The 126,224-nt window shown below is 33.4% G+C and overlaps 11 protein-coding genes and 1 pseudogene across 26 annotated transcripts; 8 read left to right on the forward strand and 4 right to left on the reverse strand.

Annotated features, from left to right (window-relative positions):
* Positions 1-8,542: 8,542 nt before the first annotated feature.
* Positions 8,543-23,993, forward strand: LOC100265827 (uncharacterized). Of its 5 annotated transcripts, XM_010645847.3 has the most exons (11): positions 9,169-9,323; positions 9,831-10,209; positions 10,311-10,656; positions 13,196-13,312; positions 15,091-15,173; positions 15,685-16,148; positions 16,994-17,172; positions 18,500-18,585; positions 21,720-21,853; positions 22,861-23,166; positions 23,742-23,993. In XM_010645847.3, the coding sequence occupies exons 2-11, from the start codon at positions 10,118-10,120 to the stop codon at positions 23,927-23,929; spliced, it is 1,995 nt and encodes a 664-aa protein (XP_010644149.1). In that variant the 5' UTR covers positions 9,169-9,323; positions 9,831-10,117; the 3' UTR covers positions 23,930-23,993. The 5 variants fall into 5 exon arrangements, with proteins under 5 accessions (XP_010644151.1, XP_010644149.1, XP_010644152.1 ...); XM_010645849.3 differs by lacking the exons at positions 9,169-9,323; positions 9,831-10,209 and adding an exon at positions 8,543-8,700 and having other exon boundaries at positions 10,316-10,656; XM_010645850.3 differs by lacking the exon at positions 9,831-10,209 and having other exon boundaries at positions 9,172-9,323.
* A 2,564-nt stretch (positions 23,994-26,557) lies between these two features.
* Positions 26,558-30,501, forward strand: LOC104877501 (ras-related protein RABA1f). The gene is made up of 2 exons (XM_010645852.3): positions 26,558-27,114; positions 29,602-30,501. The coding sequence occupies exons 1-2, from the start codon at positions 26,894-26,896 to the stop codon at positions 30,032-30,034; spliced, it is 654 nt and encodes a 217-aa protein (XP_010644154.1). The 5' UTR covers positions 26,558-26,893; the 3' UTR covers positions 30,035-30,501.
* Positions 30,502-31,051: 550 nt separating this feature from the next.
* On the reverse strand, positions 31,052-34,490 carry LOC100243505 (glutamate receptor 2.7). Its single transcript, XM_002282857.5, has 5 exons — positions 34,223-34,490; positions 32,725-33,983; positions 32,343-32,649; positions 31,844-32,232; positions 31,052-31,690 (listed from the first exon to the last, which is right to left on the reverse strand). The coding sequence occupies exons 1-5, from the start codon at positions 34,488-34,490 to the stop codon at positions 31,283-31,285; spliced, it is 2,631 nt and encodes an 876-aa protein (XP_002282893.1). The 3' UTR covers positions 31,052-31,282.
* Positions 34,491-37,711: 3,221 nt separating this feature from the next.
* On the forward strand, positions 37,712-40,546 carry LOC100253740 (protein argonaute 1B-like; annotated as a pseudogene).
* A 1,681-nt stretch (positions 40,547-42,227) lies between these two features.
* Positions 42,228-44,343, reverse strand: LOC104877553 (glutamate receptor 2.7). The gene is made up of 5 exons (XM_010646066.1): positions 44,094-44,343; positions 43,482-43,849; positions 43,160-43,410; positions 42,670-43,024; positions 42,228-42,530 (listed from the first exon to the last, which is right to left on the reverse strand). Exons 1-5 carry the CDS (start codon positions 44,341-44,343, stop codon positions 42,228-42,230), a joined length of 1,527 nt encoding a protein of 508 aa, XP_010644368.1.
* Positions 44,344-47,499: 3,156 nt separating this feature from the next.
* LOC100264059 (probable E3 ubiquitin-protein ligase ZFP1) lies at positions 47,500-56,282 on the reverse strand. Of its 3 annotated transcripts, none has more exons than XM_019217389.2 (7): positions 56,150-56,282; positions 55,811-55,878; positions 52,880-53,752; positions 51,356-51,747; positions 51,099-51,197; positions 50,848-51,012; positions 47,500-47,868 (listed from the first exon to the last, which is right to left on the reverse strand). In XM_019217389.2, exons 3-7 carry the CDS (start codon positions 53,718-53,720, stop codon positions 47,734-47,736), a joined length of 1,632 nt encoding a protein of 543 aa, XP_019072934.1. In that variant the 5' UTR covers positions 53,721-53,752; positions 55,811-55,878; positions 56,150-56,282; the 3' UTR covers positions 47,500-47,733. The 3 variants fall into 3 exon arrangements, with proteins under 3 accessions (XP_019072934.1, XP_002282878.1, XP_010644155.1); XM_002282842.4 differs by having other exon boundaries at positions 55,802-55,878; XM_010645853.3 differs by having other exon boundaries at positions 55,802-55,878; positions 56,233-56,260.
* A 6,107-nt stretch (positions 56,283-62,389) lies between these two features.
* LOC100241776 (uncharacterized) lies at positions 62,390-69,129 on the forward strand. Its single transcript, XM_002282834.5, has 9 exons — positions 62,390-62,500; positions 62,571-62,649; positions 62,727-62,805; positions 65,034-65,118; positions 66,208-66,316; positions 67,234-67,322; positions 67,397-67,461; positions 67,563-67,644; positions 68,455-69,129. Exons 1-9 carry the CDS (start codon positions 62,426-62,428, stop codon positions 68,623-68,625), a joined length of 834 nt encoding a protein of 277 aa, XP_002282870.1. The 5' UTR covers positions 62,390-62,425; the 3' UTR covers positions 68,626-69,129.
* A 4,353-nt stretch (positions 69,130-73,482) lies between these two features.
* Positions 73,483-76,968, forward strand: LOC100246889 (transcription elongation factor 1 homolog). 5 transcript variants are annotated; one of them, XM_002285227.5, is made up of 5 exons: positions 73,483-73,581; positions 74,662-74,802; positions 75,339-75,409; positions 76,408-76,429; positions 76,525-76,968. In XM_002285227.5, the coding sequence occupies exons 2-5, from the start codon at positions 74,690-74,692 to the stop codon at positions 76,595-76,597; spliced, it is 279 nt and encodes a 92-aa protein (XP_002285263.1). In that variant the 5' UTR covers positions 73,483-73,581; positions 74,662-74,689; the 3' UTR covers positions 76,598-76,968. The 5 variants fall into 5 exon arrangements, with proteins under 5 accessions (XP_002285263.1, XP_010644157.1, XP_002285261.1 ...); XM_010645855.3 differs by having other exon boundaries at positions 73,511-73,581; positions 74,659-74,802; XM_002285225.5 differs by having other exon boundaries at positions 73,528-73,651.
* Positions 76,969-77,581: 613 nt separating this feature from the next.
* On the forward strand, positions 77,582-86,576 carry LOC100246907 (protein SAWADEE HOMEODOMAIN HOMOLOG 2). 3 transcript variants are annotated; one of them, XM_010645857.3, is made up of 11 exons: positions 77,721-77,914; positions 77,986-78,067; positions 80,118-80,203; positions 80,294-80,339; positions 80,422-80,698; positions 83,848-83,926; positions 84,062-84,113; positions 84,532-84,675; positions 84,770-84,889; positions 85,640-86,012; positions 86,227-86,576. In XM_010645857.3, exons 2-11 carry the CDS (start codon positions 78,014-78,016, stop codon positions 86,331-86,333), a joined length of 1,338 nt encoding a protein of 445 aa, XP_010644159.1. In that variant the 5' UTR covers positions 77,721-77,914; positions 77,986-78,013; the 3' UTR covers positions 86,334-86,576. The 3 variants fall into 3 exon arrangements, with proteins under 3 accessions (XP_010644158.1, XP_059591372.1, XP_010644159.1); XM_010645856.3 differs by having other exon boundaries at positions 77,582-78,067; XM_059735389.1 differs by lacking the exons at positions 77,721-77,914; positions 86,227-86,576 and adding an exon at positions 77,582-77,714 and having other exon boundaries at positions 85,640-86,162.
* A 1,129-nt stretch (positions 86,577-87,705) lies between these two features.
* Positions 87,706-91,467, forward strand: LOC100252024 (uncharacterized). Its single transcript, XM_002285218.5, has 7 exons — positions 87,706-87,998; positions 88,533-88,760; positions 89,052-89,125; positions 90,246-90,405; positions 90,556-90,675; positions 90,786-90,894; positions 91,059-91,467. Exons 1-7 carry the CDS (start codon positions 87,786-87,788, stop codon positions 91,238-91,240), a joined length of 1,086 nt encoding a protein of 361 aa, XP_002285254.1. The 5' UTR covers positions 87,706-87,785; the 3' UTR covers positions 91,241-91,467.
* An 876-nt stretch (positions 91,468-92,343) lies between these two features.
* LOC100252042 (protein transport protein SEC24 A) lies at positions 92,344-108,643 on the reverse strand. 4 transcript variants are annotated; one of them, XM_010645858.3, is made up of 14 exons: positions 108,398-108,643; positions 105,641-106,813; positions 105,355-105,493; positions 101,645-101,835; positions 100,527-100,634; positions 100,215-100,418; positions 99,764-99,995; positions 97,565-97,714; positions 97,257-97,413; positions 96,319-96,446; positions 95,904-96,226; positions 95,638-95,814; positions 94,181-94,415; positions 92,344-92,804 (listed from the first exon to the last, which is right to left on the reverse strand). In XM_010645858.3, the coding sequence occupies exons 2-13, from the start codon at positions 106,754-106,756 to the stop codon at positions 94,182-94,184; spliced, it is 3,159 nt and encodes a 1,052-aa protein (XP_010644160.1). In that variant the 5' UTR covers positions 106,757-106,813; positions 108,398-108,643; the 3' UTR covers positions 92,344-92,804; position 94,181. The 4 variants fall into 4 exon arrangements, with proteins under 4 accessions (XP_010644160.1, XP_002282857.1, XP_010644163.1 ...); XM_002282821.5 differs by having other exon boundaries at positions 92,344-92,807; XM_010645861.3 differs by having other exon boundaries at positions 94,175-94,415.
* Positions 108,644-119,196: 10,553 nt separating this feature from the next.
* On the forward strand, positions 119,197-121,828 carry LOC100257171 (uncharacterized). Its single transcript, XM_010645862.3, has one exon. The coding sequence runs from the start codon at positions 119,465-119,467 to the stop codon at positions 121,730-121,732; it is 2,268 nt and encodes a 755-aa protein (XP_010644164.1). The 5' UTR covers positions 119,197-119,464; the 3' UTR covers positions 121,733-121,828.
* Positions 121,829-126,224: the final 4,396 nt, after the last annotated feature.

Here is a 126,224-nt window from a genome sequence, read left to right on the forward strand (position 1 = left end):
TGGATTGATGTTCCTTCTTATTTTATTATTGTCTTTTTTGCATTTAATATGTATTCTCTATCATTTTGACTCAACTAATGATCCCACCAACATTTAAGCAAACCAGTGAATCCTATGACTAAGGCACCAGCAACATGAAAATCATAATTATTAGTCTTGATTCTATATGCATTAGCAACCATTATCATTTCATGAAGTAAAATAATTATTTAATGTTCACTTATTCCATCAATATTTCATGCATAAAAACTACTACATCATAACTAGCAGTTAATTGATAATTTTTTTATTCTAATTGAACGTCATGAAAAAAAGGGTTTTAAATAATAATTTTTTTCTACCTACAAAATTATTAGAAATTGCATTAATTGTTAAGTGGGAAGGAGGTTGACTATAGAATCCGGAGACAATTTGAATTGTTTTTATATTTTATTGATTTCTGATTTTTTTTTTTTTTTTTTGTTATAGTTTGAATTTGATTCTTAATTTGAGTAATACCATTAATACTAATTTTATCTAATCTAAGTTGAATTTCTTTTAACATTGTTTTTGTTGGTGTACCGAGTTGTATGTTTGATTTTGCAGCGTTTATAAGAATAATAAAAAGTTAATTTAAAGACTTAGCAGAATATGATGATGATGATGATAAAATTGAAGAAAAAGTTGATTTTAATGTTTCTCCTATATTCCTTCCCAAGGCATAAGAAAACAAAATTTGAGAAATTTTTGTTGTTTGTTGATTTAAATGTTGAAGATAATGATTTATATAATTTAATTGTTGTTGAACTTGTCTAATATCTTTGTAAATTATGGGACTTTGTTCATCTTTGGTTCTTGAAATCTTGAAGAGTGAAATAGAAATTTAATTATAATTAAATTGATGATTATTTAGGGGTGGTTGAAAACCTAATTCTAAGGTTATTATTGAAATTCTTTTTTGAACAATTTCTATATGTTTTATTGTTAATTGATGTCCTTCTTTATCTCTTAAAGTTATGAGTTGTTTTCTAAGTTTGAAAAACCAATGGAAAAAAGGAATAATCATTTTTTTTGGATTCATGTAATTTTCATATTGTTTTCTTAATGCATTTTTTTAGCTTGAGGAGGAAGTGTTTGAAAATAAGCTCTTTTAGGACTATTGTAAGGGGAAAAATAATATAATTTTATCCATTATATGTTAGGAGTAAAAAGGGTTTTTTTAATAATCTTTCTTATAAATAATATTAACTTGATTAGGATACATGTTAGAAGGTGACACAAGAGGAGATTCTTATTGTTGATAGATAGTAATATGAATTTTTAGAGTAAAATCAACACTTTTTAAATTCGTATTTGAAGTAGAATATCTCGTAAAAATAAAATCTTTAGTAAATGAATATTTGAACTTGGATTAAATTCTATTTGAATAGTACCATTTGTATGTTGTATAATTTTTGAATGAGTTGTTAAAGGTTTAATTGGTTTTGGATTTGTTAAATCTTTTAATTCTCATTGACTTCTTTGAGTAATTTCATTCCATTTTAGTTTTTTAGGAACAAAGATTTGAGTATTGTTTGGATTATATTGTAATAATAATGTTTCATCTTTGGCAAATTGACACACAACTCTAGGATTTGAGTAGTCATAACTTTATAATATATCCTATAAATAATTGTTATAGTTTGAGCTTCTTCTACAAAATTCATATTTTTTGTTTTAATATTTAAAGTTAAACTTGAGAGAATACTTGAATCATTTATGTTCATGGAGAAGTTGGGGAAATAGTTAAAATAAACAAGACCATTTGCAAGGTTTGAATCAATCATGCTAAAGACAAAGTAGGTAAATTTTGTTGATCTAGTATCTCTTACGCAGACAAACATAAGAATATCTAAACCTAAGCGAAACAATGGTTTTATTACAACTTTAACTAATCCTATATGAATATAATTAAATTTATTTCTATGATAATTAATAGTGTTTTGACTTAATAATTGAAGACTTTCTAAATTTTGATTAAGAGAAATAGTTTTTTATTTAGATTTAATTAAATAATTTTGACTAAATTAAAATTTTCCTTGTTCATATATTGTATTAATTTTCAGGTGTGGAATTGACCAATTATGTAATTGATTCTCTATTTGTGTTATATTTATTTATTGACTATTAACAATATTTTGAGTAAGTGATGTATGTGCATAATTATCAAATGAAAATGCAGAACTATCACGGGACCTAAGAGATTTGGAAAAATTAAATCTACTTAATCTCTTTATAATATTACTTATTGTCACATAAAATAATCATAATATTATCCTTAATCAATTCAAATAATTTCTTGAACATATACCACCACAAGCGGATCAATACGGGGCTTACGCTCTTTCTACCCTTAAACACCGTTATCTAGGCTCACCAAGTTGTTCACAGGAAATTCAATTCGAAACTAAGTCACGACTAAATTAGTGGTTAAAAATTGTTTTAAATTCGCAATACCACTCAGTTCTTAAGCAAAACGTGGCTCTGATATCATTCACACCTAAGACATACAAGAGTTCATGCATACAAAAGATTAATTATGTCTATGAACTCAAACAAAAAAACATAAATATTTAATGACTAAATTTGTCTAATTTATAACAAAAAAAAATTGAACATATGAACAAAGAAATTGATCTCAAAATAAAACTTTTGTATTGAAAATTATACCTTGATTACAAGGGAGTTTTGATTATAGACTAGATTGTTGACAACAAATGAATACAAAGGAAAAGGTTTTTGAAATGAGATAATACAAAAGCTAAGAGAATTTTGGAGAACATTTTCTAACTCTTGGGTTTTCGCTCTTGTGTCTCTACTTTGTGATGAACTCCGAGCCTCTATTTAAAGGAAAAAATGTCAAACTTGAAATCGGTTAAAATCCATATGCTTTTAAGTTTTTGAAATACATCATAAAGCTTTGAGACAATTGGAACTCCGATTGAACCAATTTCTCCTGATATGCATGAAGTCTTCTGACAAGAGGAGACAACGTCTTTAGGTAGGAAATGAAATTTTCTTTTCCAATGTTGATTTTTACTATTAATCACTATTTGAATACTGTTTTTACTATTTAGTCGCTATTTGAATAGTGATTTGAATAATACATGATATAATGATTTTTTTTTTCTTGTTTTTTTTTCAACAAAGTTTTTTTTTTTAACTGGATAAATGCAAATGTACAAATATATAGTTATACAAAAGATTTTTGAAATCTTTTATCTAGATTGACCCATAAGTTAATCATACAAGATGAACTCGGGGTCTACATATGAATCATTTGATAAAGCTATGTCTTTAGTTTCTTCATTATCTTGATTATCACCAAACTATTTGAGAGTTTAAACAAGTCCTCGACAATATTGTTCTAAATCTGCAGCAGCTGCTAACGAAGCTTGACATTTGCTTTCCAGAGTTAGGAATTCTACTTGAGTTGGCCATTGAGAAAAGCTTGTTGAATCTTTTGAATTTGAAGATTCTGGCCTTGAAATTATTTGAAAATCTTTTGTTAACACACGAACTCATGATTGAATTTGTCTCACCATTTGATACTGAATTTTCTAAAGAAAGATAAATGAAAATGATGAGGTTATTCTTGTTTCTTGATAGTATTCTATGTAAGAATCCATTGAATTTTTAATCTAGAACAGAATGTTAGGAGTCTCAGTTGATTGATTGACTGAGATGAAGTCTTGCTCTTGTAGAAGTTGAATTTTTCTTGAATTTCATGAGAAAATATGGAGTCTAGTAGACCAAAGAAAGTCCATCATTTTTTAAACCAAACTAGAAATTGGGCATTGCAGCCTCTTGAAAATTGAATAAACCATGAATGTTGATAACTTTGTAAATGAAACATGTTATACCATACATTCATGTAGTCTATGTAGTTGTAGCTCATGGGATGGAAAATTTGACTGAAAACCTTGTAAGTAAAGGGCTTTTGACTCCAATCAGTCAGGGTTATAACTCTAAGAATTTGACATTTAGAGAATGCAATCCTCTAAGGATTGTTTTCATCAATATTATGAGTAATTTTGATTGAATCAATAACAATTAAGATAAACTCATAAAATTGACAAATTTTCAAATGATCATTTGAATTAAAATTGACTCATTGAGGAAATATGTAAGGAAGGATTTTAGGAACTCCTTCAAAATTGAACTCAAATTCAATGAAAGCAATTTATAATGTTTTAGGTTTTTTGACATATTGACTAGTTGGGTATATTTAAATATATTTCATAGTTTTTATTTTTAAAAATAGAAAGGGTAATATAAAAATATAAAAAAATATATATATAAGAAAAGTTAAATCATAATAAAATTATTTTTCTTAGTATATAATTAAATATAGTTGATACTTTTATTTTTAAAATAAAAAAATTAATATAAATATATAAAATTTGTTATATTAAAAACGTCGCTACTATGTTTTGTACTTTGAAAACACATAAGACAACCAACATTTATATAAACAAAATGGTTTGCTTTTCCAAACAAAAAGTGAAGGATGTTAGATTTCCAAATATGAAATATTTTTATCCCATTTAATCAATTATTTATATTTAAAAAGTTTTTGTTATTAGTACTTTCATTAAAACTTTTTAAAGAAAATTATTAAATATTTGATATAACTAATAAAAAATATTTTTCATAGTGTTTGGATAATGTATCGTAAGTTATATTTAGTTGGTAGAATATGATAAGATATGATATATATATATATATATATATCTTATGATATCATGTCCCATTGATACAATATGTATATCTTAGGATATGATTTTTCAATGAGATATGATATCCTTAAATATATATATCTTATAAATATTGAATATATATATCTTATAGATATGATATTTTAAGGTAACATATCTCATTTGATATGCTATATTATATTATTTTTATATTTAATTTATGAAATTAATAAAAAATAATATGAAATATACATTATTTTTAATGTTTAAAATAAAAATTATTCACATTCAAATATTTTCTATTTAAAAAAATGATTTTTATTTTATGTTTAACAATATTCATGATTAAAATATTTAAATTTTACAAATAATTTTTTTAATATTATGTTGTTTAATATAAAAAATGATTTATATATCATATATTAATATTATTTTATAAATATTTTTTTGGTTTTTTTAATCATAAATTTAATTTATAATAAAAAATTATTTTGTAAAACGATTATATTAAAAAATAAAAAATTGATCAAAAATAAATTTTTGATACATCAGATATTTTTTGGATAATATATTACATCACTTATCTTATCATATTTTTGGTTAAACATAGGATAGAATAAGTGATAAGATAACTTATTTTATCTCATCACCAATCAAATATGGTATAATATATAATATTTCGTCTGTGATTATTTGTATTTTTTTTAATAATACTTTTATAAATTTTGTTAAATACATAATTTATATGACAAAGAACTTGTAAATATTGCCAAATATTTCAAATATCTTTAAATGAGCGTTAAATTAACAAGGAAACTTACTACCTAATTTATACCAAATGATTTTAATATTGATTAATTAATTTCAAAAGGCAATATAAATATTTACCAGAGAGCTAGTCTTAATGGCAGAGCTTATGACTATAAATAGACCCTTAACATTCGCATAATCACTCTTAAACAAGTTTGAATAAGTTAAAAATCAAATTAATATTTTAAGTATTTTGTTAATTGATTTTAAAAAAATTAAGTTTCTCTTTGAATACTGTTCATGCTTTTTATTTCAAAAACAAAAATTCTATATAAGAGTAAATATAAGATCTGTATAAGAAGTGATTTGGAAAACGCTTATGAAAAACATATTTTGAAAATAATTTTTGATAACAACTTTTAGTATTTTTAGAAAAAACGTTCTGTTTAAATATGTTGAATTCTAAAAAACAGTTTTTTATTCTTAAAAACAAAATAATATATTTGGTTGAATTAATAAAAATAGTTTTATAAAATAAATAAAATAAAAAACTTGTTTGGAAGTTGTTTTTTCAAATTGAGTGTTTTCTTTAATTAAAATAATTTTTAGATTTACACTTTATTAAATTTTAATGTAATTGTATCATTTTTTTAAATTATGTGCATTATTTTCAATTTTTTAAAACAATTATAAATGATGAAAATACATTCTATGTCGGATAGAGATGTGTTGGTGAAAACATTCTCACTCAGCAAATTATTCAATCAATGTTGTGATTTTGGTTATTAAGTAAAAGGGTCTTGAGGTATACCAATTTTCACGTCTCTTGGTCATTAAGTCAAAGGGTTTTTGATGTAAATCAATTTTCATATTTGAAGCATCGATAAAACACAAAATATGATAATTGAAAAGGTAAAAAATTATAAAAATATTACTAAAATATTTATAATTAAATAAGTTTAAATCATTAAAATTTATATTATATTATTAAATATACCTCATGATAAATTATTATTAAATCAATATTATTTGGTAATATTATACCAATAGCATATAAAATAATACATCATTACCCTATAAAATAATGTATTACCAAAACTTATTCTAACATATAAAATAATAAACTATTATTATATAAAATAATATTGTCAAATCTGCTTCTCATTTTCGATGCCCCAACACCACCAAGGGTATACCTATGATCAGATGCAAAGAGATACCCACAACACGTTGCAAATATAAGACAACACACCTAGTCACCCGTGCCAAAAGCAGAGAAAAATGAGAATTGTTGATCTTATAACTTATGAGATGAATCAAATGTCTCTAACCACAACGACATTGTTGGAACCAGACATTTCAATTAATCAGTCTATCATTTGAGTTTCTTTCATCTTCATCTTCATCACATTGGTCTTGATAACTTTTCATTTTGAGATAATTTTTCATTTTTAAAGATTTTTATCAGTTTTTTCATAAATTTTTCTCAGTTTTTTCATAGATTTTTCTTTGTATTTTTAGAGTTTTTTTCTGCATTTTCATAGAGTTTTTTTAGTTTTTTTCTTTGTTTTTAAGATATTTTTCTCTCTATTGGTTGTATTATTTTGATTTGAAAGAGTAAAAATAATGCACTTGGTTGTTTTCTGTGCAACGAATGTATTGTTGGTGGTGGAAAACTTTACAAGGAAGGGGATACACACGAAGAATATGAAGAAAAAGCCTAATGAAAACACATAAAACAATCCAATTCTTTTTATTATGTAAATAGTGAAAAAAACATGTGAAATAAGTTTAAGATATCATTTGAAAATGGGATTTGAGAACACGGAGAATATAAGTCCTAAACATGTTTTCTAATATTTTTTGTTTCGGATAACAGAACACGGTTTTGGGAAACACTTCCCAAATAGGCCAATAATTATTTATTTATTTTGTGTTTTTAAAAGACGTAGTAATGTTAAGATATTAGGAATGTTTTCCTTGTATCATTCTTTTTTTAGATATTAGGAAAATTGAGATATTAGAAATGTTGAGATATTAAGAAAGTTGAAATATTAAAATAGTAGTTGTTATTTCCTTATATCATTATTTATTTATATCATTTTTTTCAATTCTTAGAATGGTGATTACCCTCTATATATACTCTGTACATGCGAATTAAAGTATGAATGAAAAAACTACCATTTATCAAATTGAAGAAGTAAAAATATGTTGATACCTTCAATTTTTAATTACTTTTAAAATTATAATTTTTCATATAAGTCTCTAAGAATTCTTATATTCTATATAAATTTTAATACTATTTTTTAATTCTAAAAACAAAAAATATGTAGTGTATTCAAAGATATCCTTAGACAACCATATTTAAATACCCCCTTTGTATTTTTCCTTCTTTAAAACTCCAAATGGATCCTTATCTAATAATGTTAAATACTGATTTCAAATAGAGAATTTTTTTTTTATGGACCATACAGTGTTAATCAAAGTTATTTTTAAGATATAATAATGTTTATAAAAGTTATTTTATTTTTTTCTTAAAAAAAATTCATAACAATATTTGATAAAACTAGCATGGTTATAATGGGCATATGAAGAAAATAAAATGAATTATGAATTGTATTTAACAAATTTTTAGAAATAATTTAATTAATTATTTGATACCTGATTTTTTTTTCAAAATTGTTTTGTGTTATAAACATTATCAATATATATATATATATATATATATATATATATATATATATATATTTTGTTTAAATTCAAATACTAATGAACTATTTTTATTAAAATAATTTCTAATAGAGTCCATAGTAATAACAAGTTGTTAATTAAGATTAGTCCCAAACATGCCCTTAATTTTTTTTAAAAATTATATTATTTGATTTTTGATATTGTAAATTTGGAAAAATAATTTTTTTAAAATATAAAATATAATATGTTTTGGACAAAAATACCCTTCAACAATTAGGTCATTCAATTTTTAGATAAAAAGCCGAAGGGTCAAAAGGTGGGTTTTATCTGTAATTTTCAATGCATTTTGAATGATTTCTTATCAGTTTCAAACGACATGGTTCGATTTGGGGGTTGATTCGATTCGCATCGTAAGTCGTATTGTCGTAACAAGATAAAACGACGCCGTTTCTGGATCCAAACTACGATATGTGAAACACTCTGGCGCGCCCTAACAGCAGCCCTTGCTCGATTTCTCCAGCTACAGTGGCGATCCCTCACAAAGGCAAGTTTTTGAATGCGCTCTTCTATGGGCCTGTTTGGTTGCTGTTTTTGAAAACTGTTCTGGAAAACAGTTTTTGAGAATAATTTTTAAGAACAGTTTTTGGTGGTTTTTTAAAAAAAATTGTGTTTGCGAACTGAATTTTGAAAAACAGTTTTTGTTCTCAAAAACAAAAAAACATGTTTGGTTGAGTTAATAAAAAAATAATTTAGAACAAATATAACAAAAAATACGTTTGAAAGATGTTTTTTTTTTCTTTTCTAATTAATAAAATATTTTCTTCAAGTAATTTTATATTATAAATTTATAAATAATTTTTAGATATATAGTTCATTTAAATTAAAAAAATTATTTATTTTATTAATTTAAAAATAAAAATATTTTTTTATTTAATTTTTAACTTTATTAAAAATTATAGCATATTTTATTAAGTTGAGATAAAATTGTTCTCATGATTTGTTAATTTTTTTTTTATCTCTTCTAATTCTAAAATTCAAAATGCCAACCCTTTCTTTCTCCACCCACTTCTCTCATCGGGCATCAAGAAGCCCTTTTCTGAAGTTGCCCTCCAGCCGAGAGAATCCCTAAAAGGCCCTATTTTCCTCTGCCACTCTCAATCCTCGCAGGTACTAATCTAATCATGTTATTATTATTATTTTTTTTTTTGCAACCCCCGTTTGATTCCCAAGAAAATCCATCCCCCATTCGATTTCCGGGAAAATTCATCCTCGTTTGATTTCCGAGAAAATCCAAGCAAAAACCCTGCAACCCGTTTGATTCCCAAGAAAATCCATCCCCCATTTGATTTCCGGGAAAATTCATCCTCGTTTGATTTCCGAGAAAATCCAAGCAAAAACCCCAAGGAAAACCAAAAAAATGGATTTTCTTTTGCTCCCTGCGTTTTCTGGATCCGTTTTAGGGTCTCTTTGCTATTGTGCCATTGGATTTAAATTTCACGAACCTTGAATCAAAACTGAGAAATGGGAAAAATAAAAAAGAGGCGAGCGACTGTGCTGGAGATGAAAACGGGAAGAAAAAAAAAACACGGGAAACAGATTGTTTTTTTTTGTTTAATTTTGTTCTTTGAACAGTAAAAAAACGGGGAAAACAACATTTTGTTGTTCTCTAAACAGTGTCATTTTGAGAACACGGGGAACACGGGGAACTGTGAGGGGTCTGCGGAGCAAAAATTCACAATTTGATACCCCGGAGACGCTGCGGAGGGAGAAGCGAATCGAAAAACCGCAATTTCGCAGACTCAGAGATTGTGCCGACTATGCTCTTTGTTTATCTTCCTAGAAACCGTGATTTATTGACGCTGCGATTTGGTTGAAAAACCAAATTTTTGGCGATATTTTGCCTTTTGGATGTTGTAATCCCTTTTGCGTTGCATGTTTTATAGTTGACGACGGTATGACTTATGATTTTGGTTTTGGAAGACATTGTCCTAAGAGAACAGTTTCAGCAATCTTTGGCTTTTCATGTGACTGTGCTTTTCATGCATGATTCATGGTTGAAAATTTTTGTTTTTAATATTTCTATTTATTTTTCCATTCGCTGTTTTGCCAATATTTGGTTTTTGTGTTCTGATTCTGTTAATTTGATGTTGATAGCGCAGGAGGGAGAGCACAGATGCGGAAAAGGGAGAAAAATGGGTACGAAGATGTTGTTGCTAAGTGTAGCAATGCGAAGTTTGATGTTGGGAAAATTGTTGACAATGTTGATTCCGATGTTTCATTGAGGCGCATTAAGAGAATTATATTATCAGTAAAGAAGCCATCCTATATTCGTAGGCTTCGCTCAGGTAAATTACGACATGAAGTTCGGTGTAGATTACAATATCTTCTTAGTAAGCTTGTGGACCGGCACAATTGGAAAGAAGCAAGTGGTGTACTAGGCATGCTATTAAAAGGAACGTGCAAGGACACTTCTCCCATGAATAATCGGGTGAAATATTGGGTATGAATGTTGTGACACATTTTTCAGGTTTTTTTAGTTATTGTTTTTTCATCGGTTTTAAGTTCATTGGATGAGCAATGTCAGGAAGGAATAAATTTGGAAGGATTATAAAATTATGGATTTATGTTAATGGGTTCTGATGGAAATAGGAAGGAAAAAATTTGTGATGGCAGGTCAGTGGTGAATTCCACATTTTCTTTTTGGAAAAATTGAGAACCAGGAAAAATATTCCGGGAGAAGTTTGTTTTTCTCAAGCTTGTTTTTGTTTCCTCTCTCTTTTCCTTTCCCTGACAGTTTCTGCAAACTAAATGAGACTTAGCTGAGTAGATGGTGAAAATTAGAAGTTTGTACAATTTTAATATGAGTAGGAGGTTAAGTTTGTTTTGTTTTTTGCTATATGATTGTTCTAGCTTCCATTATTTTTGTATGGGTGTTTTTGGCCAAAATAGAGGTTTTCATTTATTCAAACTTCTAATAGTAGCGGGTGAAATGGTCATATAGATATATGTGTAATGTATGTGTAGCATATATCAAGCATTGCCAAATGAATTGAAAGGAGATCATATAAGATGGCCATGATTGCAATAGATCTTAACTTGGGTATTTTTCATAACTCTTTCATGGGTGATGAGATGGCTTTAGTTTCTTATAAGTTATTGAGGATTTTGGCTTAGGGGTTATGTTTTTTAATCCATTTGAAATTCCAACATGATTTGGTTTTGGAGTGTATAATTTTATTGAGCTCATTCTATTGGTTGAGGTGTACTTATCAAAAGAAAAAAGAGGAGGGTTAAGGGGTGCCTTGTGACAAGATAAATGATCTCAAAGGGAGATAGAGGGATCTTGCACAAAACACTTGCTGGAAAGAACATTATGTCAATCACATGTGAGATTCCTAGTTCTATTTCTTTGAAATGTGGTGATAAAAGCATCTTAGTGAAAAGACTTTAATAGTCCCCACCACTTCGTGTGGAGATCGAGAAACATCCTGGAGATTCTTGCAATCCTTTTCCTTCCCAATATACCAGGGTGAAGCAAAACAATAGATTGTCTTTGGGATTGTAGGCATTAGCTTTAGTAAGATCAAATATATTCAGGAATTGTTTGTGAAAATTGTAAAAAGTTTAGTCGATGCATAATTATAATTATTAAACAAACTTGTGCTTCCAGTTTTTATTTTATTTTATTTGATAGACAAAGGTAAATTGAATTAAGAAACGCCAAAAACAGGGGGTGCACCCTATGTATATAGGCAGTATACATCAAGAACCCATCTGGGCAACATAACAGAAAGAAAAGACCTAGAGAAAGAGAAGGCTAGCCACAACAAAGGGCACCCAAAAAATTCAGAAAAGAAGGATTATCCAACTCCAAAAACTACTGAGACCACTCTATCAATGAACAGATAAAGAGATCCCTCAAACTTTGGTTTGACAACTCTTGCTCTTGGAAGGTTCTTTGGTTTTGCTCTCCCTAACTACACCAAAAAAGACAAATCGGAGTCAATCTCCAAATTGCTCATTTCTTCTTCCCTAGCCCCTTGACTTTACATTCTAGAAGAAGATTTCTCACTAAAGCTGGGAACACCCATACTAAACCGAAAGTTGTTAACAACAAAGTCCAAAACTCCCTTGTCTTATCACAATGAAGCAAAATGTGGTCAACTGATTCTTCATTGTCTTTACAAAGGCTACACCTATTGGCCATGGACCAACCCCTCTTCATTAACGTGTCAACCATTAAGCTTCTTGTATGCTTTGTGGCTTTTTGCCTTTTGATAATATATTTAGTGTTTATTTATCAAAAAAAAAAAACGTGTCAACCATTAAGATTTTCCCCCAAATTGCTTCCTAAGCAAAAGAATGAGTTCTAAGAGGAACACATGATCCCCAAATCTCTTTAGTTGGGAATAATAAATTGTTCTCAACCATTTTCATTCTTCCATACTAAAGAATCTTCCCCTTCTTGTACTTTTAATGTAGAAATGCGATCCAAGAAATGAGTTACCTCCTTTAACTCCCAATCTTGGAAAGATCTTCTAAAATGCACCTCCCAACAACCACCTCCATCCCCTTGCCTCCCCCAAAGGTTTGCCACTATAGCATATTTGTGGGATGCTAGCCTGAAAAGAGTAGGAAAAACATCCTTCGACTTAGAATCCTCAACCCAACTGTCCCACCAGAAACTTGTACATCTACTATTTCTAATACAGATACTAGTTCTAAGAATGAACTCATCCCACCCTTTTCTAATGTGTTTCTAGTTCTTTTAACATATCTATGGAACTTTGTCCATGTTATCATCAATGTGAATTTATGTAATATATATCAACAATATTTTTAGGTCACAATGGATCTTTCTTTGATTTTATTGAGTGGCTGGGTTCTGGTTAAGAGTGATAGTTGTTGTTGGGGTTCTTTTTCGGTTTTTGTGCTATTAGGCGCTATTTTTATACTTCATGTGTACTTTGGTGTGTCCTTGTGGTGTTTTTTATTTTTTATTTTTTAATGAATTTGGATTTTATTAATATTTTTTTTAGGTCACAATGGAGCTTCTCAAGCATATAGAAAGTGACCACATCAACCCTACAAGGATTAAGCGCATCTATGAAACTTGGATGAGAAGGATTGGATCAATGAAAAAATGGCCAATTGAGGTATTCCAAATTTCTTCTTGCATGATTGTTGCTAACTTGTGCAGTGTTCTAACGTACTGTTAGTATACTTCTATTAGATGATTTTCTAATTTCTTTTTGATTTGCATTATTACAGAAGTCAATATTCATATGACTTATTGTATTTGATGTTTCTCACATTTTCTTTTATAACATTAAAATTGGATATTTGTTAGGAGGGACAAGACCTTGGAATTTGTTGTTTTTCTATTTAGGAACTTGAATATCTTGATTAAATTTTGAAGTAAACTTTTTGTCATCATGATTCTATTTGATTTCAACTTGTTTCAAACTATAGTTACAACATAAGAAAAAAACTTGGTTAGAACTATATCTATAGACTTGAGAATGTATCATGAAAACCTTGGAATAAGATAAGTGAATGCTTTGGCTTTTGAATTGAATTACTAGTACAATGCTTTTGATCATTTGTAATGAAATTGTAATGTTAAGGGAATTAAAATTGCAATTTTGCATTGTTAAAACAATTGTGGTTTATTTAAGCATAAAAAATGTTTTGCAAGAAGTGAGTAAGGCTGTTGGTTTGCTTGAAACCATTATGAAAGTTTAATGATCTAGATTAGAGAATTACCTAGAGGGGGGTGAATAGGTGTTAGGAATTCTTTAGGCCAAAATTAATTATTTTTAATTCTTTAACTTTCTCCTTCGATATGAGGAATAGAAAAAATAAAATCAATGCAAAAGACACAAAAATTTTTTACATGGAAAACTATCCACATAGTCTCCTAGATACTAATGTTAAAAAACATGGGGTCAAAGAGCTTTAATCACAAATCCACTATTTGAAAGAATAGTACATAGTTTTACTTGACGGATGTTATCTCTAAGTCTTACTTCCCAATACCTACATTGTACTTCACGCCCATGACGCAGCAGCACACGTGCTCCTACTGGATTCTATCGTAACGCATGAGGAGATGTTGGTCTCCTTCTCAACCTAACAAATGCAAAGACAAATGTCTTGAGGGTTTTGGGACACAAGGAAGGCTCATTAGATTTTTTCGATATTCACATAAAAAATCAAAACCTTTTTTAGCATGGTATTTATGGGATACAAATACTTAGTGGACTGAAACTTGAATTTTCAAAATAGAATTGATTAACATATGGAAATAAATATAATTGTAGAGATTGGAATCTCTGCTGCGGGCACTTGAGTGCTCAAGAAGATTTTAAAAACAATTTAAAACATTTCATTTAAATTAAAAATCTCTGACCCACTCCATGCCTAAAATAAATCCAATTAGCTTTTTTTGAACCTTTTTATACTTATCTATGCCATTCCAGTACATTGCGCAATAACCTTGAGTCTTCAATGGATAGTAAGACACAATCTAGAAAAGTTGGTGTTCCTTTAGGTGCTCCTTGTATATGTCCTGTGTGCTCTAGCGTATTTTTTTCTATTACTAATTTATACATACCTATCTTTACTTATCAAAAAAAAAAGGCACAATCTAGAAAAGTCTTAGGCTAAAATGAATGTAACAAAATTGCCAACATAAAACTAGCTGACAAAGTAATAGACAGATTACTCTTTTGGTCAGTACATAATGAGTTAGTACATTAGACTGGGTATTTTTGATAAATATGCATCTATCATCTAGTTGCAGGCTTCCTCATTCTTGGCTTGGGAACCAGAAACCCGGAGCTAAAAGTTTTTACACACATATTCACTCACAGATTCATATTGGTACATGTGTCACCATATGCTTATTCATAAACCTTTGCTCATTGATCAGGACAGATTTGCAGTTCAATTGGAGTACATCCTTTTTTGTCTCACACAAGGTAATATCGAGGAAGCACACCAGGCTGCTATATGGTATGGTTCTCTTTCTTCCTGGTGCATTTTAATTTGCCTGTATGAAGTGGTTTGTTATAAAGCCAACCTCATGGAAAATTCTTTTTTCTTATTTCACTAATTTAGTTTCAATATTAGGCTGGATGTGCACTTATCCTTTATATAAAAGAAAATGTTCATGTACAATGTTGGGAAGCCCATTTTACCACATATCCATGAAACAAAATTTATTGGATGCCTTGTCCTGCCATTCATACTTATTTGTCCTTGAATGCTTGGGCTTTCCTAAGCTGTCACCAAATCACAACTCCTAAGTCAAGTGTTTGCGAGCAAATAGCATTTTTACCATGGTTTTATAATTATAAAAATTTAACCTGATTTTTTATTAACCTCTTACTTCCAATTCATGTATTTCTAAAAATCCTTTTTTTTTCTCCTAGAATGAAAAATATTTGAGATAAAAAATAATACTTTATTTGAGAATACAGTAAATGAGTGACTTCATCTAAACTAACTATGGTGTTCTTCTCAGCCTCATGCAAGAACGTGATTTTGGGAGTGGCCCAATTTTAAATTTGGTTGTTGGATTGGCATTTTATCAGCTGTGGTATTTCACTATCCCAAAAGAGATGCAGCTGAGAGATTTAGGTGAGTCGTGCACCCCTACGGAATCAGAGATGTCAGCAACAAGATTCAGCAATACTGTTGGAAACTCAGAGGGTTATAGTGCAATTGATGTTCTCAAGGAAGAGTACTCCTCTGAGAGTGATTCAGAAACCTCTGTTAGGAATGATAAAGGAAATGCTGTTAATGCTAATATTGATCTACATAGAGAGCTTTCCGAGGGGATTAATGATAACCTACGGAGTGAAAAATCCTTTCCCCAGCCTCAAGACTTCTACATGAATTCTGCTGGAAATACTGGACATGAAGAAACCTCTTTTCCTTATGATGGTGACAATATTACGCAACTTGCTTCCATTTTCTCTGGACATGGTGAGCTCCAATTTTGTCTCATATTTATTCTCATTGAACTAGTTTTATTTTGTTTTCTTATATGTTTTTAGGCTTTTGGTCTTTTGATCTTCTCCAGGAGAGGGTCAGATTTCATGAGTTATTTCTTTACTTCAGTGATCAGTCTTGCATACTCATCAATCTGAGTATTTGGCAAGGTGGTAGTAGTTTGTACTGCAGCTTGTTACCATAATGAAGAATTTCCTTAATTAGCTTCTGGTTGTGTTCAGTCTATCATCAGGTCCTGACTGATGAGATCTTCTGATTAGTTTGTAGAATGAAGGGCTTTGTTACTTCAATGTGTTTATATATACCGAATCTTAGACCGTGAACCTTCAAAGGGAACACCTCCCTTTAGCATGACTAAAAAAATGATCCCAACATGTTTTGGGGGTGTATCTAACAAATGATTTACTTTGTCTATGAGTATAATTATAATAGCTTTTCCATGGATACTCCACTTGTCCTTGAAAGCCAGGTGATCTGCTCTTATCCAACCTCACTTCTGATCTTGTCCAAATCTGATTTCTTTGATGGGTAATGCAATTTCCCATTTTTTTTGTCTCTTTTCTTTTTCTTGGTGGGGTGGTGTGTGGTGATAAGCAAAGAAATATGATAAAAGAATCAGTAAAGTGACTAAGCCCAGTACATCCAAAACATACAGAACACTGTGAAAAATAAAATAGTAAGGAAATGAGAAATGAAAAGGGATAACTGTTTTACATTTTGTCAATTTTTGGGCTCTGAAATGTCATCGTTAGCCCTGTCATACTTGGTTCATGAACATTTTCAATATATGCTGATTTTTTTTCCTTGTCTTGCCAAAGAGAGATGGGATTCATGGTTGTTGCCTCTACGGTTACCGCACTCAAATGCAAATTTTGAGGACTTAATCCATTTGCATAGGGAGCTAATCAATGACTATTATAAGAGTGCAGTGAAGTATTTAAAGCTTGCCCTTTACTCAACGCCTCCGATATTGGCTGCGCTACTTCCATTCATACAGGTAATCTCAATATTCTTTTTCATTCTATGTTTGCCAATCATTTTGTAAATCTTACAAAATAAGGGGATCTTAATGGGATTTTGAACTTCCAAATCTACAATGTGTTTTGACAATTTGAGCATTAACCTATGTTGTTATTGTTTGGCCAACAAGGCAAGCTTTTATAAATGAGTTTTCAAAGTGCATTGTTTTCTTTTTCTTTTTGGGTGTGGTGACAATGATATTCTATAGAATTAACTGACAGTTAGTACAGCAAGACTATTTTCATGCACAACAAATGGATAGTTACCTATTTAATGTGTTAATTAAATAGCCTATCCATGCATTGCCTTCAAAAGGTCAGAGGTGGTCCAAGGTCTTATTTTTCTATCCATGTAAAGTGTAGCTTGGGCTCTCAAAGATAGAATAGGAAACCAAGTTGCACAAGCATTGATTCAGAACAGAGGATAAAAATTTAATAAAGGAGTAAAAGATATTTTAATAGGCTAGCTTCTTGGGCATTGTTTGTATACTTTGTGTGTACTTTTTTCGCCACTTCTAAGCATTACTAATACAATCTCTTATTTACCTATAAAAAAAAAGAAGATATTTTAATAGGTATCTGTGGTCTAGCAGCTTGTCATGAAGATGCTTTTGTAAGCCTATAAATCTGAGAGATCTCAGAGTATCCAAAAAAATTTATTGGAGTACTTTCAAGTATCTTATACCCAGACACCAGAAAGAGAGGCTCATGTCAGGAATAGTCAAAAGAAATCGGTTTTGTTGTTTTTTATAAGCCTAGGTTTAAACCTGGGAAATCTAGTGTATGCAAAAGATTTTCTTGGATTATTTTTAAGTATCCTAGACCCAGACAACAGGGAGCTTTTTCAGGCTGCCAATGAAAGCCAATGACCATGATCCTTATATGTTCTTGTGAGATGGCTCACCTTGACCAGTCTTGGCCTTATCTCTGAAGCTCAAACTGAGCAAAGAAGAAAAGAGTTGGAAGACAGAGAATGATGTTACACGCGTATATTGATGGCTCACTTGACCAGTATTGACCTTGTCACTGAGCTCAAACTGAGCAAGGAGAGAGAAGAGGGCTGGAAGGCAGGGGGAATCATGATACATCTTTGTTTGTAATTTTTGTTTTGCTCGACTTGAATGATATCTTATCCTTCCAATGTCCTTTTATCTTTTTTATTAAATAAATTGTTTGTTGCCTATTAGAAAAAGAAGTCCTAGATGGTACTTCATCTAGTACATGTTTGCTATAGCTGTGTTCAATTTTGGATATGTTTACTATTATGATGTAAGTGGTTTGTTAACCACATTTTTATTTTGTCAGTTGTTGCTGCTTGGAGGTCAAGTTAAGGAGGCCCTAAATGAGCTTGAGAAGTTCTCCCACAATTCAAACGCAACACTTCCTATTAGGTATTTCCCACAATTTAAGCACAACACTTCCTATTAGGTATTTATTTAGTTATTTTTTCCTCTTTTGATATTTTTTAATCAAAAACAAATATTTCATTACCATGAAACAAGTACAACGAAGGATGAAAAAATCCTTCTCCCATAATGCAATCTATACATAAATTTGATCAGAATTAGAAGACACTATACTACTCTCGAAGGCAAAGGTCATTGCACAACTGAAAGTTGTTGCAGTTACTGTAGCACCATCAAGATTTAATTTGATGCAAGCCATTATAGGAGTCGTCCATATAAGGAGTGTCCTTGGCTCACCTAGCAGATCTGCATACTAGGTTGCAATCTAGCAAAACAATTCTCAAAGGGGTGCCCATGCATGTTGCACTAGCTGACGCCCAAAAGAAGGGGGGAAATTAAATCTCACATTAGACTCCAAATTCTTCCATTTGCCCTCAAAAACCTTGCATTTCTCTCTTGCCAAATAGTCCCAATTAATGTGAGACTAGCAATAAACTGGATTGACTTACCCCTTGGAAGACATCCAAAACCCTGCTAAGAAATGGTTTACATTTCCACTATATGCTCCTAGGTGGAACCCAATTAAATCTGGCAACTTTGAACAACCTATGCTATAATGTCAATGTACTCAACAATGTAACAAAAGGATGGTCCACTATTTTCCTACTCTTACACGACATTTTGCTCTAGACTAACAGCTTTGTAAGGTCGTCTTATTTGCAGCAAGCCATTGGTTTTAACCTTCCTGTTTTCGCAGGTCATGTGAAGGCCTTAACTTTCAGTGAAGTTTTAGATTTTTAAATTAAGTTTGCAAAGTTTTAGATTTTGAAATTAAGTTTGCAGGAAAAAAGGAACATTAGATGGTGGAGAAAGGGTTTTAAAGATTGAATGGACTGATGAGATAATGAGATGATTTTAAACATGAAACCTTCACGTCAAGGGAAGTGGATGATAACACACACAAACTACAGTTGACGCAAAGAGAATAGGTTTCTCAATAAGTGAAGATAATAAAATTAGACCTTAAGAAAACAGGAATCTCAAGAGATGCAAGAATCTCTTGCCATCACCACTCTATAGCGGTTTGGGAATTGAATGCAAAATGGTTGATCACAACAAGTATATTCCAGAAAATGAATTTTTATACATCACAACAAGTGTATTCTGGAAAATGAAATTTTGTACCATCACCCAGGATTAACCGGTGAAACAAGAGAAATCAAAGAATACTTGTGGAATGGCCTTTTGAGGAGTATTTGGCTAAATTCATTAATTTATTGTGCTGGGTCATAACTGTCATCTGATAATATTCATATCTCCAAAGACATAGCCTGTTCAACCAAATGAATGGTTGTCATAACCTGTGTGCAATTAGTCACTGGTACGAGTTGGTAGAGCATCCACAAATTCTAACTTCCCATTTATTTGATCTATTTGAATTTGGTAGATTGGCGTTGTTTTCTTTCCATGATAATGGAAACCATGCTTTGCTCTGATATCATTAGTAGATTATGGATCATTATCGTTCATTGCCAAACCTAGAAATCAAACCATGCTTTGCTCTGATATAATTAGTAGATTATGGATCATTATTGTTCATCCCCAAACCTAGAAATCAGGGTTTCTATGACCTGTGTATGACACATCAATATAAATTCATGTACACATTATAGAAGATCCTGGCAATGAGAAATGAATTTTTTGGCAGGCGTGTGTTCGACTCATCCCCATCCCCATCTTAATGAAAACAAAATGCATTTATATTTATTTTTGATTTACCATTTTTTTGGTCAAGCTGAGTTAATTTAAAAAGTTTCTCCTCTGTTTCTTTCTCCTGTGACATCTTCCTCAATCCTCACGCAATTATTAAACCTAGCTGTGGCCAATTCTTAAATTCATCAAGTGTGGAATGTGTTTGGGAGGGGGGATTGAATCTGAATGTTATGTGACTAAGTCAATATGGGAAACTGTTGGTAAGCTATAATTTTGTCCAAGCCTGGGATGGCCAAACTCATGGACTGACTTATGGAAGATTCTTGATATTTCACATGATAAGTTACCCCCTTATCTTCTTCTTTTGGGGAAAAAAATAATGTAACAAAAGAAGAAGAATGTCACAGTTTTGATAGCCATTGGATTAAGGAGATTTTCAAGAGTTAGGAAACACATATAATGGTTTCAACTAATAGGAATTGCTGTGAAAACCATCATTAAAGATCTTATCAAGAAAAAAATATTTTTTTCTTGATGCCTTATGTGCTTTTCACTCATATCAGGTTGGCACCTTGCCATATAGTTCAATTTATGAAGAATTCTCAAGCAGCCTGGAAACAAGACTACCTCTAAAGTGGTATGTGGCCCATCTCTGAGGAGATCATCTCCAGTTCCCTTGCTGTTTTGGTTGCCTAATCCATTCTCCTTATAAAGGGAATGGATAGACTTCTTATCACGGTTCTAAAGTTCGATGACTGGTTATAATATAGTCAGTTGAATTTGGATTTCAATGGCAGCTGGATTTGAACTGGGTTGGTTAGAAAAAAATTTGTCATATTTATTTTTGTTCAGGGAATCATCTCATTTTAATAATTTCATCATTTCATCTGAAAGCTCGGAGTGTCAAATTTCTAAAATTTGATGAAAAAATAATAATAAAAGTAGATTCTCTTGTTGTCAGACACTGGTCACTGGTTTCGAAAATCTGGATTGGCACTGAAAAATATGGAGCCATCAATTATTGTAATAGAATGCCTTGCTCGGCTACACTTCCTTTATTATGGGCTTGATGATGCTTTCAATTATGATGACCTTTTGGGCTTGGGTCAAGTATCCAAAAGCAAAATCAGAGGTGATTGGGTGTTTAGGGATGAGTGGATTAGAAAAGCACTTAGAAACATACAATAAAATTGTATTTTGTAATTCAATCAGTTAGATATGGTTTACGAATTCTATTTTTTGTCAATTTCTGAGAACTAAATTGCACAATCTTTTGCTATATATTATTGTTCATTACAATTTTGTTCTAAGCTGTAGAGTTGGATATCCTTGCCATTTCATGTGATAACATTTTATTAAATTTTGAGAAAGAACTGATGTACCCCCTCTTTTTTGCTTTTTCTCAGATTGAGGGCTAGTGTTCTGGAGCATTTTGATCGTGAAAACTGTGTGGGGCTCTCAACCTGCTTCGAGGATATTCTGAAGAAAGATCCAACATCTTCCTACTCATTGGCTAAGCTTATCAGCATTCATCAAAATGGTACTATCTCTTGCTAAAACTTTGATCATGACATTATTAAGATGCAAAATCTGTTCTTTTTATTAAAAAAAAAGAACAGATCTGTTCTTTTTATTCTGTAATTCCATTTTCCTTGCAGGGGAACTGTTAAAACTCACACAACAGAAGAACTAGTTATGTACTAACTTTTGTTTCCTCTGATTACTGTTGTTTAATTTATGTTTCCGGCCAATCATTTGATTTTATAGACTTTAAGAGAACTAGAAAGTTGGCTGAGCCACACCCTCCCCACTCCACCCACCCAAATCACAAAACCAGATTGCAAGAGCTGAAGATCAACACTCTGTTTGGTAAGGGAGAAGAGAAAAGAAGAGAAGATGACATTCCTGAAAAAAGTCCTCTGTTTTCCTCCTTGTTAAGTTAATGAAGAGAAAAAAAGAAGGGAAACAGAGATGAGTGAAGAAAGACCCTCTTTCTGCCAACCAAAATTTCTTGTTTTCATTGATTTTTGCCTCGGAAGCTTCTATTTGTGAAAAGTACTCAAATATGGTATTATGAAATACAATGCCCCTTGTACCGCTTACTGATATGAAAATAGTTGTTTTCACATGCTCAATCAATTTTTATAGAAATAGAAATGCAAATATTATATGAACTTAAGAGCACAAGGAAAAGTTTTCCTTTCCCAAGGGTGTTATCTTGTGCAGAAAGGAACTTGGAGCCTTGGAATTCCCTCTGCTCTCTTGCGCATCTTCAAAACATTCTTCCTTAGATTATAGAATACCACTTATATCACTTTTTCCAGTCATGATTTTTCTGACAAGTAGTATGTCATTTAGATTGATGTATCTTGTATGGCTTATCTAATTATCTATATCTTTGTATATTTTTTGTTTCCTTCTAATGTCATTCACATGTTCTCAATTTGCTTGTTTGTGTACTTTGGGAACTGCGAAATGGTTATTATGGAGTGACCGAAGATCTTGCTGGCCTAATATTTCTTCAATTACCTTACTGTAAAATTTCAGGGGACTATGATGCTGCGTCGCTGTTGGAAATGATAGCTTTACATTTAGATGCTACCTATGCAGAATTCGACATATGGAGAGAGTTTGCTTTATGCTTCCTCAAGCTTTCTCAATGTGAGGAAGATCGAATGTCAGTTTGTCTTGATGGAAATGAAGGCAAACACAAGCCGAAGTATGCTGTTCGCTTCAATAGGATTCCTAACATATTTATTGAGGGAAAATCAGGAAAGACTTGGAGATTTCGCTGCAGATGGTGGTTGACACGTCACTTTGGCAAGAACATAATCAATTCTGAAGTTGCAGCAGGTACCTTATCATATTTTATCCCTTTCTAAATGTCTCACTCATGCTACTACTTGCACCATGTCACTGATGGCAACAAATATAAACTAGATATATGGAGTGTATCTAGTTTATATAAACTAGTATGTCTAGACCCAACTGAGCGCTTATTTTCTTGTTCTTTTCGGTCGGTTTGGCGGTGGGTGTATAAGTATTGTATACCTTGAGTCGCTCTTTTGGCATCTCTTTTCAATAGATCTTTTCTTTACCTATCAAATATATGTATATATATATATTCTGGCTGAATCAATCAGATTGGATTTGGGTCAGGCTCAGGCTCCTCTTATCCTTTTAAAGATGTTATAAACTTGCAGAAACGCGGTTTCTTTGACATCTACTACCTGGTGTATATGCCTTTAGGAAGGGAGCATGTATGTCTATGTAACTCAATACATTTTCACAAGAAAAATGTTTACCATGAAGATGAAACACAAAAGAACATTTGCATTGAAACCATTCATGCTGTTTTCGGTTCATGGCTTTTATGACCTTATTTTCCAGTAGTTTAATAGAAAGTTTTTCTGCCATTTAAATTGCAGGCAAGTTGGAACTCCTAACCTACAAAGCAGCCTGCGCATTGCATATGTACGGACAAGGGTTTGAATATGTTGTAGGTGCTTATAATTGTCTGGACAAGGAAAAAAACAGGGATATGTTGTTGTTCTTGCAGATGCACATGCATACTTCTACTGGATTCTACTCATATTTTGGAGAGAGAACTAAATGAAAAGATAACTCGTCTCTGGAAGAGGTGATTTCTTCCACTTGGTGAGTTACATTTTCTTGGCTAATTTCCTCTGCTTGAGAGTTCTTAGGAAGTGAAAAAGTAGAGGATGCCAGATGTGGAGATTAGGTAGTTAAAAGAAGTTTGGAATAGCTTTTTCTATTTTTAGTTTTATTTGAAAGTGAAAGTCATAAATTTTAAAAGATAATATTGGTATTATCAAAAATGTTTTTAAATATGAAATAATCTTTTGGATAAGCTAAAATAAAGTTTAATTTGAGTGGAAGTGCTTTATTTCTGAGTGTTTTTTGAGAGAATCGCTCATTAAGTGCCTTAGGAAGCACTATAATTAAATTTTCAATTTTTTAAAAGTACTTTTAAAATTTTTTTAAACACTTGGTTTTTTCTTTAAAAAAACACTTTTTATACTTAAAAGTGTTTTCTAAAAATACTAACAAATAGTTTTGGAGAATGGCTTCTCCATTCATAGTTTAGGGTTTGAAATTTATAATTAGTTTAAAGGCTATAAAAATCCAAAACAGTTATATTACATTTTAAAAAAAAAGAAAAAAAAAGAAGTTTTCTACTTTTATATTTTACCATTTTTCTTTTCCTTATTTTATTTTATTTTATTTTATTTTTAAATATCAATAATGTTGTGAATAAAGTGTAATTGTCTTTTATATGGCTTGTTTATGCATAAAAGGGTTTTTAGGTTGTAATAAAGATACCAATGAGATGGATTAATATGTGCCTTCCAAAACATTGGTATCATTTTAGTTGCTTAGGCGTACATTAGCTTACATTTTAAAAAATGTAGGGCCTATTATTTGACAATTGTTTTCGAGCATAGTTTTTTGTTATTTAGTACAAAAAATAAAAAAAATTCATTTGGTAATAAGAAATTGTTTTCTATTCTTAAGAATAGAAAACATGGTGTTTTTAAAAGATATTTTTTAGTTATTTTCTTTTGTTTTCACTTAATTTTTAAGGATTGTTTTAGAAAATAATAATATAAACATGTAGAATGATTAAAAATAAAGTACTAGATGTAAAAATTATTTTTAAAACATATTTAAAAATAGGTTGAAAACATTTCAGGTTCTAATAAGACATTTTTTTTACAAAATATTAAAAGAAAAACTGTTTTAAAAAATTATTTTTGAAGATTATTTTTAAAAACAGTTATGAAATAGGGTCTTAGACTCTTGGTGTCCATGTGTATGCATTTTGTGTTTTTGTTTTAAGGGCTTTTTTTTGTCTCCACACTTCATGGACTTCCCACTTATGTATTCTTTCACTCTAATTAGATCCTTTATTAAATGCAATTTGTTGTAAAGTTAATAGGAAGTTGATAATGTGGATTTGGGTTGATTTTAAATTGAATATAATATAAATCATAAAAAAAAACAACCAATTCATCGGTTTATGGAAAATTCGAGGAAAAGTGTGATAGAAAGAAAATAAAAAAGAAAAGTGAAAAAAAGAAACAATGAAGAAAAATAAAAATAGATTTTAAATTAATAAATTATTTTTATATAATTTTTAAAAAAATTAAATTTATTTAATTTATTTTCATCCATTATATAAAGATTAAATAATTTATAATTTTCCTATGATACTACTTTTTGGAATCAAACATCACCCTACTTTCATTTAATTTATAATGATTATTTGGTTGTACCAATAATTAATTCTAGCCCTATTTTGAAAAATAAGCATTGAAATATTTGTGTTAAAAGGACAAAATAATTCTTATAATTAGCTTCATTTATTGAAATGATTTTTCCTTTTTCAAAAGGTGCCTATGTGAGATGGAGACAAAAAAATTGATGGAGGGTATTTTTATCTAAAAACATATTTCGTGTTTTTTAAAAAATTAGAGGTTATTCTCCTCAAAGTTAAAAGTCGTTTTTAAAGTTTATTTATATTGATTTTTGATAAGTAAAAAACTTTTTTTAAAACTAATAATTTACACTTGTTTGAATCATTTTGTTGAATTAAGAGAATGGCACATACAAACTACAAGAAAATATTGCTTCTTATGGTTTTTTTAAATGCATGAAACTACTTATTTAATATATTTTTATAATACTAATAACACCATCTTTTTGAAATTATGATATCCGCCTCGACTTTCGTTTGATAGTAATTTTAGGAAACATTTTTAGTATGAAAAACACTTTTCGAAAAAATATTTTTATTAAAAAATTTTGAATAAAAATATTATCAATTACATTTTTGAGTGCGTTTGATAGTGATTGTAGGAAGTATTTATAGAATTTATAACACTTAAAAATTTTCATCCTTCAAATATTAAAAAATACTTGAAACACTTCCTATGATTACAACCAATACACTCTTAAACATTTAATTAATTAAATTACGTTTATGACCTTGAAGGTCTCGTAGCTAACTTTTAAATTGAATTAATTTATCATTTCTAAAAACATTGAAGCCTTGTTTAGATCAATTTTCAACAAATGTTAAAAATATTTTGAATAAAAACACTGCCAAATGCACTCTTAATCATTTAATTAACTAAATTACGTTCTTGACCTTGAAATGTCCCGTAGCAAACTTTTAAATTAAATTAATTTATCATTTCTAAAAACATTAAAGCTTTGTTTAGATCAATTTTCAACAAAAACATTTTTTAAAAAAACTGTGTTCTGAAAATGTTGCCAAACTGTACAAAAACAAAAAACAAAAAGGCCCAGTGCCAAACATGGATTTGGGCCTTGGGCAGCATTTTCTCAGTCCTCAGAAATTAGTTTTCAAAAAACTGGAAACAGAGTCGCCAAAAACACCACCAACCTCCTTAAATTTTCTCATGCAAATGCTGTGACTGTCTCGTTCTCTCTTCAAAGATTCATCCATTCATTCATTCGTTCATTCATGTGAATAGGGTTCACAAATTTTTTATCTGAAAAGTGAGAAGTGAGAACCCACCAGCATTAGACCCATATGGCTGCCTACAGAGCAGACGACGACTACGATTACCTCTTCAAAGTGGTGTTGATTGGAGACTCTGGCGTCGGAAAATCCAATCTCCTCTCCAGATTCACCCGCAATGAGTTCAGTCTCGAATCCAAATCCACTATCGGTGTTGAATTCGCCACCCGGAGTATTCGGGTGGATGACAAGATCGTCAAGGCTCAGATTTGGGACACTGCTGGCCAGGAGAGGTTCGTTCTTGTTCCCATGTTGGTGTTTTGGTGATTTGGGTTTTTTCTTTCACTCTGTTTGGTTGATGGGAAATTGTAAAGGAAATACGGAGTTTTGGGTTTTGCAGCCATTCGTACTTTGGTTTGTTTTGTGTATGGGATTTTGCGGTTTAAGTTTTTTTTTTTTTTTTTTGTTTGGTTGGTGGGAAATTGCGGGATGAGACAATGTGGCGGAGTTTGGGGTGTTGGACCCATTCCCATTTTACTCTCTTTTGGTTGTGGGATTTTGTGGTTTTGAGTTTTTTTTCCTCTGTTTGGTTGTTGGGAATGTGTGGGAAAAGAAAATGTGATGGAATTTTGTATCTTAGGTTCGGGACATCACTAATTGGATCGCAAGTTTTGAATTAGAACCCTTTGAATGCTGAGTTAAAGTAGGAAAAAGAATTCATGGAGTTTTGGATTTTACATTTAGTTCAAACCAATTTGCATTTCAATCCTTTTCATTAAATTTGAGGTACTTTGGTTGTTGAGAAATGTGGGAAAACAAAAAATTCAGATTTTGGATGGTAGATTGTAGATTGCTTTGTTATTTGAGATATGAGCCTGATATGATTATTTGGCATATTTGACAACTGAATCAACCAAAGCTTGGCATTTTTCTGTTTTTCCTTGGGTTTTTGTCAACCAACGGTAGGATTATGGCATCTTTCTTGTGAAATGGGTTATGCCACTGTTTTTTAAATGATGAGAGAGGATTTTGTTTTCTGTGACAATTTGATTTAGAAATTCTAGACTAATATGATTTTGGGTTTTTATTGAATGTGATTATTCATTGGGACTTGAGAATGATTAGCCTTCAATTAGTTTAACTTTTCTTGAATTCAAATTCAAAGGCTCTGAAAAGAATTCTTTCGTATAGATAGCAATCCTACTTCCCTAATAAATTATAGTCAAACCAAAGAGACAAGCCTAGGAAATTCCAGTTTTCTAAATTTACCTAAAAAAATTAGCAATAAAATATTACAGAAAGGATCACTAAGTTATATTGGTCTGTCATGATCAGAGTTTCATTTTCCTGTATTTTTTTTGGCAGGACTTATTTTCTTATTTACGCTTTCAGAACCTTTCTCTTTTATATTATATTGTGGTTTGTAATGCTTCCAATTGGAAAAATTGTCTCTGGTAATTTTTACTTAGATATGATGTGGTGAATCTGAAATTTGAGGAGATAGCAGTTACTTGGTGTATACTTTGTTACAGTAGATGGTTGCTTGAGTTTGTCATCTAGCTCTGCTTGCCGCTTTTTGATGGCTTGAAAAATTGCATGCATGAATAATTTAATTGAAACCTGCTGGCAGAGTTTTGTACCAGTTTTGGAGTTATGATGGTACGGATGAAACTCAAAGTGTCCATGATTCTTCAGTGAACATGCTTACTCTGTTGCATACTACACATTTCATTCATGGTGGGTCACCAGCTTGTAACAGTTGTGGTAGCATTCCCTCCTAATCTAATAAGAAAAGGAATTGGGGAACTTGAAAATAGCACTACCTTGAAGTTGAAGCATTGGGTCTGCTTTGGAACGAAAATTATATTTCATTAAGTTTTTTGGAGCCTAGGATCTTTTGTTGTCACTGTTTCATTCCAGTTCTTTGGAATATGCCTGCTGGATGAGAGACAGTGCTCTAGGAAAAAACTTTTTGGCTTTGTTTGAATCACAAAAAGTACTAGAGAAAGGAAAAACAATAGGAACTAATCTTTTGTTTGGTTTACCGTTTACCATAGAAAATAAAAAAGAAAAATCAAATATGATAAAAATAATTTAGAAATCTATGTATCTTTTAATTCTTCATTCTTTGTATAGGAGATAAAAGAAGAGAAATAAATTTGGAAAGCATGTGAGAAAAATTCATTAAGAAATGTGTTTTTAAGTTTCTTTCATTTTCTGTTTCATTCCATTTTCATCTTATATTTTCTCTCCCTTGTACTTTTCCTCAAACTATCTAAGATCCAAATGGAGGCTTCATGTTGAAGTAGCATCTCGTTGATTTTTCCTGGATAAAGCATTTCAGTAAAATAACTTGTAAAAGATGTACCCCTATTCTTTTATTTCTTCTTGAGACATGGTGCTATAGATTCTCTTATCTATTGTTTGAATCTCATCAGACGCATTTTATAGCATGTGCCCTTGTATTTTATGGAATTTGCCTGACATATACATCAAATATAATCTGAATAGATACCTCAACCTCCCAACAGCCTCCATTTTGTCGTTGATAATTGTCCTTGCTTATCAGTTGAATCTTATGCCATTATCTTTCCTCTGCAATTTAATTTTATGCGTTTGTCTTATTATTGAGGGTCTGACTTATTTGGTCGCTTTATTTGGGGTTTAACAATGTGCAAAATAAAAATGTCCATTTGCTTTTTTCTATCATTTATGAATTACAAATGTTTGAATTTAACATTTTGGAAGTAATCGATTGTTACATTTTTTCTTTATCAAAGATACCGTGCAATCACCAGTGCATACTACCGAGGTGCTGTTGGTGCACTCCTTGTCTATGATGTCACCCGACATGTTACATTTGAGAATGTGGAGAGATGGTTAAAGGAGCTCCGGGATCATACTGACTCGCATATTGTGATAATGCTTGTTGGCAACAAGGGAGACTTGCGTCACTTGCGTGCAGTTTCCATTGATGATGCCAAGGCATTTGCTGAGAGAGAAAACACTTTCTTTATGGAGACATCTGCCCTTGAGTCCATGAATGTTGAGAATGCATTCACTGAAGTGCTCACTCAAATATATCAAGTGGTTAGCCGGAAAGCCCTTGATATTGGGGATGACCCTGCTGCTTTGCCTAAAGGGCAAACCATTAATGTTGGAACCAAGGATGATGTTTCAGCTGTAAAGAAAGCTGGTTGCTGCTCCTCCTAATAGCAGACGTGAATGATCAGGAAGTAGGAAGTAGCCTACCTTCTCTTCCTTGCCATAAAATTTCAAGATTTCCTCAAGGCAACTCATGGACTATGACTCTCTAATTTTGCTTCTAATAGTGTCAGTTTGATTGAATGGTGGAGCTTGGCTGAGCTTGGCCAAAACTTTTGAGTCTAGAGGAATTCAGCTTTCTTCCGGATTCTCTTTTCATCTGGTGCCAAGAATTTCATAATATTTACTTTAGTTTTTGCCCACTTTGTGTATTGTTTCACTTACTTTTTAACTGCTATAGCTTGTGCTGTTTTTAGTTTTTTCTAGATTAGAAATGTTGTGGGACAAGCAGTAAAATTTTGTATCTGATTGAATGATGGTTGTTCAATGCTGGAAGATGAGATTGATGAATTATTTCCTCCATAATGTCTTAGTAAAGAGGCTCCTCAATAAAGCATCTGGAATTTCATGCAGTCCCTGAATTGTGTTTTACAGGCAATGATAAATGCTCAAACTATGTGACCGTAACTGTGCTTCGTGCTTGCACTACTATTTCAAATTATAGCTTGTCTTTCTATTGTTTGTTTTTTCTTTTTCATTTCTTGGATTTTCTTTCTTTCTGTTGTAAGATTCTACCAGGCTAGCTAAGGCAGCAAAGCTTTCTTGGCATTGTCTGGAGGTAGGGGCAAACACTGGCTTCTTCACTCTGCTAATCTCATCTAACTTCCCTGCAATATTCAGCATTTTGAGTAGCTTTTACAATTCTCTTTGATGCATCTTCCCCTCTTTATGGATTTGCTACTGTCAAATATGAGTTTATGCTTTAACTAGTCGCATCAATGGTTGCCATTCAACGCAATTTTGGCTCATCTGATATTTTTCAATCTACCTTCAATGGAAAAGCCACTCTGTTTTCATCAAATCATAAATGAATTTCCTTCAGATTGGTTTGCTGTCAATGGATTTACAACTAGTTTTGTTCCCTGCGTGCCTAATGCATTCCCACAAACCTCAAAGGTACGACTTGCTGTTAACTTTACTGATGTTATTTATTTGTGCAGGAATACATTTATGACTGTTGACAAATATTCTCTAAAATTTGGATTGTTTGGGTTAATTTAGCATGTTTACAGTCGCTATGATTACATAAAAATGCTGGATACCTTCTAGATCACATATGCAGTAAATTGTGGTTCTTCTAATTATGGCTCACCATGGCACAGTATGTCTAAAGTGTTCTTGTGAATCCCTCAAGTCTCAGACATTTCCATGGCTTCCTCTGTATGTCCCTAACTCTACTAGAGAACTGGTTCTTTTGAGGTCTCCACCAGAGAATTGTGTTCGTTGTGCATGGTGATGCATCCAGGATCTCATTGCTGCAGATATCAGCCTCCAAATACCTATGTTTTCCAACATAAAATCCTGGAAATGCTGCATCTGACCTGCCACATAGATTGCCAGCGAAACTGTTGATGTAGCTCCTGTTGCTAAGAAGAGCACCCAAAGGCTGTCTGGGCTAATGCTGTGATCATCTTCAGCTTCCACTTCCAAGCATTTCTGGGAGTGGACCAACTTGTTACGTAAGTACATTATCTCGCCCTTTTCATACAATTTCACCACCGCTTCTGAGATGTCTGGAAGTATAGTTGAACCCTTTGGAAACACCTGAATAGAACCACAACAGAACACACAGAAGAACAGACTTCAAGACTTTTTTCTTTCGTCTCTCCTTTTCCCTTTGGTTCTCAGTAAGAAAAGTAAAAGATGAGAACTAGGTAAAGAAGGATAGAGAATGGGAGATTCAGATAACTGACTCACAAAGCCTAAGCCTCCAACTCTGAATGTTGGCCCAACAGTAACAAAGCCCTTGCAGTACTGGGCAAGAAACACTTCTGCGTACAAGGATTCCATGAAGGTAGCTGCTATCTCTCCCCTTCTAAAAGCTTGAGGATATTCTTCGAATGACCTAATATCTTTCATGTTTTTCGGGTCTATTCCCAGGACTTCCTCCAGATATTTTGGGATAAAGGACCGGAAGCTGCAACCAACCACAAAATTGTTATCCTTGAGGGACTTGACACTGGGTTTGAGCTGCTGGACAGTGAGCAGGGTGCTGAGATTGGCTGTGTAGCTTTGTGTTATGACCAGTGCCACAAACAGCCAAACCACCATGGACAACCTTGATAAATTGCTATGCAACTTCTCCCCTGTGGTGACCAAAGATGTAAACTTCATTCAATATTGAAACTGGTGATGGAAGGGAAAACAGGATGAATCCATTTCAAATCTGTGAAAACCAGAATGGATATCAACTTACCGTGTAAAGAGAAGAGAGTAGTAAAGGACATGCAAAGCAAAGTTGCTGTTTGGCTCAGTATAGAGCCTTCAAATGCTGAGGTATGATTTCGTTCTATTAGCCATACCACACAACCACTGTAAATAGTTATTACACCAGTCAGCACCCACATGGCCTTGGTGAAGGGTTTGATGAACAACCACGGTCTACTTTCTGTTTCAACAGGAACTATCATCACCAATCCAGGTTCGCTGTAGGGGTGTGTAAAATCTGCGTGTTCCCATCGCTTTGAAATTATTGATATATCACCTACTACTGCATCAAATTCCTGAACCAATTTTCCATTTAGATATGTTTAAGACAAGTTATAGTATCAAGAAACAAAGGAAAAAAGATCTCTTACTTTGAGATGAACCTGCTCCACCAATGAATCAAAGTTGCCACTGTAAGGAATGAGCTCATATGTTAAATGGTATTTCAGGTGTTCTAGAGTTGCATTGAAAACCTCGATGGAGAATCCGGTAACAGAATAATGGCTTCCATCATATGTCACATTAACGAACTGTTTGAATGTTCCATGTTGGGGGACACCGATCCGCAATGGTTTTTGGCTTGTTGGAAGAGACCATCCTCTTGGAACAGACCAAGGGCCTCCTGGCCACAGCACTTGTCCAAGGACTTGAAGCTGCCTACTGTATGTAGATTTCTCATTGGTAGTCTTGGAGAAACCTGATCCCTCGAACCAGAACCCGAGTTCTCTGTAACTCTTTCCAATCACATTAATAATCTGAAAGATGCGCTGTGGAGCCAAGCTTCTCCTGTTGAATTGGATTCTACTATTTAGGCCATGGAAATCACTGATTGCTATTCTTTCTAAAAATGGTTGGATTAACCCTTTTTTGCTGCTTGGAGCTGTCTCCATTGCAAGAGCCACAGACCATACAGCATCATATGCCTGCAGAGCGAAAATACCAGGCTCATGGTTGTCTTCCTTGGGATACAAGGAATGAAACTTCTCTCTGAATCTGAGATAGAAACCTTGGAACCGTGGTCCACTTTGAGAGAAGTAGCTCCTCACTCCTAGAATGCCTTGCATTGATGAGATGGTTGCAGAATTCATGGAATGTATAAGATTTGTAGTTCTGTCTGTAATGATCCAAACATATCCCTCTTCCATCATGCCCAATTCATTAGCTGTTTCAAATAGATGTGCTGCCATTGATAAAGAGGAATGAAGCACAAAGACTCTTGATTGCCTTCCTTTAAGTCCCTCAAGCTCACCTGATAAAGGAGAAGAGGAATTGACAGTAAATGGTGGAAGAGCCAGAAGGTAGCCAATTTCTGAACCCACTTGCTTGAGGGCATCGACAAGACATGGAATGATATCAGTGGCTGCAGAGTCAGTGTCCTCATATATTACAGTGATCCAACGCCATTGCCAGGACCCAACAATGGCAGCCACTGCGTTCATTTGCAAGTATCTACTTGGTGAGGCTTGAACCAGGAATGGCCACCGATCTGTTGCCCATTTGGGAGTTGAATCAGCCAGTGAAAGAATAGGAATACGAGCTTGGCCACCAACTTCTGCGACTAAAGACACCTCCTCCCAAGTATGAAGGCCTACAATGGCCTGCACTTGCTGCTTCTCAATGAGGTCCATGGCTGCACTTCAGATCATTATGGTTAGAAACACCATTCATTATCTTTCTTTTCAGTTCATATGAATCCTACTTCGCTTTTTTTCAGATCATAGCATGCTGTGCCATCATTGATGATAGTTTTCCTAATATACACGACGGAATTGAGCTCAGCTTAGTGTTCTTTACTGATTACATATTACCCAGAATTCTTATATGCCATCATTGGAGCCTATCTGAAGGCTGTGATTGTGGAAATTTTACCTGAAAGCCTCGCACGAAGAGGATCGCCTTGAGAGTCTCTCGAATGCAAAACCAATCGTTGATTTGTCTTCTTGTAGAAATCATCAATGGCCAACTCCATTGCTACTTTCTCTTCTTTGCCGACACGGGAACCATAATCAACGATGACTCCTATACTGCCATCGCTGTGGCTGGTGCCTCCATGATCAGCTGCTGCTGCTGCTGGTGAGAGCAACAGCACCCAGGCCATGAAAGACAAGAAAAATCGACTCATTTGAAGGTAGCCCATCTCCTATATTTTCTTTGTTAGGAAGAAAAGCTTAATAATACATCCTAATACATCATATGTCAGCATATACATATATATAGATGGATCTCAATTCATAAAAAAATGGTAGTCTCTATGCTGATAGGATACTTGCCAGTTCCCTATTTACACGTATATTGACAGAATCAACTGGTAATTACCAGATATTTTCTTGTGAAATTTCATCTGTGGCCACCATTTAAGCTTTGATATTCAACAGTCAATGAAAGCCAAAGCCCCTTGACTTGAGAGGGTCTACAAGAATATTTGAAGAGTCGAGGATGAACTTGGTTGGTGAGGGAGAAAAGCGCGTTGCCTCACTTCAAAGTATAGTCAAGTCATAGAAGTTGTTAAGATTTACTCCTGTTTGGAAACTAATTTTGAAAACAATTTTTTGTTTTGATAAACTTTTTGAAAGAAAATAATTTTTTTTGAGAATTTGCTTCCAAAGCAAGTTGATTTTGGTAATTTTTTGTATAATGTTGCGAGAAATTTTTTTGGAAATTTGGAACCATTTTAAAAACTTTTACATTGTGTAGTACATTTTCAAAAACATTGCCAAAAGAGAACAGATTTTTTTTTTTTTTGGAAATTTCTAAAAATAAAGGTGTTTTACAAGTTGTTTTAAAAAAAGCTTTTAAAAATAAAAAATAGAAAAAAAAACTCATTTGGATATATAAATTTTAATGTTTTTAAAAATAATTTTTCTATTTTAGTTTTGTAAAAAAAATTGTAAATTTAATTGATGTAATATCGATTAAATTTGGTTTGAGTCATACTAAAAGTAAAAAAAAAAAAAATTATAATTAAAAATAAATATTTTTTTTAGTAAATTGTGAATACTAATACTATAATAAAGTTATAAATTATAATTTTTTTTTTAAAAAAAAATTATACTATTCCAGTGTAAATCATAGATTATGAATATTAACATCCTCATAAGAATAATTGAACTTTTTTTTTGGTTAAAATGAATAATAATAGTGTAGACCCTCATTTTGGTCCATAAGTTTTTAGGGTATTTTCAGGGCATATTTTCACCACTTTGAGGAGCTTTTTGGCAGCTGGCATGAGAGGAGTGATCCTAGAAGTAAGAAATCAGGGATTGACACGTTGCATGGGGATATTCTGGCAGTAGTGAGGCACGTATTTTTTCTGTTAGAGGAGGTAGGTGCTGATTGGTGAAAAGGAACCTTTGGCCAGAGGTAGGGTGCTTTTTCAGAAGCTGCTGCAGGGTATCTGTAGGGGGAGGTCTCCATTGCTGTTTGGAGAGAGATATGCTAGGAAGAGAGCAGAGAGAGGTGGATACGGTTGCAGAGGGGGGAGATATTTTTTTGAGAGGTGAGAGAAGAAGGAAGAGAAAGCTGCAGAGAGAGAAAGAGAGAGGGATCCCAGAGAGCTGAGAGTGAGAAAAAGGGAGATTCCGAGGGGGTTTTTCATCTGAGGGAGACTGAGTTTTGAGGAGGAGGAGACTAGTTCTGGAGAGGTTTTCATTGCCAGGGAAGAGAGGAGAGTTTTCTGAGAGGGAGAGAGAGCAGGAGGAGAAGAACAGAGGAAAAATAGCAGAAACGAGGGAAAGATTTTTTTAGGGAACTTCAGAGCTGGGATTTTACAGAGAGGGGAGTAAGCTAGAAGGGAAGACACCAAAACAGAGGGATATTTGGAGAGGGTGTTGAAGATCTTGAGAAGCTGTGGGATGGAGGAGCAGGGAGAGCTGAAATAGAGGAAAGAAAGGGGACATTCTCAGGTACGTTTGCTAGACCTCATTTTGATTGCCATTGATGTTTCTTCTGGTTGTTGTGACTGTGTAGTGTCATATCCGCTCCCTGCTCTTCATGTGAGGTTTGATTTAAAATGAGAATTCTTCTTTTAATATCCTTTGTGTGTTTGAGTGAGATCCTTTAATCTCATTCCCATATGGTTTAAATCTCGTTTTCATCTGGTTTCTTTTTCCACCTATGCATAAGCCCTATGGCTTCAATATAAGACGGGCTCGGGTCATTGTTTTCTGGGGATTCATTTTATACTCTGTTTTTGGTCCTTGCTTCATGGTTGTTTACCCTCTATTCTCGGTGGTCACTCGTACGCCCAAGGAGAAGAATCTTGGCTAGTACTGCTAGTGGTTTTTGTATGGGCACATTTTGTGAATCCGGGAAGATGTCGTGGCCTTGCTCATAGAATCGCTTGAATATTCTGCTCAGAATGGGTGATTGCCATATTCAGGGAAGCTACTCCATAGCCCATCTCTCTCTCTTACTTATGTGAGGTCCAGAGGGAGTGAGTTTGTTTGAAACCATGTTCGGTATCAGCAGCAGCCATAGCTTTGCCAGTTGAGAAGACCAGTTCTGGCCGGGAGTGCAAGGTCAAGGAAATGTATCAGGTGGGCTTCGGCCGTCTGGATATCCAAGCAAGTGGAAGCTGATATCTCATCGGGTCTCAGATTATGTGGTTAGCGGCAAGAGGACCTGATTTCGATACCCCTACTGTTGTTGCTGAGGATGGGTATAAATGCAATTCGTGGAGGTTATACAAGCAATGGAGCCAAGCAGTCTGTACTTCAAGTTGTGCTTGCGCATCGTCCACCGGGTGATGAGAGGTCCTTAAGTCCGCAATCAGTGAAAAGTCAAAAGGTACATTTCCCAGAAGGAATTCAGGCTTGAAGGCACCAGCAACCAGGATCAGGAGGATTATCTACTGCTTACCCTTTCTATGGGATCTGGCTATCAGCAAGAAGAAAAGAAAATATAGTGAGAAACCAGAGGCAAAGCCCGTGTTGTGGGAAGCACCAACAGGTGATATTCAAACAGTTGGTGGAGTTGTCAGTTTGGCTCATTGAAAATCTCTCATCTCCTGCTACCTCATAAAGCCCTAAGACCTACTCGTGCATGGCATGCATGACAAGCAAGGCCACCTAGCAGCGTCCCCTTTTGACAATTACCTCAATCTGCAAGTTGCCAATCAAATTAGTTGGCTACCATTCCTTATCCGCGTGCCACGCATGCGTTCTCTAGCTTGCCACCACAAGTCCTCATCCCATAAATCATCTCTATCGTTCCATAGCTCATAGCCTTACACATTCCCCTACCCATCATTGTCTCTCTCTCTCTCTAAATCTCCACGTTCCTTTCACTGTTCCTGACTCATGACTCACCCTCTCATCCATTCTTTTGTCATTTTACCCGCGTTACGTGGCCTATGCATTCATGGGTTTCCACAGTCCCATCAAAGCCTCAAATCTGGCCATCAGAAAGATAGGAGATTCAGGTGTGACAACAATTGTAGGTGGGAAATCAAATGTTGCAGGGTATGGAAATGGACCCTGTGAGGATGCAAAGTTCTCAAGAGATTTTGATGTAGTGTATGTTCGGCCTACCCGTTCTTTATTAGTTGTTGACAGAGGAAACGCTGCACTTTGGTAAATCTCTCTCAACCAGGAGGATTGCGATTACCAGAACAGTTCTATTTCTGCCACAGATATTTTTATGGTTATTGGCGCTGTCATGGTAGGATATGCTTCATGTTTGCTTCAGAAAGGATTTGGGCCTTCTGTTTTCTCAAAGACGCAACACTCAGAGAGCGAATCCGAAGACCAACTGATCAAGGAGTACTATCTGTGGGGATGTTTCTCTCAGAACAGAGAGGTGGTTTCAGTGAAGGTTGTCCAAAATAAGCAAACTGGCTGCACGTGCTGATCTACACCATTTAGGACTGTTCTTACAGGGGAGGCAAGCTGATGCTCCCCAAGAAGCTCTTCAGGTTCTTGACATTGTTTTGCGCGAGTTGCCTACAACTCGGTACTGTCCCGTGGGGGGATCATTTTATTCTCCAGATCTAGGGAGAAGGCAGCCATTGGGTGAGGGTTTGGAAAGTTGGCGTGGTTTCTATCAGAGTATTCGGCCAACTCAGATGGGACTGTCACTGAATATTGATATGTCCTCGACGGCTTTTATTGAGCCATTGCCTGTCATTGATTTTGTGACACAGCTTCTGAATCGGGATGTTTCTTCCCGACCATTATCTGATGCTGATCGTGTAAAGGTTAAGAAGGCTCTCAGAGGAGTCAAAGTTGAAGTTACTCATCGGGGAAATATGCGTAGAAAATATCGTATATCTGGCTTAACATCACAAGCAACACGTGAATTGACTTTTCCTGTTGATGATAGAGGAACCGTGAAATCTGTCTTTGAGTACTTCTATGAAACATATGGGTTTGTCATTCAGCATTCTCAATGGCCTTGTCTGCAAGTGGGAAATCAACAGAGGCCAAATTATTTGCCTATGGAGGTTTGCAAGATTGTTGAAGGCCAAAGATATTCCAAGAGGTTGAATGAGAGGCAGATTACTGCTTTACTGAAGGTGACTTGTCAACGTCCTCAAGAAAGGGAGCATGACATAATGCAGACGATTCACCATAATGCTTATCATGAGGATCCTTATGCTAAGGAGTTTGGTATCAAAATCAGTGAGAAGCTCGCTTCAGTTGAAGCTCGCATTTTACCTGCTCCATGGCTTAAATACCATGATACGGGAAGGGAAAAGGATTGTCTGCCTCAAGTTGGCCAGTGGAATATGATGAATAAGAAAATGGTCAATGGTGGAACTGTCAACAATTGGATTGGCATAAATTTTTCACGTGGAGTACAAGAGAGTGTGGCTCGTGGGTTCTGTCAGGAGTTTGCACAAATGTGTTATATTTCTGGCATGGCATTTAATCCGGAACCAGTACTTCCACCAATTACTGCACGTCCTGATCAGGTGGAGAGAGTTTTGAAGGCAAGGTTTCATGAAGCCATGACCAAACTCCAGCCACAGGGCAAGGAGCTTGATTTGCTTATTGTTATTTTGCCAGATAATAATGGTTCACTCTATGGTGATTTGAAACGAATCTGTGAGACAGATCTTGGGCTTGTTTCACAGTGTTGCTTACATAAACATGTGTATAGAATGAGTAAGCAATATCTGGCAAATGTGGCATTGAGGATTAATGTAAAGGTTGGAGGGAGAAATACGGTGCTTGTTGATGCAATATCAAGGCGCATACCTCTGGTCAGTGATCGGCCCACTATCATTTTTGGGGCTGATGTTACCCATCCTCACCCAGGAGAGGATTCAAGCCCATCTATTGTTGCTGTTGTCGCCTCTCAAGATTGGCCCGAGATTACAAAATATGCTGGTTTGGTTTGTGCTCAGGCCCACCGACAGGGGCTCATCCAAGATCTTTATAAGACTTGGCAGGATCCTGTAAGAGGAACTGTGTCTGGTGGAATGATCAAAGAACTGCTTATATCTTTCCGTAGAGCAACTGGGCAGAAACCTCAGCGCATAATATTCTATAGGGATGGGGTCAGTGAAGGGCAGTTCTATCAAGTCTTACTATATGAACTTGATGCTATTCGTAAGGCATGTGCATCTTTGGAGCCAAACTATCAGCCTCCTGTGACATTTGTTGTGGTTCAGAAACGCCATCATACTAGATTGTTTGCCAACAACCATAATGACCGGAATGCAGTTGACAAGAGTGGGAATATATTACCTGGTACTGTTGTAGATTCTAAGATCTGCCATCCTACTGAGTTTGACTTTTACCTGTGCAGCCATGCTGGCATTCAGGGCACAAGCTGACCTGCCCATTACCACGTGTTGTGGGATGAAAACAAGTTCACAGCTGATGGGCTGCAGTCCCTCACAAACAACCTCTGCTACACATATGCTAGGTGCACACGCTCTGTTTCCATCGTGCCCCCTGCATACTATGCTCATCTGGCTGCTTTCCGAGCACGCTTCTATATGGAGCCAGAGACATCAGATAGTGGGTCAATGACAAGCGGTGCTGCTGCTGGTCGTGGGGGCATGGGTGTTGGAGGACCAGGTCCTCGAAACACACGGGTATCAGGTGCTAATGCAGCCGTTAGACCCCTCCTGGCCCTCAAGGAGAATGTCAAGAGGGTCATGTTTTACTGTTAGTTTCTTCTACATTCAGGAACCAGAATTTCCAGTTCGGCAATAAGGCTCCTCATTCACATGACCACCCCGGGGTACCTCTGATCAGTCCTCGCCCATCATCAGTTTCAGTATACTGATGATCTCGCAGTGTTCATCACTCCGGCTCCGCTGGGATTTTAGAGAAGGCATGCAACTGGTGTTCAAGGTGCACCAAGTTCAGAATCCCACTCTGCATGGCCTACATGGACGTCTTTGGGCCTTATGTTCTTCTGTCATTACTTCATCTTTGTTTTCAAAATAACTTCCTAAGCTCCATCTTGCCTATGATCCTCCAAATTTAATTCTCCCAAATAATTTCCATTCCTCCTTTTTCATCCTTAGCATTTTTTCTTAGGCTTCAAAAACCCGATTTTCAATAAAACTTGGCCACCATTTCCTTTCCGGTGAGCCACATTTGAATTTTCTGTGATTTTTTTAAAATGTTTTAAAATAAGTGTGAATTTATTTTCGCAATTCTAAGTGATAGAATTTGTGAAATTAATTCACTCAAAATAAAAACGGGCTTTGGTGGGGGCCCAACATATGTGATTGATTGATTAATTGATTGATTTGATTGCCATGCATGAATGATTTATTCTGCTCTATGATATGCATGAGACTATTCATTAATTGTGCACTAATCTCACTTCTTGATAGCGCATTGAAGAATCGTTGCCCAGGTACACATCTGTTCTTATTCTGATCTTGCTATATGCATGTTTTGATACTCATATGTGCATGATTGATTTGAGTATTTATTGATTTCCTCATCATTGCCACACCAGCTTCATTCTATTAGTAGAGGCCCGACATTAGGGACTTAGAGGGGTGCTACGGTCTTTACCGTACCTTCCCGATAAGTAACCTGACCCCCGAACCTGATCCGGTTTTTCACAGACCGCCTTTTCTAAAATAAGGAGTCACACTTAGGGTTTTTCTTTCTTATTTTGTTTACCCTTTAAAAATAAAAACAAAAATAAGTGGCGACTCCAAGTCATTTTTCAAACAATAAATAAAAATCATTTTCAAATCAAAATCGAGTTTCGCCATTCGAGTGGGAAACGCATTCGAGCGATCGAAAATGCGGGGTCCACAAATAGTTTAAAAATAATGATTATTAATCATATTTAATTTAAAAACAAAAAAAATTAATTTTTTTAATATATAAATGAGTCAAAATTTCATTATGAATATGTTGATTTAATTAATACAATCAATTTTTTGAATTTCAAATTATTCTTAAAATTAATTTAAAAAAAGTCTAAGTTGATTTAGTTTTAATTGATTTAGAATCTATTTATCTAATGAAAAAATTTAGAAAAATATAATTGTATACAAAGAAAAAATAATAAAATCATAACTTATTCTTAACTAATTTTGGTCTATTATTTTTTAATATTAATTGGATTTATTTTGAAATTCTAAATTATTTTTAAAAATTATTAGACTTATTAATAAATTCAATATCAAGTATTGTTTTATTTTAAATTCATCGATCTGTTTAATAACAACAGCAAAATTATTATCGACTAATTTAGTTTATGAATTTTTGGTGGTAATTGAGTTGTTTTTAAATTTAAAATTATTTTTAAAAATTAATATACTTTTAAGGAATCCAAGCAGTAAGTTCCATATGCAGTACATTGTGGCTTTTCTAAGAGAGAAGGAAGAACTTCCAGAGTCCATAGCTCGCCATGGCACGGTATGTCTGAAGTGTTCTTGTGAATCCCTTTTGTCTTAGGCATTTCCGTGGCTTCCTCTGTACGTTCCTAACTCTACTAGAGAACTGGTTCTTTTGATGTCTCCAGCAGAGGATCGTGTTCTTTGTGCATGGTGATGTATCCAGGATCTCATTGCTGCAGATGTCAGCCTCCAAATGCCTGTGTTCCAACATAAAATCCTGGAAATGCTGCTTCTGGCATGGCGTGCCACATAGATTGCCAGTGAAACTGTTGATGTAGCTCCTGTTGCTAAGAAGAGCGCCCAAAGGCTGTCTGGGCTAATGCTGTGATCATCGTCTGCTTCCACTTCCAAGCATTTCTGGGAGTGGACCAACTTGTTACGTAAGTACATTATCTCACCCTTTTCATACAATTTCACCACCGCTTCTGAGATGTCTGGAAGTATAGTTTAACACTGAGTTATGGTGTCAAGGAACAAAGGAAAAAAGATCTCTTACCTTGAGATGAACCTGCTCCACCAGTGAATCATAGCTGCCATTGTAAGGAATGAGCTTGTATGTTAAAGGATATCCCGGGTGTTCTAGAGTTGCATTGAAAACCTCGATGGACAATCCGGTAACAGAATAATGGCTTCCATCATATGTCACGTTAACGAACTGTTGGAATGTTCCACGTTGGGGGACACCGATCCGCAATGGTTTTTGGCTTGTTGGAAGAGACCATCCTCTTGGAACAGACCAAGGGTATCCTGGCCAGAGCACTTGTCCAAGGAATCGGAGCTGCCTACCGTATTTTGCTGTCTCATTGGTAGTCTTGGAGAAACCAAATCCCTTGAACCAGAACCCGAGTTCTCTGTAACTCTTTCCAATCACATTAGTAATCTAAAAGGTTTGCAGTGGAGCCAAGCTTCGCCTGTTGAATTGGATTCTACTGGTTAGTGCATGGAAATCAGTGAGTGCTATTCTTTCTAACAATGGTTGGATTGACCCTTTTTTGCTGCTTGAAGCTGCCTCCATTGCAAGAGCCACACACCATACAGCATCATATGCCTGCAGAGCGAAAATCCCAGGCTCTTGGTTGTCTTCCTTGGGATACAAGGAATGAAACTTTTCTCTGAATCTGAGGTCGAACTCCTGGAACCATGGTCCACTTTGAGAGAAGTAGCTCTTCAATCCTAGAATGCCTTGCATTGATGAGAGATGATTGCAGAATTCACAGAATGTACAAGACTCGTGGTGCTGTATGTAATGATCCAAACACAGCCCTCTTCCATCATGCCCAATTCGTTAGCTGTTTGAAATAGACTCACTGCCATTGATAAAGAGGAATGAAGCACAAATACTCTTGATTGCCTTCCTTTAAGCCGCTCAAGCTCATCTGATAAAGGAGTAGAGGAATTGACAGTAAATGGTGGAAGAGCCAGAAGGTAGCCAATTTCTGAACCCACTTGCTTGAGGGCATCAGCAAGACATGGAATGATATCAGTGGCAGCAGAGTCAATGTCCTCGTATATCACAGTGATCCAACGCCATCTCCAGGATCCAACAATGGCAGCCACTGCATTCATTTGCCAGTATCTAATTGGTGAGGCTTGAACCAGGAATGGCGCACCTCCTCCCAAGTCTGAAGGCCTACAATGGCCTGCACTTGCTGCTTCTCTATGAGGTCCATGGTTAGCTGCAGTCCAGATCATTATGGTTAGAAACACCATTCCTTACCTTTCTTTTCAGTTCATATCAATCCTACTTTGCTTTTTTCGGATCATAGTATGCTATGACTGTATGCTATCATTGATGATAGTTCTGCCAATTTACACGATGGCATTGAGCTCAGCTTAGTGTTTTTTTACTGATTTCATATTACCCAGAATTCTTATATATCAATAGAGCCTATCTGAAGGCTGTGGTTGTGGAAATTTTACCTGAAAGCCTCCTGCGAAGAGGATCGCCTTGAGAGTCTCTCAAACGCAAAACCAATCGTTGATTAGTCTTGTTGTAGAAATCATCAATGGCCAACTCCATTGCTACTTTCTCTTCTTTGCCCACACGGGAACCATAATCAACAATGACTCCTATACTGTCATTGCTGTAGCTGATGCCTCCATGATCAGCTGCAGCTTGCACCCAGGTCATGAAAGAGAAGAAAAATCGACTCATTTGAAGATAGCCCATCTCCTATATTTTCTTATGAAAGTTCACCTCTGGCCACCATTTAAGCTTTAAAATTCAACAGTCAATGAAAGTCAAAGCCCCATGACTTCGCAGGTTTTACAGGAATCTTTGAAGAGTCGAGGATGAACTTGCATGGTGAGGGAGAAAAACGCGTTGCCTCACTTCAAAGTCCCACATTTTTTATTTTTAAGCATTATAGTCGAGTCATAAGCATAGAAGTTGTTAAGATTTTATCCCTGTTTGGAAACTAATTTTGAAAACTAATTTTTTGTTTTGAAAAACTTTTTAAAATAAAATAATGTTTTGAGAATTTGGTTCGAATAGAATATATTGGAAGTGTTTTTGGTAACTTTTTGTATATTCCAAGAAAAAATTTAAAATTTGGAAATATTTTGAAAACTTTTACATTGTGCAAACAGTACATTTTCAAAGAGAATAATTTTTGTTTATTTTCCTAATGTCTAAAAATAAAAGAGTTTTAAAAAATAAAAAATACAAAAAAAAAACTCATTTGAATAAATCAATATTAGATGATATTGACTAAATAAAAAAAATCAAAATATTTAGGTTTTTTTATTCAACTAAAAACAATATATTGATATCAACCCATATAATTAAAATGTATTTGTAAAATATTAATTGATTTTTTTTATATATCTTTAAAATCCAAGTACTGATATATGTATATTTATCGATATTTTTATCCTTGATTGTATACAAAGAAAAAACAGTAGACTCATGATTTAATTTAGTTAATTTTGTTCTATTATTTTTAAATATTGATTGGTCTATGTGTTGATACTAAAAAAAGTCTAAATAAAACCAAATATATTAATTATTATTTTTTTGATAACCACCTTAATATACATAAAGACTTACACCAATTCTATATTATTTTTTTGAAATGCATTATGAATCATTTGACCTTTTTTATTTTTCTATTTTTAGTGTGGCCAAAAGTCATTTGTTGATTTGATGAGTCTAATTTGAAAAGATTGCCTCTATCTTCCTAATGAATATAGTCTTTTCCTGTCATCAAATCAATCAAGAAGAAATTTTTTTATTTTATTTCTTCTTATTCATGTATGTATAAATATATATGAATGGAATCCAAAGGTCCAAAGGGGAATTATGCATCAATATTATTTACAAGGAATTGTTCAAACTGTACTTATCTGTAATAAAAAATCGATGAATACGACAATGAGTCTTAGTTGTACATTGACAATTTTGTTCTAATTATTTTTTAGTTTGAAGCTTTTTAGATGGTAATTTACTTTTCATTAAAAATTAAAGGTTGTTTTTTTTCCTTAATTGGAAAGTTAAAATGTTAAAAAGTTTTAATTAATTTGGAAAGAATTTTAAAAAGATTTTTTTTTTCAAATAATAAAAATAATTTGGAAATGAATTTTCAATTAAAGATTTAAAATTAAGAATTTTAAAAAGAAAAACTTTTTCCATTTTTTTTTAAATTTAACATATAAAATCTTTTCAAATTCTTTTAAAACTTTTAAGTTTTTAAATTGTTTTTAATAAAATATGATTTCTAAATTAATTCCAATTTCACTAGTTTTTTTCCTATATATATTTTTTTCTACCTAAATGTGTTTTTTTATAAAACACGTCGAGAGACTTAACCTAACTTGTCGTACTATTCTTAAATTTCTTAGTAAATCTTGGGTTGGAAGACTTGCATCTCTTCAACAAGACTAGGATATATTTACTGGAGCAATTCAAGATTGTTGCATCGCCAATGTAGATCAAGTTGTAAGTTCTAAAGATTAAGTTTTTAGGATAAAGCAGTGAGATAAATTTATATGACTTAATTCCATACAGTGGATTAAGGTTTGAAGCTTTACACCTACTGATTTTTTACCTCGGTTTTCCACGTAAAAATGGGAGGATTCAAAGAATTTGTTTAAGTATTTTTTAAAAGATTATAATAATGTAGGAATAAACCAAGGGATGGATGCAATTATGGATATTATATGCTTTGGATACATACTTTGCAGGTAAGACCTATAAGATTTTGGGGATCCTCATGCGGATACTGTGTACTTTAGAGCAAAACATGCATGGCAACCCAAAATGTTAAGAACATATTTCTCACAATCGCCCATCTCTCCAGTTCGTACTCACCCTCTCTACCCTAGGTCATCATCGAGTCTCTCTCCTATGCGACATTGTTGGGCTCCATTTTTCTCTTTTGTTGATTCTATGTAGCACCTTAGCTCGGATGATGCCATACCAACGCCTCATGGACTGGTAACTTGGACCCATGAATGTCTATGGAATAAGACCGGGGATGACGCAGTCTTACAAGGGATCATGTCAAGATTTGGTAGTGGTTCGAGGGCACAAGTTGCTTGCATTCGAGGCAAGCACATGGCACCCGAGCTAGCATGAGTTTCAACTCAATATTACCGAAAAATTCAAGTTCGGAATTTTGGATAACCATATTTTTCCTTATAGAGAGGTATATACTAACACATTTACACATCATCATCTGCTATAGTTTAGAAGATCATCTCCCTTCCTATAGATATTGTTTACTTCAGGTGGATGGGGAGATCTCTCCCCCACCTGTGAAATCTCCCTAACTGATGTAGACCCTTACAGCTCTAGTTAGTCCATGTGGGATTTAACAAAATCCCCTAATGCCACTACATTGCTACATCTCCTTACATTGTATCTTACAATCACCCTTCCATCTTCTTAGTTCATGTTGGTTTTCACAATGACCCTATATGCAAACATATTCTTCTCTTCAAGGAATCTCATAATTCCCCTCTTATGCTGACTCTATGCTGACATGTACATATATTATCTCCAATTAAAATCTCACATATTTATATCCAAAGTTATAAAGAAAATTACAAAAAACATCTCTAAAAAGAGGATCTCATCTTAAATTTTCACTGATCCAACGTTTAACCCAAACCCACCTGCAAACAGAACATCATTCATTCGCTTCAAAAGTCTGACACCCAACAAACAAATAAGTAAATCAAAATAATGGATTTTCGACTTTGGACAAGGTTATAATGGTATACTATAATACATCAATGCATAACTTCAGAGGACTGGCATCATATACATCAATCCATAACTCCAAAGGAGTGTGACATGTTAACTGAAAGTTAATACACAAGTGCATCCAGAGCAGAACCCATGAATTAATGACAAAGTCTGTACAGTTATGACAGCCCAGGACAGTCACTGAAAGCCAACAAATAAATGGTTTAAACAGTGTGTTAGTCATATACCTGTATTTATATACGGTATGATACATAACGAAGTACCAACTTGGTTAAGATAAGATAGATTAGTCAGAAAACAAAGGGCTGCCTGCATAAGCTTTCAACCATCGTCACTCCTTTATACATCCTTCTATTTTGGGGTCATTGCTGGGGCTTTGCAGATGGGGCAGACATTCTTCACCAGCAGCCACTTCTTCAAGCAACCTGCATGGTACTCATGCCCACAATCAAGAAATCCAATCTTCTCTTGATTCCGATACTCCTCCTGCAAACAAATCCCAAGTTGCATATTTGTCAAATAGAAATATAAGCTTGCTTCTTGTGACCTAAAATAATGATATATCAATAGCTTCATGGCTTGGTTATTATTCAGCAATAAAGGGCACTGGGAAATACGGTGCAGCTGAAGAAGAATGAAAGAAGGGAATAGAGAAAGGAATAAAAAAACTACTCTGTGAATAAATTCAAGATTGTTTTCTAACAACTAATTTTATAATTTTATTGTATATATAAGGACTGAATAATTGTCTATAATACTAAATGTTTATAGACCTAAGATCCCAATCCTAAACCTAAATATAATCCTAATCCAAAACAATCCTAATATTATTCCTAATAGGAAAAATAAACTTGAATTCTAAATAAAGTATAATTTAATAAACCTAATTAGAATAGGAAACTTAAATATATGGAAGCCTAATCTAATTCTAATTCCTAGTACTAAAAAAATTCTATTTTTACTACACTAAGGCAGTTTAGCCTTAGCATTATTTCTTGAGTGCTTCTGCATCAAAACTAGACTGACAAGAAAACTTTAGCCATTTCAAGGTTTCTCAGCTCTCAGCTCTTCCTCTCCAATCCACATACTTTCGTTACCTCGTTTCATGATATCAAAAACTAGCATCTCTTTAAGGATAGTATTTTTGCAGTCAACATCATCTATTTTTTGATTCACATCACTCATGTGATCTATTCTGTTGTTCAAATTTTTGAGCTGTCACAACCCTTTTGATGTAATTAGTGTCTTCCTCCTTAAGGGGCTGCATTGTCAACTTCTCACCATCCTTTCAGAATGAATATGTGTTCGGTTTTGTGAAATAGACCTCATCTTTCTCATACAACCATGGTCTTCCAAATAGAATTTGAGAAGCATCCATAGGCACAATATCACACCAAGCCTCATCATTAATAGCATTCCCCACAGGGAACTTCACTGTAACTGGCACCTTGTTCCCTTTCAAAATCATGCAATTTTGTAAGGGGTAGGATGCTTTTCAATGGACAACTTCAACTTTTCAACACTCTTTTTTGAAACAATATTATCCCTGTTACCACTATCAAGAATAACACTGTACACCTTACAACCATATAATACATGTTTGCTGATAATATTATATTGGCTTCAATCTTTTTATTCAACTTTTGGTGTTGTCATCCACAAGTAAAACAACTGGTTTTTGACATGCTGCCTGGGTTTTAATGGAACAAGGCTATTTTCATTTCAAACTTCAGTATTTTTTAACCTTTTACACCCTTATCAACACAGATGCTACTATATCACCAATTCAACTATTTATGGTAGACTCCATCATTCTTTCCTGCTAGTTTTTTTTTTTTTTCTTTCCCAGTTTGATCACTCCAAAAACTTTGAACAGCAGTCTCCTATGTGACACACCATCAAAGCACCCAGAAATAGGTTTTCTTGCACCATACCTTCTTTTTGGCCATTAAGGCATATTGTCAAGCATCTTCCAAGTTGAACAAACCATCCACTCCCATCTCATCTCTAATTGATTAATTCAAGCCCATAAGGTTATGAGATATAATTTGTTCATTATTCTCATTGAAACCAGCCTGAGTAGAGAGATTTATCAAACTCAGAAGCATACACCCACCCAACTGAGGCACCTCTTTGTTCCAATGAGTGGAACTGCTCATAAACTCCATCACATAATCAGCCAGTAAGAATTGTTTCTGCATTTTAGCTTTCATGTATTCTCATCACATGTGCTAACTTTTAGTTTCCCTTGTCAACTATGTGGCCCTTCAACTCTCTTCCGCCATTGAAGAACAATACCCTTCAACTTTAAGCTTTACAAACAACATTTTTCTTTCTTCAACCAAAGGTTTCTCCAAACTTGATTCCTAATTCAAATAATTTTCGGCATGCATCTTCCCAAAAAAATCAGCAACTTCAATTCTGATTCCTCCATTCAAATCAAGTGTATGAACCAACTTATCTTCCAACTCATTTTGTTTGATGTTCTATTTGTCTAGAATCATAAAAGGGGTTTTCTTCTACCTCAAAAGATTCTTCCTCATGACTACCTCCTGCTATGTCCAAGGCAGTACAGTGCCTTCCAGACTCTTCATATGGGCTTCCATCAATTCACATCGCTGAAGCATTTGAACAGCTTGTGACAAATCCTCAATCATTCACCTCATCTACACCATCTCTGATGGTTGATCTTGGTTCCCTCTTTCACCATGACCCCTTACCAAGTCCAACCATGGTATAAAAGTATAGATCTAGGTATTTTTGGGCTGACACCAATTTGACACACCAGAAAAAGAATGGGGAAAAGGGAATTAAGAAAGGAATAAAAAAAACAACTCTTGAATAAATTAGAGAGAGAGAGAGAGTTTTCTAACAAATAATTTTATCGAACAAATAGTGAATGAAAAATTCTCTGTTCCCAAATATAATAGGAAATCAATCCTAATCTTGACTGAATCATTCCTAATAGGAAACATAAACTACAAGCCTAGATAAAATAGAATCCACTAAAATTCTAATCAGAACATAAATAAAGCCTTATCAAATAGTGAACTTAACTTGAATATAAGGACACCTACTCTATATTCTAATTCCTAATGCTAAGATACTGCTATTTTATTATACTAATGAGGTCTAGCCCTAGCCCCTAGCAAAGCTCTTGCCATGTTAAAGAAGAAAAAAGCATACATACCACTACAACAATATTTAGAGAAAATAGCAAGTTTGGCAAACTAACTGAAAATTATTCTAGAAAGTTGGAATTCATTAAATTATATGATAAAAATTGGAATGAAAACTGAAAAGGTCAAATTATAACAAGCTTTTCAACTGCTTGAGTAATTTTTTTTTTATAGGTAAAGTGTCACCTAAAAAAAACAACAAAAACACAAGCACTCACTGGCCCTCAACAAGAACCCAACCATTACACAAAGTTAATTTTCAACTGCTTGAGTAATATGTCAATACCTGGCATATAATGCAAGAATCATTTTCTAGATCCATACTTGCTGCCTCTTCCAGATTGAGACAAGTTGAAGATATATAAGTTCTAGTTTTTAGACAATTTGTAATGGATTCCTCTGACAATCCAGTGCTTACGTGACCAATCCGTTCCCCCAATGCAAGAAGCTCCTGCAATACATTCATATATAGGTTGCCCATATCCAACAATCAAACCTTCTTTACAAAGATTAAGTAATCAAGCTTCCTGTGGGTACCTCATAAGACATATCTTCTATGTCTAATCGCATATCTCTGTGATGGTCAATGAGATCCCCTACTTCATAAAATGCTGAAAGATCTAGTATGGCAACTTCCTACATACATCAACATATGGCACATGTTAATGCATATTACAGAAGAATCCAAGCAGTTGATGACTGCTAATATACCATATACTGCATTTCAAATAAAACAAAATCACAGACAGAGAGAGAGGAAATGGAAAATTGCAGAAATGGTGAGAAAATATTACTTCTGCTGGGAGCATTCTCAAGTAAGGAAGATTATGATGTCTCGATGTTGCCTCAGGTGCGACACCCCCTCGATTAGATCGGTATATCCTAATCCCAGTTGGTGGAACAGGTCCTGGATGCCTGGGCCCTGCCTCCACACCAACCTGAGGAGGCACAGGACCACGTGAACTAATTGTGGGAAGTCTATACGAAGATGCCACCACTTGAGGGTGGAAATGGCTTCTTGCTCCTTGCATAGGTGGTGGTGGTGGTGGTGGATAATGAAGAGTATGGGGCCGGTGAAGGACAGGAGGTTGAAGGTAATTTGTGGAACTTCTGCCACTAGATGTATCATGATATCCCTGTATACCCACATTCCCAGCCTCTCTAGAACCTCCACTGATATTGCTCCCTGGAAAGTAAATGGGAGAAACATCATTAGATCAGAATGTAATAAGTGTATATATATATATTTTTTTTTTGTTAAGTGAGCGCAAATATAGTAAGGGGCAGAAAGCCACAAATATAATAAGTGTATATATTTTATAGCTACTATTAGAACAAAACAAGTATAACTGGTTTTTCCTTAGGCTCTGTTTGTCACAATGCAAAAAATCTCCTTAACAAATAAAGTAAGCTGATCTCAAACAGCAACAACCACCTATACACATAGTCGTCAAAAACTGACTTTCCTTAGGCTTTGTTGTTGTTGTTTATTTATTTATTTATTTTATAGCCTCTTTTTGTCACAATGCAAACAAGCTCCTTGAAAATAAACAAAGTAAGCTGGTCTCAAACAGCAAGAACCACTTCTAAGTTGTCAAAAATTTACAACAAGTATGTTAATCAATTAATGATACAAAATGCAATCTGACAAAAACATTGAAAAAAATAAAAAAAAGACAATAAAGATGAGGATGAATCTCCAAGATATCTCAAATCAGCATTAGTTGCAATTAAAGTAGGATTAGTATTAGTTGGAATTAAATTGGAATTAGTATTTATTGGAGTCAAATTAGTATTGGCTAATTAAGTTATAGGAGAATTAGAATTAGAGTCATAATAGGTTTTTAGAATCCTAGTAAACTTGCATTTCCTAAAGAAGCCTTCTTGCATACTTTGCAATTTTCAATGGTGAGATTCCTAGAAGAGCTTAGTGAGAGTCTAAGGTTCTATCCCTTCTTCTCCTTATCTTCTTTTTGTCTATTTTATTTTATTTTGCTGCCATAAATTTTATCTCTTGTTCCTCTCCTTAAACCCTAAAAGATAAAAACCCTAACCCACCAATTTGATTGTAGGCAGCCATCCTTGAGTTGTCCTACATCAGGGAAGGAGGGAGAGATATCACACACACGGGGAGGAGGCGAGGACAGACATATCTGACACATACATGACATGATTCAGAAAATCCCTGTTGGAAATATTTCTACAGCCAGCCGGTTGACCATAAAGTCAATGTGTAGAAATAAAACTTGATTTTGTCATTAAATGGCTTCCATTCAAAAACCTAAAATGAGAAACAAATATATGGGATGACAATATACCATGCAAATAAGGTAAAGCAGGTCCATGATTCCAGGCCAAAGTTCCCCCATCACTACCATTATTGCCTGATTGTTGGTCGACCCAGGGATTGCCAGAAGGCTGAAAAGGATGGCCAATATAGTTTCCTTGAACCAAATGGTTATGATTATGTGCCAGAACAGAATCCAGTCCAACAGCACCTGATCTGTTCCTCACACTTCTGTGAGATCCTACTTCCATGATTGAAGGAGCATTATTCCCTCTGTACTGTGGCTGGGCAAAAGATGCAGAATCCATCATGGAAACCCCGGATTCAAGATGCCTTGTATTGAAAGGAGGAACTGAAGAACTAGAGCTCGCTAAGCCATTAATATACTGAAAATTCCCCAGGATGCCTTCAGCATTCTTTCGTTTGCATGCACCTCTAACACCATCCATAAAGTGATTTTCCCTCCCATACTCATCTGTAGAAACTCCAATGACTCCATGATTGCTGGAAGATGGCAACTGATCAGATGGTCCGTGATTTATAGAAACAGGGAACCCTCGGTTTCCAGATGAAGGGGTCAAGTAAGGATTATAAATGTTGGATCCAGGAGCAACACCTATATCAAGACTTGGGACTGGATGATGATGCTGAACACCATTGTACTGCCCAATCCCATAGAACATAGCAGAGCCATCATAATGCTCAGGTAAATGACGTACATCAAAATTACTTGAATTCCCTGGAGCTGATAACATGCTGTGCATATTAGGCTGTGGAAAATTTGTTACACTGATAACATGATGTCCTTGGTTCCGTTCATCCATTTGCAAATCAATCATCTGACCAGTGCACATCATATTTCTTTGCCCCATGTTGTTGAATAATTCAATACTGTGAGTCGTCCCTGCTTAAAGTCAAAATATTTGTAGAGATGCAGTCAGAAATATCAGCAGGGAATAATAACCCAAAACATAAGCAGACATCTAAATATCATGAGAAAATCTAAATTGGTGACCTTTCATCAACCCAGTCATTTTTGTGTCCTTAATTCAAGTAGGAGGTGGTAGAATATGATAGACAATGAATAACTAAAGAAAGAGAAGTCATCAAATAAATTTCCATCTATGTTCAACTTACAGCTCAAAATCGGGACATGGCATTCAACCTCCTTGCATATTCTCAAAGAGTTCAAAAATGGGAGATCATGTACATAAACAACCCAAATATCCCTCTTCTCTTAATTTAGAATATTCTATATTAGCTTCTTAATGAAGCATATCAAATCCTATAGTTTTGTTGATTATGAGAAGAGTGAACAATTCCTTTGTTCTCTGATTCCAATTTCCATGAAAAGAATGCTCTTCCCAAGTGAAATACAAAAGTTTGGGACTACCTCAAAACACTAAAGAATGACTCATGTCTAGTACTTGCCCCTAACTTGCTTGAAATGATCCAAATAATAAATGAAAGTTTAGTCCTTGTCCCCATATGAAATTCTCCACAGGAGTACAATCTACTAAACTAATCTACACAGTTGTTCATAAACAGGCACTTATACCCAATAAATGGATTATTTGACATACTCCAAATTCCAAAGAACCCTTCTAAGAAGAATTGTTGAAAAAAAAACAACTGTAGTGGTTTGTACAAGGGAGGGGACAAGGGCAAAAGGGCACTCTGGCTAAACTCATTGATTCTCTTCCTATTTGTTTGATTCTACTTTACCCAACACATCACAACTACCACCAAACTTTGTGTTATCACAGGCGTTATTCATAATAATCTAGCAACAACATTTATATTCTGCACCTGAATTTGTCCAAAACAGTATATCACAGAAGCTCTACTTCTTTGCTGCATTCTAAATTCAATACATTTGCCTGTATTACTGGATAACAGCACAATTACCTAGAAGTTCAACAAAATTTCCAAGGAGAAAAAGCAATGAACTGAGATGGCACAATACACCATCAGCAGTCAAGGTTAAGCAAGACAGAAACAAAAAGGGAGGCATAATATAAGAGACCATGTATCAGAACAAAGGCAATGCAAAAGTTTGCAACATTCAAGGTGAAACAACAAGAAGAAGAAAAAGAAAGAAAACCACATATGTGTTCAAGATGTAAATTTCAAAACCCATATAGCATAGTCATTTTGAAGCAAAAAAGCAACTGATAAAGCAAGTTTCTCATTGTAATATATTCATCAAAACACAGTATAAATAAATTTTAACAAGAAAGCAATTTCATTCCACTTGGAATACAGTGTGGAAACCACATGAACCAATTTAAACATTGAAAGGACAAATAAAAAGAAAATAATATATCTGTTATATGGCTAAGAAATGATCCAGAAGTAAAAATGCTTATTGGGTTTTATCACTGCAATAGCAGTTCAACGAAATCCAAGTAGACCTAAGTTTTAAAAAGGACCAATCTTGCAAGAACAATAAAAACGGAATATGCAAGCAACAAACCTAAATGATCGCCAATGAAATTTCCCACTCTGAGAAACAGCAAAAAAATAACAAACTTCACAATAAATCAGCATTTAAACTCAGACCAAAAACACAATTTCTAAAATAAATTCAAGCATTTACATTCCGCTTGCTTGTTGACAAAAGGCAACAAAATAAAAGAATTCAAAATTTTAACATTAGACCTTAGACGACTTTTAATTAGGGACCGGAAAATTCAAAAACCAGAACATGAAATTGAACAGATTTTAGATTTTCAATTTTTTTAGAAAATACCCAAAAAAATAAAACCTAAAATTCAATTTTTTATTCTCTGATTCCTTTCCTTTTTAACAATTTTCTCGGCAACCAAAAAAATAAAAGTTACATATCATGATCGGTGACTTTTCCCTAAAAAAAACACACAAATTGTCACCAGAGACCAAATTTACAGAAAAAAAAAAAAGAATCCAAAAGAAAAAGATTGAAATTCGGTACCTTTTTTACATCAACAAACATAGAGCTTCACCTATTACGTCTCCGGAAACCAAAACCCAAATGTATACCGAAAATCCCTGCAAACATACCAAAGAAACCCTTACTTCCTTCGAAACCAACAAAAATTCAAGGGTTACCACAATCGGTCAAACAAACCCTAGAATTAAAAAGATACCCATTTCAATTCCGACCCCCAACGGCTAAAACCACAAGGAATTCAACAAACTGAACCGGGAAAAAACAAAAAGACACAGATTCCTTTTAAAAAAAGTTGGGGAAAATTGAAATTAAAATGGGGCTTGAACACAAAATTGCAATTGCGAGACGATAATTAATAAGAAAGCATACGAATCGGAGGATGCAAGGGCGCAGGAGATCGAGAGATCTATGAGAGAAAGCGAAGAACGATAGAGAGAGAGATTCGTACTCACAGAAAAGCCAATTGCGTATTTCGTAATTTAGGTATACATTTTATATGCGAAAAGTATTTACCAAATAAGAAACGGGGGAGAATAACGTCAAGACGCACTATCAAAAATATATATTTTTTAATTTTAATTATTTATAAACACTTTAAACATAAAATAATTAATATAAAATAATAATATAAAACTAAATATACAATAAATAAATTTAAAGGTTTAAAATATAATATTTTATATATTTATATTAAAAATATTTATTTATTTGATCAATTTTATTATATATATAAAAATTAAATAAAAATATATATATCATATTATTTTATTTTTTATTTTTTATTTTTTATTTTTTTACTTTTTTACATTTTTATATAAAAATCAAAATTAATGATCATGATTTTCACTTTTTTTTTAAGTGTTACTTATTTTATTTTATAAAGAAGTGGTTCCTTCTTTTTCAAGAGTTGTGTTTATTGATATTTAAGTTTCGATACTCAAAAATTTTAATTTTTAATAAAATTAATATAAATGATTAAGTATAATTTTTATGAAATATATTTTATTTTTATTTTATATAAATTAAAATTAAAATTTTTAACAATTAAAATATTATAACCACAATGTAATAAGATTTATAAAATAAATTAATATTTTTTTTAACAAAAAAAAATGTTATGTCATAAATTTCTAAATTTATTCACTACATATTTATTTTTATATTAAATTTATTCATATTATATATTTTCATTTTATATTTAAAATATTCATAAATAATTAAAATCAAAAGATATGAAAAGATAAAATATTACAAAAAATGGTATTATATCAATTGTTTTTAGGTAAATTTTCTTTTTCATAGGTAAATTTTTGTCACCTTGAGACTTAAACCTAAAACCTCCTACACTACAAACCTTCTCCATCCCTTTATCACTTGAGTTGGCCCTCAAGGGTATCATATCATCAATTGTTTATTGATAACAAATATATTATTAAAAGCATTTATATCAATGGATATGCATTGTGCCATGGTTACCAAATTATTTGAATAGTCAATTTTTAGAAAATAAATTTATATTTCTATGATGATGTATTATAACATATAGTATATCTCATAAAAAACACCATGGTTTGGATCATCTAGGAATGATCTTAAAGATGTCGATACTTATCTAAACTACTAATGACATTCCTTGCATATTTATCATTTTGTCAAAATAAAATTTTGTTAGTTCTGTATTAAATTATTTTTAAAATCATTTATTATAACAAAAATATTAAATTAGGTAAAAACTCGTTTCCAAATGAGACCTTATTAAGTTTGAAAAGGCAATTTTTTATTTCTTAAAAACCAATTCAAATTATGTAATGACCTATTCTTGATCGTGTGACTTTAAAATACGTTTATAGGATTAAGAGGTGTTAAGAACTTTTCCCCCTATCCAGACACAACTCTTCATTATGTCACATGGGAGCTTAAACAAATAAACACCCCTTATGGGGTCAAACAAGTCTCACACTCGGATCAAGGATTAACTTTAATACCATTTATAACGACCTGTTCCCGATCGTGTAAATATTATTCACGACTTTAAAACATGTTTAAATGGTTAAGAGAAGTCTATGCTTATGTAGCGGCATGAACTTTCCCATGTAAGATGTTACAAATTAGGTTTAAAACTTTATTTTAATTATGAAAAAAAAAGAACTAGTATAATAAAAAAAACAACTAAATAACACTTATTCAACTTTTCACCCAACTTTTGTATAAAACAGGAAGAAAACAAAACATATATACATTTTTTAGATTTTAATTGCATTTCTTTTTTCTTTTCTTTTTTTCAAAATTTTCTAATAAACCAAACAAGAGAGTTTGGGACTTTTTTCTTTTTTCATTTTATTGCCGTCTTTTCTTTCCTCCATTTTATTGGAAGTTGGGCAACGAAACCAAACACTGAGGCATCTGGCCTTGAAAGTTCTTTGACTTTTGTTGTTTCGCATGGGAAGCTGAATTTCAGTCATTTGCATGCGGGCTTTCCTCCGCACTTTCCCAGCCACCAAACAGGTTTGACATTGTTCAAACATTCAATAGCCGTCTTGATCATTTTTTTTTGTTCTACCACGTGTTTAATGTGTTGGAACTTTCTTGACTATTAGAGCACAAGCACATGCAAATTATTGTGGAATTTGAATTTGATAAGAAATTTGTTTTGATTTCATATTATTATTATTATTATTATTATTTCTAATAATAATAATAAATAAATAATATGAAATAAAATCACATGTTGAATGTACTTGCCTTTCTTGACTTTATGTCTTGAATTTCCATTAGGTTAATGATGGAAATTTGCATGCCTTATTGCTTTAAACAAGTTCTATTTAAAATTAAAATGATAAGACAGGATTAATCATTTAATAATTGAAATTAATTTTAAAACATCTCATGAAAACTTAAAATGAAATAAGAAACTAGTATTCAAAAAATAATTTTATAATTTAATTTAAATTCAAATTAATAGACCTGTTTGTATAAGGGTAATTATGGAACTTTATATGAACTAAGAAAGATGTAAAAATGATTGTAAGGGAGATTTCACAACGAATCATAAATATTTTCTTTTACATTATAGATGCATTTTTAAATTACGAAGACTTTAGGCTCAAAGTAAACAATATATATATAAGAATGAGACTTCACATTTTCGAGTGAGATATTTATTATTTAACTTTACAAATGTATTTTTAAATTATATGGACTTTAGACTCAAAGTAAACAGTATTTATAAATGAGAGTGTTACGATGCAATAATGTCGCTCTTAAACTTAGGGACGAGTCACTCAAATGATAGCTCTTGGAACATGTCTGCAAAGTGTGATGTCGAATGTTATTAAAAGTTTTATTTATTCTCATTGAACACTAATTGATTTTCAAATGTGATAATTAAAACTCAATTCAAAAATTGATATCAAAATCAGGGTCTTGAATTTGAGTCACGGGAGCATCATATTGGAGAATATCGCTCTTAAGCCCTGACCTAGGGATGGGTCACTAATTGATAGCTTGAGGTTTGATCCCTATAGGTAAGTGGGTACAAAGGAAGTTATTAAAAAACATTTTCAATCACAAACATTCAATTTTTGGTTACTTTAGCGTGGCATGCTTCCCTTTTTTTTTTGGTTAACTTCTTCCCTTCAAACTTGACTAAGATGACCTTTGAAAGAGGCAAAGCAAAGCGAAAGAAAAGGACTTTTGGAGAGGGGAGAAGGCTAAAGAAGAAGGTATCTTGTAATTTGCTTGAACAGTGGGTTCAACCCAAATTCTCTTCCAACCTTGGAGAATGTGCTGGCTTGTCTATTTTGGAGGCTACCTGCACCATCACCCACACCTTCCTCTCCTAAATTGCTTTTTAAAATTTTCCCAAGATTCTCTCTTTCTTTTATTTTTATTATTATTTTTATATTTAATATTTTTTATTAATCATACAACAAAGTAGGGTTATCAATCATGAAGTGAGGTGATCATGTGGGTTTTCTTTTTCTTTTTTTTTTTAATTATTTAAGGTATCATTAGGTGGCCAAAAGCCCAAGTCACAACCTCCCTCTCTTACTGGCATTTTGTGCAAACCCCACCAAGGGGAGATTCCAAATAGAGTGAATGAGGTATGGCAAAAAGGTTTGAGTATGAATCAATTTTGTATATTTAATTTAAGGAATATTTTATTAAAAAGGGGTAAAATAATCTTAAATAAAAAAATAATTCTAACTTAAAATTTTGAAATATGATTCTTTTTAGGTTGTAATATTCTTTATCAAGTTTTTATATTCATTTCAAGTCAAATATTTTTTAACTTAAAAAAAAGGATTAATTGATTAAAAATGATGAAAATATACAAAAATTGTAAAGTTAACCTTCTCTATTTTTTAACTTGAAGAGTAACCCATTTTTTATATAAATACCCTTTAATATTTTCATTATTTACATGTGTATTTTAAAAGAAAGGATTACTTTTGCAATAAAAATATAAGCGCATTTTTATTAAAAATTAGCATTTTTTAGGTTGAAAAAATGTAAAGGGTTAGTTTTCTAAGGTGGGAAAGATTTCATTGATTATCCCAAAAAAAATTATTTATTTACTATAAATTTATCTTCCACTTTCCTCATTCTATTATATTCTAAATTTATCCTCCACTCAACTTTTTCTTATAAATCCTTTTATAATTTTTTTTTAGTTCCACTACTACTACCTCTAAAACTTCTCTTTTGTGATTCTTAAATCTAAATTTTCTCTGTGTAATGACCATAATTTAATTACAAGTTAATTTAAGTTTATTTATTTCTTTGATGAAAATTAATGATTTGATTAGTGAATTGATTTAGTTGATAAATTAAAGAAATTGATTAGATTGTTAATAAGCTTATTAAGCTAATTAAAGATAATTAAAAATAAGTTAAGATATTTAAAATAAATTGAGATGTGAAGCTATGAAGGTTCTGCTTATTTATGACATTCGAATATAAGAAATTTTAACTAAGATTTGTTACTTATGATTAAAATATACCTTCCTATTTTTGTTGAAACTAACTTATTGATGCAACATGAGCATCACAAAAAGTGTCGAAAGCTCTAACACAACTTGTGAAAAATACATCATGATGGGTGGCTTGAAGGAAAGGTAAAAACCGATAGTGGAATAGTCTTTGGATAAGAGTCCCTAAAAAGAAGGAAGGTAAAATACCATAAAGTGAAAAACCTAAAACATTCCTAGGAAGATCCATGTGTGGATTAACGAGTGGCATCGACGTATGTCCTTGGATAAGAGCCTTGGAATACTTTTTAGTCATTATATGATTGTTGCAAGCTGTGAAAAGAGTTTGTTTAAGAAAGGTATATGATGTGATATATATTGTTGAATATGATAAAAATGTTTAAATATTTTTGGTCTTGAGGTGTTTGAATAAAAATAATTTAATCTTTCATATTTTATATAAAAATGAAATAATTTAAAGATACCTATTTTTTTTACTAACTTTAATTATATTTGTTAAGATTTTATTGTATCAACCTCAAGTAATCATCCAACAGATGAGGGGTGAATAGAATGATGGTTACTATTTACAAATTTAAACTAAATGAATTCAAATGACAAATATATGCAATTATGTAATAAATACAATGAAACACCATTATATATAAAATGTAGTAAGAAAGAGAAAATATAAACTCAAGATTTTTATAATAGTTCAGCACAATCCAACCTATATTCACTCTCCTCAAACTTTTAATCGAATAAGGGTTTCATTGTCACCAAGGCTTTAAAGCCAAAGTCTTCAACATTCTTGCACTTGGATTAATAGGTTCCAATGGACCTTCATAATCTTCAAGAGATGAGTCACTCTCAAATAACATATCAAATGACATCCCACATTTGAGAATCCTTAAATGATATCTCGCACTTAGATTTTTTCCCTCAAGTGATATCCTAGAACTCACTTCATAACAGTTACAAAAAAGATAGAAATATAATATTATAAAATCATAATATAAATTTGAGCCTAAATGATACAAAGAAAAACTATGATTGAAGTGCATCAATTTAATACACAAGTATTAAATCAAAGTACACTCAAAACTCTATCCCAAAACTCAAATAAAATTCAAGAATGATTTTAAACTATTTCCCTTTCAATACAAGAAATTTGGAGCCCAAATTAGCAATTAGACACGGTTTGTGATCAACAGGTTGACCAATCAATCAAACCAACTACTAGTTGTTATGCATTAATTAACAAGTGACTGTTGGGGTTAAAACCTTTAACCAATTCAATTAGTCCTCGATTGGTTGAAGCTCTGCCTTAATCGACTAAACATATGCTATTGAAAATGAGAAGGTGCAAAGTGCACCTCGATTGTTTAAGTTTTACTGACTCAACCGATTTTTTACATGCTCAATCAATTGCATTATAAAGTACTTAAGCAACCCGGTTCGAGTGTGGAACTTCCAAATTTAGAAACCTAAATAATAATAAATAGTAAATAAAGAAAAAGAAAAGAAAGAAAAGGAAAACCTTTTACACAAAATTACATTTCATGCCACTGATTGGGCCAGAGCAGCAAATGGGGGAAGCCCAACCTTGAGCCCATGGCCCATGGTCCACGAAACCTTTTATCTTTCTCCTCCGAGCAAATCCAGTGTGCAAAAGATGGGAACTCAACAGAGAAACCCTAAACCTAATAGCCATTATCAGCTTAATCCCAACTGGACTCAGCTCCAACAAGTACAACTCTTCCTCTCTCTACTTTCTTCTCTGAATAATATCTATCTTTATTGACTTTGATGTTGTGCAGAAGCTGAAAATCCATGCCTCAAGGCCTTCACAAAAATCCTCAAACGGTGCAGAGCCCCAAACCTCGAAAACCATTTTAGGTAATGTACTTTTTCTTCAGTTTCGCTTTTTTTTTTTTTTTTTTCCTCTAATTTTCTCTGCAATTTTTTTTTTCCAGGTAAGCGCAAAGAGAGACCCGATGCAGAGCCTGATGCTTCTCAGCGCAATATTCTTATTCCAACCAATACTGATTCGAGGTGATTCTTTAAAACCTTTTTGATGCTTTTTTCCCGGAGAAAATTTGTTTTTTCTTTTTTTTTTTATTCATTCCCTAGAGAAAGTTAATTTTCTACTGGAATTTACTTGGACCTCAATCGTTGTTTGATTGCACGGAAGATGTTAGTTCTCTAGTTTGTAGCAGATTAAATGCTCAAATTCAAATTTGAACTTGTCTGGAAAATGTAGAAATTTCAGCTTAGTTTGGACAATCCGATTTTATTTTTATTTTTTTCATTTGTAATAGCTGAGTCAAATTTCAACAAAATCTGTGTATAATTCGGCCAAATTTTTGTTCAAATTAATGAAAAATATTAGAATAACATTTTTCCCAAATTTTTAAATCTGAAGTTTCCTGAATTTGATTGAGCAGTTAAAGCTGATTTTTTTGTCGTAATTTGTCCCAATCTGAATCAATATTTTACTGTCTTCTTGTGAATATTTTGAGAGTTTATAACCATGTTGACAAGAAATAGTAGGAAAAGAAAAGAACACTTGGAATCTGACAGCATGCAGTCCATCCAACAACTTCTACAATTACGAGATTTTATTTTTTGTCCTGTGTTTTCCCTTGAATAGAATGGAGCACAGTTTAACTTTCCAAAATTCAACCTGTTAAACAAATAAATATTTTCTTCTGTTATTCCTCTTTTAAGGTTTTGGATAGCATAACCCTGAAGATAAACTATAGTTACTAGAGTAGGTAAGATGATGTACCGGGCATTTTCTGCAGCCATGGGATTGAAATTTATCCAATAAATATGGCATACTGATTTTTGCATGTTGTTAGTCATGTTACCTAACTAAATAGTGCTCACACATTAAATGTTTATTTATTTATTATTTATTTTGATGGATAATAAAAGCATATTAAAAGCACCTAAAGGGGATAGGGGAAGTGCACAAGGAACAGAAAAAAAAAATGTAAAAGATAGAAAAAATGAGGGACAAAACAGAAGCCCTTAAATAATGCCCTAGGCTAACAACTTATCAATGAAATCAAGAAAATTTAGGAGTCAATTTTTTTTTACTTTTCAAAATTTAGAATATGGGGGCTTGCTTAGAAAGGATCTCTGTAAGGGGTATGGACACTTGGATACGACATAACAAAATGAAAAACAAGTAAGATATCTTTGTGAGAACATCCCTTTTTTTTTATTATTCCTTTTATCTTATTTTTTTCATTCTTGTCCCTAAATATTCTTAAGCTTTCACTTTTTTTTTTCATTGTAAATATATACTAGGGAAATTGGAAAAAAAAAATCAATCAAAATCATACAACCATATCTAAAGCAAAGTAGGATTATCCAACAACGATATCGCACCTACATCTGTATCGTGTCATGTTCTGTTGACATGGGTAATGCTTAGTGAAGTTGGATTGTCTGACTATCACAGAAAGGAACATGCAAAGGTCTTTTGATCTAACCAACTACTCCCTTAAATGTGTCACTTAATATTGTTTCGGAAGGCACCTTGATTGCTTGTCTAGTGATTTAGCTCTTCTTTCCTTTTAAAGGTCTAGGGGACATCAGTACATTTCTTTTGGTGATCATGTTGCACATCTGTTGACTCCATCTATGTCGGGAGCGATCTATTTGTGCTGATATGATTCAAGGGAATTGCTGTCAAATACTTACCAATAGTTTCTTGAAGCTGCTTTAATGGTTTTCAATTTTATTATTGTTTGACTTGTATGTCAAGGCCTTTAAAAATCTTGACTATTGTGTTGCATGAATTTACATCCATTTTAATAAGCATAAAACATCTAAATATATGAATGGCTTAATTGAAAACACAATTTTAAAAGGTCCATGTCACACTTTTAAAGGGTGACTGAAACAGATTATATTCATATTCAATGTATTTTCATTTATGGCTTTTATTGATTGGACCAAAGCATATTTCCCAGGTTAGTAAAGTAACTCATACAGGTCTTTACTTTTGACTGTCAAAGCAAAAAAAAGATCGTTTATTTTTGTTCTTTTCTGAAGTAATTTTATGTTAAAATCAGATGTCAAACAACAGTAATTGTAATTCTTATTGTATTTATTGTGAATGGGTTTTTTTTTTTATTGTTCTATTCAAATGGCAAGTGCTCCATTTTTTATACTACTCTAAAAAGTTAAACTATCTTGTTAATATAGTTTGTTTTCAATTTTTTGTTTTCTATTTTGCTGAGTGTTATGGTGCTTAACTGATTTTCCAGTCTGACGGATGCAGTAGCTATGGATTGTGAAATGGTTGGTGTTGGTTCTGAAGGAAATAAAAGTGCTCTTGGACGAGTGACATTGGTATTAGTTCCTCCTGTCTTATGTTTCTTTGTCTTTCTCATTGGGTGCATAGCATGCGTCTGTAATTTGGTATCATGAGCTGAAGATCTCATGTATGCTTGAAAAGGTTCTGTGCTAACTCACAGAGAAGGATAACCTTAATTGTTTGTTTTGCCCCAGATTTTTGTTTGTCACAATAAGGAGCCATTGCTTGATGCAATGGTAACTTCAAAGGCTGTCAAGTGCGGAAGCACAGGCTTAAGTCTGCGTGCAGCCACTTCATGCAAAATTGCTGAAGTTTCCTGTACCAGTTCACCCCTCCCAGAACCCTGAAAATGGGACCCACACTGGGTATGGCACCCCCTTTTTGTTCTATTTTTATTTATCTATACGGGAGAACTTATGATAAAAGGGTGCCAAGGAGAACCAATAGCAGCAGATAAAACTAGAGAAACCTGCAAATGCCATAGCTAAATACAAACATCATTTACCATTTAATGAGCTGTTTTTTAGACAGAAGTTCAGTTTTGAGGTAATATGAAGTAATATCCCTAGCATGCATAATTGGGACAATCTCCATGGACATTTCTTCATACAAAGTTCCCAGCCAGTTGCACTGTAGAACTCTCCTTTAACCTAGCGGTTCCTGAACTTTAGGGACTTTAAATCTTCATGCAAAGATCATTTACCATCTAATAAGATGTTGCTAGACAGAAGTTCAGTTTTGAGGTAATATCCCTAGCATGCATAATTGGGACAATCTTCATGGATGTTTTTTTGTACAAAGATACCAGCCAGTTGCACTGTAGAACTTTCCTTTAACCTAGCAATTCCTGAACTTTAGGGACTTTAAATCTTTAATGCATCAGAGCTTTTCTAAGGCTTCTACTTTATTTGGATACAACTTTGTGGTGTTAAGACCTTATTTTATAGTGGAGTTTAATACTTTACTGAGTGGTGCTAATGTTGAAACTATATGTAATCCATAAAACTATTGATTTCAGATACTATAATGTGACTTTCAAGTTTTTCTATGGATAAAAATTCCAGGTTACATTTACTTATTTATTTAGCATTAATGTTTACTAACTGTAGTTCAGTCTATGGCAGGTTAATAAGTGGGGAAATGTTATATATGATGAGTATGTTCGCCCAGTTGAATGGGTTGTTGATTTCCGTACAGAAATTAGTGGAATCCGACCCCGTGACTTGAAAAAAGGTTGGCCTAATATTTTCTTTTGCTGCTTTCTTTCTTGTATGTGCAAAATTGGAACTTGTATGAACAATAGGCTGTTTTTCCAAACATTCATTATGTTTTTAAGTTCAAGCAACTTTTGTGCATAGTATGTGTCTGAGCCAGCAAAGAGAGTACATGTTAATATGACACTTGAAATACTTTTAAGTTATGTAAACAGAAGCTTAAAATCCTAATTTAGTTGTGAATATATATATACATATGCACCCCGTTCCTTGATTTGTTGTAGATTTTCCCAGTTTCTGTAAGATCCTGCATTGTTAAAAGGTTGATTCCAGTTGGTCTCTACCCATTGCACATCTATTATCTCCATGGGAATTAAAATGAAACAAATGTCAACAGTGATTGGGAAGTTGCAGCTAAAAAATCTCTGGAGGCAAGTATCCATTGCTTGGATTCGAGTTGATTGAACTTAAGGATATCCCTTTCATCCACTGCGTGCAGAGTTTGTTGGGGAAAATCAGTGTTTTACATTGTGATTCTAGCATTTAATGTTTTTTTTTTTTGATATTCCTTTTTCCCTTGAAGCACAGACTGTATTTTATGTTATATAAGTATTGAGATGGTTACTTGCTGAATTGATGGTTTGTGATATTGTATACATATGTAAAATTTTAGAAGGTAATTGTGAATGCAGTAATTCATTCTAAATTTCTAATATGGTATAATGTAGTCAAATATCCTTGAAATGTGGTCAGTTGGCCAGAATTAGGAGAGAAAAAATGCTTTAAACATCTGAACATCATAGTGGCTGTTTTGTTTTATTTTCTTTTTTGGCTGAAAATATTACATAGTAGGAGTTTTCTGTTGTAACATATCAATTTTTAACTACACTGTATTTGTAGAAAGCCTCAGTCAAACTTATGATGTTTTCGCTGCAGCTAAGGATTTCCAGACTGTTCAGAGGCAAGTGGCAGAGTTGATTAAAGGAAGACTTCTTGTTGGTCATGCGTTACGTAATGATCTTAAGGTTGGTATATCTGGTATTTAGATTTGGGTGCCTGAGGTATTTTGTTTACATTGAAATTCTTTTTCTTGGGACAGGCTCTGCTATTAAGTCATCCAAAGGTGGACATGCGAGATACATCTGAGTGTGAACTCTTTTTAAAGTACTACCCCTTAAACTATTTCACGATCAATACTTGCACTGTCAGTTATGTTCTGCATTTCCTGTGGTATATCCTTTTAAAGCATATCCTTGATGAATTAGGGAAGAACGCAGGAGGGTGGCCCTTCGACATCTTGCAGCTGAGTTTCTTGGTGTTAAGATCCAGAATGGAGAGCACTGCCCTGTAAGTTCTTTTAACTTATTGTGGTGATTATTTCTTTGTCTTTGTGCTGTTCATTTGCAAGATGATATCTCATTTTCTTATGTAGTCGTATGTTTATAGAATAAGGATGAACATTTAGTTGGCATACTACAAAATATAGCCTTGCCACCCAAAATTTGGCCAGTTCAGCCTGTACTTTTGATGCTTGGACTGGACCTGATCTAACCGTTGAGGTGTGAAATTGAGTTTTGGCTGACAGTCTGAACATCATAGACCACCCTCCAAGACAGCAGCCTGAGTGTTACTTACGCAGTTTATTTTATATATATATATACACACACATTTACATACTTACATATATTATTGCAATTATTGACTTTTATCATCTTCATTATCATTTGTTGCATGTTGCATGCAATGTAAAATCAGACCATTTAATTACTAAAGTAGTTCTAAGAACTTATTAACAACTAGTCTAATTTACCTTCATTAAAGCAAAGGTCTTCGAGGTACCTATCAAAAAAAAAAAAAAAAGCAAAGGTCTTGGAGGTTTGGCTTTGTTTTCATTCTCATATTTCATGACCCTCATCATCTTTTAACTACTTTGCTCTAAACATTATGATGCCAACCTACATATTTAACAGATATACTTTTATTCATTTTCCAATGTACTCGGGCTGTGCTTCCTGTTTTGAGGGTCCCTTTCTGAACTTTGTTTGCCTATCAAATATGTATACATATAATACTTCTATCATTCTCAGCTGAGATCATAGTTGACGTTAAGGGAAAACTACTTCAGTGGCCATGTCTCACGGATAGTTCTGGTTTCAGGTAGAAGATGCCCGCGCTGCAATGCTGCTTTATCAGAGAAACAGAAAACAATGGGAGAAGAATATCAAAGATCAGATTAGGCTGAGGCAAAAGCAGAAGAAACGGAAGCAGAAAAAGAAACCAAAGAGGAGAGATGCTTCAGATGTTAACCATGCTGCAACAGCTTCTTAACTTGGACTCTTCATCTGCAAGTTCCATGAATGTTATTTGGAGATCGCCCATGAGTTTCCATTAATCCAAAGAAAGCAAGCAGCGGAAGCAGCATCCACAACCATTATTCTCAGCTAAACTTCACGCTACTGCTGCAATTATTTATCCTTAACATGAGGTTATCGCCAAAAACATATTTTAGTCTGATACACAAGGGGAAATCATTGTTTCATCATCATGGGTGTGAAGCATTTTGTGGCCACCTTCTGGTAAAACTGTGAAACTCTTCATTGATAATCGGTTTCAAGCTGCCCTTTGACTGCCACTCTTCCCATGAACGCCTGGATTGAAATGTTTTATCCACATTGAGCTTTTAGGGTTTAGGTGTATGTCATCAGTTTGTTATAAGTGACAGGTTTCTTTACTGGGTTTGATGTTGTGAAAGTCTTGCTCCAAATCTTGAAACACCGGATCTTCTGATAGTAACATTTATGGTAATGGGTTATTGAGGAAGTCTTCCCAATATATTTTCTATTTGGGTAATGGCACCTTTTGATATTATCAATCAAGGGTGACACATGAGCGCACCTAATCTCTCGGTATTAATCGAAAAGGTATCATCAATCTTCATTACTAAAAAAAATATAAGTATTATCTGAAAATTATTTTTGTTATAAAATATGAGAATTTGTCGGATGAGAACTTGTGAATGATCATTCATATTGATGTATATCTTTTTATGATTCCCTATAAAAGAGAGATATTTCTAATGAAAATCCATTCTATTCTATTCTCTTCTTATATTCTAATTTCTCTTTCTTGTCTCCTTTCACTTTATAATTTCATAACACGTTATTAGCACGATTAGTCTTTACAAAAGAAATATAAATTTTTTTCTCTATTCAAAGAAATAGAAAGATGTTCTTATTTTCAGAGAAATAGAAAGACTCTTCTCTCTTCTTTCTTACAAAAAGTTCTTACAAGAAGGAACGTGATAATCTTATATCATGATTTTCTATTTTATAACCCTTTGATCTCTATTTTCATTTATTTTATTTGAATACATAAATATGTACAATCCCTATAACCAGAAGTTATGAGGTAAATTATAAATTATGGGGTAAATTCATAACCAGAAGTTATGAAAAATATGTACAATCCCTATAACCAAAAGTTATGGGGAAAATTATAAAATTAAAAATACATGACCAAAAGTTATATATATGATCCTTAATTATTTGTTTTTAATTATACGGTATAACTAGAAGTTATACCAAACAATATTATATAGCCAGAAAGTATAAAATAAATAAATAAATTTTCATAACATGAAGTTATGTATAAATCTATATATATATATATATATATATATATATATATATATATATAGTTCATAGCCTGAAGTTATGTACAAATTTAAATATTTTTTTGTTCTGACAAAATAATTATGGCCTAAAGCTATGAAATATATTAACTTTTAATTTCTTTTAATTATATTGTGTAACTAAAAGTTATACATAAATAGTTTATAGCCTGAAGCTATGTACAAAGTTGAATATTTTCTTGTTTTAACAAAATAATCATAACTTAGAGTTATGAAAAATATTGGCTTTTAATTTTTATTTCGTACTCACTTATTTTTCACAACAGGAACTATGGAAAACAATTTTTATTAACAATTGTTTTATACCCAGAAACTATGCATATAATTTCTAATTTTCTTGTATAACCAGAAGTTATACAAAACAAAATTGTCAATGAACAGCTATGTACCTAAAAGATACATAATTTTTTAAAATTTTGTTATATAACCAAAAGTTATATAAATATTATTATTCATAACCCAAAGTTATGAAAATAAGAAAATTAATATACTTTGTGCTAATTAAAGGTTATACCAAAGTTGTTAATATGTACTTTCTTATAGCTAGAAGTTATAGAGAACAAAATTGTTAACTAACAATTTTGTACAACTTTATGAAATTTATATAACCAAAAGTTATAATGAAATATATTATAGCCTGAAGATATGATAACAAACATATCGATAATATTTACATATTATCAAAATATCAACATTTTGTATATCAAGTTATGCAAATAGGTAAGTGTTTGATAGTTTTTATAAATTTATATTATTAGAAGTTATACTGTTATTAGTAGAAAAATTTACATATAGATGTGGAATTTCAGATTGCATAATATTTTTGCATTAGAGGTGATAGTTTGAAATATTTTTTTATTCTAGTTATTTTAATTTAGAAAATTGAGATTTTTTTGGATACATGTGAAATATATGACTTGGTCATATGATCAATAAATTGATTTTGGATGTCAATTTTCTTTATAGCACGTTTTTATGATTGGAAAATTTTGAATTATATAAAACAATATATATTATTGCATGTTGCCATATATGGTATTTTTATTAACACAATAATTTCATTATCCAAAATAATTTTGAAATTACAATAGGTTTAACTATTGTTCTCAATATATTATATTATATCTTTACATATATGTTCAGATGGATTTGTAGTATTTCAATTAAAGTTTTGAGACAATAAAATGTTTTAAATCATGATATGTTCTCTTGAAATTTTGATTTATAAATTAATTTTTGCACATTAATTTAGATCATAATAATATTTTGAATAAAATTATTGATCTATCACTACAATTAGTTTGATTATTGAAATACTTCTTAGTTATTTCATGTATAAATTGCTCCACACTTACAAAATCAAATATGTGAGATATTTAAGAAATACATGACTTTAAATTATCTTTTCATATTTGTTTTATTGTGTTATATATGCTCTCATTGCTTTTACACAACTTATTAAGTTAAGTCATCGTCAATGACTAATATTTTTCCATTGATTTTAACTATTTCTCTATGATAATATTTCTTCAACTCTATAAAGACGAAGTCTTTATGACAATGTTTTATGACTTGTTATTTTAATAAAACTTTTGTCTTATTAATTGCACAACATTGATGATAGACAATGTTAATACTATATTAGGTGATAGAAACCTTATTAAAGGCTCTAGAAGGGCTTATATCATGTCACTAATAGTATTTGATTCCATGTGAATGACACTTTATACGATACTAGATCCAGAAGAATTTTGTAATACCAACTTGGTCCCTCAGGGTAAAAGGTCGTATAGATGTATATTATAAAACCAGAAGTTCTTATTTAGTGACTAGTCTACCTATACATTTAAAATGTAGAATGACATGTTGTGCAAATTATCATTTTAACGAGATAATTTTCTCGCCATTAGAAGAACGACATGAAATTATTTGGAATGCATTGACTTTGACTTATCTTGATTCTCGTACCAATCAATGTGAACTGGAAGTTTAAAAGATTATTTATTTGTAAAATCTTGCAAATCAATTATTAGATGCATTTATTGATACAAAGAAAGTGACAAAGTCATATATCCTGGCTGCAAATACTCTAGCATGAATTGATGTTCCTGTAAGACAGTTAACAAATGAATCTAAGATACGCCTAAAGCGTGGTAGACTTGTCGACTCAAATGATGTAACTCCCCAGAAGAGGAGAACCCAATAAAAACTTGACACTTTAAAAGAGACTATCAAAATGATTGATCAGTTTAAAATTGATAAATCTATAGCCCCAGAAGAGACACAAATAATGCAGAAAGCGTCTGAAGAGGCACATATTGAACGAGAAGCCTCCGAAGAGGCACATGTACCTAAAAATTGTGAGATATTAGTAAGTTATGTATATATGGGAGAAAAATGGGATTGAAATAATATTGTTATTAACAATATTTTCGTTTTCCAAGTGGCCTCCGATATCATAAGAAATGATGAAGATCCTGAACCACGAAGTGGAAGAATGCCGACATAGAAATGATTGGCCAAAATGGAAAGAAGCTATATAGGCAGGTTTTTCCTATAGGGTTTTTTCTAGTAAGGTTTTAATGAGGCATGTTCTTATGATCATCAAGAGTGTTATAAAATATGAGAATTTATCAGAATATGAGAACTTGTGGATGATCATCCATATTGATGTATATCTCTTTGTGACTCTTTATAAAATGAAGATACCTCTAATGAAAATCTATTATTTTCTCTTCCTATATTCTAATTTCTTTGTTTTCTTTTTCTTTCACTTTATAATTTTACAATAATTTTATAATTTTATACTTTGTTAATAATATTTATAATTAAAATATTTAAAATTTATAAATAAAAAAATACCATATCATTTTTTAGATATATAAAAACATTTTCTAAATAAAATGTTATATTTATTTTTTAATTCTTTTCTTTTTAACTAAAATTTTAATTTTTAATATTATTTTTATAAGATGAATAATATAAAAATAAAAAATATATCTTTTATTTCTTAAATTAAGGTATTATATTTTACAAATATATAAAAAGATATTGAAAAAATTATCTTAAATCATGAGATAAAATTTCCTATTCATTGCTCTAAAACCCTAGAGTAACTTAAGACAATAAGAAATAAAAACATTAGAGAAAGTAAATTAAGGTAAGAAAATATCTCAAGTAATTTTTTCAATTGTAATACATACAAAATTTATGATATGATAAAAAATTTTAAAAAGGAAACTCTAATTTTAGGATACCATAAATATTTTAAAATCCAAAAAATAACTCCTATACAAAATAAAAAAAATTAAATTTATTGAAAAATTATTTTTAAAAATGAAGCTATTAAAAAAATTTATTATGTCAAAATTTATAAATATTATAATTATTCAAATGTTTTTTGTTTTTAAAAAAGGATAGATACTCGGGCTAAAAATTAATTTTTTTATTACTACATTAATTAGTTAATTTATTTTTATTATTACATTAAAAATATGGCGGTGTGACCTATTTAATCAACTCCAAATTCTGCCGCCTATGTATGACCACACAAAACACACGAAGAGAGAAGAAAACACACTCCATTTTCTCAGGTTGCTTCCATTCTACAATCCCAATTTCAATCTCTTCATACCCTTCTATCAATTTTTAGCGGAATTGGATGTTAGTTTTCTGACTTAGATATAGATATATCAACATAACTCTCTGTTTCAACTAAGGTTTCTTGCAGTTTGTTTTTAGTTTCTCTTTTGTTGATGGTTTCAATGTGATCATTGTTTATTTTCTTGCTGTTTATGATATTTTGAACTGGGTTTGATTGGTTTGATCATGGGTTTTTTTTGTAATAAAAAGAAAAAGAAATTTAAGTTTGGGTAGTTTGCTGATATGGTTTCTGGGGTTCAGTTTAGTCGAATTCTGGATTTCAGGGTTAGGGTTAGGGTTTGGTTATCTGTTGAGTTTTTATTTTTATTTTTTTATTTTTTGGTTTTTGACTGGGGGCAAACGTGGGTTTTGGTTTTGGCTTTAGGGTTTGATTCTTGTGGTTTTATTGTTTCTTTTGATTCAGAAGTACATGAATTTATTGATCTTCTTGCGGGTTGTTTAAGCTCTTTCATGTTGTTTCCCTCATTGAAGTTATTGTTGTGAGAGTGATCCAGGGTTGCTATTGTTTGGTGCATTCAATATGTTGTAATCTGCCCTAGTTGTACATTTTTCTCAACTTGCTAACTAGGTGGACTGTTTGTTTGTTATTCGACTGTTGATTCGGTTTTTACCGTTGAATTTGTATCGTATAGGTGAGAAGAATAATCTCAAAATCATTTGGCTTGATTATTTTTAAAAAATTGTTTAGTGTAGAACGTTATAATTAGAGGGAGAAGTACTTGCATTGCTTTGATATGAAATAAGCCTATCAAGCACATTTTATTCCCATTAAAAACACTGTCTTTTTATTTCTTAGGATGGCTTTAATATTTGAGGCAGGGGAAAAAAAAAATTACACTGCATAGTCTCTTATTTAAAAATTACAATATATAGTCTCTAATTTATCAGGTTTTATTGTTGTTATTGTTGTGTTTTGCTTAGTAGCTTCATTTGTTTGTCCTCGATATAGAATGGGTTTTTAAAATGAATTGCCTTTTTCACTTGCTTTTGGTTTCAAAATGAATTAGCAGGTTGGGATATTATTGCTGAAGGAAAAAAATGGGGAAACGGAAGTCTAGGGCTAAGCCCCCTCCTAAGAAGCGTATGGACAAGCTCGACACTGTTTTCAGCTGTCCCTTCTGCAATCATGGAACCAGTGTTGAATGTAGAATGTAAGTCTCATTGAGTTTTATTTGTGCCTTGTATCATTACCATTACTTAGGCCAATACCCCATCTGTACATGCTTGATGTCTCTTTCGCACCATGCCTTGGTCTTGACTTCTTGGAATTACTATCATTTGGCATGTTCCTACAAGATGGATTGATTTATTAAGGGTGAACAAGTAATATCATCCAAGTCATTATTTCTCTCTCTTTTGTGTCTATTTTAGTTAGACTCACCTTCTCCCCAAGTCCCCCACTGACATTATTAAATTTATTGAGGACAAAATAGTAGAATCTATACTTTAAAATGATTCCTCTCTACAGCAGTCATGAGTGTGGGATTCATGCCACTGGAGGGTGATGAACCACCTTACCTCCAGTTTTCCCACACTGTTTCATCTCCATTATTGTGTTTCTGGCATCATATATGATATGTCAATCCAATGGGCTGTTGCAATTCGGTCTTTTAAGTTGGGTTTGTGCATAATTGCCACTCCATTTTATTATTCTTTTGGCACTGACTCTCAAGATATCTGGTTTCAGTGACATGAAGAACTTGATTGGTGAGGCTGTGTGCAGAATTTGCCAAGAAAGCTTTAGCATGACTGTCAATGGTATGTTTCAGTTCCTTGCCGATATCTATTCCATGTATCCACAAGCGGGGAAAATACGGGAACGATATCCCATTCCCATCATATCTGCAAAGAAATAAAATGCAATGGCAATATTTACTTTATACATTGTTCAAAATATTGTTCTATATCTCATGATTGACATATTGCTCCATTATTATTGAAGCATGTGTTGAAAGAAGTTTAGGAGAAGTGGTAAATTGGAATATACCTCCTTTATCTTTTATCCAATTATCCCCTAAACAAAAGAAGGATATTACTTCTGAGCTCCAGTTCATTGATGTAGAAACTTCCATCTTAAAATGGAAAACCAACTATAAAATGCTTTCCGCCCTTAGTTGGTTTTACGGTTTGGGATGGCCTATTTAATAATGGGACTCCATCCCAAACTGAAGTAGGTTGTAAATTGAAATTCTTGAAATGCGTACCATAATTTTGTTGATTACCAGATAAAGCTTTTAGCAAGATAATGGTTGAGTCCTGAATCCTGATAGCCTTGCTCTACCACAAAATGCTAGTACCCAAATGATCTGTTGTCTGGATCGAAATGGCATAACAAAATGGAAGATTTCTGTTTCAGAAAGTAAAACATTTTAAGGCAATCATTATAAATTGAGCATGAAGATTATACAATTAGGTTTTTTTTTTTTTTTTTTGAAGTTTGAAATTTCTTGAAGTTGATTATTGCATTTGTTCTAAGAAATTATTTTAAGTAGTTTCTGCTATTCCAAGAGTTGCTCTTTCTCTTTCTCTTTCCCACACACATGCACGAACGAAGGAAATGAAATATTTGTATGCCAAATTATGTGCCAAAACCTCTGGATTCAGAATCCTTCTTACAGAAAACTGTAACCTTAATGAGAAATTCTGAAGGGAATTGATTCTGTTTGGTGTAATTTTTTACTTGCTAATGTTTTGATGATTGTTTGGAGTTTACATATGAGACACACTGATCTTTCTGTTTCTCTTTGTGTTTGCAGCTTTATCTGAACCCATCGACGTGTAAGTCAAAAACCCATATAAATCCAATTCATACTTACATAATATATTTTTCTCTATCTGAGTCCCTTGTCCAACTAAAAATCCCATCTTTGCAGATATTCTGAATGGATAGATGAATGCGAAAGGGTGAACACCCTTGATGAAGATGCTGCTAAAGATGAAGATTAGATGTAGGTGGAAGGATCTCCCTTCTGTACATCGACATAGGCAATCAGTAGTTTATAGCTTAGTCTGGGGTGTTCTGAGGATCTGCTCTTGGTATGATGGTTGATAAAACTTGGTGATGCTTATGTTGTAGCTTGAATAAACATAATCCTTCTACATTTCCTTTAAATTAATGTAGATCTGTATTAATTTTCCATCTTTTTAGCCTTTATAGGTCAGAGATGTTGGGAAGAACTAAAACAGCTTATGATTTGGCTTCTGATTAGGCCAAATTGGGTGGAAAATAGTTTATAGTTTCCTATTTATGTCTAATAGGATCTGGTCACCTGGATGTTGGATCAAATATATAGTAAAATGTTGTGTAATTTGGGTTATATTTTGGGAGAATTCAATTCAGATATTTGCAAAATGGACATGGGATGAAAACATTTGCTCTTCAAGGTTACCTTTTTCATTCACATGGAATGGCAAATGCGACCATTTTACACATGTAGTGTTCTCTTTCATATTCTCTCATTTCTTTCTTTCTTTCTTTTTTATTTTACCTTGAAAAAAGAATATCTCTCTCTCTCTCTCTCTCATGTTCTGTTTTTACTTTTTTTTGCTTTGGTAACAAAATATTTCTAAACAGTGCCCATACTAGTGCACCAAAAATGATAATTTGAGATCAAATGTTAATAAATTAGGTTTTGAAGGAAAGATTTATTTCCATTTTGCATTGGGGGAGTGTTTGATATGTGAGAATAGAAATAAAAAATTTTCAAAAAAAATAATTTTTTTATACTTAATTTCAGACTAAGAATGCAATTCAAATGAGAAATCTCATTTTCATTCACAACAAAATAATTAAAGAAATTTTTTGTATTATATAAAAAAATTTATATTTTTTTAAAAAAATCGATTTTAAAACTTTCATAAATACCAAATTTATATAAAGAAAATAATATCATAAATAAAAATATAAAAGCCTTTTTAGGTTTTCACCTTCCCGGGCTGGCGGGCACTCTAAATAATATCGTACTTGGATCAAAATTCAATGTCTTGAGAAAATTTAGATTGGATCAGGCTTAAAAATTTATTTCGAATTTCTCAAATTAATACTCGTAATCCGAACTCCGAGGTAAAACCCAGGAAAAAGAGAGAGCGAGGGAGAGAAAATCTGATTAATTTACTGTTTTCTAAAGTAAAATATTAAGGGTCGCCTACAATTTCTTTGAATACAAACGGCAACCCTTCACCGATCCTCTTACATGGTTTTATTTGTATTGATTCTTGGATATTGACTAAAATCATCGCCGGGACCGAATACGAAGAAAATACGTTGAGAATCTGACCTGACATTTCCATCCCACTTCTTTCTCTACATATATTCAGGTTTTTCTCGTCGTCAGTTTCAGGAGAGGCTGAGAAGGAGATAGAATGGGAAGACCGCCCAGTAATGGAGGCCCCGCCTTTCGCTTCACACCCAATGAGGTAATCTATCTCCGTATGGGTTTTGGTTTGTATGCGTGCGTTTATATGAATTTTTGTATGCCGTTCACATCGAATTTCGAGTTTGGAGGTGAAGATTTCAAATGGATTGCTTTGTTTATGAATTATGTTGTGTTTGATTTTCTGGGTTTTAGTGTTTCTCCTTTTTGATTCTGGGGTTATCTGATATGGGTTTATGCATATGCGGGTGATTTTTTCTGGATTTTATCACATTGAGTTTCGCATTTAGAGATGGAAATTTTACTGGGTCGACTTTTTTTTATGAATAATCTTGTGTTTGATTTTCTGGCTTAGAGTGTACTTTGTTTTTTTTTTAATATTCTGGGGCCATTCTGACTTGGGGTTTCTGTAGTTCGATTTTCTGGAGGGGTTGTTGTGGGAAACATTTTCATGTCTGTTTCCATTTATTCTCACTTACTTTTTTTTTCTCTGCCTTCTGTTTGCTTGGTGGGAAAACTGAGGAAATGAAATAAAATGAAATTCTTATGTTGTTTTGGATTTTTTATTTATTTGTCATTTTTTAAGTAATTGAGAAACCCACTGCAATTGGACCAAACGGTTGTGTTAAATTCTGTTCAGTGAGAGTTTTTTGTTATCTGGGGTCCAAAAATTCTCATTTCGTCTATCCCTCACATATTCAGGAAACTGAGAAGCTGGCCTCAATTTGATCTAATAGTTGAGTTACTGTTGGGGTCTGTATTTATTTTATGTTCTGAGTTCTAATGATGTTCAGAAATTTTCTTCTCTGAGTCCATTTAATTTTGTTTCTTTTTCTGGATTGATGCATATACCGCCAGCTGTTGCCTTTTAAGATTACATATTTAGTTCGGTTATAAGATCATTGGACTTGAACCTCCACGCCAATATGAGCTGGTTGGAGTTCAATTGCATGCCACTTGGATTTCTACGTTTATAATTCTTCCTAGTGCATGAATAATAGAAAAGGTTTAGATGTTTATATATTTGCTTTCCCCTCCTTTAAATGCCAAATCTATGTAGTCTGATCTCTGTGTGTGTGTGTATTGATGTTCCTAATGATGAAGGATTTGATACATAATTCTCTGTTCCCTCCTTTAATGGCCAATTGGATGTTGGCAAGAGTGAGTGTGCATGCGAGTATTCCTAAGGATTTGAGACATAAGAAAAGTGTGTGTGCATGTTGAGAATTCCTAGTGGAAAGGGATTCCTTACATAATGAAACAATTTTGGGAGCAGCTTTCTCCTCTGAATGCTAAGTGTATGTTTAAATGTGTGTATGTGTTTTGTGTTATGTGTGCATGGGTGCTTGTGTGTATACTGTGTTATTCATGGATTATTCAATCAATGGATCAGTTTATCACTTACAGCTCCAAATTGCAGTATAAAACAATCTTTTTTTTCCCTTGATCAGAAGAGTATCAAACAATCTTCTGTGTTTGTGTGTGTGCGTGTCTGCCTGTGTTGAGTATTCCTAGTGCAGAAGGATTTGGTGCATGATAAAATAAGTATGGGGGTTTATTTAGACATTCAGCCCTCTGCTCTGAACGTCCAATTTTATGTATTCATATATATATATATATATATATATATATATATATATATATATATATTTATGTATGTATGTATGTATGTATTGTTGTGTGTATGTGTGAGTTATACAAGGTTATCCAATCAAGGGATTATGTCATTGGCTTATTACAGTCCCCGATTGCAATGGCAAACAATTGTCTCCCCCCTTTCTCTCCCTCTCTTCCTTTGATCATATGACACTATTGAACTATCTTAGATGTTAGACGTTCGAAAGTTACATCTGTTGGAGCACTGCATTTGCTTGGATATGTACAGGAGAAGATGACTGATAAAAAGAAAGATAGCGACTCATATTATATAGATTATCTCCATTTATGTTATTGAATTTCATTTTTATGAATATCTTAATCAGTTGCTTGCTGTGATTTTCTGGCATGATGCAATAGAAGTAAAGTTATTAGCTAGTTACATTGGCTACATCATGATTTCTCATGTGTAATGCATTATTTAATTGTTTCTTAAGGTTGCGGAGATGGAAAATATTTTGCAAGAGCACAATAATTCCATGCCGGCACGTGAAATTCTTGTAGCTCTTTCAGAGAAATTCAGGTTTGTGATGAAATTTGTCTTCAGTTAATAAACACTAGAAAAAAAAATGGCATTAAGTTATAACATTGATATGGTTGTCTTGGGTTTTAGTGCTTCAACGGATCGAGCAGGGAGAATTGTTGTTCAAGTGAAGCAAGTATGGTGCTTTCTGTTTTACTGCATTATTATGAGTGATTTAAATTTTCTCCCTATTTTTCTCATTTGATTATTTGTTGCAGGTGTGGAATTGGTTCCAAAATAGACGCTATGCTATTAGGGCAAAATCTACTAAAGCTCCTGGGAAGTTAAGTGTGTCGTCTCTGCCTAAGGATGACTTGACTCAAGTGAAAAATGTGCCTCAAGGTCCTCTACCTGCACAACCTGTTCCGCCTGTACAACCTCTACAGCCTATACAACCTACACAACCTACACAACCTGCACAACCTGCACAACCAGCACAACCAGCACAACCTGCACAACCAGCACAACCTGCACAACCTGCACCATTTGCACCAGGTAAATTCAGTATGCTATATGTTTAAATTTTCAGAACTTCCTTCTACCCTCCCTGTATGTGTGCATTCTCATTTAGTCATATATATGTTTCATCTTATACTGCTTTATATTTAGCCTTGTAGGCTCAATTGATGCTTCTATTTGGGTATTCGATTATCATATGGTAGCTGACCGACTCAATGTCCTTTAAAATGACAAAACTGTCTATGCTCGAGTTAGCTAATTTTCTCAATTTGGTGGCTTAGGAATTATTTGAGTCTCATAAAATTGAGTATTTTGGGGTTAACATTCAGCGGTTTATATGGATATATATATGTTTGTCAGTCTCATACAGTTCTTTATTTTGCCCAATGAATGTCAAAATGTACAAAGTATCATTATTTTCTTATAGCTTCCTTCTCTCTCTTAATTCTTTTCTGTTTCTTTCTTTGCAAGCTCTTATGCAGCTTCTTCCATGCAATCCATGAAAAAAGAGATTGATCTACAATGTAAGATGTTTGTGCTTGGGAAATTTGTAAAAACAGGCAGCAATTCTGTGTATGTCATTGTATTAGTCATGAAATGCAAGTAATCACAAAAATGGACATCCGTACAATTTTTTGCCCTAAATATCCCTAAGAAAGTGGTGAAGGAATTCTTGAGAGAAAAATCCACCATTTGGGAAGAAAATGATACAAGACAAACCAAAGGCTCTCCTTGTGGTTCAGCTCCACCACCAATGACACCATCTCTCCCATCTCCATGTTCACTACCACATCCCCTGCTGCTGGAACTAACCACATTCTCACTGTCTTCTTCTTCATCACTACCATCTTCAGACCGTTCCATCACTGATGTGCTCTATCTCCAAGCATCATTTCCAGCTATGGTGAATATGTAGGGCATCATATATTTTTGACGATTTTATCCTTTAGATGGTCTTCCATATACTGCAATAAAAGATACTCTTCCATATTATAGTTATCAGCTTCACCAGAATTGGTAACTAATTATTGAGTTACTCATCCACATACTACAATTGTTAGATTGTGAAACTTCTTCGTTATTAATAAATTATCAAGTTACTCTTCCACATACTACAATTGTTAGATTGTCAAACTTCTTTGTTATCAATATTCTCTTGGGGAGTTCTTTTTTTGCAAAAAAGAAGTATTTTCCGTAATATGCCCTCTGATCTTCATTGTTTGATACGCCAACTCATCCAGAGAGGGGTTTGGCTTTCTTGGACCTTAATGATAGGTCAGGATGGTTTGGACTACTGTTTGCTTTTCTCTTTTTCATTTTCTTTTTGCTGTTGTGTCTCTGGTTTCTGCCTTTTCTTTCTCTTTTCCCTTGGGTATTGCTGGTATAAGAAATTAAAATTTATTATCATACTGGCTTCACTGCTGAACTGAGCACCATAGTTATAAAGCCTCCTTATCATCCCTACATCTCTGTGGGAACCAATAATAGTCCTTATTATCCTCCATAATTTCCTTATTTCAGGAACTTCCTCTGAGATAGATTTCTTCTAGATATTTGCATAAAAATGAATCTATAGTAAAATATTATCACTTTGTCTACAAATTATTAAGTGGTGGCCTGAACTTTGAGGTGTTTGCTTGGTACTACTGTGCTTCTCAAGATCAGTTGATTTTTCCTTTTTTTTTTTTTTTTTTTTTTTTGAGGCCATTGACTGGCTGCAAGATTCATCGGCCAACTACAAAGCAATGTCCAATTATGCTGTTTGAACAGTGCTCCAAGGATGGCCTTATTTTTCTACTTTCTGAGTTGGATATTTTGCTCTTTTTTGGGTGATTCTCTTGTGACATGGGGTGGTAAATGTTGTATCAATGATCACTGGTAGTGTTGAAGCAGATTAAAAAGCAATCCATATATAGATTTTCTTGATGCTGGTTCCATGAGTATGTTTGTGGTAATTATTAGTCCATTTACATTGCTAGTAGTCCTCCTTATCAAGAAAAAATGTACATTACTAGTAATCTTGTGTTTCATCAAAGAATTAGAAGTAATGGGCCAGGGTGATAAGTACTCAGATGCCATCCTGGCATGTAAAGTATAAAGAAAGTCAAAAGTAAAAATCTTTCTAAAATTACAAGATCCAATAGAAAATGAAAAAAAGTGATAGTAAACTGATCGAATGCTAAACAAACAAGCTATACATCTCCCTCTTTCTCTGAACTCAAGAAGTAAAAATCCTTCCAAAGCTACAAGATCTAACCAAAAACAGAAAAGTGATAATACACTGCACGGATGCTAAACAAAAACAAGCTATACAGTTTAAGGATGCCAGTAAACAACTTTAGAGGGTAATGAATTCCCTGCAAAATACACCAACTGCGTTGCTTCTCGCCTGGCTAATTGATCTGCAACCTGATTTGCTAAACAGGGTGTCCAAGAAGAGCATGCAAAGTCACTAGTGATATATACGATTGGTGTAGCCCACGTCAAACTTCCACATACTTCTTTCCTTCTTAAACTCCAACATCAGAACTGCAGAATCCCTCTCCACATATAGATTGCAGAAACTCAAAATTTGGCCTATTGCAAAGCTTTCAAGAGTACTAAAATCTTCCCCTCAATGGTCAAGCCTTCTCCCACATGTTTGGAAAAGGCTCTCAACTTCCAACCACTATGTTCTGGGTTACTCAAAGATTCCTTCTGGAGTTGGATTCCACTCTTCTTTTATTTATTTATTTATTTTAAATAGGTAAATTTTTGTTCTCATTGGGACTTGAACCCCCACAAACCTGCCTAACCTTCAACAATATCCTCTTGAAGAATCATGGGGCTTGATTTTTATTTGCGTCATGGTCCAGTAAAAGTCAAATTGATCACTAGAATAAGTTTTAAACTACCTGGACATAGAAACAATGAATCAGTTTCTGCATTTTTTTTTATGAGAAATGGTTTATTTGATGAGTTTAAAGTGGTGAATTTGTTTTATTACATTTTGGGAGGATTAAGCTGTGTGCGGTTGCTTTGTCTGAGTAGAGGTGAAAAAAAAAAAAAAGATAATTAGAAATAAAACATACCAAAAATAGTTTTGATGCAAAGCCTGAAACAGTTTTTAGATGAGGCTTATTTTAAATGTCCACTTGTTCTTGCCATCATCCTTCAAATTTGTACTGATTTGATTTTAGTGCCAGTTCCAAATGCAGGAAAGAGTGCTCCTTCAGATTCTTCCCAGATGGAGTTCGAAGCTAAATCTGCAAGGGATGGTGCATGGTCAGTATTTCTAGTTCTTGCTCGTTCAGGTTTAGGAAATTTGGCTGTTAGATGTTTGATATTTGCCCACATTTCTTAGCTTGACTAGTGATAACCTTAGGCAACAAACCTGATTGTTTTGTCTTGCTTTCTCAGGTATGACGTTGCAGCCTTTCTATCTCATAGATATCTTGATACCAGTGATCCGGTAATTCTCAAACTTGTTTCCCCATGCATAGATTAATACGATTTGTTAAAAAGAATCATTTTTGGACCCTTCTACCTATGTTTTATAGGTTTGTTTCCTCTATTATTATTATGAATTAATTCCTTTTGTCTTTTAAAAGTCTCATAAGGTGGCTATAGCTGTACATCAATTGACAACTTACTAGTTAAGATATTGTTGGATCTTTTTCCAATCACCTTTGTGAATCCCTTCAAATGTGGACAATAGCTGCTTTTTCCCCAACATGCATATCATATCTTTTCCTTGAAATATGTCATTGAAATCACATCTCCTTTTCCTTTACAGATTAGCCTATTTTGTTTGGATTACATTTCCTTTACTAGCCTTCGGTTGATGTGATGCCTTCATGTTAATTTTTAAATCTGCCTGCTCATTTTAGGATGTCCTGGTTCGGTTTGCTGGTTTTGGACCAGAAGAAGATGAATGGGTTAATGTTAAGCGGAACGTTAGACAACGCTCTCTCCCATGTGAATCATCAGAATGTGTCGTAGTTATCCCTGGAGATCTCATACTCTGTTTTCAGGTGGGAATTTCTTTGCTAGTGCCACAAAAAGGTCTTTTTCTTTTTGTTCAGATCTTCTTGGGAATTATTTTTAACCAGTTGAATAAAATTACAGGAAGGTAAAGAACAGGCTCTTTACTATGATGCCCATGTCCTTGATGCCCAAAGGAGGAGGCATGATGTGAGAGGTTGTCGTTGTAGGTTTCTGGTGCGCTATGATCATGATCAATCTGAGGTATTACCCCCTTGATGTTGTCCTAGCATGGATTTTTAAAATTCTTTCTTCTTCCTTTCTCTGGTTACGGTTCTTGGTCCATTCAATAGATCTGATATGCTTTATGGCCATAGCAGGTGACTATGGTTACCTTTAACTTCATTAGTTGGGTGGTCACATATCTCAATGATGTCATTCCCATATGCGTATGAGGTGGTTGTTGGTTATAGGAAAATTTGAAACCCTGTAAGAGGTTGTGGTTAGAGTGCCTGTTGTAGGATGCCAATTTTATTAATTGTTTTTCTTCAGAATGTGATATATTTCTTGAAACTCGAAATTACACAGCCGAATTATGTCATTTTTACAGTTTTATTCCTTGCTTCTTTTGTAATAAATGAAACCTTCATGGATGCTCATCTTATCTGCATAATTTTTCATGCACCAGTAATAAGAATATGCATTCTTGTCAGAGACGGTAGCTTGAAATGGATTTTCATCCATGAAATCATTTTTGACATAAAACTGAACACGAACATGTCTTGCAGGTGGTTAGGGTTACACATATTTCTGAGATACCTCCCTAAAGAAAAGTTCTTATTTTTTCATTCAGCATGGTTTTTGTTTTAGGTGCAAAACAATTTCTACCCACTACAGTAAAATGTGCATTGATATGTATTTTGGCATGCCACATTCAATTGAATTTGGGTTTTGTAAGTGTCTATCATGTTTAACAATGTATTTTGTTCTTGAATATATTTTTTTTGCTCTCAGGAAATTGTGCCACTGAGGAAAGTTTGTCGCCGGCCTGAGACTGATTACAGGTTGCAGCAACTTCATGCTTCAAATGAGTCTGGGTCTGTAGACCAGCAGAAACCTGAACCTTCTTATGGAGGCAGCATATCGAGGATCTTTCCTACGCCACCTGAAATGATGCAGAAGCTCCATGTGGCAGTGGACATTGCGGGTGCTGGTTCAGTTGTGAAGCCTCCTTCTGCTGATACTCCTATGCCTGCTGGAACTACAGCTCCAGAACCAAAACCTCTGGAAATCAGCAGCACTGGTAATGGGGGAAACCCTGGCATTCTCTCAGAAAATGCTGTAGTGACAGGCATCAGTTCTGCAAATGCCATTGCTGGAAACCCCGGTGAGAAATCAGTGCAAGGTTAACTGTAGATTTCTCCTCTTTAGCATCCTTCTCTTTTATCTGAACCTCAGTTGAATGTTCCCTTGTTGAGATGATCGGTGTTCTTGAATACAATGGCATTGGCATTAGACATTGGGTATTGATTTTTAAGTCTTCGCTTCTTTTTGTTTGGTTGCTGAGAATTACAATTGCTGCTTTGATCTCTTGTTCTCAGATTCCAAGTCTTCACTTCCTTTTAGCAACTTTCTTGGCAACCAAACAGAGCATCATGCTCCCCCTGATGGCAGCAGTGAAGAAACAGCAGTAGCAAAATTACATTGACTACAAAAAAATGAGTTTAGTGGGAAAAAGAAAAACAATAAAAGAAGCTGATTTTCGTGCTAAAGCTTCAAGCTCAAAGCTCAAGTTGGTTTGTGTGTCATTGTCTGTGGGAGGCTTGGAGCTAGGGTTTACATCAGAATTTGCTCTAAAATTGGAATACACTGGATTTAAGATCTAAAAGCTGGTTTCTAGGCTTTGGATCTTGTTTGTGAGTTATTTGCAAAGAGTGAGAAGCATTTCTTACGACCTGATTGGTAATGATTTTAAGAAGCGTTTTTAATTTAAAATGTTAAAAAAAAAATGAAGTGTTTTAACAAATTTTAAGAAACACTATTACAAATATGAAAATTATTTTATTTTTCAAGTATTAAAAATATTATAAATATTTCTTAAAATTATTGTTAAACACATTTTTAGAATGTGTGTAAGAGTAATTTTGGAAAACATTTTTAGCATTTTTAACATTTGAATAATAAAATTTTTTAAGTATTAAAAACATTAAAAATATTTTCTAGAATTACTGTCAAACAAACTCTGAGGGTTTGTTTGACAGTGATTTTAGAAAGCTTTTCTAATCTTTTTAACACTTGAAAAATTTTAAGTATTAAAAAGATAAAACATTTTTTAAAATCACCATCAAACGCACTTCTTTTAAGTGCTAAAAAATCATTTAAAGTGTTTTATTAAAAAACATTAGATTGGTGATTCTTTTAAAAACACTTTTAAAGAAAATATTTTCACTAAAATTTTTTTAAGTCTGTTTGGTTATAATTTTAGGAAGAGTTTTTAATTTTTTAAAATATTAAAAAAATTATAAATACTTCTTAAAATCATTTTCAAACATACTTTTAAGTGAAAATATTATCGATCATGCTTTTTAATATTCATTTTAAAGCGTTTTCTTGTAAAATTGAAATATTTAACAAATTTTAAAATATTTTAATAATCATTTGAAGTGGTTTTGTAACAATTCTTCCAAAAAAATAAATTTTGAAAAGCTTTACCATTAAAAATATTTTGATCAAAATTATTCCTAATTGGATTGTTGGGAAGATTTGATAGCTTGGCTAAGTTAGTCTAATCCTATAACCCAATCATATAAAATAAAAATTAACCCTTATTATTTGAAAAATTATTAAATATACTTTTATTTTTATCAAAAATGTAAAATTTCATGAATTATATTTTATATTTTCTTTTTAAGACATTTTTTTTTAAAATTCCCTTTGAGAAATATGTTTTAAAATTTAAAATTAAGATTAAATGTTTGCTTAAAATAAAAATAAAATAAATAAATTGGTCCAAAATTCCAAATCCTGTGCGGATATAGGTATGTCCACGTCATCACTTCCTCTCCTATAAAACTAAAGTCACCCATGGAGGCACAAAATAGCAAAATACAGACACTCCCAGTATCTTCTTTGCTTCCTGATTCATCTCTCTGCCGCAACCATGAGGTTTTCGAAGCTCCGCACCTTCCAAATCCCAGGTACGGCGTCGTTTCGATGCAGATTCATCGTCACCACTTGCAGAGCTGTTGTCTTGCCCCGTTTCGGAGGACCGCACGTGCTGGAGCTTCGACCCGATGCCCCTGTTCCGGATCTCAAGCCCACTGAGGTTCTCGTTAGAACTCGCGCCGTATCCATTAATCCGCTTGATACTAGAGTGAGTTGTAATGTTCTCCGTTGGGTGTTTTTTATTGTTTTGTTTTCTTTTTGGCGCGTTTGGTTGTTGAGAAAATGTGGGAAAATGAAATGGCAATTAAATGGTGGGTTGATGCGCAAAGTTTTGGCTCAGATGGTAGCAAGTAAATAGTGGGTTAGTTTTCTTTTCTTTGCTCCAGTTGAAGATAATTAAACATTTAGGATTCAAACTTTTAATTTCTCCTTCTACTACATTTTCCCAGCAACCAAACAGAGTATTGCCATGTGTTACCATATGTTTGTTCTGAATTGGGATTATTTGACGAAATTTTGAATTCTGGGACTTATTTCTTGATCTTGGATTAGAGGGTAAATATGATCTGAGATGTGAGCTAATTTGAGTTGCATGTGGAGGAAAAACAATTATATTAAGACTAATGGAAACCTTTGCATTAGAATGGAGGAGAAACCATTTGCTTAAACCCTTCCCTCATGCACTCTTGCCCTATGCATTAGAATCATAATTTTATTGAGCATCCACATTTTGGTATTTCAGATGCGATCAGGCTATGGTCGTTCCATATTTGGACCACTTTTGCCACTCATATTGGGTCGTGATATTAGTGGTGAAGTTGCAGCCACTGGAGCGTCAGTCCGGTCATTATCTGTTGGACAGGAGGTCTTTGGTGCACTGCATCCCACTGCTGTGAGGGGTACTTATGCTGACTATGCAATTCTTTCAGAAGATGAACTTACTTCAAAGCCAGTATCAATTTCCCATGTGGTATGTACATGTTTCTTGGAGTGTATTGTGACTTATTGAACTGTCCCCAGCCCTCCCTCTTTTTTGTGGTAAATTGTTTCTTAGTTCACACTTTATCATAGTCAGCCTATGAGTGGATTGCTTTATGGCTTGTAGAAAATTTTGCAGCTCCCCCACAAAAGTTTTCATAATATACAAATATCATTAGTTTCCCCTGATGATAATTTTCCTTTTATGTCCTTCAAGTTACTTAAAGAGATGTATATATTTACTAGTTCACATGATTTAAAAAAACTGTGTCTGATAATGTAGGAAGCAAGTGCGATTCCTTTTGCTGCACTGACTGCATGGCGTGCTCTAAAGAGTACTGCTAGAATAGCTGAGGGGTATGTGTATATTGTTGAAAATTTAACTTTCTGTTTGTTAGGACAATTGAATTTTTGTGGACAAGCTATCTTAATGTAGTCTCTGGTTATTCATCAAAAAACAAAAAAAAAATGTAGTCTCTAGTTGCTTTTCCAATAAAAGTTGTATTAATGATAATATTATTCACATGATTGGGTGTCCTATTTCCATCATATTTCTTTTCTAGCATTTTGCACATAACCATTCAGTGCATTCAAATTCTATGGGCAACACAATGGCCGTGATTCCAATTTGGTGAAAGACATATAGGAATAGTCCAATTACACTGGGATGTCTAAATATGTTCTATTCACAGTGAATATGCATGATGCAACTTCATCTCAATTTTAATTATGGTGAACATCCTAATTGTAAGAAATATTCCCATCTGATACTACCCTGGCGAGAGAAAAGTTCTTTGAATTGACGGGTGAAATGCTTTAGGATCATCACTCTTTTGCCCATTCTTCATGTATGCATGCTTAAATTTTGATGGTTTATACACTGTTTTATTTGGAACTTAGAATATGGTGAAAATTATTTAGTTGCATTTTGCAAACAAGGACAGGAGGAAAATATTGCCTTTGATAGAGATTAATGGCAAAAAAGAATTTTGTTTAGCAGTCCATAGTAGTTGGAATAAGCTTTGTTGCATTGAATGTTCAATATAAAACCATTGTGTCTACCAGTTTCCTCCCTTCTGCTTTTTTCCAACTCGTCTTTGCTGAATCAATCATACATGATTTTTCATGTGCAACTTCTTTTTTCTCCATTTTTGGTGATTATGCTAATCAATCTGAAAATATCTTTCTTTATCTTCCTTCTTTTATTTGGAGTTAGCATTCACCATTAACAAAAAGAGCAACCTGCAGGATCTAAATAGTAGTAATGACAGCATTTCATATTTACCTCCTCGGGAATTTCTGCTATTGTGTTTGCATTCTTCATGTGGTTTCTCCATCTCATCTTCAAAATAATTGGCTTGTGCATTAATTTTGTATGAACAGATGGAAAACATGAAATCCAGGTTTAAATATATGGTAATTCTGTCGTAATTTTGATGTTTATTTCGTAGTTGCATCATGAATCTCATTTATGCAGACAAAGGATACTAATTGTGGGTGGAGGAGGAGCAGTAGGCTTTGCTGCAATTCAGCTCTGTGTAGCTACAGGGTGCCATGTTTCTACCACTTGCGGAAGCCAAAGCTTGGCATGGATATTGGCTGCTGGTGCCGAGCAGGCTGTTGACTATACTTCCGAGGTGATGATGATCTCATCTGATTTGTTCACATTGCCCACTGTTTTTATTTGGGTAGCTTTTCCCTGATAATAATTCCACTTCACTCTTTTGGGTGAGAATCGAGAATGGCAATTTTCTCTTTGCTGAGCCTACTTGTTTTTCAATTCACAGGACATTGAATCAGCATTAAAAGGGAACTTCGATGCTGTTTTGGATACAATTGGTGTTCCAGATACAGAAAGAGTAGGAATTAATCTTTTGAAGCGAGGTGGACACTATATGACTTTGCAGGTAGGCAACTTTAGCATGCAGTCAAGAGTCTCTTACATGGATTTTAAGATGCTTTATCCTGAACTCTTACCATATAACCATTTAGAACTTTCCATCTCCTTTTGATGTAGGGAGAGGCAGCATCCCTGAGTGATAGGTATGGACTAGCTGTTGGGCTTCCAGCAGCTACGGCCATGTTACTGAAGAAACAACTGCAATACCGATTTTCCCATGGAATAGGTATAGCTATTTTAACTATCGTATCGTACTTTGGATCTCTAATAGCTATGACTCTAAGGTAGATGGGCTCAAATTAATATCCATTGATCTGCATGAATTTGTTAAATTATGTTAGCATTATGGCTCGCTGAGCTGAGGTCTGGTTTTTTTGGTTGATGGTGTAGAGTATTCTTGGACATACATGAGGGCCGACTCCGAAGGTTTATACGAGATCTGCAAGCTATCTGAAGCTGGGAAGCTTAAAATACCTGTGGAGAAAACATTTCCCATAACACAAGTGAGGGAGGCTCATGAGGCGAAGGACAACCGGCAGATTCCTGGTAAGGTAGTTCTGGAACTTGATTGAAGATGGGAACTCACTGATTGCAAATCGATGCCGTCAGTTACTGGAATCATCAACAAATGACCTTAAAGGCATTCCTTTGAAGTTCTCCCAACTGTTATTTGGAGAGGAGGTGCTTCACATGTTGGTTTCTTTATACAATAAACACAACCATTTTTGTACAGGAAAAAGTAACAGTTGTTCTTTTTTGGGACAGAAGCTTTTAATAATCAATTTTTACAGGGTGTAAATCTTTGATTTTGAACTTCTGTGGATCAATTTCAACCCCACATCAACCTAAAAAACCCCTTGATTGTAGTTGAAGATTTGAATTCAGTAGGCTTTGCAGGCAAAATTGTTAGTAATTGGAGGGGTTTATGCAGTTTGACAACCTTCATTTTATTGGCAATGTGGGATGATGCTCCTTGAAAGGGGCATTTAACCCACCTGCAGGCAAAGCAACACTCAAGTGACACTAGGTCACCCTTTTACCCTACACTAAAATACTACTTAAATACTGGGGAGGCTTAAACTCAAACTCGGAACCTTTGGTTCATTGTCTGAGGGCACAAAGAATACCTAACCCTAGATCTTTCTCAAACACCAAATAAGATAATGATTTTCACCGAGAAGACAGTGCCTCAAGTTGCTCAGTTTTTTTTTGCTGATATATAAAGAGATTCCAGGCTCACTACACCGAATGGTTTTTGGGTATTTCAGGCTTAACTACCGTGTCTTTTTACCCCCAGGAACCTGTTTTCATAAACCAAGCAAGCAACCCTGCCACCACGCTTAAAACAATAACTGACTTTCATCAGCCATGGCTACAATACAAATATGTAATTCCAAGGTTCAGAATCTTACTGCTAACAAAAGGGGTCAGTGGGGTCCCGGTCGGCCTGATAGATAAGTATATTTAGATACTTGGAAAGACATTCTAGGCTAACCCAGATAAGAGTTTCCCTAATACACAGCTCCAGATCAAATACATTTATCAATACAATAGCAAATCGTATTATCATTTTGTGTTCACCTTAAGAGGTCACAGGACAGCACAAAGCACTAGCTTAACATATCCCAAAAAATAAATAAATAAACCATCCTTCTAGTTTCATAAGGGAAAGAAATTGACCTCAAATATCATGATAAACTTATGGTTGTAACCAAAAAATGTTAAAAGCAATTTGGCAAGCAAATGGTGGCATCACCAAATTCTAAGACAAGCCAATCTAGGAAGAAGGGGGTGGGGGGTGGGGGGGAGGTGCCGGGCACAACATAAACAGGAAAATTTCTTGAGCAACCATATCACAGCACAAAAAATTTTAACTTTTCTATTTTTAATATGAAAACAGCGGCACAAGATTATATCACTAAAAGTACATATCCCCTAATTATTAAATCCCGTAAAAAGAACCCAACAAATTGCTGTTTGCAAATGTCTCAAGCGTTCAGCTTCGTCAACTCAACATCCACATTGAAGGGGGACCCGCAGCTGAATTCAGATTATTCAAATGGCCCGAACAAGACATTTGATCACTTTACCTGAATGTTGTCAACCAGTGTGTGCCAATGATTAACACCTTGCTACCTGCTGCAGCCAAAAGGAAAAGAAAAGGGTTAAGGTTGGCCATAAATTGCTCTAAATATATAAAAGACAAAGAGAAGGGATTCAAAAAATTCTTTTCATAATCAGCTTAAAACCGTATTAATGCTTAATGTGCTAAACTTAAAAAAAAATATAATAATAAATAAATAAATGAAAGGAAGGAAGGAAGAAAGAAAAGAAAGGTCCTTTAAGTAGATTCCTCAGCACATCTTTTTCTTATTTCTAATCTCATCTTTGGCCTCAAATTTTCTTTTCCTCATCACATCTCCTTCCAGTCTTAAAACTTCAAGACTCGCTCCTCCAACATCCTTTTAGAGGTGGCATAGACTAAGGTGGTGTTTGGTTTTTTGGCTTTTTGCTGAAAGCAATTTGTTTTCAGAATTTAGATTGTTTGTTTTTTTTCTTTTTCATAACTTATTATAAACTTTTTACTAAAAAGAAAAAACCAAAATATGTAACTTTTTCTAAATTAAAAAAATAACATATTGGTTTTTCTTTACTTTTTAATACTTAATAAAAATAAAATACTACAAAAACAAATAACCTAATATTTAATACTATTAAGCATTAAGATTCTATTTAGAATTAAGTAAAAAAACAAACACCATGTAAGTGTGTGATATTAGCAAATAACACTCACTATTTATTGGCTATCTATGCAATGGAGCAGTTAGCATCTCATCACTGGGGAAGAGTTGTTATGAAAATGCTCAAATGAGACGGTTTACATTTTCCAGGCATTTTAAATGTTTCAAGACACAGAACAGGTTATCTTTTGTATTTGTTCTGGGAGAGAGATCAAAAGGAAGACCAGAAAAGGGCCCTCCCCTAAAAAGATAATATATCGATTAAAACAAAGCACTGCCAGAAGAAATCAAAATCAAAGCGGAACAGGTAAAATTGAGATGCCTCTAGCATATCATAACTGTTGGAACTCCCAAAAGTTTGGACGATCTTGTATTATGATTGATTTTCTTAGACGTAGTTATTGTGCTTCAACATGACAGAAGATCTTAAACACTAAGGGTGATTCCCAAGTCACAAATGACAGCATTAACATAAAGACTTTTCTTCCATGAAAAAATATGAAATCTTACTCACGAATTTAAAAAGGAAGCAAATAGTTCAGGCAAAACATCAGACAGGATTGGTCAATGTAGGATAAATATATCCGGTATGATAACAGGCATCATGCTTTGAACTGTACACTGAATGGACAACTGCAAGGGTAATCCCTCGATTTAGTTCTAATAATATTTTACTTCAACCAAAATTCACATGTTATGTGTACCATGCGTTAAAATATAATTAATGCACCCTACAAATATCATTGTATTAACAGTCACTGGTACCTGTACCTCACGCATTTTGCTGTACTTGTCGGTGTATTTGCAAAATCCAATCAGCATAGCCATTGGTACCTCCAATCTGGTCTTCAACAAGATTTGCAAGTAAAAAGAAACCTTCTCTTGGTTGTTCACCTTGTCTTACAAGATGGCATAGCTGATAATATGAAGGATCACTCTCCCTAAATTTCTTAAGTATGCCCATTAGCTTTCTTGACATTTCATTGTCATGCTCATAAAGACTAACCTGATTCTCAAGAATAAAACAAGAAATACAGTATTAGAGGGTGTCAAGAACCTCCCGACTGAAGAGCAGGAGAAGGAAACACCAATTAGAAATCAAGAGAACTGGATAAGAATTTAGTCAAAAACAGACACATTAATACACAAACAAAAAGGCAATCATATACAAAGTTGTGATTGAAGGAAATATCACAATCACATTCTAAGCCAAGGGACATGCACAACAACAAAATACTATGAAAGCTAAATGAATTCAGTGCTGACACAAAGTAGAACAAAGCAACATATTTGAAACCCGTGTAAAAGCATTATTCCCAGATGTCAGGAATTTGAATTCTTCAGGCTCTGCAACTCCAGGGAGGCAAAGCTCAAAAAAAGAAATGGTCCTTTCTGAAGTTTTAAACCTTAAGTTTACCTTACATATACCTTACAAGCTAGAGAAAGTTTCACATGGTATTCAATTTAAATTAAACTAAAAATAATGAAGGAAGATTCAAGAAAGTCCATAACATGGCCCCAAAAAAAAAAAATTTGATATGGTATTCATATTCCAGCTTAAACTCATTTGAAGAATATTACAACCTCAAACCCTTGATGGAATAGAGAATTGCTATAGTATATTAATATCTTGAGCTTCAGGTATCCCCAGATGCTCATATGCATTGCAACTGTTGATAAAATATAACCTTCAGGTGGATATGTGCCATGTGAATCTGCATTATGCTATAATTTCCAACTCCTTGACCACTAAGGAACCATATCAAGCAAGGTTAGACCAAACTTTCAGAATTTTAATAATTTTTTTTTTTTCATGCCAAGTGACTCAAAAACATTTTATATATTATGAAAATATTTTGAACTTCTGGGATTTTATTTTGATTTAGCCATGACTAAAATAATTTTTTAAATAGCTGATTCCAGCCCTGACTAACAGATGACAACACTTGAAATTTAACTTCAATATTAAATAACTTTCCATGAAAACAAACCTTCAATAGAGTAATATTCATCTTTAGCCCTCGTTTTCATGTTTCATAGAGTAATATTCTTCTAGATGGACAAACTTTTAGGCCATATTAAAACTCCTCACGTCAGCCACTCCTTATCCATTTTGGAAATCAACACCTATCTCATTGTCCTCCCTCTCTCTAATACACCATTAAAACTGATATAAACCTGATAGTTTAAAGCTATTAATTAAAACCATTACTAATGAAAGAACAAACCTTCGATAAATCAGCAGCAAAGTCTTGCCCAAGTAGATTCATAGCTATTTCAGGTGAAAGCATTCTTCCAAACCAAATAACAAAGCGAAAACCATCATCATAAATATATAGACCTCTAGAATCTAAGCTCTCCGCAACTAGTGGTAACCTTTTCAACTCATCTGCCTGAGCAGTTGGCTGCAATATGACATGTAGATGCAGTTTTAGAGATTCACGTAGTAAAAGGCATGATTGGAGAAAATTCAAACCAAAAGAAATTCCTTTACCTTTAAAAGATACTCATCAATCCGAATCAAGCTAGGATATAGAAGCTTCAATAATCTTTTAACAGGTAACGTCATCATAGTATAACCTGCTGCACAGCGTTCATCGAGCTGAGCATCAGCATACCCTCCACGTAGAGGTGTTGATTTACAGAGTGCTAATGCATACAAAGGCAAAAGCTTCAAAGATTCTGGATATATCATCCTGCCTCCCAACCGATGCTGCACAGCATAGAGATTTCGATATTCTTTGAAGGCCTTGACAAGCCTTAGTTGCACGGAGTTCCGTGCATCTTCCAGCTTATGGGACAAAGTTTTCTCAATTGCTGCAGATTATTTCAGTCCATAAGCAGAGAAATTAAATATCATCTGAAAATCAACTTCACATATGACAACTAGCATAGGTTTCAAATCCTACCTAGCCTACAAAATAAAGACACTACAGCACCAGTATCAGCCTGGCGGTACATCTCTCCCAGATCTGCAACCACTGGTGCTGCTGCCGTATGTACCCTGATTCGCCTTTCTCCAGAAGATGAAGTGTATCTTTGATTATTAAGGACACTTTCAACACTTGCAATCTTTTAACTCCTATAACATTGACCTAATGTCCAATACAAAAAGCCACATATCTAAAACAATATAGAACTGATGAAACTCCTCTTTCCCAATGTAAAAAAATAGACTAAATTTTCAGAGAGTAGGATCAGAAGCTCCTTCAACTGAAAGAAACAAAGAAAACAACAAAAAGACTAGTGAGCTCTGGTTAAATTGATCTTAGTATTAAAGCACCCAGGAATATAAGACCAAAAGAACCCTCATAGAAATGGTTTGCGGGCAACTCAAATAAAATTGATAGATTTATAAATAAATAAATAAATAAATGATTTTTCTTCAAAAGAAGGAAAAGAAAAAACTAAGATCCAAAACGCAGAAAGAGGTTTCCAGTGCCAAATTTATGGTGGTGGCAGAAGCATAAACCACAGATGGCAGCTACAAATGCCCAAATACGCTTCTTGGTTTTTGCATTGGTCACTGCGAAACAGACTTCACAAACAAATCAATCAGAAATGAAATCAAAAAACCATATTAAAGTGAGTTTTGTCTGTAGGAAGGTGTTAAGAGCTATGCAAAGTACAAAGACTGATATACATTTCTTCAACCAAATACAACCAATCCTATGAAAATCTAAGAACAAAATACTAAATTGACCTTTTTTTTTTTATCGGAACCAAAATAGTAAATTGATTTAATGTTAATAATATCTCAACTTGTGTGGTGTGTAATCAAACATTCTCATCAGAATCCATCTATTCAGTTAGCAAAAGAATAGCTTAACCAGGAATTGAAGGATACAGCAGAGCAACTTGGAAATATACAGTCTGAGTTGTTAGTAAAGTCTCTTCAAGACATAACTGCATTGCAAAGGCTTTATCACAGTCTACAGCTGGAAGGGCTAACAAATCAGTGGATCTTAGCATGAAGTTCCCATGATAAGATGTAAACCGCACACCTAAAATTACAGGAAAAAGATTCAACTTTCAGTACCCAAATAGCAATTAACAAGATCTTGAAGAAGTAAAATTAAAATTTACAAGAAAAAAAAAAGGGAAAAAATAATCTCAAGAATTGTGATGGTTGAAGAGTTTCAGGAACAGTTGGACCTTTGCCACATCTTATGCGCATGACAGCTTCCCAGGCAGTTTCCCTTGTAAGGTCCCTGGATAGCTCATGTCTCAACCTATCTTTGTGAATGATTGATAAGAAGCTTGGGTAGTAGTATACCTGACCACCAGTGTACTTTGCCAAGGTTCCTGTGTTGAAAAATATTAGTTGGAACTAAGATACCACTAATTGATAGATATATACTATAACTTCAAATTGGCACGCAATGTTATAATTATCAACCCAAGCTTCAATACCCTGGAAAATGGAAAAAAATTTACAACCACTTTTTAAACAATTCTCAAAGATTGAAAATAGAGCTCAATTTTTAGACAATCAAGTTTTCTTCATCACATAATTAGTAAAAAGCTATAACCAATAACAAATAGGAACCATCCAGCTTCTAATCTTCAGCCCCAAAACTAGGATCTTTAGCACTATCACCACACCCTGAGCATATAAAATGTGTTATCAAAAAACCTATCTCAAAAATAATAATGATAATGATAATAATAAAGAGAATAGTGATTAAAAATTTCTCCCACCGCCTAATAATTGAAAATTAAGACCAGAGCCCAAGATCATCTGATGATGTTAATTTTATGATGCAAAACTATTAAGCAGGGCCCATTAACTATTCTGTCTCATTACCTAGTTGCAAACCCCAATGACAAAATATAGGAGCTCAAGAAAGTCTGTGTTCAAAAAACTAAGTAGTTCTCTACCACAGGCACTCAGGACATGGGAAAGGATTTGAGAATTCAAATATCACAGTTAAATCTTGAAGGTGAGTTGAAGAACTAAGCCAAAAATTTATCCCAACAATCTAAAATTAAATAGAAGCATCAGAAAAACCCAAGATCATCTGGTCAAGTCAATTTTTACAATGTAAAACTGATAAGCAAGACCTACTAACCATTCTGTTCCAGTATCTAGTTTCAAGCCATCTGCACAAGACCTAAGTATTTGTGAAGGTCTAGATTCTCAAATTCAAAATTCTATGACCAAAGAGAATTCTTTTATATCAGAATTGTCCACAAACAAAAATTAGCTGATGTAGATGATAAGATTTGCAATGTTCTGAAATGCTGCTTGGGTCAAAGATGTGTGGAGTTCTACTGAGGGAGGGGGGAGTTGGAGTCTGCACTTCTCTAGATCTTTCAATGATTGGGAGGTGGATGAGGTGTACAGGTTTTTTCTGGGCCTTAATGGGAAAAGAGTTCAGTAGGATGTGGAAGATAGGGTGCTTTGGAGAGAGACTAAATGTGGGAAGTTTTCCATTAAGTCTCTCTACAAAGCATTAGTTTTAGGCCCTCCAGTCTCTTGTCCTTCGACTGTCATTTGGAAAGCTTGTGTGTAGCCTAAAGTAAGTTTTTTTTGGGTGGGAAGCAACATGGGGAAAAACTCTAACTTTGGACCAACTTCAAAAGAGAGGATGATCTTTAGCGAACAGATGCAACCTTTGCCAAATGCATGAAGAATCAATAGATCACATTCTTCTCCATTGCGCCAAGGCAAGGACTCTTTGGGCGATGTTTTTCTCTCTTTTTGGGGTGTAGTGGGTGCTGCTAGCCACAGTTAAGGCGACGCTTTTGGGCTGAGACGGGTCTTTTGTGGGAAAAAAGAGAAAGGAAGTTTGGAGAGCAAACCCATTGTGTATTTTTTGGACGATCTGGAAGGCAAGGAACAAAATTGCATTTGAGGAAGAAGTGTTGTCAATTCAAAGACTTAAAAGTTCTTTTGTTTATTTCCTTTGATCGGAGATGAAATTGTTCATAAAAGATGATCCTTCAACTTTAGTTGATTATATTGATTGGGTGGGAACCCATTGAGGGTGAGGTTCCTTTTGCATCTCGTTCTTGGCAGCTGAGTTGTTCCAGCTGGGGAGTGGGGGGGTTTTCTTCTTTATATACTTTGAGCCACTGTTTTTGCGGCTTTTTCAATACAGTTTTTCTCTTCTACTTATCAAAAAAGAAAAAAAAAATGTTCTGAAATGCTAAATATCAAAGTAAAAGAACTTATAAGGCAATAAGATAAAAGGCACACTGGTAACTTGTTCATCATAAAAACACAAAAAGTAACATCAAGAAGCACATAACAAATTCACAAAAAGTCATCAAATACAAATGCAAGGATTTTTGAACTTAAAATTCAATCAGAACTTCTAACCCTTGAAATTCAAAACCATAAGCACATACCTAAGGAGGCTATATCTGTGTATTTGTCACTGAAAGCATATATATTCACTGCTATCTGGTACTTAGTAAGATCAGCAGCCATTTGCTTATAAAATGGATCTTCAGGTAATCTCAATGCATGTTCTTTATCAGTTCCATAAACACGAAGGTCATCACCACGCAGCTTCAGGCGGCCAACACCAAGAGAAGGCAGTGTATTCTGGAAAATCAACAATTTACCCCCAAGTTGGCTCTGCATAGAACAGGAAAAACACTAAGTTTACACCAAGTGACTGAAAAAAAAACTTTCGAAAGTTTAAAGAGTCGGGAAAATTTTCAGTGGAAAGGTAAAGATTATCTTTTAAAAAGATGGAGAGAGAGAGAGAGAGAGAGAAGGGAAAAAGAAAAAGAAAGATAACTTTTTACAGTAAGTAGAAGTCCAAAATAGTGCTGGTTGAAAGAAATTACACACCATAACCATAAAAGCAGCCTTAAGAGCTGGACCAAATGCAGATTCTAGGTTGACATTGTCCTGAAACATAGATGGCAAGCTATCTAGAAATGTTTCCACCACACTTCTTGATTCGGACAAATTCACAAGGAGATCATCTGGCAATGGAACAAATATATCATCTAGATCTGAGACTACCATCATTTGAGGCTGTGTCAACGACGACTGGAACAGACAAAACCCCAAGTTACTTAGAACTCCCCCAAAGGCTGAAGCAGCAAAATGATGGCATATAAATACATGTTATAGCTGATAGCAGTATCTATGACTTGCCTTCATATTATAAAAATGTATGGTGCTGTCAAAAGTTATGAAACCAATCTGTGTTCTGGTGGAACCAGGTAGCTCATCCAAGCAAGATCTAATAGTTTGTGCTACAACCTGCAGAATGTTAATGGCGAACATTAACTTCAGATTATGCCAAACAAAAACCATACAGCCTCTATCCATTACCTCAGGGGTCAACATAAATAAAATTATGACAGCATAACAAATGCAGGCAGATATACTACATTATGAATAGCAAGACCATGTAAGAGAAAGTCATCTTACACCACATCTCTTTTCCTGGGGTAACCACAAACCTTAATTTATCAGTGCCAAACATAAGAACACGGTTATCCATGCTGGCCAGCCTTTTTTTATTCTAAAATTATTTGCATAAAGGTAATCTTTTATTAGAAGAATGTTCCCATTCTTGCAGACCCATAATCAATATTTCTAACTTAGAGAGTTAGTTTTCCTACCAAAAAAAAAAAATACTTGTCTTACATCCACAAAACTGTTTCTTTGTTCTACAGCTGATCAATTAATAAGAATGAGTTGCATATTTGTTTCTTTCTTTCTTTCTTTCTTTCTTTCTTTCTTGCTTGCTTGCTTGCTTTTTCTTTTTTCCTTTTTTTCAGTTGAAGCGTTGGCTAAAGAAAATTTTAATTAAAATGAATTGTATGTTACACACAACAATCTCGAAGTATTAGGTTACACATAGTCTATTGGTTGGGTGAGGGTAGAACAAACAGATCAAATGCTAAAATTGTCCTCCTTATTTTTATTTTTGGAGTGGGTGAAAGTGGGCTTAAATGATGCTTGGTATATGGTAGACTTAGTCAGCTGGTTGGGTCGCATTTAAGGGGAGGAGTAATTATTTCTAATTTTCATTTTCTTCAATTTGACCTTGCCTCTGGTGCCCATGTATATGACCCACTTACTCAGGTGGGCTTTTTTTTGGTAGGCGGTTAATATATCTTTTTTGCTTGCTAATAAAAAAAATTGGTTACACATAGATCATGTTTCAATTAAATCATGTACTGGCTTGGCACCAGTTCCAGAAATAGAAATAAACAAATAAAATATGCTACACAACATATTCCTTCCAAGATGAAAGTGCTTACCTCAAGCATACCACTCCTAACCGCAGATAGTGATACGTCAATGAGGAAAAAATATAGTGGTGGCATTGGAGGACGAACCATATATTCAGTGGGAGCAACAAATTCCACACTACCCTTAATAAGCTCAGGACGTTGATCCAAATCAATTCTTCTGCCAATTGCATCCAAATGGGAGAAATAATCACCAGAAACTGAACAATAGAGTTGAAATTGGTCAGAAATTATGCAATGAAAAACAAAACCACAGTAATCAACCATATCCCATACCACCCTGAGTAAACTCGTGATAGCACAATTACAGAAAAGTAGTCTATTGAAATAGAGGCTTCACTAAGCCAGCAAATGAAGCTGCTTGGTTTGAAATAGCAATGTCTAAACCACTGAATATGAATACAGAAATGAGAGAAACAATGTGAATAGGTCTAATATTATTCTTCTGGACAAATAATGTAGATTAAATGGATTTCTTTTTTCTTTTCTTTCTTTTTTTTTTGATAAGAAGCAAGAAAATATTGTAAATAATAGAGAAGGAAGCTATACACCAAGGTACACAAGACATATACAAATGCCAAATGGCATTGCCATAATAGACAGAACAAAAAATAAACACCGCTCCCTATCTCAACTAGAGCCCACCCAATCTACAAAATCAACTAAAGGCATCGAGCATTCTTCTATGTACAAACTAACCCATGACTTGAGATCGTTCAGAAAAGTGAATCTTAGCTCTTGAACTGTTTGCCCTTACTCTCAAACACCCTTTAAATCTTTTCCTTCCAAATTGTCCAAAAAATGTGTAGGAGGACTCTCCAAGCCTTCTTCCGTCTTCTTCCCACAAAAGACTCGTGCCAACTAAGAAGAGTCCCTTTTTTTTTTAATCAGAAACTTAGGAGAGTCTCTTTGACCACAGACCAAAGGACACATGCAATGCGAAAAAAATAGAATAGAAGTTATAAAGCCCTTGCTAGGCCAGCAAATGAAGCTGCTTGGTTTGAAATAGAAATGTCTGAACCACTGGATATGAATGCAAGAATGAGAGAAATAATGTGAAGAGGACTAATACAATACTTCGGGACAAATGATGTAGATTAAATGGATTTCTTTATTCCTTTTTTTGTTTTTGTTTTTTTTTATAAGCAAGAAAATATTATAAATAATAAAGAAGGAAGCTATACACCAAGGTACACAGGACATATACAAAGGCTAAATGGCATTGCCATGATAGAGAGAACAATAAAAAACACCACTCCCTGTCTCAGCTAGAGCCCACCCAATCTAACAAATCAATTAAAGGCATTGAGCATTCTTCTATGTACAAAGTAGCCCATGGCTGGAGATTACTAACAAAAGTGTGTTTTAGCGCTTGAACTGTCTGCTCCTTACTCTCAAACACCCTTTACATCTTTTTCTTCCAAATTGTCCAAAAAATGCATAGGAAAGCAATTCTCCAAGACTTCTTCGGTCTTCTTCCTACAAAAGATTGGTCCCAACTTACAAGAGTCTTTCTTTTTTTAATCAAAAATTAAGGAGAGTCTCTTTGACCATAGACCAACGGACCCATGCAATGCCCAAAAAAGGGAATAGAAGTTGTTATAGAGCCCTTACTTCAGAGTAGTGGAGGAGAATGTGATCTATTGATTCTTCTTTGCTTTTGCAAAGAACACATCTATTCGCCAACAACCATTCTCTCTTCTTAAGAGGTTCCCCAATCAACACTTTGCCCTAACTAAGTTCCCAAACAAAAAAGCTCACTTTTGATGGAACCCATGAATTCCAAATGATGACCTTTGAGAAAGGAATTGCATGCCTCAACTCCAAAATGAAATGTAAAGATTTGATGGACAAGGATCCCATTCCTAGAATCCATCCATGCCACTCTATCCTTTTCTTCGATCCTTACCAACCTCCCTTGAAGCCTTCAAAAAAAAGACTACATCATCTAGCTCCCAATCATTCAAATATATATCGGAACAAGGATTCCAATGGTCCCCCTCACCCGGATCATCCCAAACGTCTGCCCTCATTAAATCACTAGCTATTTTGAGAACATGGATAAGAGAAACAATGTAAATGTCTAACATGGCCCTTCCAAACAAGTGTAGTCAATTAAGAGAAAATAACATAATATTATCTTTTTAGTTAAGAATATAATAAGTATTTTGAGTATTAGTCCTTTTTCTTTCTTTTAGTGAAGCCATTTTTTTATGAGTAAAGCAAGAGAATATTATAAACAAGAATTTCTATTAGTGAAGCCCTCCTATCAAAGCAATTCAAATTTCCAGATAAAATCACTAATTTCATAAGTTTTGAAAAATTAATAGCAAGTATCAGGTATATGAAAACTAATCATATAAAAGGCTTCCAGTCACAGTGAAAAATAATGAAATAGGTGACTCAAAGAGAACTTGATACTGTACTTAATACCTTAATACCATACTCTTAAGAGTAAGGAGAGTACAGTTTTGCATTAGGAGAAGAAGAAGAAGAAGAAAAGAACTTGATTCTGGACTTAATACCATACTCTTAAGAGTTAAGGAGAGTAAAGTTTTGCATTAGGAGGAGGAGGAGGAGGAGCAAGAAGAAGAAGAAGAAGAACTTGATTCTGTACTCAATACCATACACTTAAGAAGGAGAAGAAGAGTAAGGAGAGTACAGTTTTGCATTAGGAGGAGAAGAAGAGTAAGGAGAGTATAATTTGCATTAGGAGAAGAAGAAGAAGAAAAGAAAACCCATTCCAAGAATTTAGGCCTATGAAACTTTCATTGTATAAGGGCTAAATTCACATCTTTGCATTAGGAGAAGAAGAAGAAAAGAAAACTCAATCTAAGAATTCAGCTCGATGAAACTTTCATTGTATAAGGGCTGAATTCACAGGTTTCAAGTTTCAACAGCAGTTGCTACATCCAAGTCACACCTCCCAAAGCCCCTCTGGTGGGACCACATCGACTAACAGTTGATCTTTTGCGTTATTGAATAGAGACCAATTTGAAATATACAGAGAAAAGCAAATAAAGATGCATTGATGGATGTCCAAAAAAAGGGAGGACACCTTATCTATAAAATTTAAAGCATGTTAGGTATTAAAATAACTTTCAAATCCAAGTAGTACCACCACAACCTACATTATCTGCATGATACACTAATACAGTTAAATTTATGTAAAACAGTAGCGGATTGGATAAATCTAAACAACTACTTATGATTAGTTTTCATCATGCAATCTAAACATTAAAGAGTGTAAGCTTTACTTTTAAATTATATATAAAAATATGAAGATAGATGGCTGATTCCTAGGTTACATGCCCCTAATTATGCAGGTAATCTCATTATGATGTAGAACTCTAGCACTTCGGTTGCTATTTTTGGTGCTTTTTGTAAATTTCTTTTCATTTGCCTATCAAAAAAATTATGATGTAGAAGTCTCTGTGACAAGCAACAATGATTGATTTCATAAACACTAATTACAACCAGAAAGTGACAATAGGATGACTTTTATCCCTTATAGTTCTTCATTTTACTACTTATGTCAAAGACAATGCCAAAAAGTTACGAATGGGGAATGTGAACCATTTCACACACCCTGACTAACAGGCGAAATCTCACCATAGATTTATCACACAGCTAACTATCAATAATTTGCTTCTCTACCCCTAAAACACTCCCAAATAGCAAATATATCTTTTTGTGTTGATATTTAGCTGCAAATTTACCATCATTGAGCAAAGAACAGATGTTGCAACGCCACTTTCTGCCACCATCAGTAAATGTCACATACGGATTCACATATGTGCGACATCTTCTACAACGAATAATGCCAGTTGCAGCAAAATTGACGATTGGCACTTCCTCCTGAAAAGAGAAGAAGAGTTGACAAGTAGACAAACTGAGAGTGTCAATAGAATAGACATACAAAACAAAATATGTTCATGCTCCATATGCATTACAACATGCTCGATACAAATAAACCTTGGTCATGCTTAGTATATAGATACTAACCCCATCAGGAGGCACCGCAAGAGGACAAACAACTGCTCCTAGAGGCAAATGCCACCTTGAAACCAATGACTGGGAATTTGGTATACCAGAAGTTGTCAGCCGTAGATATCTGGAATGACAATTCATGGGATACATCTCAGCAAAGGAATTTGGTTCAACGTCACCTTCCAATGGCCTTGGCAATGCTTTTGAATCAATCCCTAGATCAATTGATCCAGGAACAGATCCAACAGAAAGAGAGCTGAAATCTTCTATCAAGCCCTGGACAGCTCCTATAGGAGGTCCAGTGCCTGGATGTTGCATTTGTTCCCTTGAATGCAGGCCTAATGGTGCAGCAACTGGTGGAGGTGGGATGTAACCTCCTGGTTGAGCAAGAAAAGGGGGAGAAGATGTTGGTGGGGCTGCTGCATAACCTCCTTGTTGAGTAAGAAAAGGAGACTGTACAGCAGGTGCTTGTGGAACTGCATTAGACTGCTTGCTTGGATAACCAGGAAAAGATGGCTGTAAATTGGCTCTTGCTGCAGGATAAGTTGACTCTGGTGGGAGAAAAGATGGCTGAAACGGTGGTCTGGAAGCTGAAAATGAAGAATCTAGTAGTGGCTGAGGAGCATTTGCACGTAATGGTGCACTATTCATGCTTTGTGGAGGAGATCCCATAGGCACTGAAGGTAGCTGAGACTGTGGACGGAAAGAAACTGGTGGAACTTGACCTGCAGGAGGTTGAACTGGTGGAGGAAAAACAGGTTGCCCTACAGGAAGAGGGCGTGCAGGAGGTGCTTGAGCTGTTGAAGGATTTTGTGGTGTTGTGAAACGCTGGAAAGGTCCCAGAGTTGGTGGGGCATTTGCTGAAGGCACAGAAGGCAAGGATGGATCACTGAACCTACCTGGTGGAGTAGGTCTAAAACCAGAGGTCTCTGGTCCAACCACAGGCCCAGATGACAAGAAAGGCATTGCAGCCTGGGGAGTAGATGATGGGGTGGGTCTAAATCCAGAGGCCTGTGATCCCACCACAGGCCCAGATGATAGAAAAGGCATTGTAGGCTGGGGACCAGCTGCAAAGGGTGTAGCAGCAGGCCTTGCAGGGAAACTTGGACGATTAGGATTCTCAGTTCCCATTGGTTTTGTCTCACTCACTCAATCTCCTTGTAATATCTATACTCCCATGAGTTAAACCTGCCATAACATGCAATACATGACATCTGTCATTCACAAAAGGAACAATAAATTATCACAGCACACCAGTTTAGAGTTTAGGAAGTGGAAATCTGTCTTTTGTTAAGAGAATTTTTTATTCACTGAAGAGGACAAAAGCAGACATATCAATGCAAAACAAATATGTCAAACAGATTTTGTATTTCAAATGTAAGGACTGATGAAATCCCTTATTTTTTTCCTTTTTCTCAATGGTAAGCAAGCTATTAATTTGTTTGATGGCCAACAAGCAACGCAAAGAAACCTGAATCAAAGCACAACCAGAAACAGGTGCAAAAGATGTTTTCTACAATTTTATAGTCAGTGAGGTTCATAGATATATTTTCACAGAAGGAAAATTTATCACATCAAAATAGAGTTCATATGATCCCATGATTGGGCCACATGAATGTAGCACTACTAATCATCCTTTTTCTTCTTGCAAGGCAACTATTAACCCTTGCATATCAAAACAAGGCAGTTTAGCTTCATCGGATTAACTAAATTATTGTTTTTTATCCCAAAGCATATATAATGCTAAGTGGATAAACTTTGATGTTGAGAAAGAGAATGGTGCTAAAATATAATGCTTCCATGTTATGTATTTTTAAATTATGATGGGCGACATTCCCTTATTTCATAGGTTTTTTGGCCCCATAATTTCATGTAGGAATTCTCAAGGAAATAAAATTCCAATTTTACAAGGTTTACAAATAGCCTTTAGATGTGGTCAGGTAGTCCCAATTACAAGTGTTGAGCTGAGGATCCCATTTTTCCCAGAATGTAAGGATAGCATATAAGCCAATATGGAGCACCAATCACTAGTTATTCTTCCTTTTCATCTCCTCCAAATATCTATAACAGCTTTTGTCATTGTGTTGGGAGCATCAGCTGCAACTATAACCAGTATCAAATCCCCAAAACATAAACTCATTGAGAATGCCATCTGCCAAGCACAACTATTAAGATTGCAGAGTTCATTGCTTTAACACATGAAGGCTTTTTCCTCATTAAGGGCATCTTCTAAGTTGATTGATAAATGAATAACAAGCCACAATCCAAACAGAACTAAAATCTAAATGATCAAGTCAGAGCATAACAAAATGAAATTAGCTTAACATCTAGAAATAAACAACAACAGAATGTGCACGTAACCCCATAACTCAATCAAGCTTTTCCCCTAATTCTACACTTTCTTGAATGTCAAGCAATAAAACAGAGATCTAAAGCTACACAACCCAACAGCCCAATCAAGCCCAGCTGTTCCTCCCACCCCCGATCACACAGAGGCAGCAACAAAACCCTAAAACCAAGTTTGCATGGACAGATTTGAAATCCAAAAATCCAGCTTTCATTCGGAATTGATTCCAATTCAAATTCCAAATCTACAGATAGCAATCAAACTGCAACAGACACCAATCACAACCCCAAATTCTCAAGTCCTCCATGGATTAAACAACAAACAACCATACCAACACAAATCAAGAAAAAACACATATCCAGATCTACCAGAACTTGACAAATACGAGTGGACACAGAAGAAAACCCTAGATCAGAGGCGCGTACCAGAAGAGTGGTGGAGAATTGGGAGTGTAGATCGGGGTATGAGATCGGAGAACAGTCGTTGGAGTGTGGAGATGTTGTTGGCGTTGGTGAAACCCTAGACTCGCAGTGGGAGATTACCGTTGCGAATCGCAGACCTTTCTCTCTCCTATCTCCTCTCTCTCTCCTCTTTCTCTCTCTACTGTGTATTGGCCTCGTTGGCAGAAGGGAGAAAGAAGGCACAGCCGGCTTAAGGGGTTTGGCTCACCCCCGGTTTTGTTTCCTGCGGTTTATATTAATGATGTGCCACGTGGCAAATTTAGAAAATCAATCATATTTTCTAAAATATTTTTATCAGATTTTTCATTCTATTATTTTAATAAAATAATAAAACTCAAAAAATTAAGAGCATGTTGGAGAAAGTTTTCAAAAACAATTTTCAATTTTTAAAAACAAAAAACAATTTTTAAAAATTAATAACACTATTTGATTTTTGTTCTCTATTTCCAATTTTTTAAAATAAAATGAAATTAGACAACAACTTTTAGAAAACAAGTAAAGATTGTTTTATTGGTTTTTAAAAATAATAGAAAAACACATGCATTATATTATTTCTCTTTTATAGAAAAATATTATTTTTCAATTTTTTTCTTTAGGTAAATTAACTCCAAATTAAACAAGACTTAATGCCTTAAATTTGCTAACAACAAGTCTAATAATTTTTAAAAATAATTTAAAACTTAAATAATAAACTCATTAATACCAGAAATTTATTAATATAATAAAAATATATTTTTTCTAATATATAATAAAATAGTATATTTTATACTAAAAATATAATTTATAATTTTATTATAATATTACTATTTATGTTTTTACTAAAAACTATATATTTTTAAATTTATTTATAATTACAAATTTATTTTCATTTTCAATAAGACTTCAATTAAATTTAATAATTAATATTATATAAATTGAATTTAAAATATTTTTACAAAATCAAAATAATTTAAAAAAAAAACAATTTATCAGAACAAGACTTTTTGTTTTTTATTTTTAAAATCCTTTTATAATAATAATTTCTCAAATATCCTTAATTTTATAAAACATTAAAAAATTTTGATCTTTAACTTTAAAAAAGTTTCTAATAAAAAACATGATCAAACAAATAATTAAAAAATAATAATTAAAGTACTTAATTGATTTGTATTAAAAATGAATATTAAAATTATTTTTATCTTATAGAAATTTCTGTTTCACTACAATAAAAAAATTGTTTCATAATTAAAAAATATATATTTATCTTTAACTCATATATAATTGTGGATTTGTTTTTTATTTTTTTTAATAAAACTTAATTTGAATTTGATTTCATATTATTATAAATTAATTTTATAACTTTTTATTAAAAGAAAAGAGTAATACATTGTTTTAAAAAAATAATACAAATTATTTCATCCAAACAAGCTTCTTGTTTTTTGTTTTAAAAAACTATTTTTTTAAATATCTTACCAAACATTCTAGTTTTTTAAAAATTCTAAGAGCCTGTTTGATAACTGTTTTTTTAAAACAATTCTAAAAAGTAATTTTTAATAACAGTTTTTAAAAATTGTTCTATGATGTTTTGTAAAATAAAAGTTTGCTTGGAAACCTAAAATATTTTTAATCTGTTTTTAATATTTTTAAATATGTTTTAAAAATAATTTTTATATCCATAGCTTTAGTTTTAATAATTACATATGTTTGTATAATTATTTTTTAAAACAATTCTAAAAAAACAACTGAAAAAAATTAAAAGATGTTCTCTAAAAACACCACATTTTAGGTTTTCTTATAACAGAAAAAAAAAAATAGTTTATAGTTGTCAAACATGTTCCCTCCCCAACTGTTATAGCCCTTAAAAAACTGTTTTTTTGTTCTTTATTTTGAAAACAAAATTTAAAAAATACCACCAAACAGGCCCTAAAATTCTAAATATATATGTATATATATTTATTTAGTTTTAGAAATGACTTGCAAAATTATTTGATTGTGTATTAAATATTTTGTTTAATTATAAATAAAAATAAATAAATTACCAATAATAAGATATCTTATTTGGTTGGTTGTAGAAAATATGACAAAAAATAAAATAAAAATATTTTTTTCAAATTGTTAAATCTTTATCTAAATGATAAAACCATGAAAAATGAAATGTCGGAACAATTATGATTTAGGGCTAATTAAAGCAGATAATGGATTTAAGATCCACATATTTAATATAATTGATGTTAAGGATATAAAATATGAAAGACAAAAATACAAATTGGGAAAATGAATGTGTTTATGAATCTCATCCTTCAAAGAATATATTATTTTCCTTTTTCCTTAGTCGGAATCATTTACTCTTCCTTTTTTATCTCCAAATATCATATTTATTTCATATTTTTAATTTATTTTCCAAAAATATTTTCATATTTTTTCATTTATCTTTTTATTAAAAAAAAATTAAAAAAAGAAAGCACAATATGCTTATTAATAAAATTTTAGTTATATATTTAAATTTTTTATTTTTCTAATTTAATTTAATTTTTATATTTTATAATTAAATAAGTTAACTTTTAAGTAAAAATGTATATTTTCTATAATTTAAATTTATTTTGAGTTTTAATTTCATTTTCATTTTCCTATCTTATTTTATTATTAATAATATAACATTTTAGTAATGTTATTGAAAGTAATTAATAAAAACTTTTCTTAAAATTTGAAATTAATAATAGCATTTTCAAAATGTGATTTTCATATATTTGAAAGAGAGCCATAATTGTTTTTTATATATTTTTTTATATTTTATAATTTTCATCACATATATATTGTTATTATATGAAATAAAAATTCATATTGAAATCATTTAAAATATAATTTTAATACTTTCATTTTAAAAAATAATTTAAAGTTATATATTAAAATAAACTTTTTAAATCAAAAGTTTACTTTCCATGGGGGTTTAATTTATTTATTTTTATCATTTTTTAAAAACAAATCATTAGAGAATTAAGTGTTGTGGATGATACAATATAGTCACATAATACAAATTCATTTTATAATATTTCCATATCTTTGGGTATTTTTGGCATTGTGAACAAAAATCATATCATTTAACTCAATTATAAATATTTATTAACATTTAAGCTAAATTTTACTATCTTTTGCGATCATTATCGGTTTTATCTATCTCTAAAGCATAATTGGTTTTTTTTTTAACAATTTTTTTGAAGGTTGTTATAGGAAAATTTAGAAACATTTTGGGATATTTTTAAGATTCATTAAGGGTATATTATATAAAAAACACAAAATACCAAAAATAAAACATTTTAAATATATTCACTAATAGATTATCCAAACTTAAAAAATATCCTCAATAGTTTGAAATTTGTATTTATGTTTTTATCCCTCTTGTATTAATACAAAATATACTTTCTAATCATCTATAAATTAATGTGAATTTAATTTTATGCATATTTATTTATGTACAATTTAACTAATTAAAGAATAATAAAGCATAAGAAAATTAAAATTAATTTTGAAAAAAAAATATTATTTTATTTTAAAACTCAAAATTTAAAATAGGCCCATTTCAAGTGTCCCTCAAAATCAAGTTAGGCCCATGGGCTAGTCCAGGCCTAAGCCCTAGACGAGACCCATTAGACATCCCCAAATTTACTTATAAGTCAATTTCTAAGCATATTTCAAGGGGGTGTTTGGTAAAACTTAATACTTATTATTTAATGATTTAAGTTTACTTTAACTTAAATTTTGCTTAAGTTGTTAGCTTAAAACTTATTAGTTATTACTTAATTTTTGCTTTAAGTATTAAAGTTGTTTGATAAAATTAGCTTAAAACTATTTTTAAATAATCAAATTGACATATTTATCCTTATAAATTAGAATTAGGGTAGAGAAGGTTGAGTTATAGTGAAGGTTGTGGAGTAATAAAGGAGATTGTGAAAATAACAAAAGCAAATGAGGGTAAAAATGAAAAATGAAGATTTGGATTTAAAAATAAGTTAATTGTTTTTACTTATTATTTAAAGTTATTTTTTTACTTTAAGTCATACCGTTAAGTTATTTTATCAAACATACTTAATTTACCTGATGACTTAAACTAAGTTATTAAATCACTTTAAATTATTAAGTTGGTTTACGAAACACCCACCAAATCCTTGTCTTTCCAAGTTTGGCCCATGCTATGCTAAAAATTTAAAAATAAAATAATAATTAAAAACTCATTCGATTACACTGCCTTTAATCAAATTATAAGTGAGGTATTTGTCCATTTCTTAATATTCAATCAATTTAAAAATAACATTATTTTTGAGTTTTTTTTGTAATTTTAAAATAAATAAATTATTTAATTTTTAGATGGGTCAATTGCAAGTTAAATAGGTGATTAAATGGGTTAATAAGACACAGTTATTAAACAAAGTATTTTGGCTCAAATTTGAGTTCTGCCGATTGACCTAAATATGATCCGTTTATAAAAACAAGTTAGAATGCGTTTGACGGTGATTTTAGTATTTTTAATTTTTTTAATACTTAAAAGATAAAAAAAAAAATTTAATGTTACAAAAGGTTAAAAACACTTTTTAGAATCACAGCCAAATGCATTCGGGTTGACAAAAATTTTAATCATAAACAAAATAAAAAATTAAAGAGGAATTCTAATCCAGCCTGTCAAAAAGAACAGCTAGATTTGCCAGCCCATGAGTTCTTATAGTTGATTTTGGGTTTGCCTTCAACTGGATCAAGGCCCAAACTGCAGCCCATGGGTGGACCATTTAGGAAAGGGAAGAACTGATATATTCATTTACACCAAAAATCTTAGCTCATCTTTTTTTTTTTTCTTTGAAAATATAAAATTAATAATGCACAAAACATGTTTGATATATGGTTTTCAAAATAAGTTATTTTTTCAAAATATCAAAATATATTTAGTCATATTTTACATAAAATACAAACCACAATATACTTTTTTTAGAAAATAAAATAAAATAAAATAAAATAAAATAAAATAAAATATGATAAATAGTATATATATATATAGTAAAAAGACACGGGGAGATGCAATAATGTCGTCTTGTTTAAATGACGACCTTATAAATAAGTCAAATGAGGGTAAAACGGATGTGATGTCCTTTGTCGTAATGTACTGATTGATTTTTAAATGAGATAATCAAAAGGATTTTGAAAATTCAATCTAGCAAGATGACAATAAAAATTAAAAAAAAAAAAATCAAAAAAGTATTTCAAAGAGACAGGGTATAGCATACTAATCATGCAATAGTCATACACCTTGGAAGTTACCCTAATCTTGTTGCATGAAAGGGCCTACATTGGTTTGGACATTGAATATTTCCTAATCCATTTTTATGTAAAAATTGACCCTCCACCAACTTGTAGTCCAATAATATTACCATATAAGTAGATGCCCAAATAGTTTTTTTTTTTTTTTAAATTATCTAAGTCAAATATTTATCTTAATCTTCAACTTCAATTGTCTTTAGCTTATGCAATATAGGATAAATTATAGAAATCACTCTTATGCTCATATATCTATTCATTCCTTGAACTTTCTTTTTGAAGCCACATGACCCTTAAATCATGGCTAAATATCAAATAAAGTACTACATTGAATTTTTTTTTTATAATTATTTTTATAAGGATTCTTTCAATAACCACTTTTAAAAAATCATAATTTCATTTGATAACTATTGATATAAATTTCATGAAATTATTTTCACATTAGGTTATGTTTGGTTTTCAAAAAATACTAAGGAGAAAAATGTTAAGAAAAATAATTTACTCATATTTAGTTTCATTATACAAAATTAGAGAGAAAATAAAGTATAATTGTAATTAATTAAATTGTTATATATTTTTAAATTATTTAATCTTTATATGAAAAAAGTGTGAAAATAATGTAAAGTAGTGCATAAAAAATAATATATATAGTTATAGTGGTTCAACACTCATTGCTTGCATCCATTATCTTTAAGATCCAACCAAGTGAAGGTTCACTAAATCAAAACTTCAATTGAACTTCCAAGTTCTTACAATTAATTTTTTAGCACAAATGGGCACTATACTTTATTCTTCAAGTATAACCTTAACTTGAAGCTCTACGGTGAGCCTTACTTCACTTAATGAAAGTTTAATGAACACTCAAACCTAACTTAATGAGTACAAATATAAGAAAAGTTAGGATGAATAAATTAGTGCACTAGAAATGATTTGGGAGTGATCACTTAACGCACTAAAAGAAGAAAAATAGTTTTTATGGTGAGAAATAGGTGGTTAAAGAGTTAAATGAAACTATTTTCTATCTGATATATGAAATGGAGTTTTTAATTTGTAGATTTCTAACATCCGACACCAAAAAGGACACTAATTGTCTTTTCTGGTCAAGATCTAGTTCAACCAATTGATTAGCCATTGGACATTAAATATATGACAGGTAACCATTGAGGCATAAGTGGACCTTGATTGAGAAGGGATGTTCATTAATTGAGAAATGGTTCTCATTAATAAGGAAAGTAACATTTTTAGAAGAGAAAATGTTAGTGCACCCCTTGACCAGGAAAAGTTAATTTGCTTGATTGGGAAAAGGTAACAAGCTTAATCGAGAAAAGATAATTGGCTTGACCAATTCCCAGTTGGCTTAGTTGGTTGGGCTTATCCTTCACTGTTGGTCATTTTTTTCACCCAAAAGCCTTTATTTTTTTCTTTTAACACTTGACAAGGTCTTTAGGTATTTTAATAGGTCAAATTTAAATTATTTGCCTAAGGTTCAAGTAAAAATACTCGGATTTTAATAAAATCTCAACTTTAATGCAAAAACCGAGTATGAATTAGTATATGATTTAACATGAAAATCCTAAGTACAACAATGTATTACAAAGAATTCTTAAGTTTGAACGGTCTTCATGCATACTTAAACTTGCACTTTTATTTATTTATTTTTATCATTTTATGATTATCTTGATTTTTCATTTGAATTTCTCAATTAAAACTTGAAAACTCATATTGATTTTAAATCATTAGTAATTAACTATGATTTATTATTATCAAAACATACTTTGAAGAAATCTTGAATTAACAAAATGTTTTTAAAGAGAAATAAGAATATTAACAAAATTTTAAAAACATATTTTTTTAAAAACATTTGCAATGTTTTACTAAGAAACACTTTTAAAGGCGACTTCAAAGAAACACACTGTAGAATCCATTATCAATGTTCATGACAACAACTTGAAAATCCGAAGGTTGAACATCAAATCTATCAATCATATGTTTATGCTAACTATTAAGGTTGCACATGGGGCAATCAATTGTCCCTATGGTTCCTAGTTGATGGGGAGCTGGGCTTGTCTTGACATGGTTATTGACGAGTAAGAGGCTTCACTTTTAAGGATCAAGACCATGTGCACAAAATTGATTGGTTTATGACAATTTTAATAATTACACACTAATAATGGAATATTAATGTATTAATCTACATGATTAACATTAACTTTATTATTATTTAATATAAATTGTTTTAACAAATTAGAATCCACAAAATTCCCCAATTCTTATTGGATTTAAAAAGTTTAAAACCTTGCAAAACTAATATGAGCCCACATGATATTTCAATGGTCATGCTCATGATACTTTCCTACATTTTCTATTCTAGTCAATGTTGTCACCCATTTTTATATTCTAATGACATTTTTTCTTTTGTGTGTTTTTCAATAACGTTATTTTTACTCTAAATATAGATTTATATAAGGTTTAATTGCATACTTGAACTCAAGGTATTACTATACAAAATTTAACAAGTATTATTATTATTTTTATTTAATTTATCGTAAAGTATTTTGATAAAAAAAATATAAGGTATTGAATCAGTACACAACGAAGTGTAAATTTGAAATATTGAAAGTGTATGATATAGTTTGAATTATTGAAAATATATGAGAAAATGATATAAATAAATGAGATTAAAGTAAAAAATGATAAGATCAAAATACAAAGTAATGAGATTATATATAAAATAATATTCAATAAAGTTGTAATTTGGGTGGATTGATTGGGTTGATGAGTACCTCAATTTCAACCTAAATTAAGAAACAATAAGTTTAAGATCAACCCAACCCAACTTTTAATCGATATACTCAAGCCAAGTCTAACCCAACCTCAATTAAATATAATTTTTAGTTTGGGTTGAATTTAGATGATTCAAATTAAACTTAAATTCATCGGGTTGAATTCGAGATGATTAGGTTCTATAATTCAAAATTCATCTATAATATTTTTTGAATTTTTTTTCAATATATTTATATGAAATTTAAATTGTAAGTAAAACAAAATTTTAAAACAGTAACAAAATAATATAATATGAATTTTTTCCTTAAAAATATAAAAATAAAATGAATATCATTATATAGGATAATATATATTATAAAAATATTAAATCCAATTTAAATTAAGATTAGATTGTTCAAACTTTAACCCAAATCTAACCCAAATTGAGTTTAAGTTGAAAAAAAATCTAATTTAAACTTAATTTAAATATTAAAAATAATTAATTCGGATACAAGACAATGGAACCCAAGATACCAAGGAAGGGGAGACCACTCAAATTCGGATACAAAACAATGGTACCGACTGAGTTAATTGAAATGCTTTTCAATCTTATCCTCAATGGGTACCGACCCATTTCAATGTTACCAAGAATTTTTTTTGGGTAGATTTAGAAAGCCAAAAAAATGCTTTTAAAAAACATAAAAAAGCTTTAGAAAGCACTTTTAATGCTTTGTGTTGTCTGTTTCTAGTGTAAATGTTGGTCAAACACATCCCTTCGAAGGAACCTTGACCCACTTATTATTTTCCCCATCATTTCACTTTGAAGTTAGGGTTCCCTTTTTTTGATACCTGTACCTTGCCATCTTCATTTTGAATAATCCACTGCAGACGCTGTCACAACCTGTTATAAAATCATCCAATGGTTTTTCAGCACACAGGCAAAATGATTAAGGAGAGGGCATTTTAGGAAACTTTTTCTTACGTGGCAAAGAGTTATTGAGTGAGTTGGTTGAGGAGCACGTGGTGCGTGGGTAGCTGATTGAAACTCCTCTGTTTTTCTACCCCTCACGCGCCAGTCGTGCGCGGTTTTTTATGTGTTTGCGTGGACGCATAGTACATTGCGCATATCTTTCTGCCAACGAGGCGTTTGGGTTTTGAACAGTACATGCCCACTCTCTTTTAGCGCGTGTGGGATGCTGTTTGGTTGGCAAAATTAATATTTTAAATTTCTATTCAATTTGCCATAAGTTATAAATTTACCCTTTATCTTCTTTGATTTTCCTCCTTATTTCTTTCTTTCCTCAAATTATGCCTAACCCTAAGAAGATTTTAAGTTTCTTGAAATTTTTTATCTTCATTTTTTTTTGTAATTATATATATATTTTACTTAAAAATCAAATAGTGTCAACTTAACAAATGATATCAAGTTAAAAATTAATAATAAAATCTAAGTTATTGAACGTTGAATAAATATAAAAGATCACGATATAAATAATTGAAATAAAATATAAATAAATAAGATTAAAATATATAAAATATAAAATACACAGACGAACATGTTATAATTATCTGGTTTTTTTAGTAGATATCCATTATAGTGTAGTTGACCTCATGTCATATTAATTTTTATTTTTATTTTGAAAAAATTATATATAATGTTTTAATCACTAAATAAAAACAAATTAAATAGTGGGTTTATTATTATTATTTTCTAAAAAAAAAAAAAACCCAAAGTGGTACGGAATAAAAAACAGGTGCATTTATAATTTATACCATACATGGGTCCTATATGGTTGAAGGGGGAGAATGTTGGTTCACTCACCATAAGGCGCGTGGGGCCAGAGTGTCACTCATCCATCATCTTTCATTCATGCCAAATAGCCCTCATGAGGGCCTCTCTCGGAGGCCAGTCACGTGTCACCTTGGATTCTTCTTCAGTTTCCCCATGTGACCTCGCTTTCAAACCCCCCTTCATTGTTGGTTTAATTTCGGGACTACCACTCCGGGTGTGTCCATATCAAAAAGCGGAAAACGGCTCTTCCACACGAAGGGTTATTGATGTTCCCAAGGACATCTCCCTCTTTTTGTCCTTGTCCCTATCTCCTTCTCCTTGTCTATGATCTGGCCACGTTGGTGAGGTCCCAATCCTCTGCCACACTCCCCATCCTAACAATGTGCTCCCTATTTATACATAAACCACTTTTTCTAGAGTTAGGTTTTTTTTTTTTAAATTTAAAATAGTTATCATTAATTCATTTATTTTTAAATCAAAGTTCTAAAAGGGGAACTAAATTTATAATTAAAATAAAATAAATTTTGTATATTTTTGAAATTCTTTTCAATTTTGATTTACTATCATAATATAGCGGTACTGATATTGAAATCTAAATCATAATTTTTAAATAATAATCTTATAAAACTTACATAATTTTTTTATAAATAGGTTTTAAATTATATATATTTTTAAAAGTTTTATTTTTAATTTAAATTTAATTGTATTTATTTGAAAAAACAATTTTTTTTTCAGTCCATGAAGAGGGTAGACATAGACACCAGCTTAGTTAACATGGGGTGGGGTTTAAGCTTATCTGGTTTGACAATTACAGTTAGCCAATCAGAGGTCGCCACGTTTAAAAAAAAAGTGGGCCGAAGAGAAAGGGCATTGTCGTCAAACACACAGATTAATCATGCGTGAAAAGGCTAATGAAGCCAAGGTGAAGGATGCTCGTTACATTCAGCTCCAAAACAAACCCTACATCGTCGTCTTCCATTAAACCCTCTCTGATGATTTCTCTCTCTCTGTCTCCACCTCTCGTTTAAACCCCACTTTCCCATCGTCTGATGCATTTGTACAGTAAGTACAGAAAAAAACAAGAAGCTTTATCTACTTCTCTGCACTGGTTTAGAGCGATTTCTGTGATTTTCACCCAATAAAAGAAGCGATCTTTAATGGTGGGTGGATGGATGTGTGAAATATGAGGGAGAGTGATGGATTCAGAGCGGGCCCACCACAACAACAGTAGTGGCAGTAGTACCGGCGAGCTCTTCATCTGCTTCACTTCGCGTTTTTCTTCGTCTTCTTCTACTTCGTCGTCAATGAAGATCTCCTCAAAGTCCATCCTTAGTCCGGGCCGTACGGACAAGCTCAGGGAGCCTCAAATCTCGCTGTCTTCGTCGCTGAGCAGGAGGCTGAGGAGCAACGGGAGCATGAAGGGGGGCCAGTCTTCGCCTATGTTTCCCGCAGCGGGGAAGAAGAGGGGGTGTGCGTTTGAGAATCCGGAGCCGTCTTCGCCGAAGGTGACCTGCATTGGGCAGGTGAGAGTGAAGACGAAGAAGCAGGGGAAGAAGATGAGATCGAGGTCGAAGCGAAGAGGGGAGGTGAGTTTTAGGAAGTTAGACCACACGGCTGAAGGGGGGGTTGTTCATCAAGGTCATGGTCATCATCTTCAGACGCAGCAGGAGTGTTTGCCGCATAGGAACCAGAGGTGGGTTCATCTGCCATTAACGATCTGTGAAGCTTTGAGGGCTTTTGGGGCGGAGTTCAACTGCTTCCTTCCGTGTCGCTCCTCGTGCACATCTGGGGAGAGAGAGAAGGAGGAGAAGGGAACTGGGGAGAGTGGCTGCGGCGGCGGCGGCGGCGGAGGCGCGAGTACGAGTTCTTGTGGGGCTGTGTTCGCGAGGTGGTTGGTGGCTTTGCAGGAAGGCGAAAAGGGGAGAGAGATTGAGCTGGTGGTGGGAGAGGACGAGAGAGCAATGGAGGGGTTTCAAAGGAGGCATGTGCTGGACGACATTGAGATCAAGTTAGAGGAGGGTGAAGTGAAAGACGAGGCTGTGGGCGGAGAAGAAGCGAGGGTAAGCATCTGTATTCCGCCGAAGAATGCTTTGTTGTTGATGAGATGCAGATCTGATCCTATGAGAATGGCGGCTCTCGCCAATAGGTTTTGGGAGTCACCCCTTCCGAAGGAAGAAGAAGACGACAACGAAGATGAAGATGAAGATCAAGAAGATGAATACGAGAGAAACGAGCACCAACAAGTAGATTTGTATGCTGATGCAGTAGAGGAACAGGAAGGAGAGGAGGAAGAGGAAGGTGGGGATGCACAAACGAAAGTTGAACTAGAAACAGCGCCACTACAACTTGATGAAGTGCTTGAAAAGTGTGTATCAGTTGAGAAGATTGAAGAAGAAAACAGTACTGTTTCAGAAGAGAAAGCTACTTTGGTAACCGAGGAGGAAGAAGAGAAACAAGATTACCAAGGGGACACACCGGAAAGAAACCCAGAAATAATTGAGCTTCAGGAAGAAAATCAAGAAAAGGAAGAGGAAGAAGAAGCCGAAGAAGAAGCACAAGGGCAGGAAGAAGAAGCGGAAGAAATGGTGTCAATTGGGTCTTCTTCTCACCCTCTTGTGGATTCTGAAACTCTTGAAAACGAAGAGATTGAACCAACCCAGTTGCTTGAGGACCACGAAGAACAGGAAGAAGAAGAAGACCCAGCATTTCCTCTAGACAGAAGACCCAGCATTTCGTCACCTCCACCTCCGGTGCCCGTACATTCAGAACCAGAAAGCAGAGAAGATACAGCAGCAGAAGCTTTAGCAGAAGAAGACGAAGAAGAAGGAGCAACGGTCGAAGAAAAGGAATCAGAGAAGTCAATGGTCTCAGAAGTCGAAGAAGAAGGGACAGCGACCCATGCGCGACCCGACCCGGAACAAGACCAAAAGGCACGGGAGCCCCTCAAAGATGAAGGCGGTCTAAAGTCAAACGAGAGAGAAACACAACCAAATCTAAAAGGAGAAACCACCGCCACAACAGGTGCCGGCGCCGCCGTCTTGCCGGACTGTTTGCTGCTGATGATGTGCGAGCCGAAGCTCTCAATGGAGGTCTCCAAAGAAACGTGGGTGAACAGTGCGGACTTCATCAGATGGCACCCAGAAAAGCTGGTCAAACCAAACAACGGCCAAGATCAACCCAAGACCCGCCTCAGCACCGACTCTAATCCTACTCAGCAGCAGCTCCACCAGCCCCCTCGCTCCTCCTGCTCCTTCCCAGCCGCTGCCGCCGCCGGCGCCTCCATGGCGACCATGATAGAGCAGAAGTTCGTGAACGCCGCGGCTTACGAGCCCTTCGTGCTCACTCGCTGCAAGTCGGAGCCCATGAGGTCGTCGGCTAAGCTCGCCTCCGATGCCTGTTTCTGGAAGAACCCTAAGCTGGAGCCGCATCGCCCCAGAGTCGGCGCGGCTGGAGTGGGGTTTTAAGCCGCATAGGGTTGTGTGTAGTTTTGCAGAAAAGGATTTTACTACTCTGTCACGTATGTAAATTTTTATTTAATTAATGATTTATATTCTTTGTTATTTTGGTATGATGTACGGATACTGTCCTGCCACGTGGGGAAGCTTATGGTTTTGATCTTCGTAGAATTCTCTTGTGTGTATTTTGTATACAATAATAGAGTACAGCTCAAGGAGGTAACCGTAATAGAACATGATCGAGGCCCAACCTAAGAGTCAATCTGAACCGTTACATAGTGTGACAATTGAAACGGCAGTGATTGGCTGGTAGCTCGTATGTTTTTGGCGCCAAAGTTTTTGACGGTCAAGATTTTAGATTTCATTCTTTTATTCTTTGAACCGGAATACAAATCTGATGTTGTCCAAACATAACCCTAAAATTTCCATAAGTGAGATGAAATGGAGATGTAAAGGAAGCCTCAAAAAGAGACTTTGGTACTAAAGGCAACAAAAATCTCCCCAAAAGTAAAAAGAAAAATAAAGGGGTTATCCAAGCTTTTAAAAGCCAAAAAAGTCCTATCAAAAATCAAAATGGGTCACTTTTATTGTCTAGGGTTTGGGACAAGGGCAAGGACAAGGAGAGGGTACCCACACATGTGGGAGTATCCACTTGAAGTAGAGTGGGCCTTAGGGCTTTTTGGCCCACTTTCTCTCATTATCCTTGCATTTCTTTCAAGTGAAGCTACATTCATTCCTCTTCACTCATTTCACACAATCTTGCATTTAAATCTTCTATTCATCTCAAGTATTTTTTTATTTTATTTTTGAAGGATTCTTATATTTTATTTTTATAATTAAAAATTTATTTAACTTTATATATTAATGAAGATGGGTGGAATGACACAATATCCGATATCGTTTCCGACTCTCCCTGAACCCGTTTCTATATACACATAAATTATTTTATATTTTATAAATTTTTTATTTATGATTGAATTTGTCTTTAGCTTCTAGGTGAAGCAAAAATAAAAAATCAGCTCCAATGCAACCTAAAATTTGAAAGAGGATCTTATTGTGTAAAATCATAACATAGGAACCAAAAATCCCAAATCCAACTAGGCTTAAAAATTTACCAATCATTTTCATCATTTATGTTAAGGGGGCTGTTTGGTTTTTATTTTTTCTTTACTACAAACTTTTCCTTTTGTAGTGTAGTGAAACAAAGAGAAGATTCTTAAAATCTGTGTCACCAAACATGTTCCCAAGAAGCAACTCCAAATGAAAAAGAATGGAGAAGGGGCCAAGAACCCCATAAAGGAATAGACCCCAAAAGTTAAGTTGTGAAGATGGATTGTTTAGTTCATGGGTGTTTTTTCCTTTTTTGTTTTACTTATGTAAAATAATGAAAAAAAATATATTTATAATAATAAAAATTAAAGAAATTGTTTCTTGGGAAGGCCACAGTGTGTACACACTTTCATGTGATTATGACAGCATATCTATGGATATGATAACTAGATGGCATCATTGGCAAAGGTGGGTGCATTGGCCCAAGCTTTAGTGCATGTAGGGTTTTTGGGAAAATTTGATTTTTTTTTTTTGAAAATGAGGGTAAGTACAATATTTTAAGAAATCTTGATTAAATAAATATTTATTTTATATTACATTGGAATATATATATATTTTCAAAATATGGTTAAATCTTATTAAAAAATATGGGATTATATTTAAAACTTCCATCTCCAACGGATTTTTTTTCACTATTTTCTATTTGTTATATATATATATATTTTTTCAAAAATTTCAAGAATGAAATAATATTTATATCCGAATGATAGGATTACCTTTTACTATGAAAATATTACATGTTGGCAAAAAAAATTCAATATTAAAATAAACAAATTAAAAAGAGAAAAAAGAAAATTTGGTTTGATTTGGAGAGTAACGTGTAGACATGTTATAAAACTACTATCGCCTCTCAATGTGTAAGTATTAACAGTCGATAATTGGGGATAGGAAAACTAACTTGACCATCGATATTTCACTATGTAAGAAAAGAAGAAAATACCATAAATACAAAAAATTTAGGTTTTAGAGAATTAACATAATTCTGATTGATGCTCATAAATCCCAACCTAACCAAAGTTTTAAACTCTATTTTATCAAAATCCCACCACATTTTTAAGCTTAAAATCGACGATAAGAGATTATTTTTGCACTTTTCATTTATTCATACTACACTAATACTTTTTCATTTTCTTACTTGTCTTGGTCATGTTGAAAGTATCTTTTATACTTCCCTTAAAGGTATCAATCTCATGACATAACATTTGAGATGTCTTATGGTTATCTAAATCATGAACAAGGCTTAAATTAACATAAATTTGGCTCATCTTTATCATGACTTTGGCTTTGAAGATTTTGGTGGTTTTCAAATGAGAAATAATCATAATTCTAGAAGCTTTAGAGAATATTCATTATTTTCTTTGATCAACTTGTCTTCACTCTTTTACCAAATCATCTCACCACCAACCTAACTTAAAATTAAAACAATTTTTTAATCAACTATTTTTATTATTATGTTGGTTCTATGTATGATTCATCTTAAACAAGTGATTTCCATTTGATTAATCCTCCCTTTTGCAGCATTATAGTTTTAGAATCTTTTCCCATGTTGCTAGTAAAAACAAAGAAATAATTTGATTCTTGTCTACAACCCACCTGCATCAAAGCTTCCATTCAAAACATTCTTATCTCCAAACTAAAAGTTCCCCCCAATATAATAATGAGATACAACTAAGCTCAACAGCACTCTTGCCCTAAAAAACTTCCATGCAATCCATTCAAAGAAATATTAAAAAAAAAAGACCTAAAACCAAGTTGTCAATGTGATCAAAAGTGGAGTGCTCATGCATGGAACATGGACTTCAAGCCCAGGCAGCCATTTGAAGTTCTCATTTGTGGTCCTTCTCAGACATCACCTACTCCTTTAAAAAACACAATTTGAAAGCACCCTTTTGATCCACCCACCCCATTGTTGTGGGGTTATATATAATATATACCTAATGAAAAGCTTAAATCAACCATAATTTCTGTGAATCTACATACTTTGTTGTGTGTGAGAGAGAGAGAGAATGGATTGGGAGAAGGAATACTTGGATTTGATCTTGGTTCCAAGTGGGTTATTGATCATGTTTGGCTACTATCTCTACCTTCTCTACAGATGCCTAAAGCATACTGATACAACAGTAATTGGCTATGAGAATCACATCAAGAGAACATGGATTGAGAGGATGTTGCAGGTTTGAATATACAACAAATCTCAGCTGAATTCAAGGTTTCATTTTAAGGGCTCAAAGTACTTCTGCGCTAGAAAGTGAAAGCGATCAAGAGAAGTGCTTTGAATATGCTATTTAAACTGTGTTCTACCTTTTGTACCTTGATAACTCTAATGGGTAAATTGCAGGTTGAACCAAAGGACAGAGGGCAAGCGATATCTGTGATCGGCAGCAACATGTCCGCGGCAACTTCCATGTCTTCAATATCCCTAACTCTGAGTTCTCTCATTGGAGCATGGGTTGGAAGCTCGTCCCAGAACATCTTCAAGAGTGGTTTTATCTATGGCGACACAAGCTCCTCTACGATTTCCATCAAATACATCAGCCTTCTCGCTTGCTTCCTACTGGCGTTTGCTTGTTTTGTTCAGTCTGCAAGGTACTTTGTTCAGGTGAATTTCTTCATAAGCATGCCAAACAGTGAGATACCTGTGAAATATGTGCAAAAGGCAATGTTAAGCGGTGGGGTTTTCTGGTCAGTTGGCTTAAGGGCTCTATACCTTGCTGTCACCTTGCTGCTGTGGATTTTTGGCCCCATACCAATGTTCGTCTCCTCTGTAATTCTGGTGGTGATTATGCATAATCTTGACACGAATTCAAATCCGCTCCATCAGTTTCAGCCCGCCAACAAACATAACCTGTTGAAGAAGATTGGTGAGGAAATATCTGCAGTTGCAAGCGCCATTGAACACCATGAAAGACCGAGTGAGAATGGATCAAGTGGAGCTTCAGATTCACAACACTGATGATCACCTGCATGATTAGAGAGGACAGAATCAAACACGTTAGAAATTCACCATGTTCATAAGAAGCAAGTACAATGCAGGGTTTTCCATGTTTTGTCCAATTTCACCAAGTTCCCAACTTCAAATTAGCAGGACATCTATGTGGCTCCCAGTCCACAAAAGTCCTGTTTGCAAGCAAAAAACCCATGAGCAGGTCCAGCATGCTAATCCCAATTGCTGCAAAATTTTCTTTAGTTTGACAATTTTAACAGAACTGGGGAGACCAAAATTGTTTCTCCTTGTAAAAAAATTGGCCTCACTGGGGTCCATTGGTTGTACATTTCTTACCAATACAACTTACAAGAATTTCAGAATTCAGATACGTAATCTCACCAATGAGATGGGGTTGACAAAATCTCGCCTATCACACAAAGAACACCATGAATAAATAACACTAGA

The sequence above is a fragment of the Vitis vinifera genome, chromosome 19, assembly GCF_030704535.1.
Source record: "Vitis vinifera cultivar Pinot Noir 40024 chromosome 19, ASM3070453v1".
Classification (NCBI taxonomy): Eukaryota; Viridiplantae; Streptophyta; class Magnoliopsida; order Vitales; family Vitaceae; genus Vitis; species Vitis vinifera.

What these genes read in the sequence shown, in the direction of transcription:
- LOC100265827 (XM_010645847.3), top strand. Translation starts at nt 10,118, where the DNA reads ATGATTTTGGTTTTGGAAGACATTGTCCTAAGAGAACAGTTTCAGCAA. An exon ending in TTCCATTTTCTCTGGACATG is followed by an intron (nt 16,149 to 16,993) that starts GTGAGCTCCAAT and finishes GTCTTGCCAAAG; the next exon opens with AGAGATGGGATTCATGGTTG. An exon ending in AACGCAACACTTCCTATTAG is followed by an intron (nt 18,586 to 21,719) that starts GTATTTCCCACA and finishes GCTTTTTCTCAG; the next exon opens with ATTGAGGGCTAGTGTTCTGG.
- LOC104877501 (XM_010645852.3), top strand. Translation starts at nt 26,894, where the DNA reads ATGGCTGCCTACAGAGCAGACGACGACTACGATTACCTCTTCAAAGTG. An exon ending in GACACTGCTGGCCAGGAGAG is followed by an intron (nt 27,115 to 29,601) that starts GTTCGTTCTTGT and finishes TCTTTATCAAAG; the next exon opens with ATACCGTGCAATCACCAGTG.
- LOC100243505 (XM_002282857.5), bottom strand. Translation starts at nt 34,490, where the DNA reads ATGGGCTACCTTCAAATGAGTCGATTTTTCTTGTCTTTCATGGCCTGG. An exon ending in TCTTCGTGCGAGGCTTTCAG is followed by an intron (nt 33,984 to 34,222) that starts GTAAAATTTCCA and finishes TCTGAAGTGCAG; the next exon opens with CCATGGACCTCATTGAGAAG. An exon ending in GAGTTGGAGGCTTAGGCTTT is followed by an intron (nt 31,691 to 31,843) that starts GTGAGTCAGTTA and finishes GGTTCTATTCAG; the next exon opens with GTGTTTCCAAAGGGTTCAAC.
- LOC104877553 (XM_010646066.1), bottom strand. Translation starts at nt 44,343, where the DNA reads ATGGGCTATCTTCAAATGAGTCGATTTTTCTTCTCTTTCATGACCTGG. An exon ending in TCTTCGCAGGAGGCTTTCAG is followed by an intron (nt 43,850 to 44,093) that starts GTAAAATTTCCA and finishes TCTGGACTGCAG; the next exon opens with CTAACCATGGACCTCATAGA. An exon ending in GCTTCAAGCAGCAAAAAAGG is followed by an intron (nt 43,025 to 43,159) that starts GTCAATCCAACC and finishes AAAGAGTTACAG; the next exon opens with AGAACTCGGGTTCTGGTTCA.
- LOC100264059 (XM_019217389.2), bottom strand. Translation starts at nt 53,720, where the DNA reads ATGGGGCAAAGAAATATGATGTGCACTGGTCAGATGATTGATTTGCAA. An exon ending in TGCTTTACCTTATTTGCATG is followed by an intron (nt 51,748 to 52,879) that starts GTATATTGTCAT and finishes TTTACTTTCCAG; the next exon opens with GGAGCAATATCAGTGGAGGT. An exon ending in TAGAAGATATGTCTTATGAG is followed by an intron (nt 51,013 to 51,098) that starts GTACCCACAGGA and finishes AATGTATTGCAG; the next exon opens with GAGCTTCTTGCATTGGGGGA.
- LOC100241776 (XM_002282834.5), top strand. Translation starts at nt 62,426, where the DNA reads ATGGGAACTCAACAGAGAAACCCTAAACCTAATAGCCATTATCAGCTT. An exon ending in AACCTCGAAAACCATTTTAG is followed by an intron (nt 62,650 to 62,726) that starts GTAATGTACTTT and finishes TTTTTTTTCCAG; the next exon opens with GTAAGCGCAAAGAGAGACCC. An exon ending in CGTTACGTAATGATCTTAAG is followed by an intron (nt 67,323 to 67,396) that starts GTTGGTATATCT and finishes TTCTTGGGACAG; the next exon opens with GCTCTGCTATTAAGTCATCC.
- LOC100246889 (XM_002285227.5), top strand. Translation starts at nt 74,690, where the DNA reads ATGGGGAAACGGAAGTCTAGGGCTAAGCCCCCTCCTAAGAAGCGTATG. An exon ending in CTTTAGCATGACTGTCAATG is followed by an intron (nt 75,410 to 76,407) that starts GTATGTTTCAGT and finishes TTGTGTTTGCAG; the next exon opens with CTTTATCTGAACCCATCGAC. An exon ending in TTATCTGAACCCATCGACGT is followed by an intron (nt 76,430 to 76,524) that starts GTAAGTCAAAAA and finishes CCATCTTTGCAG; the next exon opens with ATATTCTGAATGGATAGATG.
- LOC100246907 (XM_010645856.3), top strand. Translation starts at nt 78,014, where the DNA reads ATGGGAAGACCGCCCAGTAATGGAGGCCCCGCCTTTCGCTTCACACCC. An exon ending in TTGTTGTTCAAGTGAAGCAA is followed by an intron (nt 80,340 to 80,421) that starts GTATGGTGCTTT and finishes TATTTGTTGCAG; the next exon opens with GTGTGGAATTGGTTCCAAAA. An exon ending in ATCTCATACTCTGTTTTCAG is followed by an intron (nt 84,676 to 84,769) that starts GTGGGAATTTCT and finishes ATAAAATTACAG; the next exon opens with GAAGGTAAAGAACAGGCTCT.
- LOC100252024 (XM_002285218.5), top strand. Translation starts at nt 87,786, where the DNA reads ATGAGGTTTTCGAAGCTCCGCACCTTCCAAATCCCAGGTACGGCGTCG. An exon ending in TTAATCCGCTTGATACTAGA is followed by an intron (nt 87,999 to 88,532) that starts GTGAGTTGTAAT and finishes TTGGTATTTCAG; the next exon opens with ATGCGATCAGGCTATGGTCG. An exon ending in CCGATTTTCCCATGGAATAG is followed by an intron (nt 90,895 to 91,058) that starts GTATAGCTATTT and finishes TTGATGGTGTAG; the next exon opens with AGTATTCTTGGACATACATG.
- LOC100252042 (XM_010645858.3), bottom strand. Translation starts at nt 106,756, where the DNA reads ATGGGAACTGAGAATCCTAATCGTCCAAGTTTCCCTGCAAGGCCTGCT. An exon ending in TTGCGGTGCCTCCTGATGGG is followed by an intron (nt 105,494 to 105,640) that starts GTTAGTATCTAT and finishes TTCTCTTTTCAG; the next exon opens with GAGGAAGTGCCAATCGTCAA. An exon ending in GTCTTTATTTTGTAGGCTAG is followed by an intron (nt 96,227 to 96,318) that starts GTAGGATTTGAA and finishes AATAATCTGCAG; the next exon opens with CAATTGAGAAAACTTTGTCC.
- LOC100257171 (XM_010645862.3), top strand. Translation starts at nt 119,465, where the DNA reads ATGGATTCAGAGCGGGCCCACCACAACAACAGTAGTGGCAGTAGTACC.